Genomic DNA, 135,681 nt, shown 5'->3' on the forward strand with positions numbered 1-135,681 from the left:
TCAAATTGAATCCACACAGCATGCTTTCCGGAGCTCACCTTTTGCGTCAGCGGCGACCAGGGCAAGTACCTCAGCACGGATCAAGGGAAATCCTCTGGATCGGAACAACGGCGAAGCACTCGGTACGGAAAACGGAACATGACCACGAACGAGGGAAGCCCCCGACATTCTACATGAGAAAGGCGGACAGGTCATGGTATAGCAGGCGGTGTCCCGGGACCGAATATGGTGCCAGAGCCTCTCTGTCGCCGGCGCCGCTGATCAACCCCTCGATCCTCCGGAGACATCCTGATTCTTCCACCAGCGTGGAATCCTCGATGCTGCGCTCCTTACCGAATCAAGATACTTGAGACGTTGGAAGATCCGATATGGTGGAGATCTCTCGTAGCCGGAACTCTGCGTCTAGAAGCCATTGTGTTGTGTGTATGAACATCCTAGTCTCTTCCCGTTTCAATGTTTATGGAATCCTGCAGCCGTCACCTGTCAAATCCCTCGACATGCTTTGTAGTGATCTCAAGACAGTCAACATTGGGTCAAGGAAAATCTCAAAACTAGGTTTTTCTGAAGAGTTACATCTGTCGGAAGCACTCCTGAGCCGTCTCTCAAAGGACGCAATATACTCACACTCGAAGCGACGCGAGTGCTTAGGAAATCCCAAGTGTTGTCCCCCGGCGGCTACCGCGCCCATCGAGAGGCGGTCGACCATGTCGAAAACTCCGGAGGTCAGGCCGATTCCAATCGAGAGCGATCGAGTGGAAGGTGAACAATTTGTAGCGGGTTCCGTGAATGTGACGTGACCGAGACATTCGGATTATTTCTCAATGGGCTGATATCGTGAAGAAAACCCTCGATGAGCTGATTGTGAGACTTTTCCGCATTCCGAATGTCATAGCCGTGCTATCGGGACCGGATCTCGCTCGCTCTGATACGGTTTTCTCGAAGCCGGATCCACTACGCTCTGGCCTCGATCATCACCGTCATCAGTCAGTCTGCCATTGAGCTCGAATCTCGAAAGGGGAATTTCCAATTGCTCTTCCTTGGCGTACAAGAATAATTGAAGTCGAGAGAATAGTCCGGCTTCGTACTACCGGAAGGAGGATCGTGGTAGGCTCTCGAGCTTGCTTGGCCGACTCCGATGAACGCTGAATTGGAGAAAGCAAGAGAGACCATTATGAAACTGGAAACAAACACTCGAGTCTTCTACATATATCTCTCTACGAGACCGCATGAGGGCATAGAATCAATCCCAAAAGACCAGAGTCTGTTGAAATTGATGGTTTTCCGCCTCGATAGCTTCCGGAACCTTTCTGTCAACGTTAATGAAACCTATGTGAGGTGTCAATAGAGATGCAATGTCTCTACGAGGGATTCCCGGAACTAATTGCCTGAATCGATAGGATTCTCAGTCTAAATCACGAAATTCGTTCTCGTGCATTCGAGTGAAAGTAAACAGGGGAGAATTCATCTGATTCATTCAAAGTGGCATTCCGAAAGTTCGTGGACGGCTCCTCCGAATTTGTCTGATGGTTGCGGGCAAAACTTCGTGTCGGACAATTCGGGACCGAGCCTCCACTCAAACTTACATATGTCATTTCGTTCGGGGGGCTGTCTCGACGGGCTCGGTGATGTTACCGTATTTCCGTTGAATCTGTCGGAAATCATTATACAAATGATGGCGCAGTTGTCGCAACTCGCGGCTTCCAGAATCCGAATCGAAGCGATACTCCAAATATACAGACAGCATCATCCGCTAAGTCCGGAAGCTCATGGGGATCTTCGCATCGCTCCCTCTTGCCGCGACTCACACCCTCCTGCCGCGACTCACATCCTCCTGCCGATCGATGAGGACGTCTCTTGGAATGCGGTGGCGGGGCTCTAACAGGAGTGGGAAACTTTGTCGTCGTGGAATATTTCCCCGAAAAAATCACAAACTTGTGCCAGACTCCAGAACGCCCGTATCAAACTCAATATCAACCGGTCTAGAAAATGAGGTAGATGGGAATTGGCTCACCCGGGGCCAAACATCAGAGTCCGTCTTCAAGAGCTGGTCGAAGCGATGGCTAGCGAGACCTAGTTTCGCAGAGTATTCGGACGTCCAAAATGACCAGGCTTTACCCTCAGGGCACGGACGTGAGCTTGACCCGAAGGGAGAAGATGAGGTGAACTTCGGGTGGGCATAGTAGAAGGTTTCCTTCTAATAGCCTTGAATTCGATCCAGAGTCGCTTCCCGTTGTCGTTCTCATCGTCGTTGCGATGAGAAGACGAGCGAGGAATGGGGAGACTTATGCGGGAAACGAGATACTGTGGAAGAAGCGACCGGGCGCCGGTCGACCAAACAGCCAGCCGAGAGTGATTTGAAGAATGGTCTTGACGCAATCACTTGATCGAGTTCGGAGCGAGGCTGTCTCAATTGAATTTTGAAGGACGAGCTAAATCTCGTTCAAGTCTAGTCCGAATGTGCCCCCTTCCCTGAGTGTGATTTGCTAAGGGCGGAGCGGACTTCTCACCGAAAGTTTCGAGAACTTGACAAATTTCCTTCAGGGATGAGCGAGGAAAGACGTTCCTCCTGGTAGGGAAGCGGAAGTTCCGGAACCATGGAGCAGTGCGCTCAAGCTTCATCCCTGCGAAGCCCCCCTTGAAAAATCCTGGTGGAATGGGTTCGTGATGACAATTCATGACGATGGGGAAACGCTGCATGTGTATTACGATTTTTCGACTCAAGACAGGGAATATGTTTCGATCATATCACAGCGCGTCATCGCTCGTCTAAAAATTAGATAAGGTGTCTTTGATTCTCGTCGCACCTCTGATACAGAAGTCCCATGCACGTAAGCTTGAATAGTAACTCCCCGAGAGAGAGGTGCTCGGGCTCGTGGAAGACGGTTCGGTCGCGTCCAACATAGGGATTGGTCGTGATTCTATTCACTAAGCTCGAAATATGGAATAGGAGGTTCCATGCGCCGAATTGAAGAGCTAGGTAATTCATTCCCAAAAGCTGCTCGTGGAGTTCGAGAGGCTCCCTAGCGTAATTCTTGCAAGGTCATTCAGATCGCGACTGAAGAGACGGCTTTCATGTCGGCTCACTCTGCCGCTTCCCTCCAACCTTTTCTTAGTTCCATCGCCGGAATCGAAGCTCCCCTCGGCACGCAGACAGATGTATATCATGCATATGATCGAACATCTAAGCGAACCGTGCGCGCGCGACTGTGCGTGCCCACATGCAGCGTACGAGTCCCTCGGGCGGAAAATAGCGATCGGAGATGATTCGATTTCCCGGCACATGCGGCAGACATGAATCAAGTTTCTTAGCTACGACAACGCTCTGCTCTACTTCGACAACTGAATGATACGACGTCTTCCCGGAGGCTCATCGAGAATCGAGAAGCGACCAAGCTAGACCATATAATCACTTCATTGCGTAGTAAGTGGTTCCAGGCGTGTCCCACCCATGAATTCGACTGGCTCGGCGAAAGGCCCCACGTCCTGAGCGAAATTGCATCTTGAGGGAAGCCGCTTAAGCTTCGGGGAGGTTGAACGTGTGTGCCCAGATTCGATCGTTACGACACTAAAACTCGGCAAGCCTTGATCGATGACGGACAATCAGTGGATGGACAATCAGCTGACTGTGGAGGATTGGAAGTTTATTTAGAGGCGCTGATCTCTCATCCCGAGTTGCGACAGGTCCGTTTCTCGGGTTCGATCGATTCTCGAGTCTCAGAAAGCTGAGCGTCTCCCGAAGATTGTTGTTGAGCTCCACCGGCGGAATTTTCGTGGTGGGAGATGTTGGCTTCTAGAAATTCCACGGGACACCTATTCATTGTACACGAGGCCATGCATTATCTCGGATGGTGGGATTCTCAGAAACAGTCATAATCTTCTGGGTGTGAAGAAGGAGGCGAAACTCGAGTGCAGGGGTCTCCCTCAGAAACTTCGACGGCTTAAAGTGACTCTTCAACCACTAAGGAAATTGGGCGCTACCAATGCCGGTGATCCACTTATGGTGTATTCTCCCCTCGAGGAGCAGGGATTCCATTCCACCCCACGAATTTCCACGGAAACTCGATTTGATTCATGGGCATCGTTATTGGGAGCCTCGTCACTCGTCGTCAAGATACGGATGGAATCGGTTCAGAGGAACTATCTCTCTCGGCGAGCCAGCCAAAGTCCAACTGAACGAATCGTAGAAAAAACTCCCGGAAAGCTTCATTGATCCGATTGAACATCCCGGTTGAGAGGCGAACGCCTCCCGCCGAAGTCAACGAACTAGCATGTACGAATCAAGAGGAAATGACGTCCATCTGATCCCTCCGATGCTGTGCACTCGGTCAACTGGTAGAGGTTGCTTCGTGCTGCTATTCCTCAATCAGACTTTTGCGATTGTGTCCGAACACAGTGGCGGCTGCAGCCTCATCGCAAATGACGTCGGCGCTGTGCAGACGACGACACGATTAGTACGCTCGATTATCCGGAGACGACTTTCCTTCGGCTTCTGGTCGCTCGTTCTTGGTGACGACCGGCCCTGCTGGTGCTTTTCCCGTTGAAAACGCGGCCGTTGCTTTTTGGGAGAATAGGCTCCGTATGCGAATAGCGGCCAGGGACCTCAATCAGGACAAACTTCCGGGAACATTGACTCGACGGCGGACGCATCCACGCCGATGTCAGACGTTTGCGTCTTATTGCAGTGTAACAATGCATCATTGTGCTGCTGCAGACTTCTCCGGTGAGAACCTCAGGGCTTCGATGTGCGAGCTATCGCGCAACGATACTTGAAGACGGAGCGTACGGGCACGCGAGGGCGATTGAGACATCTTACCCCGACGGCCCGTCGGTAATGATCGGCCATTGCAATTTATCAGTCAATCTTAGAAGAAGTCGATTCGGGCTGATTGACGCATATGTGTATTCGTTGCGATACCGGGCTCTCGCGGATTCCACCCTCCACTCGAGGTGGAATAAGGCAACGTGGATTCTCCGAAGAAACAAGAGGGAGTCGTTAGTCACAATCAGATGCGCGAAAAAGCATGCGACTCCGATCGCGTATTTCAGTCACGTAAGAGCACAACCGAACGACTTTTTTCCGATTCAGGAGAGCCGAAGGAGTCTTCGGAGCCTGGGAGGAATCTTACGAATATTTGCGAGGCGAGCGCTGATCCGCTTGACGGTGAGCTCCTCTGATTTGTCGCTCCGACGCTCGTGTCGTCCTCGTGCTCCACGAAGAGGAATCCGCGAGAGCAACCGGCGCGTCCACAAAGCTCGATGTCGCGGGTTTCGACATTCATTCCTTTTTAATGTTTTTTTATCTCTCCACTCAATCCTGGAGGCCCGGGTCATACTACTTCTCGAGTCGATCACTCGCTCAATCCTTCGTTTCGCCAGAGGTCTCAAACATCGTCAGGCCAGCAAAATCGTTGTGAGTACAGAACCTGGGCGCCTCCGTCTCACACAGTCGCATCGGGCGGTACGCGCAGTAGGTATTCACTTGAAATCGACGGCTCTTTGCTCGAATTCGATGCCGGCCGACATTCGAAACAAGTCTTGTCAATGCCACCTGCATCTGAGCGTATCGCACTTTCGGTCGGGAGCGATATGTGAACTCGATAACACAGCAACTATGTAGACTCCTCTCTCGCCTGAATGATGCTCGAACCTGAGCGACAGATGGCGATGCAGGGCTCGATCATGTGAACACTAGCTGCTGCATTCGTAGAGCTCGGGAAACGTCGCATACCCACCTCGCGACAGCCGAGAATCGCTGCGGAAATATAAATAGGTCAACCTGCGATTCCACGGTTCGGGAATCAAGAGAAAATCGCAATCGGAGAAGTTGCGGATGCTTCCGAGTTGGTGTTCAGGGTCATGGAGTCGTACCTACGAATGGAATCGGAGGCCGAACGGAGCAGCGCCAATGAACGACGGCGTCTGCCTCCGAAAAAGTCACGAACGATTCCTTCATTGAGGGGAGCTCTTGGCCTGCTCTCTCTGGAGTTCGGAGATACAGCTCTGCTCTTCCAGGTCTCCGATCGGTGAATCCTGCAAGAGAGTTTTCCAGCGCGAATGCTCCATCAAGCCGGATGAGCGGATGACTGGCTCCGAGCAAGAGCCGCAAGAACTTGTGATGAGTCGGGGCTCTCAAATCTTTCTACCGATTCCTCGTCCCGGAGAACGATTCCAGACGTGTCCATTGTCCTCGACTCAAACGTGGTCGTCCGAAAAAGCTGTGAGATGACTCCGATGTTCCGACGGAGGCAAACTCCGAAATATTCGAGTCCGGCTCCCGATGTTTCCTCAAGTCTCTCTTATGGAAGTTACGACGTTTCCGGAAGACTAGCTAACTCATATGCTAATCTGAGGAGATCTTCAAGGGCTGCTCACCATTCAAAGTTTATTTGACCCCATGCTTGTCCGCTCGAGCGGTCTCCATTACTCCGAATCCTTGAGCGAGAGAGGTTTCCGGTCCCTCCCCAACGCGGAAACAAGAAGAATTTTCAGCAGACCTCCTCTGGACGAACTCAGGGCTTGTTCAACTCTCAGCCGGAAGACTTTGAGCTGGACCTGACGTCTCAGGAGCACAATTTTGCGGAATGGTTGGTGTGCATCCGCCTCTCGCGAGAGAAACCGAAGGAACGAAACGCGGTGTCAAAATCGTTCAAAAACTTCACATCGCCCCCCGGGTGACGTCGTTCAATCCATACTATTCATCGATCATCGACCAGCACTTCCTCAAATTCGAGGATTCATCGCACAAATGGCTGCTATAGGACTCACCCGGCCCGTATTCCACCTGTGTCAGAGCCTGATCGAAACCATGCGGCTTAGGTTCACACACATATTATGTACAAAGGGCGCCTTTGACCCTTGTCCTTGATCGCCGTCGACTCTGTGCCATCGACCTACGAATTCCAGGAGCACCACTAACCTAATATTGCGAAATCGAGTAGCGGCCATTATCGAGACAATACAACACTAACGCAGCATCGAGAACGATCTGTCGCACGGGCCTAATGTATATGTATGGGCGGATGAACCGAGTACGTTACACTGTTCGGAATAATCGTTTCCGAACGCAACAACCCGATACAATGATTGCGGGGAATGCTCGCGAGCAGAACATATCGTACTTTCTCGATCGGGTCGAGAAGTACGATCGTGCCGTCCTGTAATCCATGCGGGAATCATTCGTCTGGGCGGCGCAACCAATGATCGGTCCTATCGAATTTCTCATGGATGCCTGAACGAAGTCCCATTCAGCCAATGAGCTAGATTAATGATGGTAGGTCCCCATAGAGATCGTTCCTCGTTCACCCTGCTGTAGGTCTCACCTCGCCAACGTTTCTTTTTTGCAGGCCTTCCAACCAAGTTCACGAGGGTCGTCTTCGGTATCTGAGCCACAACACGAAGGTCTGAAGGGAATTTCAGATCTACTCGTTCCGTCAGGCCAGGATTCACAACCGTCCATCCCATTGATTCTTTTCCAGCAGAATCTCTACTCTAGTAAGACCTCGCAATGGATCTCAACGTTTCTCTGAGTGCTTTCGTGAACGGTGAGTCACGACTTATAGTGAAATCCGGGGGAAAAAAATTCGAGCCATAACTTCGGGAAAACGTCAGATCTGGATCCAACTTCGGAGGGAGGTTTTCGGACATCCCCGATAAGGAAATTAAGTATCAGCAAGACCTCCTGGCGGTGGGGTCTCCCAAGTGGCCCATGTTGGTTCTGCTACCTTCTTTCGGGGCTGCGAATCATTTTTGATGATGATGTAGAATTTCGGCTACAATCGAGATTTATTTTCATTCTGAGTTGTCTCATGCGACGATAGTATCATTCTTGCCGGCGTGCCACGGGCGTGTTTTCCTGGATCCGAATCGGGACGGCAAGAAGACGCTTGACTCGACTTCTTGCCTCTATTGACGCAGGCGAGCTTAGTTCGAGAGCTGAGTCGGCAAGTCGTGCAAGCTTGTGGACACAATCTTTGGAGATCGCTGCAAACTGCCTGCATTCATGCAGACTTGCATCCGTACCTTCGCAGGTGGTCTCATCGCAGGGTGGTACGAAGTCTTTGCCGGGTTTCGCCCTTACCGCCCCTTTTCATTGAGCGGGAAGGGTCGTCTTCTACGAATGCCGCTCTCATAATCGTCAGGGGGCGCTACCATGAAGCGGAGGCTGAAGCCGAGAATCACTGCCGCACATTTGAGGGAAGTGGACACCGTTGAAGCCACTTCGTCTGACACGACGCAGTCGATGCACGTCTGCTCTTTACACGTACATGTACATACCTTGCTTCCATTGCTTCCCTATCTAGCTCAGGTAACCGGATTAGCATTGACAAACTCTCAATCGGAACCGTTTTCGGATACATGAGCTGAATCTTGTCGAACTGAGGGAGCGTGGGTCGAATGCAGCTTGCCGACGGGATTTCTGCCGGACACCCCGAGGGTAATCGAGCTGAGCTGCAATCGGTACTCCGTGACTTCAGAACTCAGCGCCGCAACCGGATGGTCAGAAAAGCAGAGCCAAGGGACTGTCTCCGACTGAGTTAGCAAACTACCTAATGGAATGGACACCGCCCATAAGTCGCGAGTCCCTTAATTGTTCGCCTCGGGGTGCCTCCCGCGTAAGATCCACTTAATCTCCGAGATGTCACAATCGATGGTTCGAGGCTTTATTCAGCTGTAGGATCTTTCTATATGATTTTTTGCAAAAACTTATCATTGAGAGCCTCATTTTGATCGGGGGTCTCCCAAGTCGTGTTCCAGAGTTAATCTCCAAGAGCGCTCAGCCCCGGAGCCGTTCTCCGATTTTTTGATAGTTCACATTCGAGCCAGGATTGGAGCTGTTTTTTCCACGCCTCTGGAATTTTCCTCGCATCCACCGCGCTTAATCAAGCAGTCGAGGCTTCATGAGACCTGTTAAGGAGTCACTGACCGGCCGCCGCTCGACCCATGGGGGCTTGAAATGGGGAACTTTATGACGACGGTCGTTTACGATCCACAAGCTTAGAGATTCGATATTCGAATCCTTTCGACCTCGCTGCTCGCTACCCTATCACAGCGATAGAGACTTCCATTCACTCCGATATACATACCTGCGTATGTATACGTACGCACAGACTCGAACCCGGTCTCTTGATCGGCCCGGCAATACTCCCGGTCAGACCTATTCTCTCTCCCCATGTAGCTTGTTAGGATTATACTACCGCACTATACTCACATCACATGAATAGTGAAGGCTGCGGGATGAGCAACTCTGCACCGCCGGAATGAACCATGTGATGGGTTGTAATATTACATGGGTGACACCAACTCAGAGCTCGAGCCCTCTTTATGCGGGATACATTTTCCTAGGAGGTTCATTGGATGTAGACTGTGCATAGTCATTCACGAGGAAATGAGACGTACCCTTGCGCACAGAGCTTAGAGGGAAGCCAGTCCATGCACGGAGACAACCAATCCAGAATGCGTGTGGAGCTGTCCCGCATTGGTCGCATGTCTCTCGGTGACGAGAGTCCTCATAGGAAAGCTCTCCCGACATCGCTGGAGTCTTCTTGTGACAGAAGCTGCGAGAAATGAAATACCGATTGAGTAGGTACGAAGCATGGAAGTATGGTAGCTATCAACTCGCTCGCCAAACTGAGTCGGTCCATCGGAAGCTTAGGGAGTGGAGCTCAACTCTTCCTGCCTGTCCCCGGCAGCGCGGCTATGGCGATCGCCACGAGCGGCAAAACCTGCAGAAATATACCAGACTTCGCTACTCTGACTCGAGCAACTATGTGTACGGTCGGCTATGGCTAGTGATGATTCGCTTTGAAGGAACGAATCTTGATATCAGGATTCCGCCTCCCCGCGGGAAATTCTCTCGGCTGTACGGGGCTGATCCGAAACCGCTCGCCTCCATCGATGGCGAAAATTGCAACGTACGCGTGTGGCTTCGATCGCGAACTGACCACTCTTCGAAGTTGGGGAGAGTCAGCGAGTTTTGATCGTTTCATCCGTCCCTCTTATCGAAGGATTGTGAGCGTGACTGATGCGACATTCAAATGAGATAAGTAGAATGGGAGACGACTTCCATCCTCCTTGGGTAATTTGTCTGTGATACCATTCTCTACATTCGCGCAAGACAGCGATATCGAATGTCCAACATTTGCTCACTGACTCCGCAGGTCTCAAGGAGCGCGGTGCTTTGGAGCTCGGGAAGAAATCGGCGAGATCCTCGCTGTGCGGAAACTGCCGATTCAATTATCGAGGAACGGATATTTCCAGCTCCAATGAGGTCGCTTCACTTATGAAGTCCTTCAAGATGTGGATTCGCGTTCGTGGAACCCACGAGCTGTATCGTGTCGGAAATTCTTATGCGTACTTCTCTTGTTGCGTGTATCGGTCCGTGATGCTAGTTTCTCCGATGGACGGCGAACGACAAGCCGACGCGGCGTATCGAAAGAGGAAGATTTCGTGGATTCTCCCCGTCGCTTCGGAGCCACCGTTTTGAGATGACATCGAAAACTTGTGTGAGCCAAGTCACGATGACAGATGACTGTAATGAGGAGCCGATTACAATGTCTCGAAATCTCGTGCCCATGGCGATCCATACCCGGAATTCGGCTCCCTTCGAGACCTCTCCTGTTCGAACGACGACGGCTTCTCTCTGCGTCTTCGGGATCGCCGTCCGACGAGACATGATTCGAATTGTCATTGAAGGCCGACCCGTAGCGACTGCCCTACGATGCTTTCATAAAACCCCTTTTCAGGGGAGGAATGGTCGCGAGGGGCAACGGCCCAAATTCCAAAGTAAAGCGAGAGGCATCCCGAATGCGTTTGCTCGATTTCCGGTCATCCATTCAATTTTTTCATGTCGCAAACACCATCTCAATCCAGCCAAATCGTGATGGGAAGAATGGAATGAGGAAGATCGAAACGCCGCGCCGCTAGAGAACGTGTATTCGCAAACATGGGTGAACATAATCCTCGGTTCCGGCCTAGGACCCGACAATACCCGGGATTCAAACGCCGTCACGGATTCGGATTGACTGTCTCTCCATTCTCCGTGAACTGAAAAGAGCGCCATGACATGGTTCAAGGATCAGCGATCGCTTAGAGCGTTCGGCATCGGCTCGTTTAGGATAAGAACGGTCTCTCAGACGGACCCGTCTGCGAGTGCACTGGAGGAAAGGTCGATCGAGCGAACATTCGGAATCCCGACGTGAGGGGAGAACCACCTGGCCCCCCCGACGAGAAAGAGGGGCAGGACTCAACGAGAATGCTAGAATTCTTAGAATGATCCCTCGTGAGTCGTGAGGCGCTCATGAGTCCAAAAATCCCCATATTGTGCTTCGGCGACCTGTCCCCAGGGACGAGGCTCGCCGATGCCACGTTGTCCTCAGGAGAATATCCTCTCCGACTTTTGGGACGTTTTCCGCTTGCGCTACTGCGATCGATCCCCGATTCTGCGATCTAAGCTCCGGGGGTGAGCTGCTGTCCGCTTTGGGCAGGGAGTCCGTGACCCGGGAACGAAGACAAAGGTCGTAAAATAAACAAGATCGACGCACCTCTGGTTTGCTCTCGAGCTTAGCCGGCAAGCAGGTACTTCTCTATGCAACCGGTGACGCAGCTTTCGACCCGAGGATTTTCTGTCCCTGGATAGATATCATGCTTCAAATCGGATTGTGAGGAATACAGAAACACAACCGCATCTTCACCCTAGAGTCATGAATCACTCGTAATCTCGATCTTAGCGTCTGACAATCTGTATTACATCCTTCCGGACTTCCTGACCCAACATCGCGGACGGAATCACGGCATCTCGCGCATCGCGGTAAACATATTGCTCGAGCTTCGCATCAATTCCAATTATTACGCATGCAACCTTGTAGCTCTATCCGGGAGTCTCATCTCGACGTCCAGAATCTGTGATAGAAACGAAAATCACGAGGTGAAGCCGGAGAAGAAGGAGATCAGTTATTACAATCAGTATCGACGAGTACGTAATCGGTGGTCACTCTTGGGTGAGGGCTTCCGAGAGCTACTCTTTCAGGCAAGCCTCAAATCGTTCTACGAGCTCATGGATGGCGGGGACACAGGACAGGAAGAATGACCCGTGTTTCGCAAAACTTGACACAAGCCGGTGGGTTCGGAACCCGCTTCTGATTCTCGGTCCCCAGGACATCTATGAACTCCATGATCCGGCTCGCGATGCCCCCTTCCGGCAGGGGTCCCCCCAAACTAGAAATGGCGTCGCGGCGCGCAGCCTACCCCAGAGTAGAGTGCGCTTTCTGCGATAGGAGCGGCAACGGTCTTTGAGGCGGAAAGTCGAAGGGACGCGAGTGCCGGTTGAGTGGAATGCTTTTCGATCTGGATACCTTATGGGTGCATAGCCCCTTGGGGGGAAAGAACGTCGACCTCTACCATACCTCATTCATTACTACTGGCTATGAAATTCATCATTTATGATTCGGTTCCAATAGACGGCATGATCGAGACACAGCTGCCAATGTTTCCGATGGAAATGTGGTCACCGGTCCGAAGAAAGCTGGACAGCGGAGCGCGAACAAATCACCACGCGGATGCAGTTCATAGACGCATGCAGTCTGACTCCGGGGTGAGCCATCCGGCGCTATGGACGGTCATCGACGGCCCGAGAATAATTCAGAAAAATCGAGATCTCCCGATGGGATGATATATAGGAGGGGCTTCGGTTGCGAAGGATGGCTACAGATATGAAGATGCCGACATGGGAATCTTGGAAGTTGTGCGATACGCTCCGATTAGAATCTATGAGGAGTATCTGCGGGTTCTTATCCGACTTCTTCATGGAATCCTGAAATCAGGTTCAATTCTTTGGCAGCGCATTTTCACAAACATTTTTAATTCTTCGGAATAATAAACGGGACATTTATATACCACGAGTGTGATTGGTTTCCTTTGGCGGCAGTGAAGAGAGATTGGGGTGCACCCTTTTCGAGCTCAATCAGACGGGCTCTCATTCCTGAGATATCTTGTGGGTCCTCTCGGTCGATTTTATTCGGATCACCAGCGTTAACGATTATAAATCTGCGTGAATCTTCGGCCAAACGTCGCCTGGACCAATTTTCTTCCTTGTATGATATTCCGCTCGATTGGCCTCAAACTCCTCTCGTCTAGGCCTGAATGACCTTCACCGATAGAAAAATAGAGCCACCTCTTATTCGTCGCGAGTTTTTCTCACGTAGAGCTCGGAGACGCGTCCCCGAGTCCTCCATTTATCCGACCGAGATTCTTTCCTCCCATTATAATTTTTTCGCGGATATCGCGAGAATTCCCCGGGCGCCGCTGCGTAAGAGCCCGCGGTGCGTGTCGTAAGCGTTAGAGTATCAGAGAGAGGTCTTACGTACTCCCGTACCCCCGTCGACGGTCTCGACTTTGCTAAGATCCTTCCGTCGCTCCACGGTTCTTTGTGGCTCCTTATTTGTATTGGAAGTCTGCCTTGAATGTGGGTGAAGTTTTTATCGCTGACGGTAATATCCACACAATCAACCACAGAGCTCGTTCTGCCGCCGGTACCTTTCCTCCTGAAGATCTCTGAGATGGATCGACTCATTTAGGAAGCCCTGGCCTAAGTGGGAACCAGGATCAAAGGTTCAGAAATCCAAGGAAATCTGCCTGTGGCTTTCCCATAAAAATAAACTCAAAGATTTTTTTTCAATTTTTCACTCGACCGAGGCCCCGATCGAGGCGAGCTCCCGTTCCTCATCGGAAATGGGAATTCGGGAACAAGCCGGCGCTAGATAGTTTCTGTTCGTGGTCCGCGGGCGGGGCATTCAGTGCATTGGATCTGGTAGGGAATGAATCCTCGAGCACAAAATCATTGTCGTCTGGTTGTGACAGGGGCCATCTGTCCTTCATTTCGAAGAGCTGCGTTCGCGGCAGACTCTGCCCAACGGAAAATCGATAAAATTTTCATCGATTCACGAGAGGAACTCGTGAACGTTGGGAACAATCAAGACTCCCTCTTCCGTTTTCGTCCGCTGGGGCCGTCGTCCGCAGATAAATCTACTTCGTTATACTAACCCGAATCGCTACGAAAGAACTCGAATAATCGTTCCGTTTCCCCCGCAGAGAGTCTTGCGGGCTCCGCTGGATACGATTCAAATGGCATGGACGGTTACGATCTGTTAGGAGGCTTGAACAACACTACCACGGCCGAACCGACTCCGAGAATGTCCCCACGACCTATCGACGACTTCCCCACGTGGTAGGTGACAGTTTTTTTCGGATTTCTGGGAATCGATCACCGATACCCCCTCGAAGGACTCAATTCTTCCTCCGATTTAATTCATTTCACCGATCTCACAGGTACGTTCATCATATACACGGTTACCTGGCGCTCGTCGTTTGTGTATTGGGAATCATCGCCAACATCCTGAACGTCGCGGTCCTGTCCCGGAAAAACATGATCTCTCCAACGAATTGCATTCTGATAGGTCTCGCCGTTGCGGACATGCTCGTCATGTGTTTCTATCTCCCCTATTGCATCATGGAATTCATTACGGAACGAGAGCAAGACTGCCTGATAGACGGCGTAATGGTGGCCTGTCGATCATACCCGGCCGTTCTGTACACTCTGATATGTTCAAACGCAACCGTAGTTTTCCACACGGTGTCCACGTGGCTGACAGTGGCTCTGGCCATTTTTCGGTGGATGGCGGTGGCTTTTCCAAGCCACTCACGGCAGCTGTGCTCCATGAAGCGGGCCAAGATAGCCATCGGGCTGACGTACGTCGGTACGTTCATTGCCTGCGTACCGAACTACTTCTCGTTCACGGTACACGACGTACTCGCGAAAGGCATCGGCTCAGGCGACACAATGGTTTCATATAGAGTCGACTTCGCAGAGCTCAAATACGGCGAAGGGATACGCAAGTTCAACTTCTGGACGTACAGCGTACTTATGAAACTCATCCCATGCCTGGCGTTGACGATTCTATCCACGGCCCTCGTTCGAGCGCTATGCGAAGCGGAGGACAGACGTCGACGTCTCAAGGGACGAGCTCCGAATCCGGATGGGGCGTCGTCCCACAACCAGCGATCCGCCGATCGAACGACGCGGATGCTCTTAGCTGTTCTTCTGTTATTCATCGTGACGGAATTCCCCGCTGGAGTCCTGTCTCTGCTATCGGGCATCGACCCTGACTTCTTCGAAAGTTACGTCAGGGTGGGAGATATATTCGACATCCTGGCTCTGATCAACAGCTCCGTCAACTTCATCCTTTACTGCACAATGAGCCGGCAGTTCCGGAAAACGTTTGCGCTCCTCTTTACGCCGCGATGGCTAAAAAAGTGGGCCCCGGTTATGGCCACTGAGGCCAATGCGACCATAGCTACGACCTGCGTATAGCTAAAGCCCAAGCAAAGGGGGTTCGATGCGCATCAAACTACGACGATGACAATGAGTATTCTCCCTCGAGGGATGAACATTGCTGTCGATGACGTCTCTAATACAGATGCAAAGTTTGGAAAACCAAAAGGAGAGGAGCACGATGACGGCTGTGGCGACGATAGAAGTCTCGCGGATAGGGAACCGAACCGTGATGGAGAGATGCTCGGGGAGATATTCGGGCCATCTGTGGAAACAATCCTCTTATATGAACCTCAATCTCTAACGAAGAGAAGGTGCAGTGTGGGGAAGAGTATGTGAATATTGAGCGGAGTTCGCAAATGTGGACCATTCGGTCGTACTAAATGGGGTTCTCGAGCGATCAGTAAAGCGCGCGGGGGATATCTTCGAAGAAAACTCGGCCGGTGTTCCTATCCCATTCCTACCGAAAAAGTTTTGGACAGCCGCCCTATTTTCGAGAAAAATGGGTGAGGGGATTGAGGAGCGGACAAAGATTATTATTACCTCCTCCCTATAAGGGCGGGAAACTCGAAGAGTATCCTCATTCAGAAAGCCCCCGAACTCTTTGAGAAATGGAAGAATTCCAGAAAGCACGAGCCGAATCGTCCACGGCGAATGAGACGGGGAGTGTTCGTGAAAAGTAATATTAGCTTGTATCATTTCCGAATATGCGCACATGACTTAGATACAATATTTCTAACATGTACTGAAGGCCCTAGGTTGACATCCGCGGATCCTCGACAATGTTCGAGGAACGATAGTTTCGTCGTTCGAGAATATGATGAAAAGCCTTGTTCCGGCAAGCATCAAAGATCTGCCCTGCATCGAAGATCTGATAACTGATACAAACAATAGGAAGCGGTGAAACTGGTGGGAGGGGTTCCCGATCGTGATTATCTCGAGCAGAAGAATCAGGCAACTCGAACCGGAGGAGAGCCGCTCCGACGATCGTGGCGGGGCCAAGATACATACATTCGGCATTTCCGCCAGCCGCTCCGGCTTGATTCGACGGTGCATTCCAACTTCTGTATATCATAGCGGTAGCATCATTCCGATTAATGATAGATTTCGATGAGTCCAATGTTAGGGGGCAATAGGGCAAAGTGCGAAATACTTTTGGGATCGTAGTGGATCGGCGTTATTGGCCACCCTCTCGGGATACGCCTCACCACGATCGTTCCCGTTCTAACGTTTCTCTCGGTTCACGATCTATGGACGCTGACTCCCCTCCTAGCGAGCTGTTTACTTGCTTCGAGAATCCTTAGCAGCAATCCCTTATTTTTCACGCTGCTCCGATTATGTGGAGCCCTCTCCTCTCCTGATCTCTGGCTTCCAGTAGACCACTTGCGAAGAAGACGGGAGGCTCGGCACTACTTGCCCTCTTCTTGTTCGCTTGTTCGTCCCCATTGTCCCATCGAACCGCGACTGTTAGCGAGCGCGCGAAAGAATGGAAGAAAGGTGTACATAGACACGGAGAGCCGCTAAAGCTCAGAAAAGACTGACGAGATATCTTGGAGTGAGTGCGGGCTTCATCCAGGGTGAAATAATGACTGAAGTCAATCGACGTTAAATGAAGTCAGGGGAATAGATGAGGTACTTAGAACCGCTGCATTTTCGAAGAGATATTATCAAGGGGAGTCTGTGCAGGATGGATGATTCGAGCCTATAAAATTCGACTAAGAAAACACGGAAAGTCGATTCAGGTAATGTAAATATGTTTTTTAAGGGACCGGAAGAGGAATGCCCTAGAGGATTTTCAGAATGTTTCGTGAAAGCGGATGATTTTTATGGTGTCGTGTAGCGGATCGATTCTCAAGTGGTGATCTGAGGATAGCTTCTATGAAATATTTGAGGGGGACCCGGGAGGACGATATCAAAGCTGAGTGAGGGTCAGGGGCCCTTCCGAAGTATACTCGCGTCTGTTGATGGAGACTCTCAAACAGAAGAAATATGAAGAATCAGAAGAAATGTATTCAATCACAGATCATGTTTGGAAGAGGTATATTGTATATGATCGCGTTTGATCTCAAGTCGCAATCATCTTCGAGGTTTCGGGAGGAAGAGGGAAGGCGAGTCCAAAGTGTGATATACGCCCATGCAGAGGGTGCATCTGAGGGTTTTTCGTTGATTCCCTCCATTGAGCACGTTCCCGGAATAATAGTTTCCTGAGGATCGAACTGATGAGGTTGGAGACTGAATTCTCCGACGGCCCCCATCATGATTGTGGGAACTTCAGTCTCACACTGGAGATTCGCAGAGCTTATTTACGGTGTTCTGTATATCATTATAGTTTATAGTTTATAACCCCATAATTATTATGTTGGATCATTCATCGTAAGGTGTCTTCGTCATTATGATCATTCTCGGGGCAACCTGCGCGTCAGGGACCGCGGATTCTATATATCTTCTGACGGTGGTATACACATCCTCTCTTGCGCAAGGATCCTCCGCTACGTTCTCTCAAGCATGCTGTGCGGTGGATCGCTCTCCTCTGACTGAGCATGCTTTCGCGAACGTAGCTACGTGGAATCTCCGAAGATTCACCGATGACTGATAATAATTGAGAGCACGTGGGCAATCCTATACGGAGCGCTCCTGTAGTGGAGGGTGCGCTGCTATCAGAGTGGCTACCAGAGGTCGGTCGAGCTCTTATTGTGCCTTTCTGCTCGTGAACGAAGGGCGCGTTATAGTCGCATCTCGTTCGTCGCGGCGGACAAATCATCGCTTCTCGAAGCGGGTTGTCAGGAAAATTGACAGAATGTTTCTCTCGTGTGGAACGATGTAACGGATGGGGTCCGCCAGGGGACGTAGCGGAGCATCCATTGGCGATCTACACTATTCGCTCAGGAAAGTAAAAATCTTACAGGAGAGCGTGGCTGATCGAGCGTCGCGTTCGGTTGATCGCGCGATCTCCCATGCTGAAGTCGTCCTCTCGATTTGTGCGATCCTCGGCTCGTTGGAGGAGATGACCGAGCCTGAATGGATTTCCTCCTATTCGAATGCAATAAGGGCTAAACACTCGAGCAGCGGCCCGAAGGCGCATCTGAACACGATTTCATCGATATGAGGATCCCGTGGTCATCGAGCTGTTTCATGTCAGACGGACTACGGGTAAAAGAATCCACTCCGTAGATGCTTTCTTCACAAAAACGCACAAAAACAGGACGATGAAGGGAAGCAGTGGAGTCGGAGCAAGAAGTGAGGCCGCGTAATTTGCATGAAGCCAAAGCGACAATAGTGACCCGGAGTGGTACGATCACGTGATTGAACAACTTTTTCTCACGGAAGGTATTTCTAAAGTTTCTTGACTGAGTTTCCATCGGGCGTCTGAACATCGGTCGTTTCTCGAAGAACCAACGTGTATGATGAACGTAGGGGAACTTTCGATGTCGGATGAGGCCTGATATTTCTGAAAAAGCTGATGGCAGAAAATCTTGCTCGGACAATGTCAATCGATGTGTCGGAGTTTTTTCTCCCCGGTGGAGCTCAACAAAAAAATTATGAATTTCAAAGAATGAGATCAGTCTGAGCTCCAATATCTCCTTGAAAGTATCAATTTCTGACTTCCATTCCGGATACGACAAAATGACAGGTTTACAGAATTCTTATGAAAACATGCAAAAATAACAACAGAGCCGCAGTAGGTGGACGAGAAGCACAGGTGAGCGGAAACTTCCTGTTCCAGAGCATGAGACAGCCGAGAGCTCCGGAGCGTCGTCGGCCGAAAATCCTGCATGTGTAACCAGAGCCACGGCAGGGCCTTCGCATACGCAAGCGCAACTGACGCGACCGACAGATTGGCTGGTTTGACGTTCGCGGATTTTTCTATGAATCCCGCCTGGATAAAATACGGTATGACTTGAGGTTCCTTCCAGAGGTTCGTAACTCACTCAATGAATCGCGTCAGTTATGCTCCGAGTGCATTGCGAGGTGGAGTCTACAAATGTAAAAAAATATATATTCTTCAACAGTAGATATTCGAAAGATGTAGTCATTACGGTAACCTCATGTACAGTGAGCTCCCCAGTGCCGGGTGGGACTAATCATGGGTCGGATGGGATGACGAAGTCTATGCTGCCATTTCTTTCACAATGCCGTTTCTTTCAATTTCATTAGTGTCATCCGATAAAGGGGATAGGGTTTCTTCCTTCAAACTCGAATAGACAACTTGGGAAGCCTTCGCGACGAAACGGCTGCTTACCTCGCTCGGGACTCGGAGATGAACGGGTGTAAAAATATTTTGTCCCTTGCAAGCGACTAATGAATCAATCGAGCTGCCGTCTCATATTGATGTAGGTACGTCGTCGGGCGATCCTGAGACGCCTGCGGGGGTTGACCGGTGGAAAGAGTCCTACCTCGATACTATGTGAACTAATGTCAACAAAACTGCGGGCTGTGGTCGGGAAGCGATACTTCTGGCGAATCTTTGTCCGGGACAACATCACATTGCCATGCGATATCTTGCTCCTGGCTCCGAAATACGGGCCCGGTGCGAACCTGAACAGCGCCTCAATAATTCTGTGCTGTAATCGGTATGTCATACTTTCGACTAGTCCTCCCCTCGCGAAAATCGCTGTCGCTGGAGTGCGCCGTGGTATTGAAGCTTGGCGAAATTCGTTTGATTTGAGAGTTTTAAACGAACGCGAGTGGGGGTCGTGAAGCGTTTATCCGGTCGCAACATCCGCGGAATCGACATAATATGTATTAAGTGATTGAATGCCTTTATATGCTGTTAGAGGTTTTAACTTAAACTAACTGTTCTGAATTCTTGACGAGTGCCAAAATCCTACATGAATAAAATACTCTAAATACTGTTTAGCCCGTGTTGTCAATCTAATACACTTCGAAGGACTCGGAGAGTTCTCCATGAGTTTTGGGTTTGTTGCTCTGCCCACCAAGATGAGAGCAGCGATCCAGCAGTCTCAGCTTGCGGAGCCTATCCTGAATCCGCTCTGAGGCGCCAGAAGTGAACCATAAAGTGGAGCGGTTCTCGCCTGAGCTTCGTGAAATCTATCGGTTCCCGAATTTTATTATTACTCTTATGAATTCTCCTGGATGACACAGAAGCCACATGTCTCCAAAAATAATTTTTCTTCATTAATCGGAGCTTGTCGATTCCTCACAGCGGTTCGAATACGCCATGTTGCCTCCATTTCTCTATCAGCTCAGGGAACTCGGGTTCTATGATCCGCTTGATCTTCGCTTCCAAGCAAGCATTCATTTCGGGAGTCAAGAGATTTCTCCAATCATTTACAGCTCCCTTCCGCAGGTGCGAATCAAATTTGAGCGCAGAGGTTGAGCCACTTGCCGTCTTAACTTCGTTAGATTCTGCGAAGGCTCGCAGACCTGGGGAATCAAAATAAAGAAGTGTGTTTGCAGAGCAACTCAACACCACGCTGAGAAAGGCCCGAGCGGACTTGCAGGAGATTCTCGACTGAGATCAAAAAACAAAGTTCCTAAATCGAGCGAGAACTGACCTTCAGGCAGGCTGGGATCGTCTTTGTTCAGAGCGAAGTCCTTCAGTCCTTCCTTCATGGTTTTGATTGAACTTCTCTCCAGAACTTTTTCGAGAAGTCCCTGAGTCTTCAGTTTTGCCTCGAGATCGTTTCCGAGGAATCGACCTAGTTTGAGAATTTCTTCACTGCCCTTCTTCTTGACGTCTTCGAAATAAATGAAATGAATGTTTTCTCTGCCTCGCTGTCGGAGCCATGAACAAACGTGATCGAAGTAGTCGCCGAAATCTGTCTGTCCCTTCATGAAGAGATCGAAGAACTCGGCGAAGGTACCGTCAGCGAATTGGTAGCCTGGATACACCTGCGAAGGTCAATAATTGCTTCCGGATCATTCTGATGACGCAATAATCTTTTACCCCTCGATCATCGTCGGAGTTCAGTCAGAGCGTTCAACTCTCATCGTTGGGTGCGTCTCCGGAAAGCAGCGTGGTCACAACCGGAACTCTCGCATGAACATCGAGATTACAGGGCCGGGAGATACCCTGGCTTTCCTTTTCGTCTCCTCTAGATATCTTTCCTGCTCGAGTGCTGCATCTGGGCTGGGGAACACGCTTCGATCGACGCTCTCCGACGGCCCCACGTTCGTTCCCCTTGATTCTGTCCCCTCGAAAACCGCCCGAGAAAGCCATCATGGCTTGTTGAGCGGGTTGGCTAACGACCACAAAAACATCCGATGCTCCCCGGGAGACCTCCGTGTTCGATTGATCTCTTTAGGATAGCCACCGGCCCAGTAAATGTCGTCGAGCGCACAGAAACGTGAGAAGGATGCGGGCTGCGTTTCGTGCATGCCGAGATCGAGTGTTCGGAGGAAGCGAGTCATGAACCGAAGTCAAATCCGCCGCTTGACGTGCGGTGATGGATTACAACTGCTCCTTAAGATCATCTGGCTCACAACCTTGGGAGTGATCTAGAAAATTCATAGGTATTTGACTCACAGCGGCTCACACAGTCGAGAGCACAACGCGAACGGGTTTCCAGAGGAAAGAAGTCACAAATACCGTCGACCGTTACATTTTTCCCAATATCAGTTCGGAACGAACTCCGATTATAATAATTGGCGTGCGAGTTGAGAAACAAGAAGCCATGAGATCATGGAATCGGGAATCCAAGAATTCTAGATAACCGAATTCTCGGAGTTTTCATTAGAGGGAAAGGGTCAGCAGAGCATTTAATGTGGTAGATAATTCCGAGAAAGAGAACACGGTCGAGGAGCTCGGAACTTCTGCTGACCCGGGCCTTGAAAGGAAAAACCCCGGGAGCGGAGCATACCTGTGACGTGTGATAGAAGAACGAGACGACGCAGTCTTTCGGATTCCTGATCGCGTAGATGTATTTTGCGTGTGGTGAATAAGGCATTCTGTCGAACGGAAGATGACTCTTGACCGCCCCGGGTTTTTTCATCTGCGCAATGCATTCGGGTCCGATCATCTCCAAGAACGGGGTGTCAATCAGTCGTTTGAGTTGATTCTCCGGTGGATTTCCATCATTATAAATTAGATAACAAATTTCCTGCGGAAACAAAAACCCTTCCGTTTTTCACGCGCTGTCATTAGCCATTCGTTACGCAACGTCCACGATCGGACGACAGCGAGTGATCAGTGGGCAGATTCCTGACCAAGCAAGCGGATCCAGACGCCCGTGTAAGAACTAGCTATTGATACTGTGCTCGGTCATCTGACGTTTGCGTTCGATGTCCCTTATGCTTCATTGATCTCGATTCTCCAGAAATCTTCAGGCAGCGCGTATAACGACAAAACGTTCCCCGAAGCCTTGCTCATCTGGGTGTCAGTTTTCGTCGCTTGGCTTGCGCCGCGTAGTCGTCGCAAAACTTTCTCCCTCCTTGCGCACGCTCTAGCGCGTTGCGGCAAATGCTCGTCGGAGATCAAATATACATATGGTAGCTCAGGGTTGGGCGGCGCTCTAGGCTGAGATATTTCTCTCTGCTGAATTACGATACCTGTAACCAGGTGGTGCCGCATTTCGGGTACGTGACAATAAAAACATCGTCCGGAGTAGGTTTGTACTGCACCGCACCGCGGAATCGATCGACTCCGAATGGCTCACTTAATCGAAAGCCGTCGATTTCGTAATACAGCGGTCTTTTCGAGACGAGAGTTCTCTGACCTTCGCTGCTCGGAGTAAGACAAGCTCCAATCTGAGAAGCCGCCATAAGACTACGGCAAAGTTCCTCCTGCGGTGCTTTGCCGTTGGATCCGGAATAAGAGCAGTAATTGGCAAGATCGACCCTGCGACAATGTGGCCAGTCGTAACTGATGTCGCGGCCGCTGGCGGCGGCGGCTGCTGCTGCGAAAACAATTGATCGTCGCGGCGTTTGGAGAGAAGAAACTCCACGGGCGAGGGTGCGGAGCGCTTGACAGTGGCTGTTAACCGATCAACAATTTGATGAGTGAGCGTCTAAGTTATGCTGATGATGACTTCCTTCAGGGACAGAACATCTATCCACCGAGCGATTTCGCGGGCTAACTCACACCAGTGTGCTTTTCAGGGAGCGATACCGCGACATCTATATCACACTGAAGATAATAAACAGACTGAGAACAAACGAATTCGTGAAGCTCCCGCCTGAGCGTTCGGGAAGCGGATCCGCTAAAGGATGAGACATGGCCTCGGCCACTGGATCATGACGAGATCAGCTGTTGGAGCTGGCCGGAAGGGAGGGGGAAGACTCGAGAATGTGGAATGATGCGGTGAATGATCCGAGACGCGGATCTGATGTCGGAAGCCTGCGGGAAGTATTCGCCAAAGACAATCTTCCATGCTGCCACTTCGTTCTTCGTAATCAAGGAAAGTGAGGTTTCTCGATCACGCCGTTTATCTCAATCTGTGACGAGCATCCGATACACAAGTGTCGTAACAGTGCCGACACTCCTCCCTCGGATTCGCTCATTATCATTCGAAGATCATGCTCCGGATGGCATTCGATTAGAGAATCGTCTGAGAAAAGTAAAATCTTACTCGATAAAGGAGAGGAAGTCCAAAGATAAAGCTTCCTTCGTCGTAGAGTATTCTGGACGGGGAGACGAGATAAACCTGCCCTGAAAAGTGAAATTCCAGCCAAGAAGTGAGAATAAAGAGATTAACTACGCTCTGTAACGGGACTTCGCACTGCAAGCGGTGATCTTAAGATCCTTCTTCGTATTTAGATTCGATGAATGTCGGTGGGACAAAAAATCTGTTCGAACTCTCTCCAGGTAGCGTGTGGATCGACGGATCAGGGCGCGGAACCTGACGCCAGAATTTGTTGTCGCGCCTGCCCACAGATATCCGAAATCGCACGTGATATGATGATGCTTCGGTCTTCGGTGCAATAACACCAGAATTTCAGCCGCGGGGTCGTTCACGCGGGATGTCGGAAAGAGCATTCGTCTTCTGATCAATGAAACTTCCTCACCCCGCAGCTTGCGACAACCTTTCGCAACTTTTGGTCAGATCGTCTGAACCAGATATCGGAACTACTCCTCGGTTTCATCTCGTTTAGGTTCTGGTGTCTCATTGACGTCCTCGCTGTCTTCGCGAGAGCGGCAGGCTCGAGAACAGCGAGAGGATATCCGATTTATCCGACCTCACGTTCCTCGAACACGGTATCGGTGGAGCCCCGCTCGTTTTCTGTTCCATGTTTGGCTCGAGAGAAAAATTGGAGATGCAGGAAGAAATCGATGTCAACATCAGAAATCGATAAGGAAGGTCCTAAGATGATTTTCTGGTGAGCTTCGGAGAACAGACGGGCGAGCCAGCGGACGAACAAACAAAGTTTTATATAGCTATAATTGACTGAGAGCCGATATGTAATAAAGTGTTCTGAGCGTAAGGCAGTCAACGGAATATATTCATAGGTGTCTGTGAATATTGGAGCACCGATCACGGAAGTACCGAACATTACGTTGTTCCGAATAACCGGTGTAAGCAGTTCACGATGAGGTTAGTGCCGGAGGTGATGGAGACCGAAACGATTGAAGATTCGGAGCTTACGATTATTGGAAACGCGTCACGGGATCCGGTTTTCAGAAACTTCAACCGGAGCGGTATTCCGATATCAATGAGACTTCTCAGTCTCGATAAATCTGAAACGAGAACCAGAAGTTGCTTTCCAATGGTTGATCGGGCTCAAAGACCTCGAGGAAAACAGCGTCGTGAGCTAAGGGCATCTTCGGCGAGCTCACGGTACGTGACATGAGACAGAAGTCGGATATTCTGTCCTCTCGCAGCTTTATTGAACCAGTTTTTTATTTTACAAAGACTTCGGTCTCATTCCGGACACATCGCCGATTTCTATATTAAAAATAAGTCGGCAGAGAGCGATAAACGCCTGCGTGCCTGCCTGCCGAATCTCTCGTCACTCTTCATGAGTCTCCACTAAGAATACGATATGTTTTAAAAATACGCATCCGCGGCGTTCGAGAGTATTTCCCCTACGCCGAACGCTTTGTAGACCGCGAAGACGACAGCGACTCGCTGCAACTGTTGTACAAGGTAAAGTCTCTGGAAGCGTGTTGACGGTTGTTTGTGAGTTTCTTTTAAGACGAAATCGCGGAGACCACGCACGTAATCCAATAGGAATTCCTCCCACTTCAGTGAGCTCACGTCGATGTTGAATTCCTTGCGGTCTTGCTCGCTCAGGTATCCGGATAACCGCTCCAGATTATCGGTTCTGAATGTCCATTGATGCGTCGTGAAGAAAGTGAGGGCCGACTGCATCGCGTTCAGTTTCTCGTAGACCTTCATGAATTGGGGCTGCTTGCCGAGTATTAGTAAGATCTTGTCCCATAGGTAGGCCGGCAGGTAGTGCTCGAAGAGCATCGAGGCTCTGTGGAGCGTCCAGTTCTTGCGGAGTATCAGCGACGGGTAACGAACAGCATGATCGAAGATCACCTTTTCGGCCAGGTCTGACTGGAGACCTTCGAAATCGCCCCAAGTGAAACTCGGCGCGCGATCGCCAATGGCACAATTATAAACTTCGATCTCTTGTGACTTGGTGACTCCAGCGCGCCAAGCGGCGATGATTATGGTTTTAGCAACCACGTCCACGGGAATCAGGTCGGTTCTCATCTGTCGATCCGAGTAGATCGACCGTAGAAATCCGCAGGCGCTCGCACAAATCATGCCACTAGGCCCGTTGAAGTTGTCCACCCAGCCCGGGAACGGTTCCGACATCGAAGCCACCACAATCGACGGTCTCACGATCGTGATTGAGAACGGAACCGTTTTCTTATAGTCCTGGACCATCACTTCGGTGAGGTGTTTCGTAAAGGTATAAGTGTTCGGTTTCTCGGCCAGGAGCTTGTCCTGAACGGCGTCGATAGCGTCGTCGTCCAGCCATTCCACCATCTCCATGATCCTCGCGCTCTCGTATTTGCTATCGTAGATTCGTTCCTCTACGACGTCGTTATCGCAGTTGGCGTAGCAAGTGGAAACGTGGACGAACACCTCGAGTCGTCTGAACGACCGGGCGATGTCGAGCAGTTTCTTGGTGCCGCACAAATTCATGCTCACTGCATCTCGGAGCGGTGCGTCGAAGCGAACCGACGCCGCCGAGTGCACCACAACATTCACGTGTTCTTGGAGCTCGCTGAGGTCCCCGTCGTTGAGACCTAGGTTGTCCATGAGCATGTCGCCATCGACGTACTTGACCTTGGTGAACACTTGCGGGGAGTCTTTCTGGAGTTTATTGAACAGGGCACTCTTGAAGATCTCACTGAACCTCTGCTCAAGCGTCTGACCGCGTTTAGCTCGACCCAAGACGTAAATCGCGCGAACTTCGGTACACGAGCGGAGAATTTTCTCCAGTAACACTTTTCCCACAAAACCGGTGCATCCCGTGATGAACAGTGTTTTCCCGGCGTAGAACTCGCGTACACTGACGTACCCGGCCATTCCGAAACTCTGCAAGATCGACTCTCGTAAATTTCTGCCGCTGTCACTTCGTTTATATTTATCTGGACTTAGCTATACGAAGCCCTTACTGAGCCCTCTCTCAGCTCTTACCTCTGTCGAAAGATTCTGAGATGCGACGGCGGCAGCGGCCATGCGATTGCCAATCCCACGACTGCTGCGGTCAGAACGTGTTGTTGATAATTGTTGTACCGTCGTCGAGAGTAAATATCTACAACGATAGTCGGCTGCACGTTTCCTAGCAGCTCAACATCGGTGCACGCGCATCCCCTCTCTGTGTTCCTTATCGTGCACGAGTCAATAGTAGATTGGACGAAGCTTCAATTACAGAGAAACTCGAAGGATTCTCAGGTGCAGTCCCTGCAGAATTTCGAGCTCGGATCACGAGGGGTGCTCTCCTCATCTCGATCAGTTCCGAGAACCATCTGATCTTTGCATCGTCCACCGTCCTCAGTCTGGCGCTCTCCGTAAGATCCCGGTGCGGAGGCGGCCTCGAGTTTCATCGAAGTATTCTCGCTCATCGTCCAGAAAAACCTTTAGCAGGCCCACGAAATTCAGACGTCCCGAGGTATTGACTCCAATAATTTCGAAAAGGGGAGACTCTCTATCCTTGGATAGGAGATCGAGAAACCCGCCGGTTTTCTGATGTTTACATTTTTTTCGAAATGGCAGCACACTGATTGTGCCAGAATTTCACTCTTTCCGCCCGGAATATGTCTCACTTCATATTTACTTCATATTCCGGTGAATCCACCGGCGAGTTCATTTATGAGAGGGGACTTCGGCATGGGAACGGCTATAAAAAATTCTTCAATGCTCTGCTTTCGTCCCAACGCCAACTGCTCTCTGGGATCTGATGCTCAAATTAGTTCTCGACGCGGGGAGACTCGATTCCCGAAAGTACCCCGCGGGATTCTACGATATGATACGGACTTTGTATTCTGAAGAATGTGATGCCTTAATGATGCGGTAATACGAAACTAATTGTGAGCGTCTGCTCTCCGATAAGACATGTGACTCTCGCTGAGCTTCAGGTGAAGTCTCTGATGGCTTGGACGAGCGATGCGATGCTCCTGATTGGAATTGAGGACTCGACGCTCTGTGAATCCTCGGAGAACCTCGTTCAGAAGTTCATTCAGAACACAGCTCCCATGACATGCAACGAGAATATTCGGCATCGCGGCTATTCCGAAAGTCACAATCGACCGTGCTCTCCGGATATCCCTCATGTACCCCTGTGCAGCGCCGAAGGCCTCGGTATCTGGGACTCAATCGGAATCGGCTCGTCGTAGTCGAGTGAGAATTGATACTATGTTTGCCTCACCGAGCCACATTCCCCTGACTTCGGCTCAGCCCAGGCGAGAAAGATCCGTCTGTGAGGTTCATTTTCGCACGGAGAAGTAGGATCATTCTTATTTGGCGAATCATGCACTCGCGGAGCGGTCTTGAAGCTCCGTCTTCAATCTTGAACATTATCGACGGGATGAAATCGATATTCAATCCGCGGGCTACCCAGTCACGATTTTGTCGAGTCCGGGTCGGATCGCAGGACTTGAAGAACCTGCCCCGCAACCGGGTTGTTTCCTAGGGAGACTTCTTCGACGTGTATGCTGACGATGAACAGAATATTCGATAGGCTTCTCCTGGCTCGGATCGATGTGCGACGTTTCGAGACACTTCGAATCAATCAATCGGAGGTTTCCTGTGCAGGTATTCATTTCAATTAACAACAATCGCAATCAATCGAGCACAAACATCACAAAGAGGAAGTCGTTCGGTGAAGAGATCGAGGTCCTGCTGATACTGATGGCTATTGTGAAGTCGTCGTGACGCATCAGTGCGCTTGCTCTTGCTAACAGCCCTCTATGGAAATGATCAGAACGATAGCGGCACAGTCATCAGAAATCTGACTCAGATCAAGTGTCTAACAGGTCCGGTGGCTGGATCGGAATCTTAGAATTCCGGTTCCGGCGCGGAGGAGGTTAATCGCCAGACGCTCATGCCGAAACCTCGGACTGAGTCCGAATCGACTCGGGGATCATATTCGCGAATTCGTCGGATTTCGGTACACGTGTTGAGAGATCAGCGACCGTCCACGTTTCTCTGCTGGAAGCCGAGTTAGGAAGTCTAAAAACAGGTTCGAAAGAGCAGTTTTGGAAATGACTCGGTCTCCAGAATCAGATAGCAGTGCGGCAACAGAAGATCTTTCTTTTCGTTCTGCAACAGTAATTCTGGATGCGAGGCTTCCAGAACCGACGGGAAAACGGGCCCGACAACGAGACAAATAGAGCACGCTTCTCTCGGACATATATTTTGCATTAGGTAGCCGAGGGCTCGCTGTTCTGGATTAACGCCGGCGATCTTCGCGCAACAGAAAGGGAGGAGCCCTTCTCATCCTCCGGGTGAAGTTATTCCCTTGCACGGTCGCTGCCCAGATGAGGTACCCCGATCAACCCATAGGTGCCACCCTATCGGAATATGCCTTCTTAAAAGAGGTAGCACTCTTAGTGGCGAAAATACGGTGAATACTGAACACCGATCGCCAAGAATTCTGTCTTGATTGCGCTCTCGATCGTCACGAATTTACGAGAAAGCAAGACCGTCCGAATGGCAATCATGCGATCTAGGCGGATGGGAGGGCTCATGAAATAGTCGGAGAAAATCAACTCTCGTGAGATCCTCTGAAGAATTGAATAATATACCGTAGGGTTCTATGCAGTTCGAGTTCGGAGGTCTGAACAGAACAGACATGATGGAACGCTTCTCGGTGCGGGATCGCTCTTCCAAGCGAGGCCACTTGGGGAACCGGGTCAGTGAAGAACATCACTGCGGGTCCACCGCAGAACGCGTCGCCACCCGACCGGAATCCGTGAATTCTCGAATTTCGCGCTGTCTCTAGAATCTTTGGCCCTTGGACATCCTTCTTTCGATCCCATTTCCGCCATAATTGATGGATGACGTCAGCGTTAGTTTTTGATTGGCATCGCGATGACGAACGCAAGTCGGGCATCGTTCTCTTGACTCTAGGGGCTTCTCACACATCTCTTCAACGCATTCGCAGAACTTCGAAGGAGAAGCGCGGGAACTATGCATGCATGATTTGCTGATGGCTAGATATCGTGCGGACTTTCTTGAAACTGAAAGCACGCGATGGGAAGGGTCCATCCTCTCGAGTTTGAGCTCTCATCTGCAAGAACGACAACAACAGGTGAGGCATTGGAAAGTCGCCAACTCTGCACCTTGCGGACGTGCGTGAAGAGCTCAGGCTTATTTTTGTCAGCACTTTGCGTGGGTCGCAGACTGGATCACGGCGCGGCGTCGACTCGTGACGCAATGACAGAATCGGAATCCGGATGGACATCGGTCTTGGTCTTCCCAGAGCGGTTCAGTGGACCAGACTGGAGAGAGAAAGGCAGAAATCCGTCGGAACTTCCCCAGCGACGAAATCCGAGGAGCTTGAACCCCCATCGCAGACGATAATGGTCGTCGCAAATCGTCCGTTAAGAAATCGTCACGATGACAGGGATTCAGCCACTGATACGCGCGGGACGCGCTATCATCTACAGAATCATTGTTTTATCCCGTACGTCTGCCCGGACGTGCTCTAGTTAGGCAGAGTTTATGGCAGAGCCCCTATGGATCACGTTGACAAAAGACATAAATTTTTTTCTGATCTCCTTCCGCCGTCGTAGGTTTCAATTCTCGACCTGATAAGAGGGAACCCCGATTTTCATCGACTGTACTCCGACCATTCTTCAACGTCAATTTGTTCGAATGATCCATCATTCAATTGGTTGAACGACTCCAGAAAACCGGAACATTCCGAAGTAGAAGTGCCGATAAGACGTCAAAGTCATCAGGTGGATGTCACAATGAGTTGCTTAGGATGCATCTGTCGGAAGTGTGGATGACATTGAGAACCTTGAAGTCGTGCGCACTTTGAAAGTCGCTGAATTGATCTGATTGACGTAACGGCAGACACCGGTAGACAGGCTGAAGACTCCCAGCCAGACCGACATGAGTTCGCCCCCGGCGGAGTCGCGGTTCTCGGATGAAATACACCGGCAAATGTACAGATCGACGCCTACCTTGGAGTACCCGACCGCTACGCTTCTCTCACGGAACTCCAGGGATTATAATCTCTCCGTCGGATATTCTCGCCAGAGTAGGTAGGTGGCTGTTTCGAGAGTAAGGAAACGATGAGATCTGGAAGACAAATATTGACTCAGTAAAACCAGAAGATTTTCGAATAATAAACGTTCATTGAACATTTTCACTCAGCAGGGACGCTATAATTCATAATGGTAGATCACTTCGACGGGGAGATTTCTGGCCTACGTCAAGTGCTGATATGGAAATATAATATCGCCTGTGCCTTGTCCCGCAGAATAATTGTTACCCGGTCGCTCGGCAAAGCGTGGAGTTTGCCTGCGTTCAGGCTGGAAGCATGGATCGCGGGGACTGCACGAATTCCGCTAGGGAGACGAATCCGCGCGGAGGGAATCGAGTGGGCTCCTCCGGTTAGATCCAGAACGACCGCGCTGTTCGAGACTACCAGCATCGGGAGAGTTCCACTTGACGTACTTATCACCTCTGTGTGAGATTTCCGTGTGCGGGATCATTACCCGTCGGATTGAAGGGATTTGACTGGTGTCAGCATTGACGGGTAGAATCGGGAGTGGAAATGCAAGCGAAAATAACTCGAAAGATTCCGCTAGCACTCAGTCCAACTCGTTGGGGAGCGTTGCTCTCACCTCGGGACGAGTCTTTTGCGCCGCCCGATGGTGGTGACCATTGGGAGCCCGAGTCGACCTCTCGTCAAGGGATTCTCCCAAGACAAACGGAGACACATCTTTGACAGGCTCGCGTGAGGGTGACTGCGGTCTGGGAAATCCGCGAAATCGTCAGTCTTTTCGGTACGAAGACCAGGACGGTGGAGAGCCATCTCTCGATTCAATCAAATGGGTAGAAGACGCACCCTCGCGTTCCTCTCTGATCGCCCATGGTCTCGGAAATCTGTTTTTTCTCGTCCAATGTCCCCATCCGGAACGCTGGTGGAATGAAAAGGTCGTGACTCCGAATTCGCGAAAATGGGAGAAAAACTGCCGGAAACTCCGCACGACGAAGCATGGTATTATGTAGGCTGTGGCTGCATACCCGAGAGGAATTGCCTTCGCATTTCACAGCAGACGCCGCGTGAGTACGAGGCGATAGCGTATTCGACCGCCGTGGGAACTGCGTGGATTCCTCGATACCGCCATAAACTTGATCTGGTGCTCGTAGGAGCGTCCCGGATGTTCTACCAATCCGCTCGCCGCGTCGAATCCTGCAATAGGATCATTGCAGCATAGGATCGGTCGAAATGCCGTAGAGACTCACGGAGAGCGCCCCCGACTCCGCATATCCCGGAGTCAGCGCTCGCCGATTCTGCGAATTCTAGAATACCCTGGCAAAGGAAGTTCTAAGCTTCAGCGCGCATCCAAGTAGCACACATGGACAGCTACTCTTCCGACCGCGACTCGAGCCGCGATCAGCTTTCATACTTCATTGTCCATCTCATTGAGTGCTTCCCATCAAATGAGTCAATCGAACAGTCTCCGAGAGCTTATTCCGATTCTGAGCTTATTCTAGATAGGATCGAGAAACCGTGCGAGGTCCAGAGCGTCAAAGCGCGGCGGTCAGAGAAATCAAACCGACTCTGGGATTTATTATCTCCGCTGGATTCACTCAGGGCGCTTCACTTTTGTCGAGAAGATCTCCGTGCGCAGCGAATCCTAAGGGGAACATGCGATAGAAAATCGAAGACTTTTACTGAACTTCGGAGGAGAACGCCGTCCGAGAGATGAGCCCGTGTTCTAGGCACTCGGTAGTTGAGTGCCTAGAAAGCGGAACATTAAAGGATGCCAGAGCTCCGTGGGGCATCTCCACTGGATTCTTATCTCAGCATCAGACGTGAGGACCTACCGGGAGTCTTGACAAGTTTTTTACAAGGTTCCGCTCCACGCTCTTGGTGGTTTGGATTGATAGAAGTTCTGGCTCGAACTTCGAGTTGTTTATGATATAATATGAGGGGTTTCGTTTGGGTGTGCAGCGCGGACCAGCGATGGATCCAGAGGAAGGACCGGAGCGACATGCCCCCCTCCGAGAATTCCCTGTCCAAGTACTGCAGCATGCGCCGCGAGACGGCGCGTCCTCATTTTCGGCTCTTGGCCTCCCGGAATCTGACTTGCTCCGGGAAAAAAAACGGGTCCGCGGTCAGTGTGTAATCTTGGAAGCGAATCTCGATTGTCGTAGGGCGAATGCCTCTCCCCCTGAGGGCAATTGATTTAGCCAGAACAAGAGTGGCGATACCATCAACCATGCTTACAGGTCCAGAATCTGCGAGCCGTTGAAGACTTGAACAACGAGAGGTCCACGGTGTTTCTGGCTTTCAGGGTTCTGATCGAAATCCGCGGCCACTAAGAGTCCGGTGAATTTTCCTAGCCGCGCCGTAAGCCCTGCCGAGCTCGAGTGACTTCGTGTAGAGAAATCCGAAGCCGTCAGCTTCCTGCCGTGAGTCAGAGAGACGGAATGCCACCTCGATTCCCCATTTCTAGCGGCAGAAAGAGGCGAGTGATGCCTGAGTTACCCGATGTAATGCGACTCCGATATCCGCACGATTCCTGTACCATTTAGTCGAAAATTCCTGAAGTTCCGGAGTCAATGGGGCTTCTTTCTCGTTGCAGGATAAAATGAACTGATTTATCGGCGGCGAAATCGGCCGTGAATCTCCTCCTTTCCCCGGATTCGATGGATGATCAAGCCGGTTGGGATGAATCGGAAGATGATGGAGCTGGAATTATTCACCTGAGCGACTCCTTCAAGCTTCCATAGCGAGTCCTTCCAGCGACGATTCGATGCATCAGGAGGAAAATGTTTCTCCAGAATCCGAGTACTTTTCTGTCACGTTCCCATTCTGAGCGTTTCTAAGACAGAAGAGGAGAGAATTATTGAGGAAACAGACCGATTACTTTGCGTATCCGATGAGGAAGAAGAGTGTTCTCACAAGTCCGATTTACCATTCCACGCTTGGCACCTCAAAGAAGCGAAGCACGGCAGCGAATCACCGAGAGCGAACTCGCGCTCGATTTCCACGCGGGGAATCCACATCGGGAATCGGTCAGTAACCAAGATGGACCCAGAAGGTCTCTGAATAAGTACTCCGCGTATATCCGAGCTCAGATGGCAAACACTCGAGCCAAAACGGATGAAACTAGAGATTGAGAGAAATGATGTTTCGTGTAAAGCACGCGCTCCATACTACGAGCGGGATGAGCGCTCGTCTCCTTCAGTCACGGAACCCAGGTCCTCAGGTGCCCAGATTTAATCTGGAAGACCGTCCGGAAACTTGCTCCTTCCATTTGCGACCTGGGTCGCCTGATCCTGCGTTCTCCGAATTAGTGGGACGAAGCAAGAATTTCGTGGTGGATTTGTACCACCGATGCAGGTCAACCACTGGATGAGTTACAAGGAGCACTCAGGTCACATGATCGATTCAGTTCGGATGAACGCTCTCTCGGAGATACTCGCTGAAGCGGGCCGCAATAATCGCTGATCTTCGGATTATGGACATTTCTCCCCTCCTGCTCCCAACCCCCAGAACACCGAAATGCAAACGAATATCATCACAGAGCGCGACCCGAGACGCTAAGAAGGGGCGATTCGGCGCCGACGGATGGGAAAACAGCGCGAACGACCCGTACGCTCAGCGACTTTTTTCCAGCGGATGCGAGAGCAGAATTCGATGGACACTTCAAGCAAGAAACAGATCAGCCCAAGGTAAAGACCTGCTGAGATCGTCTCTGTGACAGCCAAGCTTGCTGCGGGTCTCGAATCTTGATACGGCGGATCGAAAGTGGCAAGAAATCTCAGGAAATTCCTGTTCGCATATCGCCCATTCGAGTAGAGATACTTCCCACAGCACTTGTACGCCGATTCAATTCGTTCCTTCTCGTTTGTTGCAACCTCGTCCTCAACTTTCGAAAACGGCATATTCAAGAGGTCGCACCGCAGCATTATCAGCGCGTAGTCGTTCCAATCCTGGTTGTCAACGAGGGATCGATTGATTTTGTAGTTCCTGAAGCTGGGCTCGAGGACCAGGAGGTTGGGGGGCTCAGGCACGACGACTCGTCTACGGTCAGTGACCTCCAAGGGGTTACGATACAAGTTATTGGAAACGAAATACCGTCGTATCCGTTCTATACCTCCTTGAGAACTGCAAACGATTCTTTCCGGGTCCGGATGAATATTCATGCGTCGTGCGAGGTTCCAAAATTGGAAGGCCTCCGAGCAGAGTGGATAGATCTGTGTGGGCCCGACGGTGTAAAGAGCGAAAGCACATTTCTGCATACGTAGAACCCGTGTCGTGCTCGGTACACTGATCGCCGCACTCATTTAGCCGACGGATATGATCGCGAGGAACATGCTCCCTAATGTCCAAGGGAAGATCGCAAGTGCTGCTCTTTTCCGAATTCTTCGGAGGAGCGTCCTGAATCGGAAAGCGCGCTGATAGGTTCCAATGAACGAAGGTTCTCTCAATGACCAGATCGACACACCAAGGAGTGCAAAGATGCTCAACAAGCGTCCGCCGAGTAAACTCTCTCGACTCCGTGCATAGGCGAGTCCGATCGAAGCCATACGAAGTCAAATCGTTAAGTACCAGGGACGGATGTTTGGATGGGCCGTAAGCAGCGGACCCATCGAAGAAGCGGTACGACAAGGAGCTGTTGAAACAGGGGTGTACCCCGCTGAAAATTGGAATTCGAGAAATTACCCTCCGTACCTTCTCGAAAGCTGCGGATCTCAAGAGCTGCGTTTTTGATGGGAGATGAGGACAGGGTTTTCCGAAGGCGCCGGGCATCCAGTCGCGAAGGCAATCCTCTTGGAAGTGTCTAAGCTCATTTTGAACGGCAAGTTCACGGCTGTTTTCGTGGTGCAAACGAGGCTCCGGAGAATGCCGCGTTTCGGAGGAACGCTTGCATGGATTATACTCCGGAAATCTTGGGGGAAAACTTGCAACTGTTTAATGATGTCCGGAGTTGAATAGAGGTTTCGAGTAATCACGACTAAGAGATCGGTAGCATCGACTCGCCGGGGATGTCTCGATTCGGCTGCGAGGGATATCATTTCCAGTCGGAACTTATCTCGCACAGCGGTATGATTGTAGCAAACAAACACGATCCTCCGACCGGGTCCTGGGCTTGCACTGTTCGCAGAGTTGTCGTCTTGAGCGAAGCTTCTAAGGTTCCTGGTCAAAACTGGGCGCGAGGAGGCATGGAACCTGGACCCGAAGCGGCAATCGACGAGTTCTATCCGGAGGTCCTGCTTCTCCCCGAGATCCTCGACGTCGCTTATCGTTGAGGACACGATACCTTCCTCAATCTCGGAAGCTTCGTAGACGGACCCGAAGCTCGAGTGCGGAACAATGTTTTTCCCTCTGTAAGTGAACTTCTGCGGCTTCTGACCTTCTTTCTTCAACTCCAGTTGGAAAAGGATGATGGCTGTCAGGACGCAAGCGGCACATCTGAGGTACCTCCTCTCTCGCCACACCTCCCTGATTGAACGCATAGCCGCTATTCGGATATGAGAGAGCATCCGAAGAAAAGTTCACAACCACCTATGATTTTATGCTACGATTGAGCCTCTCGGAGACTTGAGGACTGACTCGGAAGCGAGGGAAACGATGGAAAACTCCGCGGCGGAATCGATGAATCCGAGGTTCAATGGAATATCTGAGAGAACCGTTGGAGCGGATCGGATTGATCGAAAAGCGCGATACCTCGAGGGAAAACCCCCGCATTTCGAGGTGTTCCCTCCCCGAAAGGAATCAATAGCCGAGGGAGATGTTCCAACCGTGCTCGTTGCGTGTAAAAATGTGACAGACTCTGAGAATCTCTGTACTCGACATTTCGGAGTCGTATTCGAATTTTACCTTAAGTCACTCATTTACATAGATGCGAAACCTTGTTAAGAAAAGCCAAGTCAATCGATTGCGTAGATAATCGTTCCGGAGTGCGTTGGTATGAGCTGCGTTTGTCGACTACGTGACGTCAGCGGATACGAGTATTGAGGAAGCCAGGGTTTAGCCGAAATGGCAGAATAATACCTTAACCTCCGAGCTCCGGCGCGAGGATGAGGCATTAAATCCTCTCACTATACATAGATATATATTCGATCATCCTGTCAGTATATGTACACGCGCGGGACTGGGGTAGTTTTAAGTAATGCTATCGGTTTTATCGAGAGGATATTCATCGAACTTGGCCCGCCGTACGATATCGGGGAGGACTCATAGATCGGCGCTCCTCTTTTTCCGGCCAGTGGGCTGTAAGCCACGTGAGCCGGGGTCTGAAAATGCGGGTCGGCGAGGATCATTCCTCGTTCCTCGTTGTTAGTTGTGAGTTTCCAGGGTCATCTCATCGACTCTCAGAAAGAATATCCATTTCACCGAAGTAGACCATGATTTATTGAATCCCTTCCTACAGAACCTTCCGGCACTTCGATGCATGACTTGACAGGGGAGACATGTTTCTATACCAGGATGTAGCGTACCCAGAATGGGATGGAACATAGGAAGCAAAGAGGGGTCAGGACCAATCAGGGGAGGAAAGAACAGAGAAACTGGATCGCGAATATGGCGATCCGCAATATCGGGAGCTCCTCCTCCGTACGCAGCTGATTCAACACAATTCTTACGGTTCCGCATCCGGCGCGACTTAGAGACAAATGCCGCGGGATTTTTTCAGCAATGAGTCCACAGAGGAAGAAACCGTGACTCGAAGCGAGACAGCCGCCATGGCCGGCGTGTTTGGCTTCATACCTCAAAATGAAGGCGGAACTGCTGACCCCATCTACTCGCACCTCGTAGAATCCAATATCACCATCTTCGACGAGGTAAGTGGCGGAATCTAAGGTCGCTCGGATAAGACCTCTGAAGACCCCTCGTTTCCTCAGAGCGCCAAATGTCTTGGCTTGGGATTTCGGACTTGGGCTCACGATGCGCAGTATCAACGAGCATCCGGAATACCCCGACGGGTAGGTCATGCTGCTGATGCACTCAGCGAAACCGTTCGCGTCGACTCCGCAAGACTTGGTTACGTCAAAAACTCTCATCCTGTGGGCGCGGGTTCTCGCTGTACTTCCGGATGATCGCAGCCCACGTCGACCCTGCTCCGCTAAGCGATCAATCGGAAGTGATCGACTGCTGTCTGGGTCGTAGCATGAGAAGTCTCTCATACCCGGAGAGGGACACAAAGCCCTCTCTGCCTTTGTGAGTCCGTGATTCGGAAACAGAGCGCAACCCATCAGGTAACATGATCAACCCCCAGAGAGTCCTCATCCCTTCCAATCGGGCTGATCTAGCGAGCGGGGCATAGTCCTTGTAACCATCGGAACCTTAGGTACATGGCCGATCTTAGGGGATGCTGAATGGGGTCGACCCCTCGGCTCGAACCGCTTGCATCCATTCTTCAGACTATACACTCGCATTGTTTTTTATCCGCCCCGCACTTCTTTAAGGAGATATCTGAGTTCGGGGAGCTTTCCGGGCTCGAACGGGCTCTAATGATCCACTAAACTGGATGGATAGAGCTCAAAGAAAGCTGATAGGCTGAATAGCCGATTGGGACATATCGAGGAGCATGCTTATTATTTGATCGTTCATTGACCATTGCCTTCTCGGAAGTAACTCGAAGAGAAGGAAATAAGAATACTTATAGGAATCCAATGATTCACTCTATTTCCACGGGGAGCCGACGGCGGAAGTTCATCGTTATTTTCTCCGATTTCGGGCTTCGGGTCGATAGAGATGATCGACCCATTCCGTAGTTTATCGACTGGAGGTCGACGAAGAGCGCTTCGAGTCGGATATCTCGCTCCTACCAACACAACACGGAGTCTATTTTCGCAGACGAAGCGCAGTGGTGTCGAATCAGTGTGGAGTCTTGGTTGAGTCCCGCACCAGTCTCCGGGGAGTCCCTCTGAGGTTCCGGCGGAACCCGATCCATGTACAGCTTCCTCGACACACGGTCAGGGGATTGCTCCAGGGAATTGAGTTTCCTTGACGTCTTTGAGGATGCAAGATCCGACGTCGGCTCCTCGGTCCGAGGGGACGAAAAACGATGCAGCGACGCAGGAAGCGCCAGACCTCAATGCCGTCGATTGACATCGATTACCGCTACCAGCGTCGCGGAGCCGGTCGTGAATAAGGGAAGAAAGTGCTTTAGAAAAATGTGGGTCTCAGGGGATGTCCAACGCTTATATTATCAATAGGAGAGGATCGCCTTCGCATGTTATGATAAGATGATAAGTCATGATAAGATGCCAAGCTCAAATTGAGGAAGACATCGTAATATTTGGATTTCTGAATGACAGATATCTCCTGGTCTGTGGTATAGTGTCGCTTTTAGGCCTCAGCCGTCTGCTCATCGGTCAAACCCAGCCGGCCACGAGTGAACACGAGAACTGGTGCCCCTCATATACCGTAGATGAAGCCTTGATTGAAATACCCGTGGGACAGAAACTCGCAACGGACCTCAGTTTATTGAATGCGTTCGTCGAAACGCATCCCGGTGTCGTTTCTGGATATTTCGAAGTGAGTTCTTCCGGTTTTCTTGATGTAGACAATTTCCCGGCGCAAATAAACTACTTCTCCCCGCTGCTCTTAACCAGTATGATCTGAATTTCAACTTGTGGTTTTCGCCTCAGTTCAGGAGCGGTAAAGTTCAAGGGAGAGAATCACGAGTTCAGTACATGTACATCGTGGACATCGGGTCGCATTCCTATACATTCCTCATCACGAGGGACGACTTACAATACGTGCCGATTCAAGTTCGAAGCATAACGAATCGAAGCCTGGCGCTTAGGTATGGTCTGGTTCACAGGATGTTTCGAAATTTACGGATTCAATCACAATGTTACTATGATAGGGGAACGAGGTTCAGGTCTCTTACGCGATCTGATGAGGACGATGAGACACGGATGCGCATCCGCAGTCGACGACTCCGCGTGAACGCGTCTTGCGGGATCCTTTTTTCCAGGCGTGTAATCGGGTCTCTCGACTACTTACGCAACGGCATATTGCTACACGAATATCAAGATGATCAATACACGAAGCATAGGAGAGGCAGAAAGGATCGCTTATCCTCAGACCACGACTGGCACGTCATTCTGAGAGGCTTCAGCTCGAATCAATCGATGCACATAGATCTTTGCGACCAGATCCATTGCTTGCTGAGCAACTTCTCACTACAGGTAGGGTCGACACCGCTAGAAACCAATTCCGAATCGAATTTCAGAGCTTACGGAAAACACTCCCTACTGCTTGCCTACCGACGATTGCCGGAGCGTACCACATATCGCATCTCCGTGATAGTTTCGGCTATGCTTCTGCTTGATCGCTTGAGCCCTGAGGAAAGTTAAATAACTCCCATATTTCTTCCATTGGCGGTTTCAGCTTGAGGATCCAAGGTTTGCAAGCTCACTGACTGTCACGGAGCTGCGATTCGATATTGATTTCGTCGAGCCGTACGCCGTCGAGAAATCCGAGCTCTCAGTGTCATGCATACTGTACGACTCTTCGGATCAATATTGTCGTCTGGATGAAGATAGTGCTGTGCCAATGAAGTGCACAAAGCCGAGACATTTCTGATGTTCCCTCACCATAAGCGAGAAAATCATCTTCTGAGCGATAATTCTGAGGCGACTCCAGGCTCGGTATGGTGGAGGGAAGGAGCGCGAGCTGTTACACCATGGTTCTCCGATTCTGTCGAAACACATAATTAATAATCAAGTATAACTATTATAGCTAACATTATAAGAATATCATTGTTAGCTGTTATTATATTGTTAGCTAATATAATCATTAATTAAAAAGGAATAATTACGCTTCCCAAGTCGAGAGGTCATTCGAAAACTACCGCAGGTCGAATATATAATACAATGTCTGTCTGTGGTGTGCCCTACAGACTCCTGAACGGCCACACCGATCGCCGTGAAAATTGAAGAGTGGCTTCTTGGGAGCTGTCGGGAGCGTATGGGGAGGGGTCCTCGTTTTCATGTGATTCACTCTTTTATCTTCAGAGATGGAGGTTGGAAGGGTGGAAATTGGAACGGGAGAATGAGGAGCGAGGCAAATGCGGGGAGGGGGAGCTGGTCACCGGGCTACGGAGCACGAGAAATCAGAAAAACGGGACAGCGGGCAAGGGAGAGACTGGGTAACACGGGGGAACTGGGAAACCGGTGAGCGGAAACACCGGTCAACGAAGAAGTTTGGAAGGTTGAGGACGGAAGACCGGTGGAGCGGGAACACCGGAAACGGTGTGTAGGGAAGGCATACTTGGTTCTGTTATGGGGTCCGATATGATTTTCGACGCGACTTGATGAACTCCCGAGACCCATTACTCTCTTCTTCTATCCTGATCAAGGGATCTCGGATTATAGCCGTTCTCAGGTATCACCCGCTCAGTGAAGTCATGACCCCTAAGTCACTTTCACGGGCTATCCGCAATAACAGAGCGTACTCGAGGGCAGATCGCGTTCTGTATTCGAGAGCTACCCTTGGAGCATTGGCTCCTTGAATCTTCGAAACAAGAGATGGCCCCTCGTCATCGTGAGCACCCTCCACTTGTCGTCCCCCAAGCCTTCTGAAAGAGCATGGAAATCATTCGAAGGAGAGATTTATTGAAACCACACTTTAGGATGGGCCCATCATACGAATGACATCAGCTGACTTTTAGCGGGTCTGTCATGGAATCAGTCTCAGCAGTCACATATCCTCCGGTGTGAGACCTTGTCTGGAAGGAGCAGAATCGCTTCGATTAATGATTCACGCGTACCATGCATCTGATATCGGAGTAAACCCTTGGAGTATTCACCGTTTGGGAATTTCGAAATCGATGGAGTGAATCGAACCAACCTTGTTCATCCTGGCTGTCCTCGAATTTGTCGGGCAGCGGTTTGCCATAGGTTTCCTTCAATCGAGTAGACAGCATCAAGGCCACGAGCGACGCCACTGAATTCAGGATGTTTTCGTCGAAGACATCTTGTTCGTGCGAGAATGGTGAAAGTATGGACCCAATACGGGACGCTGTGACACAGGACCCGAGCGCTAAACCTCTCATTCTCGTAGGGTATATCTCATTAACGTGAATGCCTAGAACAGAGGAAGCGATCTGGACCCCAGTTTTGGCGAGCGTTGCCAAGATCATAAGGGTCACAGAATCGGCGTCCGGATACATGGAGAGAAGCGCGCAGCAGATGACGGTTACAGAGTTTGTGAAGCAGTGCAAAGTTCTCCGATTGAAGTACTTCACGGAGGGATAAATCAGGATGAGGGTGGGAATTTCGAAAATCCCAGCCCACTGTTGATTTGCGAATAAACCATCCGTGTCCAGAGCTAGGATGGCATACAAAAGATTGTAATAGACAAACGTGCTTATCGGGAAGAGAATGAAGAAGATCGATGTCGTTATGGCAGGCGTCCACGCTTCGAACAGATTCGCCAGTGTCACTCTGGACTCGGCTAGAGTCGCTCTACTCTGTTCAGCAAGAGCCCTCGACAGAATCTCATCGAGGTCGTCAGTCATTTCCTGCATGTCGCTTCGGACCAGAATCCGCGTCAAAACGGTCTTTGCTTGGTCTACCTTACGCATCGCGATCAACCATCGCGGCGATTCGTCTACCAGCCAGATCAATACTAACATAGGTATCGACGAGAGACTAATTGCAAACTGGAAAAACCTCCAATCGTGGATGAAGAGAGGGAAAACAGGAAGGATTATCATACCCATAACCCAGCCGAAATTCGCCCCCAGAGCCAGGAGGGCTCTCTCTTTTGGGTTCGTCGACTCCATACTTAAGGTTATGGGTCCATTTTGGTTCCCACCCAGTCCAAAAGCTGTGACCATCCTCGTGGAAATCCAGATCGGGAACGATGGCGCCAAAGAGCACGCTATGCCGCCTCCGAGAATGCATAAATTGGAGGAGAGGCACGTCGTTCTACGACCATACCAATCAGAGATATGCGAAAACATGAAATTCCCCACCATGATGCCGAGCATCAACGCACTCTGTGCCCAGGCCCGGAGCCATTTGCCTCCGCACACGGCGCTGAACTCGGCGACGAAGGTATTCGTTTCATCGAATTCCCACGCGACACAGCTCTCACCCGAGCCCGCCGAGTCGAGATGGCACTGATCGGACCCGTTGTGCAGACGCTTTCCGGAATCGTCGACGCACCAGTAAGCGGTTGTCTCGGGTGCGATAATGTTCAATGAGCAAATGAAGAAGGCGGGCGGAACCCCGCTGTAGAATAGCATCAACAGGACAGGGCTCCACTTGTGGGTGCGGGTCTTCACTAGAATATCGTCCATGACCGAACTTCGTTTTCAGACGAATTCTCGAGATCGACGTCGGCGTCGTCTGGAAGGGTCCGCCGATGAGGAGGGAATCAGCAGCAAGCGGGATCTCCGAGTCAAGATAACATCCGATCATTCTGGCGCTGAGTACACTGCCACCACCCGGAGATGAACATCTCACGCCCCGTTATTGCGTCTCGGCCGCTTGCCGCGCCTTGATTCCTCGCTTCTCACGTATAGAATAGATCGATGGAAGCAGTCCCGAGGGCGATCTTTCTGAATGAGATAGTTCTCGTCAGCTGCTCCGAGTAGCTTTTTTTCGGCGGAACCCTATCTTGATATCGCTCCTCTGTGATCGGCTCACTGTTCTCGCTTCGAGAATGAAGTCTGACGGCAACTCTGACGAAATCTGGGATGACCTTGGGGGAGGCTAGCCTTACGCTGATTCGTAGGTTGAACACGGAACTCGCTGAGATCCACCAGCGATCGTCTTCTCAAGTCTATCAATACACTCGTGGGACACCGAAGAGCCGTGCGGCCCGAGCGCTGTACTTTTTCGCGACTCATTTCTTGTCACTAGATAGAAGAGTTTGAATGTGGTCAGCTCTAACTAACACATGGACACTCCGACCAACACAGCGCTTCTAGAGTACGGTTACCCGAACGATTGCTATTGTGCGGAACCTCGTGACCTTGAATGTGCTACGTCAATGGAAACTCACGAGATCGAGTCTCTGTCGCTTGACATGCAGAAGCTGCCAGTGGATGGATATGCGAGGTTCCTGGTCAATACGTCTGAGTGAGACCTGGCAGAGGACTATGAGGCTAACACGGTTGGGCATTGCTGTCAGAACTGAGCCCTCTCCCTAGCGGAACCCCCTTGTCCGTGAACCGATTCGGAGGAGAATATCGATGTGGAGTCGGACGAGTCGGAAATCAACTATCAACTCCCCTCCAACATTCCCGGGTCGGCGTATTTTCGCCGCCGGACTCGGCGAATCCGGACATTCGTCGACTACCGTGCGAGAAGACATGCAGCAAAATAAATATCCTCTACTCAGAAGGCTTCTGGATATGAGCATGCGCTCCCCCCTGTGAGTCCGCTCCCCTCACGGTGAAGCAATCGAACAGCCGAGACGGATCGAACCTTTTGGGGAACCAAGTCCATATGGAATTTTGATCCCAGTCCCGGATCCTGGGGGTGAGTGAAGATCCGACGAGCTCCTCGGCGAATGGAAACGGACCCTTCTCGTTCCAGGAGACTCGTGCGAAGGAATTAGAGCCGATCTGCTGTTGGACGACCGGACATTTTCGATGAAAACGGAAATTCGAGATCATCCAGTCACACTGGTTACTATTCGACCACCTGCATGCGTGTTTTCTTTCGCTCATCTGGAATTCTTCCGGGAGCTCATCTCCGGGAGCTCCCCAGTGCCCCCTCTTCTTCCGACTGTAGCCTCACCGCTTGATGTTTCCGACTGGGAGGCGCTCCGCCAATCGTCTCTGAACAGGACGTTTAACCATTTCTCAGATATTCAGCCGAGCAGACTTCGAGGGAAGCTACATAGGTGCCCCAGCAAAACCCTTCACCAAGGTAAATAATAATCGCGTATCATTCTTTTGCGTGGAGGATTGCCCGCGAAATCCACGAGTGTGGAATTCCAGTATTTTTACAGCTTGGCGGATTTTGTCGTCCCCGCGGGCACTGTGCGCGAACTCCTGATCGAAAAACGGGCAAGTCGTTCCTATTGAACGGGGACTATTGAAATGATGGATGAGGCCGGCGATAGACGTGAGATAGAAGAGCACCCTTCCCGCTCCGAGCGGTTCCTGATCTTGGTTCCGAAGAAGCTTCGCCAGAGGAAGGCGTCCTGCTCCCCAGTCCATAAGCCGGAGTCGGGGAAAGGCCTTCATACAGGGTCCTCGCCTATCTCTCGTCAAGATATCCTCGACGGGCACACTGGCTGCGATTCCTGGACTCCCGAAACTAGTGGGGACGGCCACGCTCGAATAGGAAATTCCCAAGGTAGGTGAAACCTGTCTGATAAGACGTACTCCGGGCTATCCAGGAAGAGGTCTTTTATTGAGATAGTCTTATTGGGCAGGTCCTCTCGCGTGGGAGCAGATAGATTCGGAGCTCGGAAAGACAAGGTCTGACACCTCAGGTGGTCCGATTATTATGGGAATGCTCCTGTACTTGAGCCATCCTCAGGTCCCTGTACTTGAGCCATCCTCAGGTCCCTGTACTTGACCCATCCTGGCGGGCACCTTGCTGGCCCCCACGGGAGTCCTACGTTGAATAAAGGGCGCATCGATTCGCGAAATATTGATTTATTCGATCAATTATTATCAATGCTCAGTCGACAAATCGTCGGGAGTCTCGCCGAACGACCTTTTCCGTTGCGAGAAAATAAATAGAAGATATCTAAGCTTGGGAAGCAGCATCAAATATCGATATTTTCAAAATCGGCGCAGAAATCATCTTCAGGCCAACTGTGGCTGAGCCTCATCCAGGATTTTCCGAGCCGAAATGTAGTCTTCGTTCTCCTCGAGGTCTTTCTCACTGCTTAGGAGGGCTGGAATAAAATGAGCGATTCAGTTTCCGAAACAGAGCCAGAGACCGAGATGTGCGTCACCGTTATCCTGAGACTTGAATTATACTCTAAGCGATTCATGGCAAATAGTAGTCACCTTCTAATTCCTCCCAAGCAGTAATGAGTCTCTTACGACAGTCTGGAATCATCATCTGGGACTCCAGGATGACCTTCTCCTGAGAGGAAAGGGAAATCGGTCAAGGAGAGATCCACGATTCAGAGGACAAAGCGGCATTTTGGAGAGTCCTCTCAGACTTCCGAATGATATGCGCCTCGCGGAGCGGCTCTTGGCCGCGACTTGCAGGAACGCGGTGGGGAGGGCGGAGAGGGAACCTACCTGCAGCTTGATCCTATTTTCTTCTTGGCCCTCAGACTTCATTTTGGCGAGACGCTCTTCCTCGCGCACAGACTCTTTCTGGTAAGCAACGACCTCTTTAGCCAAACGGTTCACCGTTCCAGACTTGATTTTGATTGTCCGGAGCCTCGGGTCGGGTTTCGAAGACATTCTCTCGGAGTGACTGTTCGCTCGGAGATTATCGAACGATTTATACACGCAGACCTAATCTGGAATTGAGAAGCGAAACCTCTATGGGATGAAGTACGGAATGGGGAGTCAATTCGGTCATCCTCTCGAAGGAGGAAGTTCGGAGCATTCTGAGCTCTTGGAATTTCCCGACGAAGTTGAGTCAGCATTCGGCTAGAGATTCTCTCACGCATGATCGATTCAGTCGGATGTCGGAGGATGGAAAGATCGACTGGATCCGAAAGGTGATCTGCGATGAGCCTCTAGGCCTCCAGCAATGGGTCAATCAAATTTCTGAGACACATAGTCAGCTTCGAGAATTTCGGCGTTGTGTAGCTCCCCCTTTCTCCCGGAATCTCTGAGGGGTGTGGACACCAGAACATTCAGGGAGGGGGAATACACGAGCCGCTATAATCATTAGCGAGGATCAAGATAGTGGATGGCGGGATTCCGCGCGCGGACGGCCAGAGCTCTCCGACGAGCGTGAACTCGAGCCATGCGCGGAATCCCCCCCATCCCGGATACACGGCCGATTGGACCAACTCATCAGAATCCTTAGTGAAACATAATGACGGGCGACGTGTCAGAAACAATTCTCTTCAGAACGTCAAGAAACGTCTCCGGAGTCTCCAGATATGACGGAGCCCCTGGTGCTGATGGGAGACTCCTGACTTGCTCTTTCAAGCGCCTGTCCTGGCCCTGAGCGAGGAACTCTTATCGATTAGAGACAAACGTCAAATCAAGGAACCGCAAGAAAATGACCGCCACGAACAATGGGAATGAGGACCGCCTTCGATGCCGAAGTCAATTATCGCTTGGATTGTTTCGCGAAGAGAAAGCCAATGTGTTACTCTCTTGGGATTTCAACTGACCTTACTTGTCGAATGTCGCGATTTTCACGGCTTGTCAATGTGAAAAACCTCTCAGGTCGAAATAGGAAAAACTTCGGCTTTCATTCAGTTTCGGTGTGCCGCTGCTGTGGTTCGACAGCTCTCACACTCAATATTTGGTGAATGATGTCCTCACCGCGCTGATCTTGCTCGGCTGCCTTGTGCGGCTGCGTCGCGTCGCCTCGTCCTCCTCCTACGACGCACGGAGCACTACTGTACGAAATGATCAATAAATAATTAATTAAGAATGGGAACGCGGTGGGTTCTAAACATCGGTCCAGGTTCTCCGTGAAGGGCAACAATATTGTGGCTGATCAGATCCGGATGACAAGGGCCATTCGAAGTCGTTCTGCATCGCTTAAACACTCTTGCTTACGTGTGAGTGAGTCTGATCGAGTGGAGCGGGAGCTCGTCGATGATTCAAGTCGTCTCGATGTTGTAATGAAGAAAGTTCTGGCTCGAGCTTGAGCATCGCTCACGACGCGCAGTTGAATCATGCCGTCGCCAACCAAACACGCCGACTGAGGCGATAAACTGAAGTCCTCTAGAGATGATGAGGGCGCTCCAATGGGAACCCCTCAGCAAGCATCCAATGCACAGCGATGTTTGCGGTACCGAGACCACAAGAGGCCATATACACCATCGCGATTCTTGTGGGGACAGACAGAGCCTGGGAGGTATGTGTACATGGTAGATATCCATTCCGATCAGAAACGGTTCAAGAAGCTCCAAGAGATCCTTGAGGAGTGGGGGTTATTCCTTTTCAGAAGTTCTCTCAATGTATTGCTCCCCGGGAATGAATTCGCACCGGTGAGCCGTGGAGCGGAGGAAGTTTTTACTGTCGCCCAGCTGCGGTCCCATACACTCATTCCCGCGGTTTTTCCGGATGGCCGGGGCACCGCACTGAATCCCGATCTCTGGATCATTAGGTTCTAATGCCGCCACGCGGGGAATTCTAAATTCCCGCACCCCGAGTCCGACGTCCTTTTCCCGCCGAGCTGTTTCCGTCTCGAGCCAGACAGAAAGTTCCAGGAATTGCGACGATGCAATGACTTCGAGGATACAGCCGCAGACTCTGATTCAGAGCGCCGTATTCATTGATCGACTGTATTGCTTGGCACCCATGGATTCTCCGAGGATATCATATGTTTTGTTAAAAAGAGTGTGAGCATGCATTGCGGAGCAACGGCGCGCCGCCGATGCGGCGACCACAGGCCGGGTTTGCGGTCGGTGTGTCCGACGCGGAGCGCCGCTAGCGATCGTGGGAACGATTCATTTCTAGGCGAAAATATCGTCAATCACAAGTCAATTCATTCATATGCCTCCAAGGGCTCGCGCGGCATTCGCTCTCGCTGTTTACCCACGAGGGATGTATGCCTCTTCCGATTGAGACCTGCTCACGGGAAAGGGCGACGGGACAGAAAAACTGCATGCACATGGGCGTCAAGATGCATTTCTCGCTGGTGAAGATTCGAATCATTCTAGATCGTTTCTGCGAGAGTCCTGAATCCGTGAACTCGAGGTGGAGCAGATTGAAGTCATTATGAGGTATCGCCCGCTTCTGTTCTGAAGCCCAGCAAAGATCACTGCCATCTTCACCGAGCAACAGATTCCGTTTCCGTAGACTTTTATCTCGCGCACCTTTTCGTACTCGGCTTGGCTCAGGACTCAGGACACAAGTCCCACGACTTTGCGGTGCCTCTCTAATCTAGCGAGTGGGAATTACGCTCCAAGCATAGAACCGTACGAGAGTAAGCCGGCTATACGGAAGCACTGTTAGGAGGAGGTAATTGAGTGAGCCGTATCAGGAAGGAATATCATGCCGTACAAGGCACATATCTCGTCTATACGCATGCAATGTGTGGCCGTGATGGGATTTCCGCTACCACACCTGAGCTCCGACTATATCCCCCCGGTTAGCTCCGAGCGTCATCGCGTCCCCGCAACAGGATCGCGCTTTTTTTCTTGAAAGTTTACGGGAGTTCACTCCCCCTCCGGGACCTCATGAAAAGGCCGAGCGGCTGAAAGATCCCCCAAGCCAAGTTCAGGACGAAATATCTCATTTTCGCGAAATTCGAATTCATAATCCATCGACTTACATCGATGCCTCGACGTGAGGTCGAGCGTTAAGAGTCGGACCGAGTCATTCGATCCCATCGCCGCAATCGACATCCTTATGAGGTCCCGAGATGTTGCATTAGTCTAAACTCTGTTGCCCCCTTGCATTGCACGGTCGAGTCGAGGTCTTGCCTTCGGTTCTGCTCTGGCCGCTTGTTGCGAGCATTCCAGACATACCTCGAAAGTTCGTTGGGAGCTCGAAATCGCGCGCCACTCCGAGCTTTGTTTTGATTGAATAGGAACCCGCGAACAGATATCCAAAGCTCTGAAAACAGTCACTTAGCGGGATGCGCACTTGAGCTTTCTGTGCCTCGATGTCGTACAGTCTCCTCAAACTGTCTCATTTCTTCAATTTTCCAGTCCACCTCATGGAATTTTCTCTCTCGGGGGAGTTTTGATGCTCAGACTTAAGAACGAGAACTTAACCGCGATACCACTGACGAGGGCAGACTTCCCCCTGTAGAATCACTCGGTGGGCGATACGAGAGCCGTCTCGATGTCGGCCGATCTCAGAATGAGGTGAGGGAACTTGTCGAGTTGAAAAAGCCCGGAGAACAAGAATGAACTCAGGAGGTCACATCATTGAATTCTGTTCGAGCAGAGTTTGCGCCAAAGAGAGCATTTGCCGCCATTTTGTTTTTGGAGTCGACCGCACCATGCTTATCGACGCTTGTGAGACGCAGAACGTTTGTGATCCGAGAGCTGTAGTGTTTCATGAGGAGGATCGAGGAGTGAAACAAGTCGTGTAAATTGGACTCAAATATACGGTGTACGACTTCGGAAAACATTGGTCTATGTAGGTGAGTGCGTCACGCCCCCCAGGCTGTGTCATTGGATGGATGACAAGCCGTGACAGTTGAATGTAAAGGTAGTTCCGAGAAGCGATCCCTTGGTTGACAGCGGCCGCCGGCCCGAGCCCTACGCGAGTCTCCGCGACTTTGACATTTAGGAGTTGTATTTTTTTTCGACAAACCCTTGGCCAGCGGGGAGCTCGCTGTGCCCTCCCGGCAGTCCCTTGTCGGAATCGCACGGGATCCAGCGCATTCCAGCGGCTCAACAGCTGTTTCTGGATAGCGCGGGCATGAAACTCTGAAGAAACGATCCGCGTTTAGGAGCTCTCGCGATGGAAACGCTCATCTTTTGAACGCTAGCCCCGCCGGACAGCGAGACTTCTCGGAATGCTATCTGGATCAGCGGTCGTTCCTCCTCTGGAAGCTCTCGGAGTGGACTCGTTGAGTGCTGAGAATTTGACGGTCAAGGTGGCTTCGTTCGGGGTCGCCGCTCAGCAAACGATAAAGGGTTGAGATTCACCTCTCCAGTGAAGGCTTCGAATTCTTCTCTGCTCGAGCTGGCTCTGGATGAATTTATCTCTCGATATTCCTCATTGAAGGAACTCGGCCGATTCGTAAATTATTAGAGTTCCTAAATTCCGAACATTTTCATTTTCCGACTCTCGAATAAGGATAGATTCGATTGCGGCATTCTTATTCTAGTCGTTCCCACATCGTCCGGCGACAGGGAAAACTCATCGGAGGCGATTCCCTCGTCGATGTAATCGTCGGTCTTGGCTCTTGCGGATTGGATAGATATGAAATGTCCGGAATTTAGGAACTCTATAAATTATTCGATCAATCGTTTAGTCTCTAAGTAATCCATTCATCAATTAATCAGCCCTCCGTTTCGTATAACCTGCGCCGTGAGCAAAATTAGAAACAGGTGAATGCGGGAAATGCTTCAGACAGACGCGTTATGCGGGTCGCATTCAAATGAGTCACGCGTTTCTGCAAAACTAATGTGGTTTCGAAATGTGAATTTCTGTGTTGTGGTCAACGATCGGCCTTGTCTGAGTCTAAGTCATTTCAGTTACGACATTCCAATTCTGCTCCTCGCGGAATCGGCTCTGAACAACATTTTCTGTCCGCCATGATCATTATTCCATGCGCCTCTAGTGCGTTCCTTCTAGTCCGAACGAAACAGGCTGCGTCACCAGTTCGTTCATCGCGACACGACTTGAACCCAGCCCTCCAGAAGTTCACTACAACGAACATGATGGAAATGTCCGTGGGTTTTCGCATCGAAGCGGACGGTGACAGCGGGGAGCAAGTGTTATATTTGTCCGTAAATCATCCGTGTCCGCCGAATCTAGTCTCTCAAAATCGATTCGACTGATAATCATCGACGCTTAAAACCGTGTGTCGTATGCTCGGATGGCTGTATCTCCGACGGAAGGAATTGAAACTTGAGATGAACGCTCATCCTGAGCGGGTACGAGCCCTGCTCATGGAAAATAATTTTCATTCTTATCGATTGATGTCCTCCTTCATTAGGCTCCAGCATCTCGAATGACGATTTGTCGGACTTTTCGGCAGCAGCATAACTCCCAATAGCAACGCCTCGCTCCAGAGACCGAAGCCTGTACCAACCGCCGTATGCCATTCAGGATATCTATAAGCATCGAACAGGCCGGTCGCGGGATTCTCGTCCCGTGCGCAGGCTATTCTTGAACTCGATCCGGAAATCCACGGACGATGTTGTCCGCTCGAAGTATGGGTCTCGACCGCATCTCTCATTCTCGGCAGAATTACAAGCTGACACCATATTTCGCTTCAATTTACAAGTGATGCGCTGTCGCCTACGCGAGTAGTCACGACTGGCGCTTTTTGACACGGATGTTTCCTGACTTGATTACGAGTTCGATCCGATGAGTATCTGCCTCGCTTAGTATATTTGGATTCGTCGAATTCTTGGTCGAAATCTGCGTCTCGTGGTAACAGTCGAGATCCTTCAGAGAGCTCTCCCAATGCTGGTGATCAATTGACCTAGCTAGGTCCGTGCGTTGAGAATCGTCTTCGAAGCTTCTCTCATTCGCGATCCCTTCCCCGTCTCATCGGGGAGTTTCTCGCTGAGAAACATCTCGGCTGAGTCCGCTGGTGGCTGATTTTCATTCTGTTCCTGAATTGAGGGACTATGTAATGTTCAAATCCCGCCGCCTAGTCCCTCCCAGTAGGCGAGTGTTGGAAGCATGAGAGTTTCCTGGGCTTGAGACGACTGACGACTCTACGCAGAACGTGACGTCATTGACGACATTTCAAATCGGGGCGGCTTCAGATGGCGTCAGACTTGCTCGCTGTGTAGCTTCCTTTCTTGCTCCCTTGATCAAGATCAACGAGAGGATCGGAAAGCCCTCCGCTACAAAGACCGCACCGTCTCCACATTGAGCTGAGCTTGTCTGGTCACATATTTTTTTCGTTTCCAACACCGTATCGCAATAATACTCATTTACGGGAGTTACGGCTAAATGTCTCGGTGATTACTACGACGACGGTCGTGACGCAAGATGACGGAACGTATCCAGAGTTCAGCGGACATGCAACAAGGAAAATTACATTCCGCGGGGCAGTGACCGCTGCTAGTCAGGCGTTGCTGCGGAAACATCAGAACGGAACGCGAAAGGCTCTGCCTCTGCTGAATTCTCCCCCGAATCGGTCTCCGACTTTCCCTTATTCTCGAATTCATGGATCACTCGAGATCCTCGACGGGAATGCCTCGGGAAAAATCCGAGGAGGAAGACTGATGTCGAGGAAAAAAAATTCATTCGAAAGACGCGGGCTCATAGATTGTTCTATTTGAAAACACGGGTGCATATCGAATTGATGAGAGAATAAGTTAATCGTTCCCCGTTCTTGTGAACTTCTATTTCGTGTGCGTTCTTCGCGCGTCTAGTTCTAATGTTTTGTATCATTACCGTATTGGACCAAGGCTTGTTGATTCAGCCGACGAGTCGGAATTCTTTCGGAGCGGGCGGAAATTCGCCGGCGCATTATGACGACGCATTCCAGAAAATCGTCGTTGGAGCTGTCTCGCGTCTGTACGCGTGTCTTTTCCCTGATCTCGGCGCCGCAAACCTCGACGACGGACGGTGGAGCTAGATTTCCGGGAGGGGAAAAGTTTGTCTTCACTCCGATGGGCGGACCACCGCTTGTGCATTTCGGTATTCCCCTTCGATACCGCTTCGATTCCATTGAGACCACAGAATTTCCGTCCGGGGATGAATCGGAGCCAGGGATGCGGGGAACAGATTTGTTCGTCCCTGGAGGAATAATTGATCACAACCGAAATCCTCGTTAAATTCGAGAGCTTGATCGCAGAGACAATAATTTTGAACTGAATTCGTGGAGTTCAGGATATGAATTCAACCCGGAATTGGTTTCAGACGATTGGACCATCGCTTATCGACCTGGATGAACGATCAAGAACTCAAATCAGCAGCTTTCGGAACATAGGAACAGCCGATCCAGACAAGAGAGTCGAGAATTCGTAAAAAACTACTCTCAAAATGGCCATTTCGGCCAGGCTGCGGAAGCTATTCCCCCTCAAATCGGTTGATGATCTCGTCCACATATTCAAGTGAGTCACATTTTCTCTTACCTGACAGGAAACACCCCATTCGACGTTCGAAGGCCCAAGTCCTTCCCATATCATTTCTTCAGTCGCGTACAATCAGCCTCCCGGTACTCTCCAGCAGAAAACCGGAGAATTTCGTCATAGTTGTCTCATCTGTGCGGAAAAGGAGATTCGTGAAAGACAGCTTGTCACCGGAGTCGTGCCGAATTCTTCTTTTTTTTCGCGGAAAATTAGTTCGTAACGAAATCTCCTTTCAGATGCATGCTCGACGGACCTGCGCCTCCAGATCTCACGTTGGCGTCTATACTCTTGGGCTATCTCGAAAATTTACTCTGTGCCAAACCTTTGGATCCAACATCATCGGACAGTGATTCTCAGAGCTCCGGACACGAGGATTTTCCCATCGTAAGCTCCATTCCGTAATGATCGATAATGTCTGGTGATTCCATTAGGCGGATCCACCACTCGAGATTGGATATTCGCATTCTTCTCGATCGGAGAACGATCTTCAAGCAGATCTTTCCTCCAGGTGAACTTTGAAGAGATCAATGCGCTCTACGGAAATTTCGCCTCCTTCATCAAAGGCTCGATAGACCTCTCAATCCAGCAGACTGGACCACAGCGACGCTTGAATCGTCAACTGGTGAAGAAAATATCTGATATAATCTGGAACACCTTGCATCGGTCCTATGGTCAGGACCGACCACATCTCCAAAGCATTTTCAGCTATCTAACAGGTACGACGCGAAGTCGACTATACGCCCTCAGGGTGTTGCTCTCAAAGAAGCGGGACAGATTCCGTATGGAGATGATAAGCTTCCGTATGAAGCACGCCGGAAAAGTTCTAATTATGCGTGGATTTTCGCTTCAGGGAACAAACTCGATTGTTTCGGATTGGCATACACGACCGTTGCAGCGTGTCAGATGCTGAGCTTGAGCGACGTCAACCTCGTTCTGAGCGAGGACCACGCTTGGATCGTGTACGTGAACGCGCAAACTGGGAACAAGGAAACCGCCGAGGTCACATGGCATGGTGAGCCCAATTTCTCCATTCATCGATGACGGCGAGCTCCGGGAACAAAGTCTGCCCGTGTGCAGGGTGTAATTTTTTGATCGACCTACATGTTGCAGGGAAAGTCGAAGACAAGAGGGGACAAGAAATCTCGTACGGTGAAAAATCATGGCTTTATCTTAACGGGCACGCGATTGAATGCTCGAAATACACGGAAATCGCGGCGGCGATCCTCGCAGTCAATCCGTACGCAACATCCTCGGCAGACTCTGAGATGTTGATTCACATTCAGAAGGTGTGCTATCGGGCATCATCCTCTATTGGAGCGGGATATACGCTCGGATTTGATTTTAGTCGACGGATTTCCCCCGCCGGGTGAGATTGAAGACCATCCACGAGACATCTAATTGAGTCTCAAATTCCACAGAAACTCCTGTGGCTGATGCACGATGCTGGTCACCTTCGTCATTATCCGATGGCGCTCGGAATCCTCGGTGAACTGGAATCGATACAAGATACTCCCGAAGCAGAACATTCGTCTTTGGAATTGTTCAGGGAAGCAGTGGATATCGGTAAGCGAAGCGGATCGCGAATTTCTCTGTTGGTTGCGGAATGACTTTTCCGAGCGAATGATATGGGACTTCGTCGGATTCGCCTGCATGAGACTATTATTTGGACATTCCAGCACGCACAGTGTACGCCGATCACCACGTCTACCCGTACACGTACTTGGGCTGCTTCATGTTTCGGAGTCAAAGATTCTCCGAAGCTCTTCGGTGTTACGCGAATGCGGCGCAGGTCATTCGGAACTTCAATTACGGGAGAGAAGACGAAGAGATCTACAAAGAGTTCATGGAGGTCAACAACGAAATCATCCCTCAGCTTGTGCGGTATCCAGGTAAGATCCCGTTCGTCCCCGGAATCCCAGGAGAAGAGACTTTCTCTCGTTAGAGCGTCTCACGACCCTTCACTCGTCGACAGGGATACCCGAGGATAAGACATGCTTCGCGCAGCTGCTGCGTCTCTGGGACGGACTTTGCGGCTGGGAAGAAGGCTCCTCGACTCCTGTGCTGCATATCGGATGGGCGCAGCCTTTCGTCTCCACCTTGGGGAAGTTTCCTGCCGCAACTCGGAAGGGAGTCAATATCGTCATTTGGGAGGACCCGTCGACGCAGGATGAAGGTGCGTGCTTAGTGAGTCAGAGGCGACGTCCTGGGTCTGATTGGAACTGTCGTGGATATGTCTCCACTAACAGAGGCATTCCCAGTGGCAGAACCAGGCGCCTCCTCTAGTTGCTCAAATACCACGGGGGGAGCGCCCATTAACGCCACTTCGGATTCCCTTATTCCGGGCCTCGGGTCAATCATATGTCTTCCTCACCGCATTAACCGATGGGTCTTTTGATCTTCAGCCGAAGAGAAGAAACTGAAGGAGATCAAGACTGAAAACGAACAACTCTCCCCGAGCGCTGTGGATTCGAAGGAGAATTCGAGAGACGATAAAAAAGCTGAACTTCCGACCAGGCGAGGGAGCCAGAGCCGAAAAAGCAGAAACGAGAAGGATATCAAGGAAAAAGAGAAGATCGAACCCAAAGATACGATCCTGACCACCGGCCCCGTTCAGCAAGATCTCAATGAGAATGAGGTCAAGAAAGAGACCGACTCCGGGGCGCCTAAAGTCAGCGACGACGAGCGAAGATTCCGTGAAGAGAACGAGAAGAAACCCCACACAGTCGTGTTCAGTAGCCAGGTGAATTGAGGCTCAGAGTTACAATTTAGCAAGATTTGAATCTCGATCTAGATTCCGCAGCACCGGCAAAACTTCCCCGTCCGGCGAAAGTCTTCCTTTTCAGTACTAACGAGTCTTTGGAAATGAGAGAAAAACTTTTTTTCCCCACAGAAAATGATCCGTTCGAAGAATCTACTGCTGGCTGATAAACTCAATACCTCCGCCATCATTCTTCAACTGACGGCCCAGAGTAACATCAACACACACAAGCACAAATTGGGAATCGATGAAGATAGACGAACGAAAAGGTTCCGTAGAGATTGATTGATCCATCACATTGATGATAAGTTGATATTCATCATCTTCATCCATCCCTCTATCGAGATCATCGAGATATCGATAATGTTTCAACGTCGACTGTGACGATATCAGTGAGCCCCATGTAGTGAGCTGGTTTGAGTATACCTTAGCTAGACGGGTTTTCGGGTGGCATACGATCTCCAATTTTTCATCATCAGCCTCGTATTATAGAATACCCGGGTCAGATTTCATCCACGAATACTTCATTAAACCACATAGTTCCGTTCCGATCATTTGATCGAATTCACCGTGAGGCGTCAGAAACAAATCGAGTCTACGTCTGATTCATGATGTGAGCGAAGGAGACCTCCACGAATCCCCGTGACGCACCTGGGGGATCCGAAATGATATGCACTACCGCCGCCTCAATATCATCTTCCGTAGAGCTATGAGCCTTAGAGTAGTGATGGCGAGAATATCGAGCGGCGAGAGCAGGGTTCTATTGTTCTACCTAATTTAAACCTGAGATTCGGTCAAACATCGATCTGAGTGACAGTTGGGAAAGGATCGGAGACATTCTCCAAGACCCTTCCCGGCGATCGTTCTTGGAAAAAGGCAATCTTCGAGCGGTTGAGAAGTGATAAATGTGTGACAGGACATATTTTTGGTATGGGGAGGGTATGTTTGACAGTGGTGTACCGCTGTTCGATTGACGATGGATCCAAAGACCGATAGAGTGATCTTCTACAATGATAACTACGATCACCGCCTCTATTCCTATCGTGGAGTTGGTGGCGCCTAACTACGTCTCCGACCATTATATTGTTTCCTGTTGTTTCTTTGCTTATAGTTGCTCCTTTATGTTGCTCCTCGAGAATCGCATCCGCCTAATGATTTGAGCTCTCGCTTCCGTCTCCTCGGGCAGATCAGCTTGGAATCGATCCGAGATGATCAATCCATAGATCGGTCGACGCTCTCATAGATCGGTCGGTGTCATGAAGATAAATTTCCCCGGTCCTGGAACGATCAGGGGATTTCGCTGCGACGATTGAGAAAAGCGGTTCGACCAGAGGTGGAGAGCTACCAACGTGAGTCGAGCTGAGGAAGGAAGCAGTGATACTCGAGATTGAAATTTGAATGGCCAAAATTTTCGCCTCTGATCCTCGTATCGGATCAGAGACGGGAGAGCTGCTCCACTGTGATAGGAATTTTCAGCTCGATCGAAAAACGGCGAGCGGAGTAAAGGAAATTCGTCTCAACTTCATTTTCCCGCGCTTATTTTGGTCAGAATCGTAACTGAGGATTCTTATGTGTTCACCACCTTCATCCCGTGTTCATTTAAAAGATTTGATTTTGAGTGAGAAAAATGGTTCCGGACGTAGGCGTGGTACTCCGGAAAACGCTTGTGTGTGTGGATGAGAGTACCTGGCTTCTTACATGGGAGTGTCTGAAAAAGAGATAAGGAACTCCACGCATAAGGCATGAGGCTCGTCGTGAACCTATGGATGATTTCTCGCGCAGCGTCGCAGCCGAAGTTGTGCTCGGCGGACCTTATGATATCAATGAGCGCCGTAAGCTCCACAGCCACATTTTTTCGTCATCGTCGATCGCAGAATCGTCTCCGCATGCGCTTGTCAACACTTGTGAACACTGTGTTGGACACCGAATGGTTTCAAACCGGACCCCCTCGCGGCAAATTCAGTGACCCGATAATAATCGTACTCACGGTCGCTCAGGGGATGGAGATGCCCATGTTCATTCGATAAGCCTGACGATCATGAAATTTTCCGTGGTCATCGTCATCCTCGCGATTCGCTCCGAGCTGAAGCCCAGTACGGTTTCTCGAGGAGAAACAGATCCTCATCCCGCTCCCGAGCGTTGTCAAGTAGGTAGGAACTCATTGTCCCGATTCCCACAGTATACCGTGGGGAGAAAGCCCTGGTGTTCCGGCTTTGCATTTACAACTACATAAATAAGACTTCATGCAAAAATGTTGAACAGAGTGCCTGGAAGAGGGAGCATCGATGCTGCAGACTCCTCAGCCTGCGTCGTTGTATATACGGTGTACATGTTGCCGATCGAGAAATTTATGGCAGTCTGACCTGAAAGTATTTGACGAAATGCCGAAGTAATAAAACCTACTCTTGTCCCCCCGAGCGTGAATAGTTCTTCTTCATCCCTCAGAGAGAACCGTCGAAGATTGCGATCCTCGATAAGATCCACGCGTCTATGGGGTGAGAACTTTCACGACCCATTGATAGGCTCATCCGATTATTCCAGGATTCCAGCTGTTCGGGCTCATTCGCTGTCGCGCGTGTTGGAGCGACAGGAACATGATCAATTTGAACGACTGTGCCATGAATATCAATTGATGTTCGTTTCATTCGATGCGGTCGGGCTCTACGAACGACGACCCTTATGGAAGGCTGCCGGCTCGCTTCCTTGCCAGCATCATCTCATCGTTTTGTTTAGAGAGCAAGTAGTCCGTGTGGGTCCATTTGCTTAAAAGCCGATTGACGAACCCTCGACCTCCCAGGAGAACTCCATGGAGAAACTTCTCCGACTCGAAGACGGTGTGACAGCGGGGCGAGCCTCGATGGGTTGATGGGAGACTCCGCCGATGCTGCGGAGTCCTTTTCTAGCGGCTCCCAGGAGCGGTTGACAAGTGAGGCGGCTGTCGCCGGCTGAAATCAGACATCGGCTGGAATTTTTTCTGTCCCTTATGACTTATGAGGGTTGGACATCGACGGCCGCAGAAGCTCAAGATGCCTGAAATGATTTTTTTACACGTGTTGCAGAGGCAGATTTTAGAGCACTCGCTTGTCGACCAGGCTATGTAGGTGTGCAGAACCTCAGTCACAGCAATCGGCCCAGGGATGCGGAACCGAATGAGTGATACTCGATCTTGATATCCCGGTGGAGCCCTAAAATTCGTTGATGCAGAGATGATGGGGATTTCGCGCGAAGACGGAACAAGATGGGATATCCGACCCGAGAGCTGGAGAACCGGAACAAGAGATCCGTTGGGGGCTTGCATCGGAAATCATTGCAGCAGTCCAATTGGCTAAGTCATCGCAACCCGGAGCATCCTTCGCCGCAGCCGAACAATAATTCGAGGAAGTGTCTACCCTGTCTGGGCGTGTGGGGCACAGTTGACGAAGGTCACTCTTTGCGTCTTGGATCAGAAGCCGGGCACGCTGGATGCCCTCGGCAGGCTCCTAGGGGCGAGGGCGGATCAGTCAGCGCTCAATTGATTGTGAGAGATTGTACGGAAAGACAGCAGTCGAGTTCTCGGGAGACGCCTCCGCGATACGAGAAAACTCCGAATGCTCGAATCATACGCCGGGAGGCTGACTGCGAGTAAAAGTGTGTCCAACGATATAGCAGCGAGAGATCACCTCGATGTTCCGGTTCCGACATTCTTTGGCCAGAGCCCAGAAAGATATCGCGAATTTTCTAGATCTCGGGCCGACACGATTGTGATCATCGAACCGGACCCTACCTCCCATCCCGCAAGAAGACATTCACGGCCCCGCCCGAAAAGCTGGGATAAGCTTGGATCCGTTGGTGCTCCTCCGTGGCCCAATTGATTCTTCCCTTTGTTTTTCATGAGGGCTCGAAATTGACTCATTCCCATGCATCAGGAGAGTAGATTCCATTCAATTGACATCGATCAGGATCCGTTAAAAGACTTGGAATAATCTTATTCATTCGTTCTGCATTCGGATTCCAACGCGGTACCCGTTGCCATTCATCGAACGATCGGTAATCCGAAGGGAAAGCCTGATTTCCCCGAAACCGCTTCGCTAGTTCTACTGCCGTTTCGAATGCAGCCCGGTGCACTCCAGCGGAACAACTTGAATCTCTGATAGCGCATATCTCTTGGATCGATGGTAACAATTTCCCACGGAGACTCAGCCCAATAATGACAGACCACGGATGATGACGTCACGCTTTGGTAAATACTAGGTTCAGTAGAACGCCATGAATACACTCGGCGGAAACATCTTCGGCGCAAAGTCGAGTGATAACCCGATTATCTTTGGCGTTGGTCGGTCTCGCGTAGCCGAAATGAGCAAAGAATCGGGGCAGATTTCCGCATATACGAATTTGAGATATCTTCTGGTGAAGGCTGGTACGGTGTCGGATAACCTGTCTCTGTTCGTAAACATCGTCTTATCGGTGGAGCACCTATCCCGCTGTGTGACACGAGCCGCCATTCAATCGATTGCGCCAGCGACTGGTTCTGACCGGGAAATATGGTTCTTGAACCGCATGGCTAGGGCTGCGCCTCCTATTATGTGCTGTGCGATGCATATTTTCTTGCATATATGCATTTCTCGATGGTTTCAGGATTTTTATTTATGCTGCAGTTTTTTTCCGTCCGAAATCTTGGGCCTTTTTTGTGCTGCTAGCCTTCCTCTCGAGCACCAATTAGGTGGATGGGAATGAAGCCATGTCAATGAAATGAGAAATCGACTTTTTACCTATTTTCCTGCATATTTCGCTCTTTTTCGAGCATTAAACACACAGCATTTCTCATAACACCGTGGGCTTGAGGGAGAAGGGCGGATAGAATGAGCCCGATCAGAGAGGGCTCGAGCGAAGACTCGAACCCAGACACGATCCCGCAGAGCATCCCTTTTTGGATTGATGCCCTCAAAACGCGGATTAACGTGGTCAAAAGTTCAGCCACATTTTCCGGAAACCATAGGGTCCACGGTCAAGCCGGAGCGACATTAGACCGGTGAGACATATTAAGCCTTTCTCTCGCACAGACGAGAGAGCCCCGGAGGAAAATATGGTCGACGGGCCCGTCACGGATCACTGTCCTTCTCTGTTCCCCTGTGAGGTCGCGGGATATCAGTTCACCAAGCTGCTCTGTATATCAAGCTTTGCGATTCCCGCTTCGAACACCTAGGTAACCAGCGGGAGTCTTCTCGAGCGAAGTATGAGCTCACCTTGACGGAGACCCGGTCGGAATGACATCATGACAGATTCTAATCGAAGATTCTATTCACGTCTCAATATTCCGAGAATATGAGCGGAAGGCGTATTTTGGTCTCGATGCTGCGTCTTTAAATGCATGTCGGTCTCCGTGTGACCGAAATACGCATCAGGTTCCATCGGTGGGAGCTATTTGATCTGCTTATCAGATGCTTTTGATCGAGAGAAATGATGTTCCACCTCGTAGAGCAGTTCTCTCGCCTGGGCTCCATTTGGAATGATCGTATCGACATCATCTGTGTTGAATGACGGGATGGGAATGAAGACTCGGGAATGCTGAGAATTCAAGATGCATCAGTCTGTCGCAGGGGCGTCCACGATTCGATGCGGGACATATTGAGGAATGTCGAGTCAGACTCTGTACTCAATGTCGTCTCAGCCTCCGGTCTCCGAGTAGTACCTCGAGCTCCGGAGGATCCTCGAGGGCAGACCCATTTTCCAAAGCTCCTCCCAGGGAGGATGGATGTGGACGTCTTGTGTATGCATGAGTTCTCCCGTGGATCCCGGTCCAGAGAATCATGATTCGATCGCTCTCAGGGTCAGTCGGTCGGTTTCTTACCGCTGCTAGGCGAGAGAGCGCGTGAGCGAGACGCGCGACAGCAGAGGGAACTCGTCTGCATCCCGGATATATAAAAATATCATGGCGCTTCTGTTCCGCAATGCTCCAATTGATCGGCTAGTCGGCCAGTCTTAGAGTCAGCTGTAAGTGTCGCGTCCGTTCAATGATCGCTGTGTGATTCATCAATTCAATTGTTTGCCCTCCGTGAATCATTCCCGCTAATATTCAATGCGCCCTCTACTGAACGTAAGCTTGAACTCCGTAGTCGACCGCAGTCCCTTGCAAGTCAACAAATCACCATGAAGGCCTCGCTATCATTTCTCGCGGTTCTAGCCATTGTGGCTCTGTCACAAGCTGCTCCTGCCCCCGATGCTGAAGACACGATAAAGAATGCAGGTTCGTACGATTTATTCGACATTTCTCTGGTATATGTCACGAGAATTAGGGGTATCCGATTACGGGTGTTCGATGGAGACGCACTCAAAGTCCGCGACGAGCAGATCTAAAGTCTATCTGACCCTGGGCAACATCTGCACGCAGGAAAAAGTATCGGTGACGCATTCTCCTCAGCCTGGGACTCGATCAAATCTGGAGCAGGTGAGTTCCTCGTGAGATGAGAATTACAATTCTGACGTTAAACCTCGCAATGCCCCGAGACGTCAGTCCGGTGAGGAGTCCGATGGCCACTCGCGATATGCTCATCTTTTTTCCTGACCTGGAGTAAACTCCTCTAGCCAGTCAATCGGATTCCACTGCTTTTACATACCGTTCTTCCTGACCCGATTCTGGGAGATTTTCCCATTATTCAAATGCATGATTGGGCGGGAGCGTTCTACAAGATCTCGACTGAATGAGACTTGAACAGCTCCGGTCGATTTCCCGAGCCCAGCAAGGGATACATTGCGTCGAACAGAGAGCGATCGTGCCCTCGGAAGCCTGCTCCCTCTCGTTACGAGAGAAGTGGTAGATGAGAACTCGTTCTTTCAGAACTCGTCAGGGGAGTTCCAGCGATAACATCCATGAGCCACCTTTTTTAATTTTGTCTTTTGAAATTTCCCGCAGAGACCGTAGCAGACCAGACTAAATCGGGAGCTGGTTGGTAGCTTTCCAGAGACATAAATCCGCTTCGGGTGGCAGGCGCTTCTGGAAAGTCATAGGGGAATTTTGCGAATTCAAGCATGCGAGTCCGCGTCCCTGAGTCAGTGTTGGTGCTCCGACTCAGGATTGAGGCTAATGCTCAAAATAACTAGATGACTTGCTTTTTATTGCCATGTTTGATTGTCTGAGATCGGGGAGAAAGTCCCGTTAACAATGCTAACAAGCGAGGATCGCGAAAAATCCAGGGAATTCAGGGCCGCCTGAGCAGATTCCAAAGGACATGATATTTGCTTCGGATTGAATGCGGTCCTTCAAGAAAGTCTTCTCACTTGAGTTTTGCATTCACAGAGAGTGTCTGGGACAAAACGAAAGAAGGAGCGACGTCCCTCGGCAAGTCGATTTCCGATGGCGCGTCCAATCTCGCCGAGAAGACCAAAGACACAGTTGGTTGAAAGCATGACCCACCTCACAGAATCTTGACTGAAGGATCATCGTCGAGCGGGAAGCGAAAAGCAATGCACAAATAAAGAATATGTCTCTGGGACGACTACACGCGTGTTTTGCTTTGTTTCCTGATGAGTTCATGCGGTCATGTTGAGTTTTGGCTCCTGGTTCGGCGCACTCACCTAACTTCGACATATTCCCCCACCATCGATCGTCGGGTAACCCGCGAAAGGATATCCCAGTCGCTGAATGGGCAGAAAAGGATCGGGAGAGGATTCGTCGCGCGAAATCACGCGGAGACCAAGGGCCTCACCTGCGCGTGCGTACAGAGCGTCAGTGCCATCGATGGCCATCCTGAGAGGGGGCCTTCGCTCGTGATTCCGCCACTAGTTCCGATATGTTGCACGAAACAGACTAAGGAGTGGACGTCGAGGGAATGAATGGAACTGTTTGCGCAGAGCTCAGAAAAGAATCCGAATTTTATTCAAAGCGAAGTTGAACTTGAACATCGGAGTCCCTCCATCGAATGAAGAATCGAAGTTAAGATGACGGGATATCAGGAGTCTAAAATCCATCCTGACCAGAGGTCTATCTATCTTAAATCTTAAGACACATTAATCGTTGCTGGCTAACCCTACAACTTTCGTCCGAAACATGGCAGCAGAAACGATCGATCTCGAAGATGGCGAATCGCTTCCCCTCCTCGAGATCGCTCCCGAAAAAGAGTTTTACTCGTCATAATGGCAGTTTTCGCTCATTTCTTCCCTTCCCCTGCCTCGCAGTCGTCCTTAAAGTACGATGAAGATAAAAGTAGCTTCGTATCATATATATAAATACATAGAAGTAAAAGAGCACGAGTGTCAAGACAGCGGTGCTTCTAATGTACATGCGAGCGATTGCGGCAATGCCATCAGTCTAGCTTGTTGATCTGAGAATCATTCCCCTCAAGGTCCCCATCCTCCTGGTCCATATCCTCGTCAGGGATGCAGGATGGCAATTCCCCGACCCATTTTCCATTGCGGCACAGAACTTTAGTCGCTTTCTCGAATTCGAAAGAGTAGTCCTCGAAGCACCTAGGACGTTTTAAACGGAGTTTAAGATGCCGGACGAGCCTCAATGGAATACCAGGACTCGACTCGCGAGAATATGGTGCCGCAGAATGTGATTTCCCTTACCTGTAATTGGCTTGGAGAACTTTGCCCTCAGGGAAGCTGAGCTCCTCATAGCTGACGATGAAACCATTTTTGATCTCTGGAGCCTCTGCCGCCTGATACCTGCACGAGTCGTCGAAGCCTTTCCTGACGCTTGAAGACTTCGTGGCCGCTGCAATCATCATGGTCTCGTTCGATGATGGATCAAACAGATTATCTTCGGTCATTCCCGCTTCTTCTTCCCCTTCGACTTCAGTGGACTCTTCTGACATTTCCGTGGCCGGCTCAGTGGAAGTCGTGGTCTCCCATGACGCCGTTGTCGGTGTCGCTTCCGTAGTGGACGTTGCCGGATCGTTTTCGCTCGGTGGAGGAGAACTCGGACGCTCCGTTTTCGACGAATCGATGGAGTTGTCGATCTCAGCGGAGCTCTCAGCGGAATTCTTCTTGACCAGCTTCGCCTTCTCGGCTGAAATTTCGAGCAAATCTCATAAAGACATTTTTGAATTGATCCTTACAATTAGTGATTTACGCTAACCCCCTTATCGGAGGGCAAGATTTTCGGAGAGCCTACCCAAAGCCTTCCGAACGAAATCTTGACTTCGCACGGGATCACTCCTCGACTTTTCTCGTTGATTCTTCTTATCGTCAAGGTATTTCAAGCGGTCCTCCTCGGAGAGCATGATCATCAGATCAATGTCTGATTGGGTGAGATTGTTCTGCGAAATCTGCGCTCTGAGGTGTTCGAGAATGGCCGGTATATGCATTCCTACGCTCGTATCAGGAGCCGGAGCCCGAGGCGTGAGCAAAACGTTTTGCCGCCGTTGACGGATGCGCTCTTCTCTGATATTGGCCCTGGTTTGGGGAGAAAATCGGGTTCGCAAGCCGTTCCGCTGGTTAGGTAGACGAGTATCATTCTCGCCTCCGTCACGAATGATTTTTTAATGAATTTGTTATGATGATGCTCAAGTATATCACAATGGATGGATTCCCTCCCAAGCTCCATCGACATTCAAGAAATCCGCCTCCCCTCAATTTTTTGAACTCACAGCAGAGCCTCGATTTCACGGTAGAACTGTTCGTTTTTACGGAAGAGTTCCGCCTTCTCCTCGTCCGTTATCGTCGAAACGATCGGCAGACTTCGGCTTCGCTCCGAAATTTGCTCTGGAAAATCGGTAGGTCAAGCATTCGAGCCTCCTAGACTCGACACGATCTCGGCATAGAACGGTAATTCCGAGAGACGCGAGCGCCACTCCCATTGGACGAGCCCCCTCAGATTTGGATTATTGGGTGCTCGAAGTGCTCACCTGGTGGAACGCCTCTCCGCCTGAGTTCGCGGTTTTGAGCTTTCGCGAATTCCACCAGCTGCATGGCATGACGTCGGAACTGTTCTCTGAGCTGTTCATCCTGTCTGGCAGCCTTTTCACCTGGGGAAACCTCGTGAATCAGCTCCAGATTCGCGCGAAAGTGTACTCCAAACATTCACGGATCATGGTTCTGCGCGTTGTGAGTTGAAGGATCTTCGTACCTGTCAGAGTTTGGGGGAGCCTTCGACCGAAGAGATCTAGTCTGCTACCACTTGGCGGCAAGGGCTCCCGATCGCCTCCGCGCATGCACCGTGGTGGTAAGGCAGGGCTCCATGATCCAGAGGAATCCCCGAATCCCGGATTGCACTGAACAAGTGTGTACCTCTGCCTTGTGTCTGCGAACATGAGTCATATTTAGACTGGGACGGCACGTGGAAATTTCCAGGACCTATCGAGAAACCATGGGAATGGAGAGTGCGGTACTCACTCTCTATGAAGAAGCCAGGAGCGCAATTGATCGCATACATGTCTCCCGAATAGTGAATGGAGATCTCTGCGTTCGGAAGGCTCTCGGGGGGTCTTGGGCAGCGATTGACACTCGCTGGACTCGGATTATTGACTTTCGCGAGAGCGCCTCGAGCTGCTGAAGCGTCGGCGATGCAGTCCGGAACTTCGACTCGCGACTTGCTACAAAGACAGACATAAAGCTCATTGGCGAGCGAGAGGCATTAGAGCGATGCTGCTGCTCCCTTTCGAGTGGGAGGAGCCCCGGCCTAGGCACAATCTTGTCGGAAGCGCCTCGCAGAGGGAACACGGTCTGTCATAAGGAACAAATAAAACGATGGAATCTTGATGAAATTTACCTGCACACTCCGATGCGGGGGCCGACGAGACGGTATCCGTCCAGGCATTGGAAGTAGACCGAAATTCCTCGCGAATCCTCATATAAGAAGAAAGTACCTTGATCCGGTTCACTTGGCAGAGTGTCGCAGTTGCCTCGCGTTTGAATGGCTGTGTGAACCCACATCCCCTTGTCGCACTCGGCAGTGTGTTCTTTACCTTCGGCTGGTGAGGGGAAGAGGCGCGTTTAGGAGTTAGAAGAATTGAGTTGAAGAAAAACGGAATTGCAGGACGAGTTGGATAAAACGCTCACTCGACCGCAACGAGCTCCCCGGAGCATCGGGAGAAAAAAGGCAGACTCACCTCTCCACGTGACTAGCTTCCCCAGAGCTGAGACGTAGATGTCTTGATTCTTGGAGTATATTTTACCGAACTTGGCTAACCACACGCAGGGCTGGAACGAGTCCAAATCCAGAATGTCCCCACCGGAAATCGGTCTCAGCTCATTATCGGTTCGCCGGCATTGCGGAGCAATGAAGTTCGGTCCATCTTCTTGGACCATCTGCGAACAAAAAAATCCTCCTCATTCCCCCATCCGGAATATCGGCTGCGTAAAACGGGACGAGAGCTTCACCGAAACGAGGACGTGGCCGGTTGAAGTTTGGATTGGCAGGTGGCTTACGTACACTGGAATTGTAGACAGCGTCCGGCACGTATCCGGCGCAGTAGGCGAAAGGCGCGCCAACCATCTCGTAATTCGGTAGACATTGGAAGACGAATTCATTGTTGTTATAAACGATTTTGACTCCGTTTTCGATGTTCACGTCAGCCAGACCGCAATCCGATGAGCAGGTCTCGCCGGCCAAAAGACTCCACTTTCCTTCGGAACAGTCGAGCCTCGCCGTGTTACGCTTCGCGCGCGGTTTTTTGCAGCCGAGCGCGATCGATCTTCCATCCTTTTGTATGTAGAACGTGAAGTCGGGAGATACCTGGAAGTGGTAATCATTCGACATCGGAAATTATTCCGGAGATCAGCTCGGGCATTCAGTCATTCATTTAATCAATCAGTTAGTCAGCCAGCTCATTTCCACTCAAACGCACCTCGGGCGGCTCGCAGTCGTCGACCTGTTGCCGGCTCTCCCAGCTCGAATCGTCCAATCCGCTGAAAGGTCTGTCATCCTGAATGTCTTCTGGTTGAGGAACGCATCTCGGTGGGCTCAAGCCGAAGCTCCAACGTCCGCTATCAGGGTCACAGGAGACCTCCACCACTCTTGAGGAGTCGGAGTTCTCGACGACGAAATTTCCGTTGCATTGTATGCGACCGGCATTCGATCGGTAGTGGAAGAACCTCCCGTTTTCGATTTCCTGAGGTTCGCATACGCCGGTCTGAACGCTTGTTCCACATTCGGGATCTTTGCCTATCCATCGCCCGTTGATACAATCGTGGAACGTCAGACTTCCGTTCTTACAGGCGAAAATCACTCTCAAGCCCTTGTTCCTGATGTTGATCGTCGTATCACGGTAAGTCGGAGGTGGCGGACACGAGGACGCCTCGTAGAATATCTCTCCGTCTTCCTGGATCAAACTCTGACTCGGGCTTTCGCAGCGAGGAATCGGGTTGCTCCACTGGGACCGTTCACATCTCAGAGTAGTCGCTCCTCTGATGAGGTAGATCATCTTGCATTGATAAATTATCACGCGACCTTCGCTGTAGACATATCCCTCGCCTCCGCGGATCGGTCTTGCCGAGCATCCACGGGATGGCGCAATTTGGGGTCGCGAAGTTGGCCGAGGTGCGGGGTACGGTCCACGTCGGCTGCAGTACGGTGCCGCGTGGATCCAGCGGCCAGATACACATTCATTGACTCTCTCTCCTTCGAGTGTTGCGTCCTGATATTTGCAGCGGTAGTAGATCTTGCGACCCCGGGACGAGATGGTGATCTCGTTCGCGAGCGGAGCTTCGGGTAGAGGACAATCGATGAATTCCGGATAGAGAATCGAAGTTTTCTGCGCGCTGTCGACAGAGCCGCAGGTGGGCTCGATGTCCCAGGTTCCGTTGCGACAGTACTGGTGGTTTTGGCCGAACATCTCGACCCTTTCCAGACACTCCAACCACCTTCCGTTGTTGTACACGTAGCCAACGAGGTTTTTGTTCAAGAGCTCGTCGTTGTTGTCACAGCTATCGCGGATCACGCATCTCGGCGCAGGATCGCTCCATTGGCCAAGGTAACAGGTGGCGCGATCTCTTCCTCGCAGGACGTAACCAGGATCGCAGGAGAATCTTACGGCGGTCTCGGTGACGTATTGCACGCTACCGTGGAAAGGAGCCACAACGGGTCCACACGAGTCCGCGACTCCGCGATCAACGCATTTTGGAATAGGGTCCACGTAGTCACCGTTTTCGCAGCGGAGGTAAGACGCGCCGACCATTCTGTATCCGGGAAGACAGGTTACACGCACGGAGCTCCGTCCGTCTTCATAGTACTTGACGCTCGCGTTGGGCACGACCAGCTTCCTGCAAACTTTCGGTTCCTGGGGCATTTCGGGGTTCCTCGGAATTATATCCGTGTCGCCAATGTTGCAGCGGAACGATTGCGGCAGCCATTCCCCGTCGGTGCAAATGGAGTAATCTGGTCCCTCCATGGAGTAGTTCGCGTGACAGTAATATCGAACGACCAGCCTCACCCCATCATTCATGAGATGCGGTTCCGTGACACCCCCTCGCGGCGGAATAGGAGGGGGCCCGCAATTCCTCGGCTGACGGGAGACGCGACAAACAGGCATGACCTCTCCGATGCTCGGGACCCATTCCCCGTTCCGACAGAGGAGCATGTTCGTCCCTTCGATCTTGAAGCCGGGGAGACACTCGTAGAGCAAGTATTCAACATCTGCTTTCAGGATTCGTCCGTTCTGCAAGCCCGGGAGTGCATCAGAACATCGCAGCTCTTGGCCCGTGCTGACACAAGTTGGCATTCCGGCTCCACGGGGAGGAACCCATCGACCCCTGTCGCAGAACAATTCGCCTGCTCCGCGCAGGTAGTATCCGGGGTTACATCTGATTATGACTTTGTCTGTTCCCTGTAGCATTGCGGTGCCGTTCGTCACAAGCTCGAAACCGAGTCGCCAAGGAGGGATGCATTCCGGGGTCACGGGAGGCTCGGGACTCGGAACTTGAACAAGGAAACGGCACGTCAGATATCCGGAATCGATGATTAGGTAATTGAGGAAAAATGCAGAAAATCCACCGGTTCAGAACGGATGGGAACGTGTATCAGCCGGAACTTACTCTGGAGAACGACTGTGAGCTCTTGCAAGTCGAACTGTCGTAGAGATTCCGGCCATTTGTCCTTGGGGATACGGTATTCGATGATGTGTTTCACGATGAGCTTCAGATAATCCAGGTAGGTGTTGCGGTGCATTCTTTCCTGCTCCCTCGCTTTGTGACCTGAAGCACATTCAAAGATTCCAGCAATCCGGAGCGGGGTCCGCATATGAGCCCATCATCAACGTCTGTACTGCGCTCTGGACGCAGTTTGAGGTCGGTGAGTCACTTGCCTTCAAGTTTCTGTTCGATGGGTCTGTTGAAGAAATCGTTCCCTTCACCTCTCACAGGGAGAAACTTCTCCGCGTCGCCTCTGTCGCGTTTGACGTTGCTCCTCTGCGAGTCCTCCCCTGAGAGGTTCTCCTTCTCGACCGATTCGGAAGGGACGGTGACCCCAGGAATCTCATCTACGTCGGGAGTAAGCAAGTGCGGGAACATTGTCGGAACTCTATCGGCAGGAGAAGTATCGACAGGAAGAATGTCGAGAGGTTCTTCGCTGGCCGGGTCGGCTCTGATGTTATCCACTGCGAGCGAAGGTGGTCGAGATTCCTCTGACATTGGCAAGCTGATGACTTTGGTGTATGGGAGGATTATATCTTTGAAGACTTCCTCGAAGTGTGAGCCGTAATAACTGGAAGCCGCGTTATCATATACGGTCAGGGCACGCTAGATTCGAGCTCGGATTGGTCGCGCGCTCCCAGCATCATTCCGATGCACATCTTATCATGACAAGTTGAATGACAAAATTTCGATTGAGCTTGATGCCGTGAATAAGGCCTCATTTACCGAATCAACACGTTTTCGTCTTCGTCGATATCGTTGAACTCGGATTCGAGAAGATCCTCGCGCGTTTTCTTCCGCAATTGCAGGAAAGGTGAGCTCTGCTGGAATTTCTTGGTCAGGCCCTGAATGGACATACTCTTCTCGGCTGTGGCCAGACGAGCGTAAAAGCGGAAGAATGGATCGTTGAAGCGGGCCAACATCTCGGCTGCAAGCCTGAGGAGGTCGTGCATTATGATGATTCCGAAGCGGAATTGATCGATACATGGCAATCAGTACCCATATTTCAAGAGCCCTCTCTTTCGATCTAGGAAGATTTACCTCTGCGATTGCGGGGAGTCATCGATGAACTCTTGGCTCAGGATTATCACTGAAGGACGACTGAATTCATTAGCATCCGAAAGTTCTCACGCTGAGGGCTCATGAGAATTTCGTCCCGAATCGTATGAATCCTCTCACGCAGGGTCGTATCAAACGGGAAAGAGGGAGGGATCACGCTTACCATGACCCACGTTCGAGTCGAGCCAATCGGAGATCGAGTTGAGATTTATTAGAGTCCACTCTCTGAAAATTATTACTCTTTTATGCTCGCCGAGGATTTTCTGATACAGAGAATTTCGAACGTAGAAGAAGGCACACAGTCACTCAGACCTCTGCTACACATCCACGACAGATGTCAGAATTCGGCTCACCTGTGATCGTAAGGACATTTGTACTCTGAAATCGCGGTTAGTGGAAATTAGTTCAGGTGCGATTGGTGCTCGTGGCAGATTCTAAAGAGGCATTCGGAGCGAATGTGCGAATGGTGCAAACATATAAAGTGCAGGATCCCGATTCCATTCCCCGCTGCCATCATCTCCCTGAGACGAAGAGTCGGCACGCTGAATTTCTCTACTATCCTTTTATTTACACTCTATCAAAATTCGTTTCAATCCTAAAGAAATCGGTATCCGCGACCACTGAGCGAGACGTGAGCCTTTCCCGCCTCAATCCAACAAGAGGGTGACGTTCTCCCGGACCGAGGAATTCGTAAAGCCTTCTTCTGATCACGCGTGCTTTTTGTCGTTCGCGCAAGCCAGAGTTTTCAGAAGGAGTCCGAAATGTCCATCCGCGATGAACGTCACCGATACTTGAAAGAGACCTCGACGTCGGGCCGCTCGGTGGTTCCGTCTGACGTCAACCAATCCCCATCGCCGTCGTCGTCCGGCTCCTGAGCATCTGATGCGGTCGGCTCTTCGGTGGGAATTTTCGTGAATGGTGATCGATCGTCTTTCGTGTACTTGAAAAAGACCTCGAACTGCTCTGGGAACGGAAGTTTTCTGCGAGAGATAGGATGGGCTGTCCTTGTCACCGGCACAACCTTAGTTTCGTCCGGAGGGTTTGGAGCTGAAGGGAACACCGTGAATTGATTTTTCGACGACGCTTCTAATCGCGAGCGGTTGCCGCTCGCACCGCATTCTCTCAAAGATGCCGCTCCAAATGATGTCGAACATAGCTGCTGCCATGGGGAGCGGGGAGCTTTGCTCTCACGATGGACCGCTTGATCTTCCCTCCCCCAACCAGCAGAAAAAAATTTATAGAATGGCCGGATACGGGTATCTCCCACTCAGAGTCGGAGACCTTCTACCGACTAGGCACTTACTGATCATGTTCGTTGGAAGTTTCTCGCAGCTCGGCATAGGCCTGTCCCAGTTCGTGTTCAAACAGGTCAGTATATTTTGCCCCTGGAGTTTGAAGCCCGGTGAGCAGATGAAATGCGCTTCATCTTTGAACATCTTGACCCACAGAGGCGGCTGGACGATCATCGACGTGCCGTTGCAAGACACTGGGGCAGCATCTGGAAATACATTTATTTACATTGATCTGATCCCCGACAATAATCCCTGCCGACTTCCAAGCAAGATCTGCTGTGCATCATGTGATCAGGAATGATCATCATGGTTATGGTTATAATTGATCCTCGCTAATGTCCACACGTTTTCATTGTCTCATCATGACGATAAGGCGCTCCGATTCCCAGGATCCGAACGCGACTGGGATGCGCGATCGGTGTAGCCCTTTCCGATAGCCTAGGGTGATTGTGAGCTGCCCGGCCGAAAAATGATGTTTTCACCTCCGTCTCCTCCCCTCGCAACAGATTCGGCTAGGAATGTGATGGAGAGGGTGAGAACTCTATGGTAGAAATGGTCAATTGACCAATACTCAAGCCACACAGCCACACACTATCACGGTACTGTTCGTGTATCCAAGCGCTTGCGATAGCGTCTTTTTTCCTGGGAATCCTAAGGAGTATCATCCCGTCATTCCAAGAATTGTGACGCACGAGTTGGTCCGTCAAAGGCTTGCCGAAATTCTCAAGGACCCTTGGCAGGAGGCTTCCAGGGAGAAACTTTCACGTTCTTGTAAAGCTTGTGAAAGCAAATGCATAGTGCATGTCTTGATCAACGGGGCTATCTTGTTTCAGGGAACGTGAGACTGAAGATTATTCTCTGTGCCGAGGCCTTATCTGATGCAAAGTACTGCGCCCGCCGTTCAACCCTGAAGCTCCAGCGTAATGATCAAATCATAGGCCACGCTCAACTTTCTGAAACTGAATTTCGCTCGAGTATGGCTGATTCAATACTCGAGATATTGGGAGAAGAATTATCATCATGATCCCATCGAGCGATTCTCCAAACCCATACCCATTTTCCTCCCACCCGGAGATCACGCACAGAATGGGAACCGAGGAATAAATATCATGAAAAAATGCATCCGCACAATCCAAGAGGTAGGCACATCCTCTTGCTCATGGAACCACTCTGATCCCCATGATCTGTCTCCGAATTAAATGCCGGGATATGCGAGGGTTGAGTGTAAAATTATAAATTTGAATAGTCCAGCTCCATCAAAGGACGATTAATTGATTAGGTAATCTTCAATGTTAGCCTAGCTCACTAGGGGCAACACGGCTGTCGTTGGACTTCACCTTCCGCTCACTCGTGGGAGCGCGTTAAGCGTCACATCGCTAGAGCGATAATAACATAACATCATTCAGTCCCGTCGAGAACATGATCATCCAACGCCTCGTCTCGTCTCCGACGTCATGGTCTCGTTTGTGGCTGCACCTGCCGGTGACCTTCGAAGGCAGGAGCGAAAAATCTGTGACTTTTCCCTGGATCAGGATTTCCCAAGCGGAGGAAGTCGATAGCTATCTCTGCATTTGAGGACTGGGCGAGGTAGCATTGAGATGCGTCGACCTGCACCGATCATGCATTCCAGAGAGCGGTACAATTCTATATTGAGGATGGGCTCTCGAGATGACCTCGATTGGTTCAGCGGTGGCGTCCAGCACCGCCAGAAGCATCGGCCACATTTCTAAAACCCGTGTTGAGACGATTGAAAGGCTATGGCGGCATTTAGTCGACAATGATTGCTGTCCGTGCTGAGAAAGAATCTTGTCCCTGGATGAGCGGCTCGAAAAGAGGGTCAGGTCCTTAGGCACAACGGGAACATCGAGCGTCTTCTCAGGTGGCCCTCACGGACATTGGGAGCTTCAGGGTTTTCGTGGAAATGCCAGGAGATCCGGCTTACAATTACTCTCTACCATCTGACTGGGATTGGGCTGCCTCTCCTCACCATGGGGAGGAATAAGATTCCATCGTCTCGAATGACGAAGACGGGCCGTACCCGTTGAACGTCGGGGAATACAGAGCCTCGCTGGGGGGAGAATCCGAGAGGGGCGGGCGTCTGACATCGGAACTCTCCCGACTCTCGTCTGATCTCTCCTCATCGATTCGGGTGGCCAACCATCAATGAGTCTCACCAGAATGGTAGCACAAACCTTAGTAGGAGCTACGAATCGACGGAGATTCTGCTTTTCCGATCTAAGTTACGTGATTCGAAAAAAAGAGGCTTATCGCGGCAGGTGATTCTCACCACATTCGATCGTGCCGCAACAGAAGTGATCGACCATGGACCCTTCTGAGCTCATTACGGGGCAAGGGCCGTTGGTTTCCCAGTCCCGGAACACATACGCCGACCAGATCACTATTTATACTGGGTCAGGAAGCTATAATTTCCCGGTTACGGTTATGATACTCCCGACGCATCTTGAGCGTTCACTGTGTTCGCTTCCGTTTACACAGGATCGAGATTCGCTTTTATGGGTTCCTCGCTTCAATCGACGAATTCCCGAGGCCTTACAAGTCACCTTCATGAAGAGCGGTGGGCTGGCGAGACCAGTCGGCCGAACGACAGGGTCGGATTTCGCTTCGTGAAAACGGACGACTTCTTTTGACAAAAAATCTTGTGGAATAGCAGAGTGTACCGCCTCGAAACCGGAGAGAGGAGTCGTCGCACCAATCTTCCGATTCTGACTTCTCTCACTATTGCAATGAGAGGTGTTACTAAATCCGACGGGATCCGGGATCGGAAAGATTTTCCCTGAACTCCATTTGACCCATTTCCCTCCATTCTCCCGGTTGAGGGCTTGAAGAGCTTTCGGAGACCTTGCGTACAGAGAGCTCGCATCGTAGATTGTGAATCGTAGATCCAACCCGGACATCCACCAGATAGCATGTCACAGAGCGCAAACCACCGACTCCTTGCCCAGGGAAGGAGTAAGCTTCTGAGAATGCCTTAACGGGATGCGATCCAGATCAAGGGGAATCGCCTTTGATAGTTCTCCGTCGCAATAACTGTCGTATCTCTAGCTAGGTGGCTGACGGAACTTTTTGGTGCATCGACCGACTCGATTCTACTGAGTGAGAACTCGGAAGGCTCCTCAGAAGGATTGCTGCTCTACACTCATCAGTGTAACCCGGTTCCGAGGGCTCAGATTGAGCCTTGAACTCTAGCTCATGTATACATTGAAAGTCGTCGCCGACCAGCTGAATTCGAGAATATGCATGTCTGTGCGGAATTCTCGAGAGGGAGAGCGCGGAGTTCGAAACAGCACCCAAGGATAACATTCAGATGGGAAATTTATAGCTCGTCTCAGAATTTCACACCAATGGCGTCACTCAGTCTGCGAGCGATCTCCAGCCTCGAATCTCCAGCCAGCCGGCTTCGATGACCGGATGGGTGCCTTCACGTGGGGAATCGAGCGCTGAGCCGCAGGGGAAAAGGCTTTCTGTCCTATCTGACCCACGGGACTCAAGTACTCCTCAAGAGAGACCAGCGGTTCTCGAGAACTATGAGCTCACAGAATATGCTCTCGGTCTTTTCCAATCTCCAATTTTCCGACAAGCTATCGGCGCTAGATTAGGACGAAGGGAATGCATGACGGAGTAGCATTGGATGCAGCCACTATAGAAAAACACGGAACTTCGTCTCGAAGAAAACTCGACCTTGCGGTTTGCGGTCGATATGTTGTGGTACGGAGCCGCATTGGCAACGCGATTCGGAGGAACTGAGCTCTCCTATTTACGATGGAATGGAAACGCGGTTTCCTCTCGAAAAGGCCACACACATCACCGATATCCGTCCCACGGAATGTCGAACGGAGAACAAATGCGAACTCGTTCACGATGTCCGTATAATAATGAGAGCGCTACGAATCCCCCGTCGGTGGTTCCTCTTTTCCGAGTTCTGCCCTGGAGGGATATTCTCATCGAATTCTCCATTGCGGTATCTGACCGGGATTGTCCTCAAATAGACTCGATAGCGCGGTCCACACCAACTCTTCGTGAGAGACGTGCCCACGTCAGGGAAGAACGTCCGAGCAGGTCTTCCGAATGACGCGCTCAACAGCTGGCCCATTTAGGTCTCCTTCGGGATCATCGCGATTGTTAGCACGATAATTGAGCGCACTCCAGTTAATTGGTTTTACTTTGATCCCACCATTAAGATTGGTGCTCTATCTTCTCGAGTTTCGAGAGAGACTGGCCGGCCATTTTCCGCTACGAACGGGAGCATTGTGGCGGAGACTTGCGTGCAATGAGAACGTCAGGACGGGGATTTCTATTTCCGAGAAGTTGTGTCGGGCCTCAGTCCGGCGCCACTTGCACCTCAAAAAGATAGCTTTCGAATTAATTCTTCCCTCTTATGATTGCTGAGGGAGCTGCCGACCCAGAGACGCAACCGTCGACTCCGATGCAATGAACTTTCCATGGACTTGATCCATGTTAGGGCTCAATACGAGATAAGGAATCCGACTCCTGAGGACATCCCGATCTCCAACGATCTAAGGTTTAGTCCGAGGCTGTCTCGAGCTCCATCCGTGCCACCATATCGCCTTCGACACGATTCATCATTCAGCTGAATGACACCTAGTCGTCTAGGAAAATTAGCTCTGAGTTCCGCTGACTGATTGAGATTTAGAATTCGACCAATATACCGAAGGTTGCGCGACCCGCGACCCTCCATGGATGCTCCTAATCGATCCGGATCCGATACGCGGATCTCCATGCGAACCCAAACCGTCACGGATAGTACTCAGTTGAGCAAAAAACTTACCTTCGGATGACACACGAACGGCCAGCACCAAAAGGGGCAGGGCCCAAAGACACAACATATTCAATAAAGTTCCCTCAGAAGCGCAGCAGAGATTGTGACCTCGATTCAAACGAGTACCACAGGCTGGACGAGCAGGCGCGAAACGCTCCTATGTCCGCTCAGCCCTCTGAAGAGTTTCCAGAAACTAAAGTGCACGTCCTTCTTCATTTCCCTCGCCCTGGAAAGAAGGCGACAGCAGTGACGGCGTGGTTGTAGAGAGCAGAAATAACAGGAGTATGAAAGAGACTATTTCTGTGAGGCGGAAAAAAAACGGTGATCGCTCGTGATCATTCACTCGGGAATCGCCACCTGGGATCGAGACGTCGACGCGAGCCGCTAGGAATATTCACCGGAGGCCCGAGGGGACTTTATTGGAAGGGTCAACTTTTTCGGACGTCTCTTGGACGGTCAATGTGGCGGTAGATGACTCGATACGGTTTTTTGCGTGAATTTGTTAGATCCATCCAGACATCGCGCGTCGACGAATGCAAGTCCTTTTACTCTCAGACGAAGCTCGATGGATGACTGCTCGAGTTGAGTATCTGATTGGTCAATCGATTTCGGCAGACGGATCTCGCGGCACACATTCAGGTACATAGAAGTCAAACTCGGGGATGAGGTGGGAATCGGTCCAAGCTCGAGCTGCAACTCACATTCCCGGTCCTATTGCGAATCGTAATTTCGTCCGTGAAGCGGGCAGGTCAAGCTTCGCAGATACATACGCGGTCTCGACGTTCTGCTGAGCCACTCTGAACTAGCCAGTGATTTGAGGATCGGCTCAGAGAACGCTATCTCTCACGCTTTTGATACGAAGGTGTCAGAAATCCAAGAGAATCATTTTGGGGACATCTTGACTGGGGGGAATCGATTACAATTAATTCAATCCCTTGCTATAAGATAAGAGCGTCGACCCCGATGGGGGAAAGTCTTGCGAGGGCCTACAGGGGCTCTTCCTTTCGGTTTCAGCCGAAAGTTCTTAATTGAGTCAGACGCAGTTTATCCGTCGAGAAGGAATGACAGCGCGGTGCTTTCTTCTGGAAGCCTTTTGTTGTCACCTTTTATTGCCTCAAGAATGCTTCGCCCCATCAACTTTTTCTGAATTTTTAGTTTATGCATCTTCGCCAAAATCGGTCGCTGAAAGTACAGTCTTTCAAACAACATTCCGAGACTACCATGATTGACTTGAGTACTCATGGGTCCGGGTCGTCTTATGCCCTCTCAGAAACTCATGATGATGATTGGTTCCTGTCCGAAGTCATCCGCGGATTTTTTACAGCCGGAAGCTGAACTTTCGAAACAGAGAAGTTGCCGCAGGTTCCGTCACAGCGGATTCTGTGTCTGTGCTATCAATGAAGCTGGAGGAGCGCGCGCCTTCGAGAGAGAAGACAGGGAAATGGTCGGTCGCTTGTTTGCTCGCTTGGTCGGTCGGTCGAGCAAGATCTTCAACGGACCATTCATCCACCGTTGTAAGAATAAACTTTCAGAAAAAGAAAACGTTCCGTAAACAACAGCCCGTGAAGAAGGGCGACCGAGACCACATGCTTGAGAAATGGGAAACAAGAAAACCCTGTCAAAAATTAAGATCGAAGATCATGTTCGGGGATAACTTCCTGACCGAGCAAAGGAGAACGATTTGCTGATTGTGAGAAAATTCCCCATAGAGGCTCATGAATTCTCGCGAGAAAGAGCGATATCCCCCACATCTTCTTCTCGTTCGGAGCCTCTATTGAGCCAGAATTCGGAAGGATGTCGCTATGACGCTCGCTAGTCGGTGTGCGGTACGAGCGGCGCTACAGAGGATCAGGCCCAGCCGCTTATTCTTACGCAACTCTAACGGCGGTAGCTCTAATTGGAGAGAATTAAGATATTTACGGGAGCACCAAACCCGCCACGATACAGAGAGGAGCTCGCACATCTTCCCCGGCCCGTCAGCCGAGCCGCCACAGGCCCGCAGAATTATTGCTATCACCGTTCCTAAAAATTATTTTCAAAGACCAAATGCTCTAGCCAAACACTCCGTCCGTGTCTTCGCTCAGTTACCGGCAAAGAGAGTAGACCTGCGGCGGTCGGGAATCATCGCTTGAGATGGTCTCGACGCTTCAATGAGCCAATAAATGAAATGACAGACGTCCTGCAATAATTATCACTCATCGACGAAGGCTGTTCGCGATTTTCTCGATGGCTCTCCTTTTCTGATCCCCCTAGCCGTCATTCTATTCGCCGAGTGACCGACCCTAAGAATACTAGAAAACATTCTCGATAGCGATACCGTAGGGCATTGCTCAGCTGAGTAGAGCGTGGATCTCTGCCGCAGCGAGGCTACCCGTCGCGTGATCGGCAGTCGAGCTTTTCAGTAAATGGCTCAATGAAAGCCGCGACTGCGAATTTCGAAAGGCTGATTCTATTCTACACAGAAAGTTTCTTCCCCTGAGTCAATGCGAAGGAAGACGTATAACGGAAAACGTCAGGGAGTGCTGTGTTAGCTTCCGGGGCACGATCGCGATCCGTGGCCGGTATTCTGCCGCCTGCCCCCTGACCCTTTTCGAATCATGCTGAATAAAGCAGAGGGAATTTCGATCTGCTTTTGAGAGTAAGGGTTTTGGTACTCCACGTTCCGTGTCGGACTCGGAACATATTTCCATGTACCGCGCTTCTCGGCTCGATGACTTCGACACGTGCTCAGTTTCTCCCAAGGACAGTCGATTTGAAACCAAATCAAATTTAGTGAACGGTCTCTTGACAACAAACACTCTTGAAGAGGCAGGTCGAGACATCCAAGTGAAGAGAGAATATCCGCGAGGAGGGTGGTCATCAAAAACCTTGTTCGCCAACACTTTCGGAGCCGGGTACTGGAGGATGATGATTCCTGATTCCCCCACGGAGACATCAGGGGAACCGATGTTCCGAGATGTTCGCTCTAGTGCGTGAAGATCCATTCTATGGAGTACTACCCAGGTGTATACGAACTATTTAACGCTTGAGCTCACTCGAAAAAGGTGTCGCCTTGCAGACGCTGCCAACAGTTGTAGAAGAGACCTAGCGGCCCTAGCGAGACACCGTTCCTTGAAGATCAGTCTTTGATTGCGTGGTCGTTTATCACTGATCGAGTCATGTCATCGACATGGAATCGCTGTTCCTCTCCGCCGAATACCCCAGGAGCTTTCGTACGTGTTCCTCCTAGCTCGAAGATACTCCAGTCCACGATATAAAATCGCCACAGTGACTCATGGGAAACGGTTGCTCCTGCTATCGATCAAAAGCTGAGTGCCGCAAGCAATGATTCGGTCAAGCCCGCGCGAATTCCGCAGTATGAACAAATCAGAGCCTCCACGCGTTGGAGCGGTTCGGCATCGTTCGCAAGCGGTCCGGTGAAGAAACTCGACGTTTTCAGGTTGGCAACAAAATTATTTATTGTCCGCTTGACGTTCATTCTGAAAGAACAATGGTACAACAAGGAAACACGTCAACATTTTATCGCTCATCCGAATCTTGCGTGTGCACTGCCCGCTCTACGATGCTCTAATCTCAACAGAGTTGAGAATCAAAAACTATTGCACTTCAGAATGCTGCTGGACTTCGAACATAATTAGCCGCATCACGTCAACAAGCGCGTTCTAAGTCGACAACCACTAAAATCGATGATGACGCCTGATTTATCTCATGTAATATTATCTGATTAAACGTCTTCTCCGAAGGAACGGGTTTAGTGGGGACGTTCGGCTCTGGGATCGATGGTCAATACGTCCTGTGTTCGAGTCTAATTGAAGCTTTTGATGAAGTTAATGAGCTGGTTCGTAGACTGGTCATGCGAGGAAACCGGTTCTTTTCCTTCAAGTTCGGGCTGGATGACCTTCGCGAGCTGTTTACCGAGTTCGACTCTGTGGAGGATAATTCTGGTTGAGAATCACGCGCGTTCTCTCGGAAAGTCATTCCCCTTTTCGGCCAGATCCCACAAAGACAGTAAGAGTCTCGAGGATAGCGGAGGACTACTGGAAATTCTCTCACCCCCATTGGTCGTATGAGTTGATGTCCCAGATGATTCCTTGGACGAAAATTTTGTGCTCATACATCGCGATTAGGGCGCCGAGGGTGAAGGGTGTCACTTCCTGGACCATGATGGAGTTGGTGGGTCGATTTCCACGGAATACCTGAAACACCGAATTACTCGCAATGATCGGATCACTCGATTCGCTACCAAAACTCTGGCATTCGCATAATCCAAAGCGATCTTAGCTCAGACCAAGGAACCAGCCGGATTATCAGAATGTGCAGTGGAGGACTGATCGGATCCTCGACGAGACGCGAGATTTGCTTCCCGTGGAACTGCCACGAACCTTGTGAGGCAGGATCTTTTCCAAAGCCTCCCCCTTCAATCCGGATGCTTCCAATTCCGCCTTGGCCTCTTCGGAGCTCTTGCCCTTCATCAGCGCTTCAGTCTGAGCCAGGAAATTGGCGAGCAGAATTTTATGGTGAATGCCCCCTGAGGTGTGCAAAGAAATTTAGTGAATGATCTTCTCCGTCGTCCGAACCCACTCGCAAGCAGGATTCGATCCGCAGATCCCCTATGATTAATTTTCCATCCGATCATCAGATCGAATCGACCACCGCCTCCTCAAGAGCGGGATGAACCGCAGCGAAACTTGATCATCACCTTGGATCGGGTTGTGAGTCTTCGCGGGCGCGATGAAGTCACACGGAATGAGTTTTGTCCCCTGGTGTATAAGTTGGTAGAAAGCGTGTTGGCCGTTGGTTCCAGGTTCCCCCCAAACGATCGGCCCCGTTTCATGTTCGACGATTCGCCCGTCACGTTGCACGTATTTTCCGTTGGACTCCATATCTCCTTGTTGGAAGTAGGCGGCGAACCGATGGAGGTATTGGTCGTACGGTAGCAGACAGTGAGTGTCCGCGCCAAGGAAATTGATGTACCTTAAGCCCAGGAAATAATGTTTCAGCTTCTAGACTTGACCTGCTTCTCCAGATTGTACTACGAGCCATCGGTGATCATTCATTCGGCGCCCACTTACCAAGACCCAATCAAGGCGAGTATGACCGGGATGTTCTTTTCCAACGGCGTTGTCCTGAAGTGCTCATCCATGAAATGGGCTCCTGTGAGGAGTTTCTCAAAGTTCGCCATGCCTATCGGGAAGTTTTCGCTCAATGGGCCGCGAAGTATCTCGTTTTCCGAGAGGAACTGATAGTAAAATCTCATTATGGTAGTTTATTGATATCATCATTATTGGACCTCACCGATGAATAGGGCGATGGAAAGACCGATGGCTGACCAGAGCGAATAGCGACCGCCGACCCAGTCCCAGAATTCGAACATGTTCTCCTTATCAATGCCGAACGCGGTGACCTGTTAGAGTGGCAATGCGGAATTATTCTAAGGTCCGAGGCCACCCACAGCGAACGGCCTCGGAGCACGCCCCCTCTCCACTTTCATCCCAGTTCCCACGTGGGTATCGGACTCGGTAAGAGATGGGTCCCGCGCCCCGGAGGAATGTCCGACGGGGCACTCGTGGCGTACGTACCTTGGCAGCGTTCGTCGAGAGAGCGACGAAGTGTTTCGCCACATGGCTCTTGTCGCCGGCTTTGCCGAGGAACCAGATTTTGGCCGACTCTGCGTTCGTGATCGTTTCCTAGGAGTGTATAGCGTTTAATGACGGGCTCTCCGGGTCGAGCTTTGATGTTCCTCCATAGTATAGTCGATGGCATTCACCGGACAACTTTCATAATGCCGGTTCCATGTCACCGGAATCTTGTGTGGTCCGTTGAGACCCACAAGCAGACACGTTTTCGAGTGTGCTCACCTGTGTGGTGAAAGTTTTCGAGGCAATGATGAATAGCGTGGTCTCGGGATCGACTCGTTTCAACGTCTCGAAAAGATGAGTGCCGTCCACGTTCGATATGAAGTGAACGTTTGGTCCGATCTGATAAGGTCTGAGAGCTTCGGTCACCATCAATGGACCCAAATCCGAACCTCCGATTCCGATGTTGACAACATCAGTGATCTTCTTGCCTGTGTAGCCTTTCCATTCTCCGGATATGACCTGAACAGAAGAGAGACGGTCAGAATGGATTCCAATTCTGCTCGGGCATCGTGCTGAAGACTAGGAGAACTAGGCCGGCATTCGCGGCTTAGGATAGATCAGTAGATAGAAGAGAAATATCAGAACCTGATGGCAGAATGAACGCATGTGCTCGAGCACAGCATTGACTCCGGGCATCACATCCTTCCCGTCGACTTCGATTGGGCGGTTCGAGCGGTTCCTGGAGGTTTGAACCAATTACTTTGGGCTCACGTGTTCAGAACGAATCTTCGAAAGACCAATGGGGAATTCTCGAAAGCTGAAGACAGCCTGAGTCGGGAAATTCATCTTTTTCATCATCGAAGTCCGCGGGGGAGAAAGGCTTAGAAATGCTTTGCGTCGTCTGTATCTGAGCTCGCTGTCGGAGTATCGGTGTTCCTCCCCAAAATTAAGGACTCAAGCAAGTAACGGGTTTCGCTCCCACTATTCGGGGCGAATCGGAGCTCGCCCACTGAGGCATTTCACGAGCCTCAGCCGGAAAAATAGGGACAAATTCCGAAACTACCCAGAGCGCGACGACGAGCGAAGACTTTCCACCACTTAGACTGCGAAGGGCTTCGGAGAAGAAAACAGAATGCGAATGCAGATGAATGTCATCAACGGTCGAGATATAGCAGGCAAGGAAGAAAACTATGATAGTATTGTTATCAGAAAATTGGGAGGAGCTCCCTTGTGATGTATTCTGCAGCGACAGGGGGCGGGGCGACTTGTGCATGATGACCCTCGAAAATACTTATCATCCACAAACCTTAGAGCGACATGAAGAACGGCACGATCCTCGGTGAAGTTGATCTTCTCGCCCTTGAACATTCGATCCCGCATAGCCTCCACACCTCGGTTCTTGGCGAGTTCCAGGAGACCCGCCATGATTTCATCGTTGATCAAGTTCTTAGAGTAATCGACCAGGAGAGTTTCGGGTCCAGATTGGAGTTTGAGCCTTCAAAATCGGAAAAAGAGACCCGTCATCGGGAAGCATATATGTATATACAGTAAAAGCTCGTTATAACGACCCCCATTACCACGAATTTCTCGGTACAACGAACAAGGAATTTCTCCTCCTTTGGCCAGCTCGCCATAGGGATAGCGTTGAGCGGCATTCGTTACAGCGAAATCTCGGTACAACGAACCAGTTTCGTCGGTCCCTTCGTATTCGTAGTAGCGAGCTTTTACTGTATATACATTGTATGTCGCTCCTATTTCATGTTTCCCGATGATGCTGGGACCGATATTCGGCTCTTTTCTCCGCATGCTCTAAATGCTGCGAGAGCTCTATGACTCCATGGTTCCCTGAATACCATTGATTCTTATAGAGCTATCGGAGTCAATAGGACTTTGGTGAAGTTAGCATCATAAGACAAATATTTCATGGAGCCGAGTGAGAGCATCATGCGCCTTCGTGTAAACATTATTCTAATTGGGCCTTATCGGCCCTCTCGAAGCTACAAGGTTGAGCGTTCGCGGACTACAAGAACAATTGTCTTTCGGAACAATGGAACACCTGAGTGAGATCTACGTGCCCCACGGAGCCTAATCGCAAGGTGCGCGGAAGACGCAATCTGGAGAGCATCAAAGTGTCAAGTCATCTGCGGCTTTCTTTCCGCATGGAAGAGGAAGTTAAAGACTTGTTCCGAGGAGTCCCAACCAAGGGAACGATTGTCGTGAGAGAGATTTGAGTCTCGACGCGAGGGACGGATCGGCCACCAATACTCACGTATATTTCTCCGCTCTCGAGGGATCCTTGTCGAATAAATCCTTCAACCGTAGTGGTTTCGTTATTGGGCTCAAACTTCTCAGCTTGAGAAAAGCTGGGTCTTCGGTTAGGATCACCATTTCTGATCGCGGTGCTTCTTAGCTAACACGGAGCAATTGATATCCGCCTGTTTGGAATGACCTCCACGGCTGCCACTCTAAAGCTACTGCAGCGGGCGAACATATGAGGCAGCTCTGGGAGAGAAGGGACAGCGAAGCTTGGAAAGGGGAGTCTCTCCATTTTCACAGGAAGGGGGTACAGAAATTATCATTGAGGAGCTCAATTGCCCCTGAAATGATCCCACTTATGCGTTCCTTCTGTCAATGGGAGCCTTGCGCGGGGAAAATCCGCAAGCGAGTAGCTTAAAAAAGAGAATACGAGATATTGTCGCCTATTTGACTATTGACAGGCGGCTGATCATTCCAAGCGGTCTAAGGGGTGTACATCAGTGATGAGACTCAATAATCGTTTGCGGAAAGCTCGTTCAAGATCCTAATGGTTATTGATATCGTCTTGAAACTTCATTGTGTCATTCATTTGGCCGTATTTGTACCTCAGTCCAAGGTGTTCCCTTTCTCCCGTGTCTGCGTAAACAACATCATTGCAGACGATATTTCTCAAGGCGGGAATCTGGAAACAGCACGTACACCCAGTAAGAAGCGAAGGGGACGTCAGAGGCTACAGCGTCAGCGACCTCGAACCAACACTGTTCACAGTCTACATCCCTATACCTGACTGTCCGGAATGGATAGGTCTTCCGCGAGACTTTTCAGCGGAGTGCAGATTTCGCAGCGGAACTAAACCACCAATTCAACCCCTGCCGGTATCTGTCCTGCGGCTTCGGTTCACCGAGTGGACCGAAGTCACCGAGGAGGGCTTCACCGTGGAGACTATCGGTGGAATTCCCTGTCTCAGCTCGGAGTATTCCCTAACGGGGCTTCGACGAGCCCGAAACTGTGGCCGCATTGGACAGGCAATCCCTCTCGAGCTCGCTACCCAGTCTCTTCGAGCATCCATGGTCAGCTCGTCAGAACTCGAAACGAGCTTTGTCGTCTTCATGGCTGTCTCGAACGGGTTCCGGGATCGTGGACCGCGACACAAGACAAGAACGAGAGCGAGCGTTCCTCAGCTCCTCATTTTTCCCCCCCTCCTCCCAAATTCGATAGGTCAGCCCGAACTTCCGAGGTAGGAGTTTAAGCCATGCAAAGGAGTCTCCGGAGTGGACGGTCGGCTTCCTCCAAACTCACAGGCCTGGGATGAGTCTGGAAGAGGAAAGAGGGGTCATCTCCGAGCTGCGCGCGGACGATATTTCCCAAGTCATTCTTCGGTCGTCGTCATAGAATGCTGCTCGCGGAACAACGGTGTCATTTCGAGTCCGGAACCTCAGAGAGCCGGTAGAATCGCTGCTCGCACTCAGTTTTGGGAGTATGGGGTCGCGCATCAGCTTTATTCTTCTGAACAAAGCCACGCTCGATTCCCCGGGATCTCATATCGACACTGGGAGTATCTGATGAGCATTCTAGAATCCTTGAGACTCATACTCCTTTTCTCATTCACGAGACAAGAGACGATGACGCGTGTTACCTCGGCTTTGAGGCTGCCTCCCGCAGATTCGCGGAAATCTGATCAAAATTGACAATCGAGGCATCCAATGGTGTCGCTCATTTTTATTAATAATTGGATTGGATGAGATAAGAACTGGGATTAAGCTCAGTGAATAACAGGGTCCAGCAATGCGACATGTAGATTGAAAGTTTCAACGATTCTTTTCGACCAGTTATCTTCAGTGTCTCAGGTAGAAGTATACAATCGAAGCCACAACCAGCGGAATGCACACGACAGCGGTGTTCAAACCTGGCTTACGCCGAATGACTGGCAGGAATACCCGTACGAGTGGGTCCAGAGCTTCGTCGATAGATTTTAGGAGCGACAAGCCGACCGAAGCCCCGCTACCGTTTTCTGTCTTCTTTGAGCTGGCGGCGGCCGTGTCATCAGTAGCTCCCGCATCAGATGAAGACATAGCTCCACCCTGCAGAACATCGTTTCCGGTCTCGATTTCCCCGGAGACCGAATCAGAGTTTATGATGTACGTTGCGCTCCCCGCGTCCGAATCTTCCAGCTTATCTCCGGACCTCTGGATACAAGAATTCTCCTGGAAACTCTGGAGGATGGAGAGAAGTTTCCATCAGCGTCTTCCGCTCTCTCTCTGTTGGAGTTTTGGGCCATATGTATGTTTATTCTGGGACCGAAAGATTAGAACGACGCAAGCGTCAATTATCATCATGAATCAGCACCAGTCTTGGCTCTGATTTCCAGAGAGAACACTCACCATGGGCTCTACGGAATCGTCAGCGTTCCCTCCCGATAGAGCGACCCGGAACACGCTCTCGGAATCCGAGCTGAATTTAATCAGAGGCTCGGAGTCTTCGTGGAACTCAGGCAACGGTGGCGAATCTGTATGTGGATGCTTCGACATCCTAGGCACTTCGAAAACCTGCAATTCAGCTTCTTCATCAGTCTCCTCGATCTGTATTCTTCTCGACCTCTGAGCTCTGAGCTCAGCATCTGCGAATAGGACGCCGGATCGAGCTTACCGCTGGTTCCATTTCGGTTTGAGGTCTTTTCCTAGATGATGCGCTCTCGTTCATAAGCTCCGTCTGCGTCTGGTCAGCGTCTACTTTGCTCGAAGCGGCTGAAACAAGTATCCATCAGTCATTCGAAAAAGCGATGGTCGAGAACCCTCCGTTCTCTTACGAGTCTCATTCTATATGGGAATTCTTGTCCGTGGCGCTTCCCGGAACGCATCCGAGTCACATTGTGATCTCTCTCCCTCCTCAAATACAGAATATCGGGGCAATTTTGATTTCAGGGATAAGCTCTGATCTAGATGAGACGTTCTCTCGATGTGCTTACTTTCAGCGCTCGTTTCAAGAATGTTCACTTCGAACATATCGGTGAGATCTGTCGAAACATCTTGTGGCTGGATGCACGCTGATTGAGGCTTGCGAGGAGCTGAGAGGTAAAATAGAAAGCTGAGCCGAGCTTCAACGTTATGATGAAAATTGACGGACGTGGCAGACTCGATCGCGAATCAAGGGCTCCCCGGACGATTCACGATCGTATATTATATTATCGGAGGAGGCATTCATGGGTTGCCCGATATAATGATGAATGCTCTCGAGAAACGCACAAGTGTCGTCGAGTTTCAGGTCTAGAGATTCCATAGTAGCGTCGGCTTTAGCGGTTTCCGGCTTGATCGGAGATGGGATATCTGCAAAAACGATGACTCGGATTGAAAGCAGCATCTAAACAGCTCCAAGGCTTCTAAATGAATCGACTCGGAGAGGACTGACAGCGCGGAAGGGAATTCAAGGAGCTGCGCGTCATGGGAGGGTCTGACATGGACAGCGCATGATTCCATGGCGACTCCCTTGCGCAGCGCGCCCTGAGACGAGGGACCTTCCCTTTTCCTAGTCTGCGGAATGCGATGTGGGGCAAGCCAAAGACCAGAAGGACCGCCGTTGTTTCGAGACCCCTGAGTGACTGTCAAATGGGGAAGCCTCATGCAAGAACTCGATATTTTCCTGTTACTCATCCATGAAGTCCCAATCTATGAGAATCAGGATATCAGGATTCGGGATCTCATAGAAAACTGAGCTCCGCGAGCCTGGGAACCCGAATCCCGGACATAGACTCAGGAATTCCCCGATCGTTGTCGGAATAAAAAAGGAATCCTCCAAAAAAGCTCACCACCACGAGCCTGCTGACTGAAAAAGTCGTCCACTTGTCGAGATCCTTTCTTGTCCGTCGCGGCCAAAATGTTCTCGTCAATGTTGGTCGCGACGTTTCCATTCTCTTCCTGGGCGATCGAAGCCGTATTCTCCTTCAGGTTGTCGCTCGTTCCTATATCGTTTTTCGCATGGATTAGAAACATTCGGAAAAACTGAGAGTTCTGCTCAGTAGAGCTAAACGGAAACTTCCCAGTCCAAACAATTCGCAGTCGAACCTGTTTGTGGCGAAGTTTGTTGAGATATTTCCATCGATACCTTGGACGCGTACTACGCGACAGACACAGTTGATTTTTACGCGCTTGACGGTCTTTGAAAATCGTACTTCTGGTCACGGGCCGACTGTTCGCTCAACTGCTAGCTCTGTGTTGCTGCTGCTGGTTTGAAAGGAGGATGCTTGGAGCGTAACTTTGAATTTGGCGCGCGATTTCGCGCGGCTATAATAATCTATCTTCGAGCTATCCGCCGAGAGTTCAATATCCCTGGAAGCCTTCGCCACTCGTCAGTACGGAAATTTTCTTCAATGTAATCCTGAAAGTCTCCCAATCAATGCGAAACGCCAAAAAAGATACGAAAGGTGTCAGACCTTCGGAAAAGCCTTCACTTTGCCGGATCGTCGGCCAAGATAGATGTCGAGCATTCATCCTCAAGGATCGAATAGCGCCTTCAAATGTTCGGGACGGCTTTACAGCGAGACGTACCTATCAGGTCGGGACTCCGCAAGAGCCGCAAACCGTCAGCATGCAGCTGAGAGGCTCAGAAGATTAGAATCCGGCCTCCGCAACCGACCTCAAACCGGCCTATTCGAAACTCGCACGGGCAAGACGGAATTCGGGATCAGAATTTAGTGATTATACGGAAAACACGCTTCACGAGTACGGGATGTTTCTTTATTCCCGGCGATGCGTGCAGGGTCAACTATTCGACCGAATCAGAAAATGATTCCAATATCGACTCAAGAGGGACTATTTCCCGGGGAACTTAGGCACAACGAACCAAATTGAATTCTCTATATATACACCGTGGCTACGCATGATTCGTCTGGTGTTGCCGAGATTACAAAGTAAAATGAGTGGTAAGAAAATCCTTGAGTCACGTACTCCAACCATTCGTGGGCATTCGGGAGGAATCAAGGGACGGGCTTCATTGCTGACGCGCACTGCGCTCTCGCAGCCGTGGGCTTTTGCGCCTGCTCTCTTCCCGTCGACTCGTTCCACTTCCCACATTTTTTCTCGATGACACCCTAAGAGCGAGCTTACGCCTGCGTTCCTTGGCTCGCTTCTCTTCGAACTCTTTGTAGTACTTCGCGGCGCCCGCTTTCGTTCCTTTTTGAACTTCACGTTCCATTCCGTCGTCGAGAGGGCCGAGACCCCGCTGCTCCTCTTCGATTCGTTTCTCCGCTTTTCGCGCCATCCATTCATCTTTCATGATGAGCCATCTTTCAGGATGATAAGTCTCTAAAAAATTTTCCCACAAATCTTCGTAGATCAAATTTATCCGGCGGTAGATAGTGTTCTCGATGATACGTTTCCGCTCGATCTTTTCTCTGATCAACCGCACAGCCTGTTGAAGATCGATATTGCTCCTGTCCCGTCTCTCCGCTTTTTTCCGAGTTCGCTCGTCCCTCTTCGCAATATCTACAAGGGAATCTTCGGGTCTTTTTGGGGAGACGAGCTGATCCAAATCAAGCGGTTTCGAGGAAGATGCCCCGTGGAGACCCTCTGAAGTAGCAGAAGAGAGCGTCGTTCTCGGAGAGCCCGCCCCAACCTGGCGACTCCTCAGCGAGCGATCAAGGACGGTATCTAGACATTTCCCGCGCTCATTGGCGGGGGACGATACAATTCGCTCCGACTCCCGCCTCCTGTTCTCCGAAGTTGAGCGCTTTCGCCCAGAGATGAGCGCTCGATCATGCGCTTCTTCAAGTCCACTTTCCATCGCAACCTCCCGCGGCTCGGAGGTATCCTTCGGTATCTTCCGAGATGTTTCAAGAGGACATCCTACAGACCGATACTCGTCGGGCTCCGTCAAGGGGGCTTTCTTCGCCCATTTGCGGGTACTAGTAGTCACAGACGTTCTTTGCGAGCCTTGGAGCTCACCCGACGCTCTTGTGGTAACCCAGATGCTCGGCTCACATCCGGTCTCAACCATATCAACATCAGACACGACGTGGCCTCCCGAATTGTCAGCAATCTGGTCGCACGCGTTCCTTATACGCTCCGTATTCCTCTCCTCTGGGGCGAGCTCGAGTCGGAGCGATTCATTCAGCGGCTCCATTCGCGAAACCTTATGGAGCATGAAGCTATCAATAGTAGGCGCATGGAAAGCTGTTCTCGTGCCGGTCGATTCCTCTCGCTCCGAAGGCGCGATTCGATTATCGCTGCGTTCCCCCGTATCTCCGCAGGCATCATCGAGGTCCCATCGGCCGTTGTCCGCCTTCGCCCAAGCCCTCGTCGCATCGAGATCGATCTGGAACCAAAGTACACGAGACGTCGGCAAGTCGTCGATGAGGGATTCAGACCAGAAATCGGAACACGAGCTTTGACTTGACCTGCTGACCAATCACGTTTTGTTATGCCAAGGGTTGCATACCTGGATACAAGCGGATTTTTTCCGTCGCGAGCGCCGAACATATTCGTCTAGGCCGGTCGTCTGCAAAGCAAAGTTATTATCTTACGAAAAGAGGTCTCTCTCATCCATCGAAGAAGAGCTCTCATACATTCGGATAGACGACGACGCCGACGTCATCCCTCCGAATGTGCAAAGAGAGTTTCTCTGTTCCTCTCGGGGCCCATGGTGTGGTACACGATACGAGGCATCGCTTGCAGGAGAATTTCGTGGGCTGAGCTTGCTCGAACCTCTTCAATGCATCGACTTTTTGCCGTCACGAGTACGCGCATAGTCAGCCATATTGATATGGCCTGTGTGAAGAACTTCGGAACAAACTCGGACAAATATTGCATATGAAAATATGCAGAGAGAAGAGTTATGCGCGGTCGGGGATCTGCTACTCACGCTAGTCCGGGAATCCTTCATTTCGGGCTTGGGTTTGCTAATTCTCGTCGAAGCCCTGATCTCTTTCCTCAGCGTTCTGCAATTTTTTGACTGGAAGTTCAGCTGAAAAAAAGAGAAAGCAATTCATTATGGGAATATGGGGAGTGCGACCTCGTGGAGAAAATCAGAGAAACGATGACGCAGCCTGTAAGACCTGATTTGTATAAAATCTGGCGGAACTCTAGTTCCTCGCCAAGCAGAATTGAACGTTGAAGGGAGCCCACTGTTCGAGTTCGCCTCCGACAGAAAGAGAAAACTCGGCCGAATTCGTTCAGTAATCTCATATGTTCACGCACCCGATCCGGGCCGAGAGCGGGGTCTCCGCGCAGGGCTTCAATGGGAGGTACCCTCATGTCGAGCTCTTGCTTTCGTTGGTCGGCTCCTGTTGCCTCTGCGATCGCGGTTTTCGGGCTTTCGCGCTGAACAACTTCAGAGACCCTCCGGAACGTGGAGTGGTCAGCGGCAAGTTTTCGGTCTTTCGGAGTCAGAGCCTCCGGAGACGTTGCTGCGACCATATTCTGCCCAAGCGCATTATAACCAGAGTTCTCTTCTCCAGCTGAGAGCGCCCACCAGTGTCCCAGATGTGATGAGTCGCGCGACCTCAACCGTTGAGGTCTGCTGGACCTTCGTCTTGGGGTTGAGCTCGTGTCAACTGTAAGGAATTCGATTGATAATTTACGGATGATTTGAGCATCTATTATGAATCATGAGATGAGATACGGGCATCATTGTGAACCTGAGCTAGGTACCGCACCCGAGTTCGGATCGAGATTCTTAAGATGCCGCCCGCTGCGACGAAGCGGAGGTTTTTCGATCACCATTGGCGACTCCAGCTTTCGTGGTTCGGCAGTCCTTTCCTTGAGCCCCGTGGTTTCAAGCGGATCCTGGAGAGGTGTTGAACTTCCCAGGCCAATCTTCTCACCTCCAGACAACTTCGAAGACGATCTCAGTGCGATCCGTGAACCATCGAACGATCCACTATCTGACGGTAGGATGACGTTCACCTAGAGACGGGTAAAAGGAGTTGAAGGCACGAGAAGAGAGACGATGGTGACGTTCAAGCGCTTCACGGCGCCCGGGGCGTTCAACGGAAATTTCAAACTTCCGGACGCGATCAATCAAAATGCCGCCCCCCAGTCCGAATATTTTTCGGGAGAAATTCCGGAAATTTTCACGTAAATAGCCGTTTTTTTTCATGTCCGGGGCAGACCGTCCCCCCCCTCCGGAGCACGCTACTGTGGGAGAGGCTCTGTTCGTCTCGACACAAGCCTTTCTCGAAAGATGGCTCTGAGGTCATCGAGAGACGTCCATGCGATGAATTCAAGAGGTCAAATAATAGGATCCGGCACAAAACCAAATTCGCGGAGGGTTGCCTTAGAAAAGTATGATGAACGATGAAAAGAGCTCCGAGCTTCGCATATCTTCGAGTGATTCCTGCTGGAAACAGAAAAAATCATTCGAATCGATGTTTCATGGATGGGAAAGACTCACCTCAGGCAGCACAACATCCTCGACTGGCACCGTGATCTCAGGCTCAAGGTCGGAAAAGGAAGGCGGATCCAGAGCCTTCGGACTCGGCTCCCCGAACCTCCGCCGTCGACGTCTCCTGTAAGACATACCCCCTCGATTACGCTCGGCTTTACTGTTCGTTGCGGGAAAATTCGTAGAGAAATCCATGCTGGGAGCCATAATGGATCCGCGGTGTCAAGCAGCTGTGACACGATCCCAAATGCACTCCCGAGGAGCCGATGCATGACGGAGACGCAGCCAGACAGATCAGCCTCGGACACCCCATCGGCGGGGGTCTGCACCACCTATTCCTTTTCCCCCCACCGGTTTCCTTGTAATACCCTACGAACGTTCAAGCTCTGCAAATCTCAGCTGACATACTCTGCATCTCCCAAGCACTGACCTTTTCGGGAACAAAGAAAGACCCATTGTGGTCAAGGAGTGAATCGAGACTTCCTATTCGTGGGGAGGAACAATCCAACACGGTACTCTCCAGGAATCGCGCATGCTAAATCATTGCAGGGGGATACATGATCCAACAGCCGCCCTGTTCCCGATTCAAATTTCAAAATAGCACCTAATCATCGTTCACCACTCGGAGGTCTTTAGCAATTGTACACACGCCCTGCAGAGACACAAAGAAAAATTCACAGCGAGCCATTGCTTCAACGACCCACCAAAGTCGAAATACCTCGAGGCTCTGGGCTCGCTCTGCGTCCAAGAAGTCAGCAGGTTAGGGGATTTATCCACACCTTATCATTGCAATGAGTCTCTCCATCCTCCAGGGGAAATCAGCTTCACCACGCGTGGCAGTAGGCAAAGATCACAAGCAGGACGACGACGCAAGCAGCGGCGGCTCCTGCGCGTGCGGACTCTCTGTATACAACAGGCGGCGGCGAATCGACCGCAGACGAGAACAAATCTACCCCCGGACGAGTCTCTTCAAAGTATTTCGTGACATCGAATTGGGATCTCTCCTTCGAGTTGCGTGTCCCTTTTGTGCTGTGGAATTATCATCTGCGGAATCAAATTCCCACACCTCCAGTGAGATTAATCTCTCATTCTGGGACCGGAGTTTGAGACCTAGGAGCGCGATGTCAAACGATAACGGAGAAGGTTCAAACTCAGTGACCGCTGTAGCTGCCGAAATGAATCAAGACGAGGCAATAATTGCACAGGAGAAAGCGATCGAAAAAGAAATATCGGAGTCGATCCCTCTCATCGATCAGAAGAAACCGCTCACCGGCCTCGGTAAGATAGACCGCTGTCATTCGAATTGCGACGTGAACCTCCCACAATGCAGCGTGAAGGAACAAGAGCTGGCATAGGGGGAGCCCGCTTTCAATTATATGTATCTTTTGAGCCGCCGGTACCGTGTCGATGGGGAGGAACGAATTCACTGACCCTCTAGAGAAGGGGAAAAAATTATGATTGACAAACTACTCCACGGTATCCCAACGGAGAACTCCAGGCTCCGGATCCGAATCCATTCCCGGGAGTAATCGGGATTTTGCAACATCTGCTCAGGGTTTGCGATATGAAATCGGAAAGCAGACTGCTTGCGATTGAAACCTTGTTCCACTCTTTCCGACTTGACGACCCGGATCTTCCATCTTCCATTGTCAATATCTTCGGGGGCACCTTGCATTCATAAGGCTTCTCTTCCCCAGAGATGGAATACGCAGCTGATGACGCGGTGTACCAAGAAAAGCTTCGGGATCTAGAATCACGTTTCGGTTTCATTCGGAAAGCTCGTCCCGACGGCAATTGCTTCTACAGGTACAGAGATTTCTGAATCTGAATATGAATTCCGGCTCATGTCGTCTCTGCTGAGTTATCATCCATCTCATCATGACGGCCAATGCGCAAGTGTTCGAGAAGAAGTCAATGAATCGGATTCTAAGCTCCCTTTTCGATCGCAGAGCCTTCGGTTTCAACTATCTGGAATCTATGCTGTCAGACAGGGATGAGCTACGGCGCTTCAAGGATCTCTTGACCAGGAGTCGGGAGGAGCTCATCACCCTGGGACTCTCAGAGTTCGCAGTCGATGATTTCCACGAGGTGTTCTGCGACGTGAGTGGAGTCTATCTTGATCCCTTCTACGCGTCGTAGAGACGGGGATGTCCCTCATTCCTCCGATCACCCTATCTCGTCGCAACGAAAATGCGAATTCGTCTGCGGAGCGAACTCAAACCATTCTGAGAGTCGAGATTGCGGCTCAATGATCCTCTATTCTCCACAGGTGTTGCGTCGTTTGGAGGAGAAACCCACCATCCTTGAACTTCACTCGATCTTCAATGATAGGGCGCTATCGGAATACTTGGTCGTATACCTCCGTCTGCTCACCTCGGGCCAGCTGCAGAAGGAATGCGACTTCTTCGGAGCGTTCATCGAGGGCCATCGCACACTCAAAGATTTCTGCAAGCAGGAAGTTGAACCTATGTACAGAGAGTCGGACCACATTCACATTATCGGTCTGACGCGCTGCCTGGGTATCGGCGTCCGAGTGCTGTACATGGACAGGGCATCGACCGATGGAAAGGTCATCCAGCACACATTCCCGGACGATGCGACGCCAAGGTAAAATAAATGTAGATTTGTGGAACTCCGATACGTTCGTTCGTTCATTCTGCATGTTGGATGATGATATTTGATCATAATAGAAGGCAACGCTGAGGACTCTGTTTTCCTTCCAGAGTATTCCTGCTTTATCGACCCGGGCACTACGACATCTTGTACCCGATCGGCAACGCCGAGAGCGAGCGAAAGTAAAGAGATCGGTTGGAATCAACCGGGACGATCCTTCGCATTAAGCATAGCATGATTGATTGAACGAGCGAGAGAGCGATCGATTGATCGACCGATTGATCTGGGGATCAATCCCTCTTCTGATGTACATCTCTGAGCACGATCGGCAATCACAATCTCTCTTCGACTTCAAGTCGAAACAAGGGGACCTGACAGCCGCTTCGAACAATAGACGGGAATGCAAGTGTTTCACTCGTGCCGATCGCTCTCTAGCTCGGTTGATGGTTTCACTTAGGTAAGATCCACGATGAGTGTGTGTATACTTGAGCCCCGCTCCAGCTTTGTTCACTTCGGAATGTGGTTTCTTCCTCCACGACTCCTTGAATTCTAGAATTGGACTCGTCAATCCTTCCCCATGTTCGAAGACGAGAGTTGGGTCGTTACGATTTATGTCGATGATTGTAGTTCCGGCGTCAAGGCCTCAGGGGGAGCGAACGCGTATTGCGAATCCTTCGACCCGAGCCCTACGAATCCACCTTGTCGGGGGACGATTCTTCGTGAGATTGCTAAAAACGGAGCACTGAAGGGTGATGATGTAATGATGCTAAAGTTCGTCCAAGACCTAATAAATATCGGAGTGTACAGACAAATTGCTTATTCTATGCACGGTAGATTCCATGACCATGGGGGTCGCCCCACATACGGATTTGTGTTCGGGTGGGTCTGATTCAATCATACAAACAGCTTCAGTGAGACCCGTCCCGGAGGAAGACACCACGGCTCCGGCGGGAAGATCTTCGACTGGAAAGTGGATAAATCCGAGTTGTGGTCTGACACGTGTAGGGAATGAGACGGAGCAAGAAACCTGGGGAGCGACTCCTCAGAGGGCTCCGATGAATTTTGGTCAGTTCGGAGTGCTCCAACAGTACATTATAACGGAAGTCCCGTGAAGCTCCTAGTCAATACTGGATGCCGCTCTTCCGACGCAATATTTGCCGTAGATTTATTTATTTACAACAAAGATCAACCTCCCGAGACAACGTACAAGAAGACAATGATGTAGGCAGCTCAAACGATAGAAGTTACATATCCCTAGCCAGAATATTTCCTGTTCAGTCTCCATCCAAGGTTCAGCTCGTTGTTCATGAGATTTTTCGTCGATGATGTCAGCGAAATTCCTCACAGCTATACTTGGACGGCTTGCTTTACGCGGATTCCCTCGATCGCTGGTCTAAGCTTTCTGTAGAGCAATACAGTAGAGGGAACAGAGCCTTCTTCATAACATCCCCGAGTGCACGTCTACGGCAAAAAAATTCCGAGCTGCAGTTCGTCGATGAGAGTAGAGTCGTCGTAGTCGCGGCTGTGTCGTATAGCGTTGTCCAAATTCGCGCTAAAACAATTTCAGGTGTGTAATACGATTCGTCGATCGATGGTCATCCCGGTGATTCGAATTATCCTCCGCATCGTCGATCAGCCAGCCGCGTTCTGATACTCGAATGAAACCGAACGCCGCGGAGAATCAGAACCTGATCGTCCGAATCGGCCAGGACGTTCCTTCCCACTAAAGATGACGGCTACGGCAAACTACCATGTCTTGTTGACCCACAAGACGCCTTTCACAATGAAGTAGAATAGCGCGATAGAACAAAACGCGACTTCTCGCTGTTGCCGCTCTCGGTTCTCGGCTTCTAGGACAGCCAAACGTCTGGAATAAGAACTGCGGGAATTACCAGACTGAGCTCGAACACTACTCACAAAGGCTCGCTGCAGTTTTAGATCAGATTCCCCATTATGAGATTGTCTGACCGGTAGTTGGATAGTTTAGCCTCCAACTAACCTGCGAGTATCTCGGAGCTGCTTCTTGAGAGATGAGATGTCGTCTCGGGAAATGTCGCCGGGCGGTGTCTCTATTGTCGAATTTATGAGTTTTTCGTCGTCGAAATCATCGAAATTATTGGATGGCTCTTCGAATTTCACCTGCTGGTAAACTCATCCATCAGTCTCTATCGACGACGTCCGATTTCGTCTATTCAGGGAGAGACCCGGCTCTCTCCGTCTTATCGTTCGGGAATTCTAGACTGTACCTTCTTGACTGTGTTGTCTTCGAGCGACGGAAAAGTATGATGATCCAGAGTCAAAGTCCTCGGCGGCGCCGTCAAGTGAATCGGGTCTTGGAGTTCGAAAATGTTGCGCTCGAGTTTGGCCTCCGGCAGAGGATCCCTGCCCGAAATGTGGCGACCTCCCGCATCTGGGACGGAACAATCGCTCTGTATCTCTGCTCTCAAATCTGAACAGCCCGCATCTCCGGTCTGGCACAGGTATTTCGGAAGCCATGTCCGAAGGAAGAATGGGAAGGAAGAAAGGGAAGAAAAAGCTACGCAAACTCTGTGTCGCGATCTCCCGGCTCGCTACGATCACCTACCGATCAGAATCCGGTCTGGAACATGCATGAATAGAGCGTTGTTGGTAACGTGGGGCTCGCCAATTGACTCGATAGGTTTCATCGCGTCTGGATCAACGACTGAGATTCTCTGAGGCACACGCATCTTCGTGGAGATCTCCTGAGTGAAATCAGGATCGTAGAAATCTTGCCCGCCGCCCCCTATCCGTCCATTCTTCTTTGACGATTCACTTGACATCTCGATCGAGTTGGAATCTTTCAAAACGAGTTTGAAATGAAGAAACTCTCAAGTATTGCCGTTGCAAAAAACTCAGCAAAGGTTGAAGGGCTTCCGACTGCCGAAACCCGAGTCACTGAGTTCCTGAAGATCCCGGACAACAGCCGCGTACGACTCTCCTAATCTCAGGGAGAATCTACGAGGAGCACACGCACGTATGTGACAACTCTGTCTGTTTCCTCTCCGCAATTCTTCTCATCTCGACCCTCCGTTTCGCTGGTGTCAACAAGATACACTCGAGAAATCCCAAACAGCAGCTGATTCGAGACCGTATGCAGTCTCTCCTTGCGCCGAAAGCGCTGTCGGGGATCGAGGAGCTCGGAGTCTCGAGCGATGTCATCCGATAGTCACGGGGTGACGGCTCAATATATCGAATGGAAGGGCAAGGGGCAAGCCGATCTTGGGTGAAATACCGAAAGAAACTCGCCGCTTGCCGAGTCCGGACAAGCTGTGGAGGAGCAGACGAAAAATTGAGCATCAAACGGTCAATTCGTGTGCGGCCATCCGCGGACGAGCGAAAAGCGGCAACCTTTCGAATCGCGCGCTGATCCCGCTTGCCTACCCCGAGTCAGAACTACGACTACCATTCTTAACTATATCTCCCCTCAATCACCCAGCGATCTCCCCTCAATCACCCGGCGATATTCCGCTACCGATTATTGGCATCGTTCCCCATTCGCTTTGCCCGATGGTTTCCCTCCTTTATGGCGGATTCCCAGCCGGTTGAAAAGTGGTTCGCCGCGAACATTCACGGGAAAGGGGCGCGGATTCCACTCGCGAGGGCTCCCTTCCCAGATGTAACGATTTTCTCAGGGCATTCCCCCCTCCTGATCCCGACTCAGAATCTCATTTGAATGAAGAACGGTTCTTGAAAAGTACTGCTTATCCGGGCCGCTGAGAGACGGAAAGTCTTGCTGATGCTTTGGGGGTGCCAGTCATTCACCGGCGAGACCCCCGTCCCATGGTATTGCATATATTGTCTCTGTGTCCCCGTACTGTATATACACTCAATGTGATATCGACTCCAGCAACGCGGCATCTCGAATCGAACGCGACTCAAACAAGATCTTGATGAATCCTCGGGAACCTCGAAAGTCCTCCTTGGAAGAGTAGGTTTCTCCGGAACTCTCTTGCGAAGTCTCGCGAACTCAAGGAGTCGGAGCTCTGGGGATGTTCAAGACGTCATTTCTAAAATGACGGCCAGGTGTTCAGCTCGGGGATGTTCCATTTATTTTCAGGCTCCCAGTCGCCGTGGCAGCAGCGAAGTGATTTTTTACATACACGCCAGTAAAAAGACCGATAAATGCAGCACGTCTGTCTATTATATGTATATGTATGTAAATCAAAATGCATCGGTCCGGATGTTGGCCCATCGACTTCCGCAACTGACACTGTAGGGCTCATGTTCGACGGCGGCATCCTCAACTCTGCCCCGAAACCGAACAGCTCTGAGCAAATCTCCGGATGTTGAATTACTGCCATCAAGTTATGATCGGTGAGGAATTCGGAATCAAACGAAATCCTCATATGGACGCCCGGGAGACTGCGACCTACTTCCGACTCCGCGGTACCCTTCTTGCGAGCCTCAGGAACATCAACTGGTGGGAACGCTGGTGGGAGATTCTTGCTGCAAAGTCGCCGTGTGCACGAAGTAGTCAAGCCGTTCTCGATGCGAGAAATGCGAAACGAAGACATCGACGACATTGGAGAATTTCGGGAGCGTGTGCTTGACCTTCATCAGCACTCTGCAGTCCACATGCTGGGCTAGCACATGAGCCCGAATGGTGTTTCCTGAGGGATCAAGTCGAATCCGATCGCGAACGTTGGAAGAGGTCCACAGACATTTCACAGAGAGCCAGCCGCACAATTTCGATTGTCAATGCCTGCGATGGGTCCCATGCTCACCTGCGTCACAAAGAACCATCGCTGATGGCCACTTGCCGACAATGTAGTTGTGGACCCTGTCGATGTCCTCCTGGATATCGGTGCTTTCTGCGGTATGAAGCATCCTATCAATGTCGGGCGGACGAGCTAAAGAGCCAGGACACCAGAAAACTTCGACAAATGACGAGAAGGGGTTCACGCTCACCTCCTGGGCGCTGGGGGACCATCTTGACCACGATGACGTAACCTCGAGGCAGCAAGGAAACGAGTTCATCTGTCTTCAGCAACATGAGCAGCTTCCGTTTCCCCACTATGGCAACTTTGGTGAAATTTATGTGCTGGCAGTCTTCGAAACAATCCGTCGCGAAGACGATCGTAACTGCAGAATGAGGAAATGATAAGCCATCTTCTTCGCACTCTCTCAGAAAATCGAGCTCGATAGGTCTCCCAGAGATAGTGAGAAAAAGTTCGAAGGTATCGTTGATCCAGCAGCCAGACCCGATGTCAGGAAGAGCCCGATGGCTTTCCAGAGAATTTCCCTCATCGTTTTCTCGAGTCCTTTCGTAGGCTCGTCAAGGAGCACGATGCGAGGCCTACCCACGAAAGCGAGCATGACGGCGACCACTCGGTTCGTAGCCGCATCCAACGCTCGCATGGGGCTACCGGCCGAAGGACAGGGGTTAGTAGAAACCACTTCGTTCACCTAATTCTCGATGAATCATGACGAGGCATACTATCGAAGCTGACCGCACCTGTTCATGTGATGATTCATTTCGAAAACGCTCGCCAAGCTGCGGCAGTATTCATCCAAAACGACTCCAGGGATCCCTCGAACCCTGGCGTTCAACTTCAGAAGCTCGAGTGGCGTGAAATTATACGGGAGGGCAAAACCTTCAGAGAACATATTGATCCCTTCGTCCGTGGGAGACTTGCCATCAAGAAGGACCTCTCCCAAGTACGGCCTCATATATCCCCGGATCATCTTCAGTATTGTCGTTTTGCCACTTTCTGTAAGATATTGAATTCAAAGGCTCGAGCATAATGGTCTCTTGCTTCTGAGACCCGACTCCCGCTTTTTTTTGACGGAACTTTCATTCGTATCCGATAATTCAGGAGCCTCTCTTTCTGTTCTGACAACTCACTACGATCCCCGAGGAAACAGATACTTTCACCGGAAGCGACGTGGAAGTTGAAGAAATTCCGGTCGAAGAGGCCAACATTCTTGAAGACGAGGTCTCCCGGAAGAGACTGCGTTTTCCACGCGTTCAATTCCTGCAACAAAAGAGATAGCTAGTCCCTCCGCCATTCAAAGATATGCGATCGACCAGTCGGACGGCCGGCACTGACGAACCTTGAACGCCAGGGCTGCTTCCCTCGTGATAGACGGATGATCGTTCTTGTTGGTTATGGGATACGCCACCGTTTTGAACAATGGTTCACCCAGTTTCTCCTCTTCCCCCCTGGCTCTTTTCATTTTCCAAGCCAAGAAGAGTCTGTAGCAAGACTGTCCAGACACGGCAACGACAATGAAGAAGACATGCAGAACGAGCGAGGTAGTGATTATCCGAACTGAAAAATAAATCCTTTCTCCCCGAGATCTTGGGCATGAATATCCTCTTCGGGATAGATTCCCCTAGAAGGAGCCTAGACTAGATGTTCACCATTAGCTGGCACACCGCGTTGGATGCAGTCTTCGAGGACGAGGCAAAAACGCTCAGGTTGGCAACAAGGCCGTACTCTGTCGGGGGTCGTCGGGCAGATATAATCATGGAAGATATTGTTATCGCACTTCGACGTATACAATCGATTAGCTCGAGAGGCCGTTCCGAGACTTGTTTGAACTGCAAGAGATGGGAATTCACAGACATCCGTTCGTCGAAACAGCGATCAAAACAAAAGAGGCTGAGGGGAATTTTCCGTCAGGGACTTCCGCCGGTCGGCTCTGAGGTTCGAAACTTACTGAAACAGGGTGTGAAGAGCGCCAGCAATCCGTAGAGTCTATATCTACCATACGTATCACCCGACTTATGCCAATAACTCGTCTGCTGGAAAATGATCTGACCCCAGACCGAAAGACTGAAGTAGATGCCGAATACCCAAAGCAGGATTGTTCTGGAGGTCAGAGCGACGAGACATTTTTTGTAATTCTGAGAGAATTCTTCTGGGGGAATGTTCGAGCGTACGAGTACCAAACATGAATCGGATCCGAGTCCTGCTACTCCACGCACGCCCTACCGAGTCGGGAGGAGAGCTTCTCATGGGCAAGTTCCCCCAGATGATGCTTACGTTCTGCTCCCCTTGAGAACTAGAGAAATCACCAACTGTCGCAGCGTTTGCTCAGACGTAACAATGATGAATAGCGAGTGCAGGAAAGATGGGAGCCACTTCGACTGTAGGAGGAACAGCGTCATGATGTTGTTCATGAGGATATCTAAGATCGGAAAAATAGTTCATAGATACTGAGCATCTCGGGCACGTCAGTGAGGGAAATGGATAGCTCATGGTGATGGACCCGCAGTTTCATGGAGTGTTTCAAGCTACCCCCTCGTGCTTCGGGATCCACGGAGCACTTTGATACTGACCTTTCAAGAGGACAGCGCTGTATAGCGCCATGACGAAGGCAGACCTTCTCGTGCCGAGTATCGAAGAAGTATCGTCCGAGAACTGCTCGAGAAACTTCGTGAAGAAGCGCAAGTTGAGAATGAGGCGAGAAGCACACAGCGCATTCACCAGGAGCACTAAACGCATCGGCATCGCGCCTTATGGGGGAATTAGAGTGTTCTCATCGATGGTGTTGTAGGGGGACGATACTACAGCATCAGAATGGATCAGATAGCGAAAAAATTCATTATGGAGTAGGACTCACTCGACGCCTGCTGCCACGCTACGTGGAGCGGAGAGCGAAATTCTTCGATTATATACTTCCATTGCGAATCGACAGCATTTAGTAAGCCCTCGAGTATTTTCACTGGGGTCGCGGCGAGAGTGTTCGCCTGGATTTCAACATCGGTCACTTTTCCATTGGGATTCTCGAAGAAGCTCACGATGAAGTGCCAGTCGTGAGGCACGACTCCGGGAGGCAATTCGCTACAATAGATCGCGACAAGAAATCGGGGATGTCAAATTCACCATATTTAGGGTGCATCCAACATCGGTTCCTGTCCCCGAAACCGGTCCAAGAGTTCATGATAAACTCACTGAGCTTTCATGGAATCCTGGAATACTCGGGGCAGATCTCCTCTTAGGCCTGGCGCAGAGTGGTTGACATAGACCTTGCCCTCTAGGAACGGGAGGGAGGGGATTGAGCTAGTGGGAATCGACATCAATACGTTGAGTGCGAGATACGCAACATGACACCAGACGAGTGCAGTGTCGCGCAGAAAGTGCATCGCAGCGAGTTCTGTAAAGATGGTTCATGGAGTTTGGCCGAATATCGATTTGTCATCAAGTTCCGGAGCCCATATCAATCGAATCTATCGGCTGCTCCTCGTCGTCGCAGAGCGTCTAGCATACTCACTGCTGAAACCATAAAAATGAAGAAGCCAATTCTGGAAAGAGAATCGCCGAATTTGATCTCTCTTGACGAAGCTCACTCTCATGTGCGTATTGAAAGCTCGAGTACGTAGTCGACGTGCTTGAACTTCACTTTCGAAATCAGCAACTCGGGCTTCTTCTTTGGCCTTCCGAATTAGGATCGATATTATTGGTCCATAGACTCGGATCAGGCTGAAGAATGTCGGTCCTCTGCCTCGGAGAAGGTCAACGTCGCACCACTTACACCCAAGAGCATTTCCAGTACTTCCACGAAAGAAATATCCGCCACCGAGACGGCGAGAACCTTGATTTTCGCTTTATCCTCCTCGATCGTTGTCAACATCTCGTGTAAATCGTCTGAATCTTTGAACTTGACCCGTAGAAGTATATGGAGAACGTCATCGGACGCAACAAGTAGCTGCGAGCAGTGAGGCTCGATGTAGGGAATCACCGCCTCCAGGCGGCATCGAGGCTCTTTGATGAGCTCGATCGAGTTCTTCAGCTCTGTAGGAACGAATGACCGTGAGAATCATTTACGATCATTGTATGCTTGATTGCCGCTCGATCTTGGCGGCCGTCGCATTCATCGGATAGAGCTCACTGCACTTATTCTTGATCGACAGCGGCGGTCCTTGGATCAAGCAGACCTTATGATGCTCGATGACAACATGGTCTGCCACTCTTTCGATGTGTTGGTAGTCTCTACTCAGCAAGAGCACCGTGGTCTTTTTTCTCGCTTCGCTGAGCGAATACATCACCTATAACTCCGGGAGAATTCTGCTTCAGAACGATTCAGCTTTCCGGAACCGTTTAAGAACATAAGGTTCGCATGACCGCGGGATCTCCTACTGCCGAGTTCCCCAGGCTCCGACCGCGGACGGTGAGAGGCCCCCGCGGACCGCTCGCTCCGCAGGCTCGGACAGCTGGGGAGTCTCACCGTTTCGATGTCTTCGTCGTCGATCCCTTGCAAGGGCTCGAGGAAAACCATGAGGTCTGTCTCGACCGTTAACGCGGAAATAAGGGCCACAATTCTTTTCTGCGATTTCGATAGATAGGAGACTCGCGTATCGCGCAAGTCCTCCAGGTGGAAGCGCTTCAATAATATTTCAAAAAGTGCTGAGTCTCGAGGTCCTGCATGTTTTGGAAGAATAATGATCATTATCGAAGGTATAGTGATCCAGCGCTGAAGTAAATGGGACTCCGATGCTCTCTTAAACGGCGCGATGACTTTCTCGGAAGACGTTATACAGGGTTCAGAGACAAAAGGATTCACGCTGGAGATACTGACCTCGTGAGCCTTGGGCGAAATGAATATTTTCATCAACTGTCAGCTCGTCGAAGTAGAAGGAAGACGGGGCACATATGTACGGAAGCTGAGTCCGCTCAGAACCTTCTTTTTTCAACGGCGGATCTAGTCCAAGGAGAACCGAGAGACTTATTCCCAGCGGTCAAGGAGGGATGATTTGACGTAATTCCATTCCGAACAGATTTTCGTAGGAACAATCACTAACGGAGGAAACCACATGGATCTCTTATCAAGAAACGTACTATAGTATACAGAACCCTTATAGGATTTGAAGAGATCTGCTATGATGCTGGCCACAGTCTCCAAAAAGAGATCTGACTTGCTCAGAACTGCTGTGATCGAGTAGAAGGGTACCGACATGTTGAAGTCCTTCAATACGTCTTCCGCATGAACTGAGCAGGTGACCTCTCTGAAACGCAGGATTGATGGGAAATTGCCTTGGGTCGACGTATTCCTGCTGTCTGACGATTGTGTTCCCATTTGGAAGTCCATAGCTTCTTCGCCAACGTTCCAACGGACGCCCGCGTCGGGCTGTCGACGGTACATTCCCCATTCGAACATTGTCTCATTGAATGACAGGTGTAACTGCCGGCATCGATTCGAAAAACGAAGAGCCCATCTCATGAGGATGTAGTTCACAAACATATGTGAAATTAGCACAATTAAGAAAGTCTTGCTCTGCAGGCTCCATCCGGGGACGTTGTGAAGGAAATCCCCTTCGAGGTCGCAGAGGAAACATTCCAGTTTTCCAGCTGCAATTAAATTATCGTCTTATTGTGATCGAGTTGAAACACGCTAATCAGTGATCGGGAGCAGTATGTCCTCGAGATGCGTGTTCAGATTAGTGCCAGAGCTGACTCACTGTCGAGGTTGCGAATAATGATGGAGCGTGCGTCAAGGAGGAAAGCCGCGAAGGGTGTAACGAACACGCGTAGATTGTCGTATCCGTTGTAACAGAAGGTATTCATTATGTACGGATCGAATCCGTACAGAATGTCGAAGAGCATCAGCAGAAGATATACGAGCTGTGCCCTTGCTGAAAGATTTTGCGATGTTCAGCTGTGACCTCGCTGGAGTGGAACCATTAGGCATTACCTTCCTCGAGACCATCGATACTGTGGAAGTCAGAACCTTGCTCGAGCAGCCATTCGAGAGATCATTGCTCACTGAATAGAATTCCGAGAATCGTGGTTTGCACGAGCTTCACGGAACCGAACACGAGCGTTGACGGTATCACGTGCGACAGTTTGCTGCTCGAGGACGTCGGGCTCGTGTCATCGATGAATTGGACGACCATCAGCCAGATCCTTGAACAGGCCGTGATGAGGCAAACCTTGAATTCCGAAATACCTCCCATTGCATCGTAACCCCCTTATACTATCCAACTATTCAAAAGGCAAGGTGCTAAGGAATATCCAATCATCAGATCAGAAGAGCAAGAAGCTGACCTGCATAAAGGCCAGTCCCAGCCGAACGTGAGCGAGTGAACTATCACTCAGCCCTATTGTTCGCAGGTAGAAAATTTTGCGATGCTCCTCTTTGCTGACCAGAGCCAGTAGATTTAAGCACACGATGCTGTACATCAACAAGAAACTGAAGGCCAAGTAACTGTAGAAGCTCTGGGGTAGGAGGAGATTATTCCCATGAGCCTAGCTAAAGGAATCAGATACATTTGACCGGACGCAGACGAGGATATTATGACGCCGTCACTCACAATGGATTGGAAGTCCAGATGTCTCGAAGGTAGTGGCATAGAGCTCACGAATAGGTTGCCGAAATTCTCCTTCCAAACCTCTGACTGCCGAATCGAGCTATACAACCTGCAGACCGTTCGGTCAGATATCCAAGACCGAATCAGGGGTCCGGTCTCGCGTTGCACCAAGAAAGACCCATAGTAAGAAACGGGATTACTGGGGATCTCGATCGAAGTATGATGAAGAGTAATGATCCAATGAGACATGACGCAGTACTGATGAGTTAAGGAGAGATCCCACAGGGACACCCTCGCGGAATCAGTCCGAATGCAGAGGAAGAGCTTCCATGATTCCTCTTCGCTAGCCCTGAGAGTAGTGCGCGAATCCATGATCCAGTCGGGTTAACGAACTATTCTAATTATTCTCTGCTATACAGAGGCTTCCCCCGAAAGTAACCCAATGGTGCGATGACTTCCCTCGCGAGGAAAAGTTTTCGAAGCTTTGTGGATTATATCATGGCCGAGCCCATACTCACTGTATGGAGTATCTGTCGAGAATGAACTTTTGTGCGGTTTGCCAGTGAGCGGCAAAACCGAAACGCTTTTTCCCACCTCCCAAATCCTTCGCAAAAAGTGCGAGGGGTTGGAGAAAGGGTCTGATCTTCTTCATGTATATCTCTGGTTTGCCCATCAATATGTCCGCCTGGTCGGTGTAGTTCACCGCTGCGGTATGGGGATAGTAAACGCTCGGATTCATCTAGCGGGAAGAGCGAGCACCGTCAAAGTCGAGCCGTCATGACTAAATAGGCGGCGCCATCTGTCGGAAGACATTTGCACCCACCTCGAGATCACAGTTTTCTGAGAAATTGAAGAGATGCGCCTTGAGTGAGTTCATTCTGGCGGAGCTCACGTGAGATCGGAACGAAGTGAAACATGAACTCATCACGAGCGAGATCAGGAGCGGCAAAGTGATCCAATATTTCCACGACCGTATCATCCTCTTCACCAGTAGACCGTAGAAGTCCAAAGAGAATCCGCGCTTCTCCTCGCGAATCATCTCCTCGGATGTATCTCTCGGAGCGTCGAGAGTTGTTGAGAGACGAGACGGAAACTTCGTTGTATGCGTAATCTGAGTCTTTCTCCATGCGAACGCGAGTGGAATCGATTCCACCCAATCCGGGGACTCAGCTCGCTGAAACCCGGGGTTCTCCTGATGCCTCGCTGGGAGAGGGAGCAGGTTCGACTGTATCGAACTCGGTCGCAGAGAAGTTCAGCATGAACGTCCATAATCTGAAGACAGAGAGGAGTCTCGTGTGACCTCGGCCGCGATATCGGGATATTGGGGGAGCTCCTTGCCAAGATTTCGGAATTTCGGCTTTGACTTTCCAAGGCGCGCTAACATCGCGTGGAGCCCGCCTCTTTTTGAAAGCGCTCAGAGCGTTCCTGTTGGGAAGAGCGCAGTCGGCCCTCAGCTGTTCGAATGGAACGAACAGCTGATCGGCATGTGCGCGATGAAAATCCTCCGCTTCATCATTGATTCAATCTCGATGAGCACTTCGAAGTCAAGTTCACCCGCCGTATGACAGAGTCTCCGATGCGTGTCAGTGCACTACGATGACGCTGTTCAAGCTTAGTGTTCTCCTTCTGAGAACGGCTGTCGAGTCAAGAGCCTTGTCTCAATGGACTATACAGAGGAGGTTCCGATCAACCATATTTGCATTGTCGACCGCATATGTCAAAAGTGCAGTAGCCGTATTCAGAGTTTCGGGACCGGAAGCGGGTAAGCCGTGAGCATCCTGAATGGGAGTTCTCGTCCCGTCTTATGCGAGAGAGCAGAGCCCGCATGCGTGAGACGCTGGGATAGTTGGCCGGAGACGATTCTATCTCTTCCATGATTCTGAAGTTAATTCTGTTTTTCTCCCATAGCACGCGTGATGTCCCTGATTGGCAACATTGAGAGCCCGGAGCATCGTCGCGCGTACGTACGACGACTCCGCCATCCCGTCACCTCGAAAATCATCGATAGTGGAGTCATGCTGTGGTTCAAAGGACCATCATCGTTCACCGGTGAGACTTTGAGAGGAACCGAACGCAGGAGCTGAGTCGTTCATAATCCCCGTTCTCAATCGATGCAAATACCATGATCGATCTTCTCAGGCGAAGATGTTTGTGAACTCCAATGCCATGGGAGTATCGCCGTGATCAAAACACTGTCTTCCGCACTCGCTTCGATCGACGGCTTGAGAATGGCGGAACCTGGCGAGTTCGCGAAAAGAGCGTTCCACAACCGGAAACTGGATCTGTCCGACGCTGAGAGTCTCGCGGATCTCATCGACGCGGAAACTGAATCCCAGCTCGACCAAGCTATACGAGGTTTTACATGAATGTCCGCCCGTGGGGGAATTCTTAGGCGATAATTCACGCCTCGGATGATAGGATAGTTCTTGCCAACAATACTTTTCCCCTCCTCTTCAGGCAGTCAATTGTCCGGCGTTTGCAACCAGTGGATGTCGCAGATAAAAGAAGCGATGGCCAACTTCGAGGCCTACATTGACTTTTCGGAGGACCAGGATATTCCCGCTGAAGAGGTACGGATCAGACAAGGTACCTTGCGGGTGACCATTCCACCGAGAATTATCGACTGACATATTTCTTCCCTGTCGAAGGTAGTCAAGAACGTGCGCTCTACTCTGCGGAACACTCTTCTAGAAATTAGGCTGGCCTTGCAGTCGGCTCCAAGAGGACATGCTATCCGCACTGGGTTCCGAGTAGCAATCACAGGTCAGACGATAGCATTTCTGTGCGCGATTGCGGGTAGCCTCCAACGGAGAATCTTACCAGGGCGCATTCCGAACTTAAAACGCTCCAACAGGTCGCCCAAACGTCGGTAAATCAACTTTGATGAACATTCTCTCCCAACAAGAGACATCTATTGTCAGTCCATCAGCCGGCACGACCCGAGATCTGGTGAAAACTACCCTAGGTGTGTGGGCAGAAAACTTCACGGAGGACTTATCAAAGAATGTACATTTCCTCGTGCGCTTGAAATTCCAACAACTTTTCTAGACCTTGGTGGATTACCGATCGTTCTCTGCGACACTGCTGGAATCCGGTCCGATACGGATGATGCTGTCGAGCTCGAAGGCATCACCAGGGCGAAGGATTTTGCTGAGTATGGCAATTTCCCCATAATTATCGTAGGGGGCAGATGACTCTTATCGCGGCGCCGAAAGGGGTTCGAATGGAATGATAACCCTTGGATTCTCCGTCAGGAACGCTCACATCAACGTCTCTGTGATAGACGATCCCGCCTCGCTGGCACGAGATCGGGGCGAAGTGGCTAATGAAGATACGATTGTCGTTTTGAATAAAATTGATCTCCTTCGTGGCTGCACTAGACAGCCTGGCATCGATTATGCGGTGTCGTGCGCCACCGGTGCGGGTATCGCCGAGTTAACGGACGGCATCATTTCGAGACTACGCTCAAAGTATGCACCCGACGCCCCGCCGCTAATCGTGAGGGAGAGACAGCAAGAACTCATTCAGGTACGAATTCTCTCTCAGTTTCTCGAATCGTCATTCGAGGAGATCACGTCTTAATCGAAACGGCGGACAACCTGTATTTTTCGGAGCTGCTAATTTCCCCCTTCTCCCTGCTCTCTTTCTGGATTCAGAAACTTCGACTGTGAGAGGCTGCATCTCAGACTAAGCCAAGCTTCTTGTTTTCCTCTCCAGAGTGCTCTCGAGAACATCGAAATGTGTCTCGCCGACGAGCTCTGCGCAGACGCTGTCATCTCTGCGGAATTCCTCCGAAGAGCAGCCATGGATCTCGGCCGCATCACCGGAAGAGTCGAGACCGAAGACATCCTCGATATCATTTTCAGTCGTTTCTGTATAGGTAAATGAGAGCGTCAATAAATCTCTCCGATTGATTCCGCTGATGAACATCCCAGGTGACGCAATCTAATTGAAAGATGAATCGAGAAAACTTCGAACTCGATACGGACGGACAGAGCCGCCCAAGGAGACCGCGAAGAGCATGAGCAGCAGATTTTCGTGGAACCATCTTCGCTCGCTCTGCTCTAGCTGTTTAGATGGAGTTCCCAGTGAAACGCCGAGAGGAAGGACGCTCGTAGATATTTGACACTCGGAAACTGTCATTTCCCCCGGGGACTGGACATTCTCATTGATTCGATATCGGGACAAGTTCTGGGAAAATATTTGTCCGGAGGTGACTCCTTGGTGAGACTTCCAAATGGAGGTTGCCTTTCCCCATTCTTCGATTCAGGATCAACTCAGGATCAAGCTCTCGGCTGAACGAGGCCGCAGGTCCATGGAACATGCTCGAGTCGATCAGAATTTTCCCCCTTTCGACTTGATCCCTCCCCCCTAACCCAGAATCGTGATTAGACGAACAGGTATCGAGTTCGAGTGAGCTCCCGAAGAATGCCGGTCAGATTCGCGAAGCCATCGCGCAATAACCGCATGCAGTGGAGGCGAGTCTTGAGGTGCCGTGTGCTTTCTGATCGGCCGCTGTCTCTCCTCTCCCATGAGTCTATGAACGAGACAAGTTCAGATGCGCTCCCTCGAATCTCTTATTCGCTTCGCACCCACGAAGAGGAGGTTTCGACACCAACGGATCCGTAGTTTCTTTTCGAAAGCATGGGAGCTGATTTCGCCAATACGTCGCATCGCCCTCTGTGATCGGTTGCTCGAGGGTCCTTTATACGGGAGAATAATTCGTGCCCAATCGTGAACAGCGTGGAGCCCTCCGTATTACGCGGGAGAAATATTGTCTGAAGTGACGTCGAACCCGGAAATCGGGCTAATCATCTCAGCCGAGAAGAGCAACATGCTCAAATCGAATTCATCGCCAGTGGTATCGGTGTTGGTCTTTCTGATAACCGTCAGAGGCGCGCGTTCGGCCCCGACTCCTGGAGCCTTCGACGGAGCGCAAGCCTCAACCGGCGCCGCCGTCTCCGGTGAGTCCCGAGCTCCTGAGCTCGTCTTATCGAATCCAATGACGATCCCCTTCAGTTTCGAAACGAACGAGATTAATGTGAGTACAAATTACAGAGCCCAATCATCCGATCGCTGCTCCAGTCGACGAACTTGTGAGTGGTGAAATCATCCTGAACGGGACACTGCTTGACAATGAAGCGCTACAGCGAACTTTCTCATCTGGCAAATCGCGGTGCGCCTTGAAAGTAGTATGCTATTTCAATGCTCAAGAGGAGCTCAGGGCGGAGACCTACAGCGGCTGGCTATCCCGTCACATGCAGTAAGTTATTGCAAATAGCGTACCTAGTTCTCATTCGGGAGTCCGAGTGAGTTGATCAAAGGAATTCTCGACGCTGATCCCCGAATGGGCCACATTTCCTGACTCCTCTATTTTCAGCAATTTCTGGGACATGCTCCTCGGTGAGCGAGAAACCCCAGGGGTAACACGGACCCACGGTCATCAGGGCTGTGTTCTGAATTATAATACGTGTCCGATGTCGATCCTCAATGCGGTGCAATTGGCGATGAACCTACAGCGGTCTGGAAGGGAAGCGAGAGAGCTCACTTCATCGGAATAGGGGCGGATCTTTTCAATAAAAAAAAGTTCTTCTTGCAAGCTTCGATTTCAAAGACTTCTATTGAATTGGTATGATCCGTAGGGCTTTCTATAAAAGCCTTCCAACATTTCGGTGTTAACCGTCTCAAGATATAAGCGAGGTTTCTCCGAGTCTGTTCACTCCGTTTTCTCAGACGGGATTCTCTGGCGTGAATTGATTCATTGGGAGCGAGAGAACGAAGAAAAAAAAACTGTTCGCTCTGTAATACTAGATATTCAACCTCAATATCGCTTATATCTCGGCGCGACCCTTCCGCGAGTCAGCCATGGCTTCCTCCGAGCTTTGTAGAGTATCATTGCGCAGCGGCTTCTCCATAATCTGTAAATCTGTTTCGAGCTCCGTTCGATCTCACGCTTGATGGTGCCGTCTCCCCGCAGTTCTTACCGACCTTATCGGCTAATCGCAAGGGCACAGCGTGCCGCTCCGGGCGAATTTCTCGGGGCCAGAATCAAGAGGTTCTGCTCTCGAGGAAGCGGTGTATCCTTCGCCGATCCGTGGCTCAGGTGAGATAATTGAGACGGAAAAAATACCCGCCGAGGACTGGCAAGCTCCAAGGATAACGTCGCGCCCCCCCTGCAAATTTAGCTTGAAATCATTCTTTCCTCCCGCGAAAGTTCGCCTAGACCATCCCTCACAGCGTTTCGACCCAGAGCATGATCAGAAGAGACAAGGGCAGTTCAATACAGATTGGAAGCTATTTATTGTTCGACGAGCTTCGGCACACTGTAAACAGGAAACGCGGGGAAGATTGCGATATGACACACCAAGGAGGATGAAGTCCAGTATTCTAGACACTTCCCCGAAGCAGGTGTCTCGGGTTCACTGCGGAAATCGTTCTAAGGTCCGGAGTGCTTGGAGGCTTGGCCGAAACTGCAAGCCTCGCTTGGGAGATCTTTCGATAACGCCTTGATCTCCATCTTCCGAAAATCGCCCAGGATTCGAAGCAAGATCTCCGGCGCCCAGCCATTTTGTGAGGCCTCTCTCTCCCGTTTGCAGAACCAGAAGAACAATCAAGCGCTGGAATTCGGATTTTTCAGCGAGGCGGAGGCAGGCGGAGGTGCATGGCTCGAGTTTCGATCAGAGCTGCGGACCGGGTTCCTACCGAGACCGACAGATTTCTGGAACAGATTTCTAATTCATAGAGGCTTTGGATATTAGCGAATCGAAATAGGTTACCAATATCGGGATCGCCTCGCCGAATATAGCGGGAGCTGCTGAAAGAAGAGTCTAAGCCCCGCTCTCCGATGAATGATTTACCTGATTTGCGGCGAGATCCCCGTAGATTTGCCTGATCCGCGCCATTCTTCTTAAATCGGCTCCAGCATCATATACGTTGGGTTCATTATCAGATTCGTCCTCCGCTGACTCGCCCTGGTGTCCGAATGCTCGGGGGAGGTCGTCGATCTCTTTCCGAACGACCACGTTTTCGGGAACGTAGTTCACAAACCAATCGGACATCAGGCCAAGCACGCGGCCCGCAATCGACGCCTTCATGATAGCTACTGAAAAGCCTTTGCGGCAGAGCATAATTCGTCTTATCGGTTCCGAACCCCGGAAAATATAAAGCTTGCCATGAAGAAGTCCTTGTGATTGTGAGAAGCAGTACTCACCGAGAAGTAAATCTGAAGCGGAGAGAAAGAATGGAGCTCCGACTCCCCCGATCGGAGCAGAAAGGACGTCGCTCATACCGGAGAACAGGATCGTGACGATCAGGAAGGATCTAGTCCTTTGGATCCTCATCTCCCGTGAGGTATAGAAGGGGCACCTCGCGAAGCGGAGTACTGGAGGACGAGTGATGTCCAAACTTGAGCACCGGATAGGGATCGTCGTTCCTTGAAAAAGTTTCTCCCAACGTTCTCTCTCTAGGCTGTTGTACTTCGTACGATCCATTGCTGGGGCTCTGAAAACCCTCCAACACCGTTCACGAGACGCGGTGCAGAAGATTCTTGAACACCTCCCATTCACTCGCAACACCTGATCAATGAGAATAAGACTCGGATGAGCATGTTTCGGTCTCGAGAGTTAGATCACGAGCGTTGGAATCTTGATCGACAGGACTTCTTTATCATCGGGGTGGATAACCCTTGTCTCACGGATCCGGAATTCAGCAATGACGAGCTCTCACGAGAACGATTCAAAGGGGTCCTCGCCATCTGCGGATGATCGCACTCTCTATAGGTCCTATTGAACTCCATCGAACGCGGCATGCGCTGAGCGAGTCCTTAAGAGGCAGATCTGCAGCCGGGTGAAAATTGGTGCCGTTCAAAGCGGACCGTCTGAAAGGTCGGGGTTCGGAACCCACAATTTCTGCTCTGGTATAGATGTGCGCATCGTTCGGATGCAGGGGCTCGCTCGGTCCCATCAAAATCATTTCATACACGACACTGCCGGTGGTGATAAGAACCCATGGCTCGAGAAACGGGTGGGACTCGCTCGGGATTGCCGTGCAGACGCTCTGCCTCTGAGCGATAGAAAGTGGATTTCGACTTTTTTCTTCTCGACCAGACAGTGGAGAGATTGAGAGGATTCCGGAGCCGAGGAGGTATCTTGAATGAGACCTCAGTTCCTACAGAGTCGCGACAGAGGAGACTTCGAGCTAAGATAGCGTGAGAAAAGGGCTGTACTCAAGCTTACAATCAATCTACTGACATGAATGCTCCGAACGCGTTATATGTTCTCTTGCTCTCTCTGACGATCGTGACCGAGGTGCATTCATCACGAGCCAATCAGACGGCGGGAGAGTTTAATTTGCCTCTCGCGGAAATTATCAGAGGTAAGCATCGAGTGCATCGGGAACCAGTATAGATGATAAACATATGTCTCCAGACTCTTTAACACGAGGTTGTTTTCGGAAAATCAGTAGCATTGTTTCTCTTCAGACCATGGTGTGCCAGGAGCAAAACTCGCAGTCGCCGGAAGAATGTTGGGGATCATATCCGAGTGGTACGTCTCCAGGAATATGACCGGCGCACAGCCAGACAGGCGACTCGGGAGGGTTGGCGTGGAAGGTGGAGTGCGAGCTCGGGCGCCCGTCAGGAACGTCCGGAGTCCACCTCAGCAGAAGTAGCTATGACTAAGCTATGAATTAAACCAAGTGATTCGAGTTTGTGTCCCGTCATGAAGAATGAACCGACAATTAGTGCCGTGGACTCTGAAGCTTGTCCTTACTTTTCTTGGCTATGAACTCCAACAGAAGGTGTGGCACTGACTGTGGAGCTTCCCAATGAAGATACTAATGAATAATGAATCATTAGAAGGACACTGAGAGTCAACACGCACTTGGGGGATATTGAACCGGATAGCGGGGCGTGACCCAGACCTATCCTTTCGCGAACCGGATCAGGGGTTTGAACCCCGAGTACCGAGAAATATCGAGAGCGCTGAGCATGATCAGGGCGCTACCGATATCGAGGTTGCTACTGACGTCTGACGTCACAGTTCCGGCCACTGACAGCTCCGCTGACAGTCAGCTGTAGGAGAGACTGTCGCGCCCTCCGTGGCCAGAGAGCTGTTCCGAGAAGAGTTCGCTATCAGCAGTGGCGGATCCAGGGGGGGGGCCAGGGGGCCATGGCCCCCCCAAGAATCTTCGATCCCTATGCAAAAGCATGGGCTGCGAGGTGGCGCGTCATCATTTTCGGCTCTTTCCCCCTGAAAATATGACTTGGCCCCCCCCAAGAAAAAAAGCTGGATCCGCCCCTGGCTATCAGCGGCGGCGCGAATCCCCAAACGTGCTGCCGGCTCTGGGTCTTATTTATTCATCTCTGATTGAGATTATCCAACCTAGGAAATAATAATAACATAATGAATAATGATTTTCTAGTATACCAAGGGAAGAAGGAGGAGTAATCCCTAGGATTGAGCATATTACACCTTGATCACTACTTGGTCTCTCTCTGGGAGTGTAAAATGAGGTATGGCGTAATCGGATTGGTGTTGTTAGAGAAATAAATAAGTGATGATGACGCAACGGACCTAGTCCTGCTCGTGACAGTCCCCCGCCGAATTGTCAGAATAAGTGGGGTCTGACAGTTCTAGAAACATTCCCGCGCATCACTCCAAATTCCGTCACGCCCTCTGGTGGCCGGTTGACTTCGATGTCTCCGCGCGCTCTGCGTTACCTTTTACTTTCCATCCATCGCGGAACGAACAACATTTCCAAAAATGGCCACCCCAACCGCCCAGCGCGATGACGGCGTCAAGAAGACCCGTTGGCCCAAGCGGCCGTCCACACCCTACCCGCGCTCGCTCCGGGGACTGTTAGAAGCCGAGGTGGGTTACGGTTTGACGGCTGTTGATCTTAATATTTTGGCAGGGTTCACATAGGTTTTTTTTGAAGAGTCGAAAGGTTTTCTTGGGATTCTGTTGCACGACGATTAGGTTGGTCGAATTTGATGGTTGATTTTTTTTCGAGTTTGATGGTTCATTTTTTTCACGTTTCTCAAGATAAAACCGAAGTTTCACTGAGTCAGGTGAGCTCCCAAAGAATGCCGGTCAAAGTCGCAAAGCCATCGCGCAATAATCGCATGCAGTGGAGGCGAGTATAGAGGTGCCGTGTATTTCTGATCGGCCGCTGTCTCTCCTCTCCCGTGAGTCTATGAACGAGACAAGTTCAGATGCGCTACCTCGAATCTCTTATTCGCTTCGCACCCGAGAAGAGAAGGTTTCGACACCAACGGATCCGTAGTTTCTTTTCGAAAGCATGGGAGCTGATTTCGCCAATACGTCGCATCGCCCTCTGTGATCGGTTGCTCGAGGGTCCTTTATACGGGACAATAACTCGTTCCCAATCGCGAACAGCGTAGAGCCCTCGGTATTACGCGGGAGAAATATTGTCTGAATTGACGTCGAACCCAAAAATCGGGCTAATCATTCCAGCCGAGAAGAGAATCATGCAGTCGAACTCTTCCGCTACTGGTATCGGTGTTCGTCCGTCTGATAACGGTCCGGGGCGCGCGTTCTGCTCCGACTCCTCAAGCCTTCGACGGAGCGCAAGCTTCCACCGGCGCTGCTGTCTCCGGTGAGTCACGAGCTCCTGAGCTCATGTCACCGAATCCAATGACGATTCTCTTCAGTTTCGAAACGAACGAGAGTAATGTGAGTACAAATTACAGAGCCCAAACATCCGATCGCTGCTCCGGTCGACGAACTGGTGACTGGTGAAATCATCTTGAATGGGACATTGCTTGACAATGAAGCGCTACAGAGAACTTTCTCATCTGGCAAATCGCGGTGCGCCTTGAAAGTAGTATGCTATTTCAATGCTCAAGAGGAGCTCAGGGCGGAGACCTACAGCGGCTGGCTATCCCGACACATGCAGTTAGTTATTGCAAATAGCGTACCTAATTCTCATTCGGGAGTCCGAGTGAGTTGATCAAAGGAATTCTCGACGCTGATCCCCGAATGGGCCACATTTCCTGACTCCTCTATTTTCAGCAATTTCTGGGACATGTTCCTCGGTGAGCGAGAAACCCCAGGGGTAACACGGACCAACGGTCATCAGGGCTGTGTTCTGAATTATAATACGTGTCCGATGTCGATCCTCAATGCGGTGCAATTAGCGATGAACCTACAGCGGTGTGGAAGGGAAGCGAGAGAACTCATTTCATCGGAATAGGGGCGGATCCCCTTAATAGAAAAGGTTCACTCGCAACACCTGATCGATGAGGATCAGACTCGGATGAGCTCGTTTCGGTCTCGAGAGTTAGATCACGAGCTATGGAGTCTTGATCGACAGGACTTCTTGATCATTGGGGATGGATAACCCTCTCTCACGGATCCGGGTTCAGCAATGACGAGCTCTCACGAAAGCGATTAAAAGGGGTCCTCGTCTTCTGCGGATTATCGCAATTTCTATAGGTCCTATTGAACTCCATCGAACTCGGCATGCGCCGAGCGAGTCCTTAAGAGGCAGATCTACAGCCGGGTGAAAATTGGTGCCGCTCAAAGCGGACCGTCCGGAAGGTCGCCGTTCGGAACCCCCAATTTCTGCTTTGATATTGATGTGCGCATCGTTCGGATGCAGAGGCTCTCCCGGTCCCATCAAAATCATTTCATACACGAGACTACCGGTGATGATACGAACCCAGAGCTCGAAAAACGGGTGGTACTCGTTCGAGGTTACCGTGCAGACGCTCTGCCTCTGAGCGATAGAAAGTGGATTTCGACTTTTTTCTTCTCGCCCGACAGTGGAGAGATTGAGAGGATTCCGGAGCCGAGGACGTATATTGAATGGGACCTCAGTTCCTACAGAGTCGCGACAGAGGAGCTGGGATAGCGTGAGAAAAGGGCTGTACTCAAGCTTACAATCAATCTACTGACATGAATGCCCCGAACGCGTTATGTCTTCTCCTGCTCTCTCTGACGATCGTGACCGAGGTGCATTCATCACGAGCCAATCAAACGGCGGGAGAGTTCAATTTGCCTCTCGCGGAAATTATCAGAGGTGAGCATGGAGTGCATCGGGAACCAGTCTAGATGATATACTTACAAATGTGTCCAGACTCTAGTCAACACGAAGTTCTGTTCGGGAAATCAATACCGTTGTTTCTCTTCAGACCATGGTGTGCCAGGAGCAAAACTCGCAGTCGCAGGAAGAATGTTGGGGATCATATCCGAGTGGTACGTCTCCAGGAATATGACCGGCGCACAGCCAGACAGGCGACTCGGGAGGGTTGGCGTGGAAGGTGGAGTGCGAGCTCGGGCGCCCGTCAGGAACGTCCGGAGTCCACCTCAACAGAAGTAGCTATGACTAAGCTATATATCAAACCAGGTGATTTGAGTTTGTGTTTTGTCATGAAAAATGTACCGACAATTAGCCGTGGACTTTGGAGCTTGTCCTTGCTTTTCTTGGCTGGGAACTCCAAGAGAAGGTTTCAGCTCCTTACGTCCGACAGGTATCGCAGTGCTTCAGAAGAATGCCCACCATTAAGACGCAACTAGGCTGGTGACGCGCCGTAGAGTTCCTCGAATCACCTCTTATAACGATTCCCAACTGGGAGCAGATGAAATAAACAGTCTTGAATATCGAGCGAGTGATCTTTTCGACCGGGGCGGAAAACATACAGTATCTCGTGGGCGGAGAAAAGTTGAATTGAGCTCCCTCAGAGGACGAGATCGAGAGAGCTCCAGGTGGAGAGTGTCTGCCAGCTGACGAGCGATTCCAGCGAGCAGAGCGAACCGGATAAACCCGAGCGGGAACTATCCGTTTTGTCCGTCTCATCCTCTGTAATCAGATGAAGAGGAACCGATGAAGTCCAAGAACAACTCGCTCGCCTGCCGATTCTGGAGAACGCTTCCATAAGATGCTAAAAAAGTGGGATGAGATGGTTCGGAAAACTTTCGTCGCCTAGTTCGCCTCCGACTGTGGAAGGAAATTGCGAAAGCACGCCTCCTTTCCTGACCGCGAGAATTTAAGTTCGGTGTTCCGCTCCCTTGCGCGTTGCGGAGCGCTTCCACGACATTTCCTCCATGTATCGAGGTCCTTCAGTTTTTCACCGCCCATCGAGGCAGTGTTCTCGAGTCACCCCTCGCCCCATTCTCTCTCAATAGGTTCTTGTTTTTTTCGAAAGTTTTCGTATACATTCATATCGACGGCGAGCAGTATCCTCTTTGGCAAAAGCCGAAAATGGAAGTTGAGAAGAACGCCAGCCGTTGGAGTGTGCGAGTCTTCTTCTTTATTAAAGACTGTGTTCTTGCAAGTCAGTATGCTGACATTCAATTGGACTGACTATGTACATACATCACTAGCTAGTGTCTCTCCTCCGATTCACGCGCAAGCAACCGAGAAAGCATTTCCTTCCGTGATTCGTCTAAGACTCGATCGAGAGTCACCCTTCCCGATAACATTCTTCCTTCAATCTTCCGCCGCTGATTTCGACCGTGAAAGAGTTTCCCTTTTCCTTATTCAATTTCTCGAATATATTATTCTCTCAACGTGATATGCTACGAATCCATGATCACCAACATGATCTGCAGTCAGGTGATTTCCGTTATTTACACTCTGGTGCGGCACCAATCCGATCGGAGTCTATTCGCCCAAACGCTTTCGTTTCGGTTTCCCAATCGTATTTCGTTTACGCTGCGATAATTTTGGAAGGGTGCTCTCTGAAGTCCCCACCCCTCATAGGAAGACCCATTTCGATGGATCACATATAGAGATTCGATCGGAGCCCTCTCGCTGAGCGACGGGCTGACTGAACCTTTTGTGTGTCCGCTTCCAATTTAAGGCTCCCATCGCTTCTCGGACTCGTTGGAACTAGAAGAGTTACTGCATAGACTCCTCATCGTGCGCAGATGTTGCCGGACCGTTGTTAGCGTTTGGATTGCACAATTTCCTTCTCTGATAGCTTTCGGCAAACATCCATACTAAATCGGTTGAGCCGCGGACGAGTCTCCCGCTTATCGGTTCGTTCCACGTCATCGCCGTGCTCACAACTACATTTCTTCTCTCCCGCTTCTGCATCGTGCTCATTCACTAGATGGGATTATATTATGTTATGTACACAATAACTTTCGCATGCGACGACCTTCACTGCAGAGAGATATGAATTCGCTCCCGCTCCCCATTGCGGAATTATGTAGGACTTCGGAGGCCTACGTTCGATCGACCATCAGGAAATGTCTGATCGAATTCTTCCAAAGTTTTTCGACCCAGATCCTCCTATATCGTCCCTGATGGTGGAACGAGGCAGTTCTTCTAGGATTTTCCAACAGTCGCGCTTCCGGCTTCGAAATACCGGCAGAAAAATAAAACTCTTCTTTGGTCTTTTGTTCGACTGACACGGAAATGAACCTCGGTTCCATTCACTTAACCGTAATAAACGCAATTCATTCATCAACCAGTGTCCAGCTGGGTGATCGAGCGGAAAACCGAAATGAGAAAAATCAAATACTCCGAGGGAGCATTTTCACAACCGAAAATATTTCTCTTGAAGATGAGAGCAAGTCTCTTCAGCTCGACTTGAACGGTGACTGATGCGGGAGATAGTAGCCCCAACATCATACATCTGGATAGTAGATGAATAACTTATAGAATCAACAAAATAATACAAAAGAATCAAAACGGAGGAAGATCCCTTCGAAAGAATGGGACCGCTGCAGGAATAGAAGATCCGCTGAGAATCATGTCGGGGAGTGAAGTCACCGGAAAAAATCCCTGAATCGGCTCGAGGAACAAGTTTCTTCTTCCGGAGAATCTCAGTGAGCTCCCTAACTGAATGGAAGAGAACCCACGAGCTTGGAATCAAGGAGCGATGGCTTTCGCGGCCTTCACTCAAACACATAACAGTACGGAGCTCTCTCATACGTCGATAGAGACGAAAGCGACGTCAAAGGAGTAGAAATTGAGTCAGCTCCACTACTCAGGGAATGTTTGAGAGTTGAGTAATTATGAGGCTGCGTGTTCAGAGTCGCGTAGATGTTCGAGTAATCGTTTTCTACGTTGGACGCGCGAGCGCTCACGGGTAGGGCCGGTAATGGGGGACGACTCAAAGAAATCTGAATTGGACGGAGGGATAAGCTTAGCGGCCTCCGATTGTCCTCGGGTCACAACTCTGTAACGGGGATCAGGCGAATCGGCGCGTTGCGCTGTATGTGGTAGATTCCTGAAAGGCGAAGGGATCTCATAGGATTTCATTCGCGTCATTCGGGGTCAACAGAGAATCTTCGGTAACCTTTCGGGATATTCGATGAGAAGTTCTCTTCAAAAAATCTTTCGTTCCTAACCTTCATAACCTTCATAGTCGTTTGCAGGAACCATGTAGGTCTTCTCGAAGTGAGTCTTGGAGCTCGAGGGCGCCGTTTTGCTCTTGTTGAACGGCAGCTTATGTCTGTAGCGGTAAGCTAGTAATGCAGCGCCGGCAACAAGCAAAACGATGATCACCGGCAGCAAAATCAACGAGAGAAGATTCCTTGTCCGGCACTCGAAGGCGGCCGACGGCATGCTGTGTACGTATAGATGCCGAAATTGCTTCGGTTCGGCGCATTTGATTTTCACAGTCTCGTCATCAAAGGGCGTGGGTTTCCTATTAGCTCGGCTTCCGTTGAGAAACGAGAGCGAAAGATCTCTCAGCCACGAAAGACGACAATCACATCTGGAAATGAAATGATCGCATCATTACCTCTCCAGAATAGTCAGAACGACGGATCAGATGTATAAACATGCTGAATACATTCCGCGGGCGTAGAAAAATCATCGTAGAAATTCGAAGAAAGAGCGGTTCCCTCGGCCGACTGCTTCGTCCTCACGGACTCACCTGAAGGGGTTCTCACGGACATCGAGCCGCCGGAGCTGATTCGCGGCTACAAGACTCAGGTCCAAAGTTTCGAGCCCGCTCCCGCGAAACGAGACCTGCTCGAGCTTGGCCATGCCCCGAAACATACGAGAATCGATATTCGTGAGCGAAGCGTCCATCTCGAAATTTAGTCGCACCAATTCGCTGTTACCGTTGAAGGCATCGATATGAATGCTCCGCAACTCCTTTGCGGACGATAGTGTGAAGTTCCGTAGACTAGGGACGTGCGACAAACTAGAATGAAAATCGCGCGCTTCAACAATTTGCATCTGATTCCAAGGCTACCCGTCAGCTATAATCGTTCTCTCTGAGAGCAGGAGTCGACGACGTATACGGCAGGACCCAGGATGGTACCGGCAAGACTCATGGCCCGATTGCCTTAGGTATTCTTCGCGACTCATGACTACGCACCTTCTCGGCCCTAGAATCGGAATCGGATTCGAGCTCAGAACAAGAGTTTCCAGCCTCTGAGGCAGCGGTTTCGGAACCTCAGAGAATTGGTTATCAGCGAGCACGAGCTCAGTGACGGTGGTGTTCGCCAAGAATGTTGTACTCTTCAAATCGCATCTGGAAACGCCGCCAGAATAATGGAATATTAGACCTCATTTTCCGCAGTACCGGAAGTCAGGATTATGCATGCTCATGGTGAATCATCATGAGATTATGAATAATATTCCACTGGATTTCCACACGCGGGTCGTTCTTCAGAGCCTGAAGTCCTTTGTTATTTTCACAGAAATATTTCTTCTCCCCACCCGAATGAGGTTCCAACGGAGCGTACCTTTCTAGGTTCAAACTCCTGACGTTTGGCACGATGCCGTCCTCGATAGACCGTAGCTCATTGAATGAAATGTCCAGGAAAACTAGATATCGCAGATCGGTGAGCGGAGGGATTTTTGTGAGCTCGTTGTCCCGCAAGTTGAGGGATTGCAGCTTGCTCAAGCCCTGGAAGTCAGAGAATTGCTTACGTTGATGGTAAAACTTTGTCACGGCACGTAGGATTATTCCTCCGTTCCCGTTCAATGATCGAGCTTTCACGGTCCATGACGCTGATCATTATCTCACAGAAGGAGCTTGGCACAAACCTGCAGAGTTCTCGATGTAATTATCCTGATCCTATTTTGCGATAGATCGAGTTCCCGAAGAGGAATGTCTGCGAACATTCCGTCCTCGATGCCGCTGATCTTATTTTTCGATACGTCGAGAACTTTCAAATTCCTGGAAGCAAAATGTCGGTGAGCATCGCACAGTGGGAGCGACCGATTTCTCAGGATGACCGAGTTTCCGAGTCGAGGCCCGGAGAATCGACTCACTTGATTCCTTGTAAATCGCTTCGCCTCAAGGCGTCGAGTTTGTTCTCACGAGCGATGATCGTGTGGAGTTTGGAAAGACTCGCCAAGGGCTGACCGAGTGACGTGAGCTCGTTTCCAGTCACGTTGAAGACTTGCATACTTGAAGGGGAGCGTTCCGATTAGAAATATGTCAAGCTCGCGGCATGGAGTCGCGTGTGATAGCTCTACATCAGGAATAGTTTTATCGAATCACGAAATTGTTACGATCGATTGGTCAACTTACGAAGTGTATACATCAGCATTGGACAGAGAAGTGAGCTTGGAATAAGTCACTTCGAGGACATCGAGTTGCGGATGCAATATATGGGGAATGCTTTCTGTTTCCAACTTTCTGCATTTTACATACAAGAGACCCTGGAATAATAGAATATCGTGTTTGTTTTGACGGCATATGTGCAGTGCTCCCTCGTATGCCATTGGACAGTTCGAGAAAGTTCCGCAGATTCAGGGGTGGGCGAAATCCTCGGGAGTTCCCTCGCTGTCTTAATCGCTGTCCATCCGCTGTTCGCTAAAGCGCCACCTCATCGGTGTCTACAGACGCCTCTAATGATGAGCGCCTGCACGATCTGGACGCGAGGCTTCCGCTTAAGTCACCTGACATGAATTTTCTTCTCATCCGTCACCTTGTGGCCACGGCTGGCATTTTCTAGCAAGGTACTCACGGTATTTATGCATTGGCATTGTAGATACTGTTTGAAGCAGGCAGCTTTCGCCAAGGTTGTGGGGAATGCGTTGAAACCGATCCACAGTAGTATGTACAGGAGAGCCCCAGAAGTCGATTTGGCGTCTGGAGGTCGCCAGCGACGCATCTTTCTGTAATTGGAATCGCTCATTTAGGATCCGGCGATAGGGACAGACATGGAGGAAAAACCGATCTCCGATCAAACACCCCATTTTCCAAAGCCCACTCCGTAGTCACGGCGCTGGTCGAGTGAGAAACGCATCCGATGTTCGGCTTCGGACGACGACTGACCAGAACACTCGGGTCGTCGATTATTGAATTTTTTAGGATTTCTTTGCTCGGGTCACCGTGATGGACGGTTTGAGCGAAAATATCCCGCAAGATTCGAGCGCGGAAGTGTGGAGACGCGGAGGAATTTCTCCTTCCAGAGGATGACGGATTAGCCACTGACGATTCTCCGCTAAACCACGATTCGAATCTATCAACATTTCTACGATTCAGAGGAGTTCGCGCGAGAAGGTGTGGTTCGGGTGAACTCCTCGCTGACTAACGATTAATTTGGTAGTGGCGGGTCGAAGCACTCACGACGATGTTTTTGTCGATGTCTTAGACGACAGCGACTCGTCCGAATTCATTCGGAAAGTCTCCTGCAGAGAATCCAAGGGTGACTAGCATGGTGTTGCCATACGACGTTCGCGTCGAGCGTACGTCGATCAGCTAGCTGACTGGCGGGAAAAGGACCAAACTAACGGAATCGGTGAAGTATTTCTCTAATAAGTCTACATTTCAAAGAACGTTTTCGATCAGAACGGCAAGGAAGCAACGCGAATTCGCCAACGACTGGGGTCGACCGCGTTCCGAGCAACAGCAGGCTGTCGCTGTTGAGAAAATTAGCGTCAGGAATGATTTCCGTCGGAAAATTTCGGGATTGTTTGGTGCAGAAGTCGCTGATAGACCGGAAGCCCCAAGGCTTCACATAAGAATCGCTCCTTAGGGTTCGGGCTCGAGACCGATATAGCCTCCGCATTCCGGAAGGCGTGCTCCGAAGAAAGGATGAAAGGAGATGAAAATGCCAAACACGGAGGTATCGATAGTAATCCACAAGTGTTCTCCTATCTCAGCGGCGCGCCAACCTCCGCGTCCGCGATTCCTGGCGCCTAATTATTGAACACCCCGAGAGGTTCCAATGGGGTCGTACTCACACCGATCGATTTTATTCCAGTGGGCCGCGCGAGTGTTTCACATCTGAAAGCGGAAAAAAAATCGAATCAGGGGCGATAGTGTGGCTTGGAAATCGATGATCTCGACTCGCATCATACTCCAGATCAGCTGTTCTCAAACTTTTCTCCCCCACGTCTCCCCGAACCTTATGAGGGGCGCTCGCGTCCCCCAAGGAGATCACCGAATATCTGAGAATGTGAAGTTTCGACCTGAACATGTAACAGTCCCGTTTCCTCCGTGGAACATGGCTTCCTCGATCAATCGTACAATGATTTAAGACTTATTCTAAACTAGCAATGAGCTGGGTGACCTCTCCTAGACGAAAAATCGGTCGGTTGGGAATTCTAGGGATCCTCTGCGTTTCCCCTGAAGTCTTCAGCGTTTCCCCCGGGAGAAGCGCCCCCCGAGTTTGATAAACGCTGCTCCAGACACGATTGGGCTACGGTCCGCACTCAAATTCAAGATATTTTTGGATCGTTCGAATTCCGGAGCTTCCCACTGTGGTGGAGAGAACACTCAACGCGAATTTGAGCTCAGTGGGACTTATCGTTTAGCAAAGCGTCAACGAGATCGGCCAAATGCGGCCCGCGGTGGTAAGAAGGCCAATCCATGACAGAGAACTACCCAGCGGGAAACACTTTCCCCGAAAACAACCATACAAACATTCAAGGGCCGGCCTATGGTCGAGACCCCCAATCCCCCGCTTCCCCGATTGGGAGACAGCAGCAGCCGTTTGCTGAACGAGTCTCTGGGGGTTATTGCAGCATCGCTGCCTTAATCTGGAGATATCGTCTTCCACTTATCAGCCGAACAGGCACGGAAACAAACTCGACGGAAACAACAACTACGACTCTCCCGAGTTCCTTAGACCCAAACTTCAGTTGCCTCACCTCCGTGCCCCCTCCGTCCCCCCTTCGTCCCTCATTGATGAACACCCTGAAACCTCCACCATTTCCGCCCCCATCCCTTGCAGCGCACCTTTCGCCCAAGCCCCTCGGTCAGTTGTGATAGGTTAGCTGTCTAGCCGGAGTTCGTGGTTGGGGCCAAAGTGTTATCCATACAACAAGCAGTATATTAGTGACGTTATCGCTCGCTCGCTCAGTCGCTTGTTCGTTCGTTCGTTCGCGCCGGGCGGTCGGAGGTGGCGCAGGTGTGGCGATGATAACAGAACAAAAGAACAAACCGAGAGAGAAATAGCGGGCGAAGATAGAGAAGAACTTTCTTACGACCCGAGACGATCGTGCCCCGCTAGCTCCGTCAGTTTTGGCTACTCCGCGCCTACTTCTGTGTGTTTTGTCGTCGTACGACACAAAATTGTTCGAAGCTCTCTTCAAAGTTGTTCAGACACAAGGTCCGATTAGCGTATCCTTACTCGATGAAATCCGGATTCTACTGACTTGAAGGTTTTTTTGAGCTCATCAGATCATTATTAATCTCTGGCTGGCTTGGACTCTCGCCGAGGAATGAAACACGGAGCGGGTTGCGATTACTGAAAGAGCAACTTTCGGCATCGTTTCGATTCAGGGAACCAGAGGTGTGGGGACTACACTCAAGCGACGGTGAATGGGCGAATTCAGGAGATACGGCAAGCTCGCTGAAGCAAAAGTCACTTGCGTGGGAGAGAGGGTGGTTGGTTTGTATTGTTTGCTAACGTTTCATTGCTGATTGTGAGTTAATATCATCTTTCATCGGCAAAGTGTAGGAGGGGACTCTCGCCTTCGCTCGTTGTCGTTCTTTTTTTTTGGCTACACAATACGTTATCTCTTATCTGACAACCCGTTTTTCCCTTTTGCATTTCGTTTTTTTTGCCAAGATAAGCCCCAGGCTTCGTGCAAACAGGATTAGGGATTCGGCGAATGCGTCGTCCAGGAAATAGAGTTCGTTGCGTGTGGGAGTGTTCCCATAACTCCGCTGATTATGACAGACTTAATCGTTCAATATGAGAAGGGATAGCAGTAGGGCGTTCGTACGAACGACACGGAAATATTGAAATCTGATGTCTATTCGGGAGCGTCCGTCACCCCCCTCGAGACCGTTCGAATCGTTTCACGCGATATTCGAGAGAACACTTGTATGACCCAAGGTATTCGGAAGATGAGCTATGCTGATAAATATTCCCCCACTAGTCACTCGGACTGCGATTCGGAGTAAGGGTCCCGTGTGCAATCTTCCCCGCTCGAATGATATACGCGGTTCCGTAGCGTGTCGTAGACCATTTTGAAGAGGGTGGAGTTTCGAAAGCTCCACTGACTATAAACCGAGTCTGTGCGTCCGCGCGTCAACTAGCTCCACTCACCCACACAGCGATACCGAGGCATTGAATCTCTTCCTGAAAACTCGTAGCAGCTTCGGGTCTGGCAGGCAGGCTGGCTGGCCCACCGGTCGCCGTCTCGGCATTCAACGAATATTGTCGACGAGCCTGCCGACAGAATGTAGAGCTCAATTCTCTCGGTAATTCATTTCCACGACCTCTCGTGGCTTCCGGTAGGAGCAGTGGAATTTCTTGCTTTTCAAATAGGTGTCACAGGCCCGTCGGAACTTCATGCGGAATATTGACATCGCATCAAACGCCTGGATTGACGATTTTGAATCTTGCTCTCCCTGACTCGAACGGTTTCCGGTCATCGAATCCGAGTCGGGGCTGGACTGGTCCGCGATTCCGTTCGTGCACGGTGTCTATCAGACTAGTATTTTTTGCTCTTTTCCGTCTGAGCATAGTCAGGTGCTTGCAGCGATCTTCGTCGAGGAGAAAACTAATTTCTTGAATGCGTGTCGAAGGAGGTTCCTGATAACGTCGTCGCTCATAACCCCGGATGCGGCTCGAAGTCAATAGATGAGTGCTGACGGTAAGCTCATCATCGATGGCTTTCTCATGAATACCGACGATCTCAGAGAATGAAGATCTCAGTGTGCCGTACAGCGCAACGTATGATCGTGTAGGGAACGATGGAATTCTGATTGGAGTACTGCAGGAGACTATTCCGAAACGATTCGTAGATCAAGCGGAAAAAACACGACACTCATTCAGATTGAATGGAATGAAGGATTGATAAAAAGACCGCGAGATCTTTGCCCTGACACCGAGCTGCCTCGTTCCGTGTTGTATTTCATTCCCTAACCCGGAAATGCCTTGGAAGCGGTATACCAGCATGGAAATGATTCTAGTCCAAAGTCCACTGCCGGAGCCGCGTAAATATCACGTTTATCTTCTGCATGCAGATACATAGGTACTTTGCATACGTATCCGCATACATTTATCCTCAACCCGCTTTCAACGATTTCGTTGAAGTTCCGCGTATGGCAGCGGCGCTTCCTCATGGGACTCTTACCTGAATGAGCTCATATATTATAGTCAACTACTACCTGCGGCTTGGCTTGAAATTCAATACACGCAGCGCTCGAGCACATCGATCGAGTTGCGAACACACCAACGGAGCATCCCGATCGAATCGAGCCGGGACTGCGAAGTGAGAGCACACCAGTCGGCTCAGGACGCAACGGGAGCGGCGAGCTAAATCCGGAAGAAATTCCTCCCTAGACGAGACGCTCGTCTGCAATGCGAGGCGACATGAAGATAGGAGGGAGGATAAAAAACGAATGTGACCATTCGGATTATCGCAGGTCATTAGAAGTGATCGTGACTCGGTTCCGTCGGGTTTTGGTGGAGTGGAAACAATTCTTCCTCTAAGCTCGCCTGCGCAAGAAATTCAAGAGATAAACCGCTAGCGCAGTGCGGCAGGGGAACAAAGCCAAAAAAGAAATTAACAGCTCCGGGAGATAAAATCGAACGCCCCTCGGACTCTCATTCAAGCAAATGACCGGCCCCCGACAACTCCACAGATCGGCTGCAGTGAGATACCCAAATCCAGCCAGGCCATGCCGGGAAAATCCACCGTTTAACGATCGACAAACCCTGAGTCGACTTTTTCCGAAATAACTCGAGCCCTCGCAATAGAGAGTACAACTACCCTTGGAATAGAGAGATGCCTATGAAGACTGTATCGTATATCGGTCCATTATTCCAGGATGATGACCACCGGCATCGATGATATCAATCAACATCCGATGCATTCCCCAGCTGACTAATCGCGCTGTGTCCCACGCTGGGAGGAGCTCGTCTCCTACGGATACTAGAAGATTCGAGACCCCCGCGTTCCGAGCGGGAGGGACCGAGTATTCACCGTTTCTCTTATCATCTCAGATATTCTGGAATCGGTCCCGCAGCCGACATTGGTCTCTACGATGTTAAGCAGGAGCCTTCGTAACGATTATTCCTGAAGAACTCGAAAAAATCCGAGTCAGAAATGAAGATTCTCTCCCCGGCGCGGATACGATCGGAGCTATCGTCAACAAAGATAACAGCTGTTAGTGACACATGATCTCACGGAGACATTCGCTTTGAGGTTGGATACAAATGGGAGAGAACTGAGGGGTCGTGCAGAAGTGTAGGGCTGGTGGGGAATAGTGACGAGGACAGCAGAGGATCCGAAAGAGGTGACGGAACAAGGACAAATGTCTCTCCGAAACTTTCGAGCCGAGAAATCTCAGGTCGAGAGTTCTGAGCAGCTTGTCAATTCCAACTGTCGTTTCGAGATGAATGAATATGACAGCCTGGTGGTAGGGGCGGGGGAAACGAACTTCAATGCAATGGATTCAGAAAGGGGGTAGAGCGAGGTATTCGAAGCTGAGCGTAAGGTAGGTGAAGCCAGTTTTGAACTTTTCTCCGCTCTTCACACTCTCTGGATTGTGTTCTGGGCTTAACAGCCTGAACGTGCACAACGTACCGCTTATTCCGACTGTAAGACTTCTGATATGTATGGGCGGAATTTCGGAGTTCCCATCAGGCGCGATTCTGCGAGCAAGTGTGAATTCTCGGAAGCGACAGACTATGGGAGGATGGCAAATAGGGAAGGTAGCTGCTAGCATCCCTTCCTGACAGGAAACGACAGGACGCCGAGCTTCCGTTTGCGGTGTTTGAATAAAACTTCATGCGCTACCACATCGAGCGAGAACCGCAGTGAGACAGGACGGCATTGTCCGGAGATGAGAATGAACTGTGTACAAAGTCAGAACAACGGGAGCGGAGGCTTTTCACGCTCTCTTTCGATTTGTTTGCACGGGATTACTGGTGCTTGCCAGGTTGAGCATTCCTGATACGGTAACGAATTTCCTCTTGAATTCCGTTGATCGTATTCTTCGCCGACCCCTGACAGTCTACGCTTGTTGAAGGCGGAGCACATTCTGAGTGAGCGTCATGACGTTCCAAAACATGAACTCGCTTTTTCGCTTTTGAAAACAAATCCGTACCCGAGAGCTCGGAGCGAAGACTGCGGCGATAAGCGCAGAAATACGTGAAGCATCGGTCGCGATTCGTATCTCGAGCCATTCATCACAACAGAATAGAAGCGATCGATCCATCAAACTCATAATGATAAGCACATGCTGCTGCGTGAACGTACGCTCTTCGTCCGCTCGCAAGGGGTTCAACAGTTATCGAGCGTTGAGATAAGCTTGCCTCGTTTTTTAAGTCGCACTTTTCTCAATCTCAGCCGTTACTTAATTTCTCTCTCCCACACCCATTCTCATTTACTCTCTACCGCTCTCCGGCACGAAGAATGAACGATAGAAAAAGTACGCAAGGACAACGTTGTCGGGACAATTTGTCATCCCATTTTCTCCGTTGCCCGAACTCTGCCGACCTGCCCAATCTTGCCCGGCTCACCTCAATTTGCCCCACTCGTGCCATATCTCTCTGTGAACGTCCGTTGTCACGTCGCTCTCTTCGGGCCTCGCCGGGCTTCGACTCGGCTTGATAGCGATGAAGGCGCGTTTGTATGAAGCAGGCGAAGCAAGGGCTAAAAATGAGCGAAAACTGAGAGATGGGCCAGGCAGAATGGGGGATCGGGGGCGAGGGAAAGCTGAGCAAACATTAATGGACGACCGAATAAGGCCATACAATGCCGAGCTTCCTTTCACCATTATGCTTCAACTAATTTGATGTTCTCTGTGATGAAACGGTTCGTTCGCTCAAATTGCACTTCGCGAGAGCAAGATGACATGTTTTCAAAATAAGGTCAATCCTTGTCATCCTCAACGCGGCTTCATCGTCTATGAATGCACCCAAATATACATATCTCTCGGTTTTGATTTCACCGCCCGAGCCGAATGGGGTGGAAATTTGAAACATCGCGGGAATGCCTGAAGGATTCGTTGGGCGAGGAGACTCGGGTCGCTGAGCATATTTTTTTCGGGCGAAAGTCAGAGAAAAGATTCGGGAAGAAATGCCAGGGATCGAGGGTGGTCTTCAAAGCTCCTATTTTTAGACAGGGTGAGCGGAGATGAAAGAAGAGACGCACAACCGACCGAGAGTGTGAAAGTGCTTTGCCCGCTTTTTCCCGCTGCAAGGAAAGATGAGACGACAGACACCCGCAGTGTATCATTTGTAGATATCAATTGCAGCTACGTATTTTTGAAGTCACCACTATGATCAGGGTTTGCTCACAGCAGCTCTATTTTATTTTCGATCTCCCTCTTCGATCTTCGCATCAGGGGCGCTGGCGTTGCTAGTCTATACAATTTCCTCGGGGCGAAGATCGAAACTAGCGGGGGCATTCTATGTCCTCAAAGAATCTCGAAATGACCCAGCGGAACAAACAGGCGGTGAATGGAATCCATGGATATCTCGTGGAGATTCTGATTCTCAAACTTGGTAGTTCGAAGGGTCCACATGCAAGAGACTTTGCGCATTTTCCTAGTCTCTTCCCCGGGGATATCGTGAGTTTCGGGATGAGATCTATGCTCAACGTTCTCGGCTCAGATTGTACTCGGGCGGTCGTGCAATTCCTGCGAGAAAGAGCTTCTCGAGAGAGGTCAAGAAAAAAGTCGATCAGAGGCCTCATCTAAAGCAGGATGCAGCTTCGAGTGCCCTCGATACACTCGATGATCGACTCGGTCAAGATCATCGACGCAAATCCGCAGGTACACAAGTGTAGCCGTCGTTCTCACGCTCGTTCACACGCTCCCGTTCCGCGCGAGTTCCCGGGCCGTCGTCTACCTTCCCCTTGTCGGCGTCGCGCATCCAGCAAATACAACGACAAAATCATCGATTCGAGTTGTAGGTACATGGAGGAGGGGGGATCGGAAAATAAGGGAACTGCTCCGCATGATATGCAGAATACGATGCCAGAGCAATTCGTTTTTTTGGCTCCGTGTCCCAGTCCGGTTCCGGTGCCCATCCGTGCCTGCGAGTCCCTATAGGCACTCCCACGTGTCCACTTCGCCGAATGTTCTCTTGAGCTCGCATGCATGGATAGAGGGGAATGAAAGAGGGGGAAATATATTTGAGAATTGCGAATCACAAAGCCTAGCCCTTAGTCTGGACCCCGTCCGGCACAGTCGACGTTGGAGATCCGTGGACTGTATCAAAGTTAGCATCGAAGTCGGAAGATCAGTGCAGCCAAAGGACGTCGTTGCGTCGCGTCGCATCCTAGCGACCGCTCTGGAGCAAGACGGCGGCGGATCCTGAACTTCCCGAAGGAAGAGAGTCGAAGCGGCTTTTTTCTCCCAGCCACAAAAACGAGTGGAGCTTCTAGATGGGATTCCGACACGTTTATCCATGATGAAAATAAGGGCGAGCGTGTTGCAAGGTGACTGAAAGTTCTCGGTCACACCCCCAGGAGGAGGTGGAGCAAGTCCGGAGGGATAAGGGGGACAGAGTGAGCGCGAGCTCGTGCGGAGCCGCGAGTGCCCTGAATCTGGCAAAGAAGAAAACAGCACACAACGAGTTCCACTGTTTGATACCCGTCTTCGACGCCCACTTTCGACATCGAAAGTTCGCTTCTGAGGAGCTATGTCCCGATGGTACTTCTCGTATGGTCCTCTTCCTTGCGTCCGTCATGCTGACCGCTAAATATTGTCTCGTATCAGAATTTGAAAAATTAACTCCCTCGTAGAGCGGAAGATCGTCGAGAATAGCATCGCTCGAGAGTCGAGACTCCCGGCTCGAGGGAGGAAGCACAGATCGACCTTTTCTCCGGACGTATAACGTTCAGGACTTCAATTCCTTGATCCTCACTCGAAGACTCCTCTTGAGTACCGAATCCTCGCCTTACCCGAAAAGCTCACTCTATCGCGATCGGGAGCAAAAGCATTCTTGACTGATATAATCACCAAGCGATTCCCGCTGAGGCGTTTCCAAATCGGACAGATATGTCGTTTAATATGTATGTACCGATCACAAGAGCCATCTGCCGTTCACCTGACGGGCAACGAAGACTCGAAGAGATATCCAGAGCGAGGAGAAGGGAGCATCTTCGTAATTAAATCTGTCATCTCGAGGGTGGGGAGTTGTTGGAGGGAGGCGCACCACCTTTGAACGATAGCCGCTGTGAATACACTCTGACGCTCGCTCCGTGAGCTCGCCGGCCATCCGAACGAGCATCGTACGCAGCGTCGCTAAATAGCGCATCTTGAACGAATGACACCGAAATATGCACGAACGAAAGCAAATATCCGCTGTGCGTGACAACGTTGAGCAGCTGCACAGCTGGCCGTCAGGGAATAATTCCGAGCGAACTAATAATCTCCCAACGACTCCGGAAAACCGAGCCTCTCCGATCCACAAAGATCGAGGGATGTTCAGGAATGATCGAGGCTACCTAATAGAAAACATCAAGAGACCGGCCATTCTTTTAGGCGGAGACGGCCTATCGAACGTTGGAGCTTCCCTGAGTTTTATGCAGCGCGTCTCAATAA

At 50.6% G+C, this 135,681-nt stretch overlaps 15 protein-coding genes and 1 long non-coding RNA gene across 18 annotated transcripts; 5 read left to right on the forward strand and 11 right to left on the reverse strand.

Moving 5' to 3' along the window:
- The first annotated feature begins 7,504 nt into the window (after nucleotides 1–7,504).
- LOC100900279 (sex peptide receptor-like) lies at nucleotides 7,505–15,364 on the forward strand. Its single transcript, XM_003746541.1, has 3 exons — nucleotides 7,505–7,541; nucleotides 14,086–14,221; nucleotides 14,278–15,364. Exons 1-3 carry the CDS (start codon nucleotides 7,505–7,507, stop codon nucleotides 15,362–15,364), a joined length of 1,260 nt encoding a protein of 419 aa, XP_003746589.1.
- Nucleotides 15,365–20,461: 5,097 nt separating this feature from the next.
- Nucleotides 20,462–23,141, reverse strand: LOC100898797 (sulfotransferase 1C2). The gene is made up of 4 exons (XM_003746455.1): nucleotides 22,835–23,141; nucleotides 22,147–22,386; nucleotides 20,842–21,178; nucleotides 20,462–20,710 (listed from the first exon to the last, which is right to left on the reverse strand). Exons 1-4 carry the CDS (start codon nucleotides 23,045–23,047, stop codon nucleotides 20,484–20,486), a joined length of 1,017 nt encoding a protein of 338 aa, XP_003746503.1. The 5' UTR covers nucleotides 23,048–23,141; the 3' UTR covers nucleotides 20,462–20,483.
- A 1,960-nt stretch (nucleotides 23,142–25,101) lies between these two features.
- Nucleotides 25,102–26,969, reverse strand: LOC100898943 (putative fatty acyl-CoA reductase CG5065). Its single transcript, XM_003746456.1, has 2 exons — nucleotides 26,881–26,969; nucleotides 25,102–26,778 (listed from the first exon to the last, which is right to left on the reverse strand). Exons 1-2 carry the CDS (start codon nucleotides 26,920–26,922, stop codon nucleotides 25,270–25,272), a joined length of 1,551 nt encoding a protein of 516 aa, XP_003746504.1. The 5' UTR covers nucleotides 26,923–26,969; the 3' UTR covers nucleotides 25,102–25,269.
- Nucleotides 26,970–41,583: 14,614 nt separating this feature from the next.
- Nucleotides 41,584–42,908, reverse strand: LOC100900421 (solute carrier family 22 member 8-like). Its single transcript, XM_003746542.2, has 2 exons — nucleotides 41,741–42,908; nucleotides 41,584–41,618 (listed from the first exon to the last, which is right to left on the reverse strand). Exons 1-2 carry the CDS (start codon nucleotides 42,882–42,884, stop codon nucleotides 41,584–41,586), a joined length of 1,179 nt encoding a protein of 392 aa, XP_003746590.2. The 5' UTR covers nucleotides 42,885–42,908.
- Nucleotides 42,909–45,496: 2,588 nt separating this feature from the next.
- On the reverse strand, nucleotides 45,497–47,299 carry LOC100899087 (tubulin-specific chaperone A). Its single transcript, XM_003746457.2, has 4 exons — nucleotides 47,171–47,299; nucleotides 46,113–46,339; nucleotides 45,873–45,951; nucleotides 45,497–45,757 (listed from the first exon to the last, which is right to left on the reverse strand). Exons 2-4 carry the CDS (start codon nucleotides 46,278–46,280, stop codon nucleotides 45,666–45,668), a joined length of 339 nt encoding a protein of 112 aa, XP_003746505.1. The 5' UTR covers nucleotides 46,281–46,339; nucleotides 47,171–47,299; the 3' UTR covers nucleotides 45,497–45,665.
- A 2,684-nt stretch (nucleotides 47,300–49,983) lies between these two features.
- Nucleotides 49,984–57,096, forward strand: Mnn1 (menin 1). Its single transcript, XM_029112360.1, has 11 exons — nucleotides 49,984–50,106; nucleotides 53,520–53,713; nucleotides 53,968–54,115; nucleotides 54,240–54,447; nucleotides 54,582–54,743; nucleotides 54,842–55,017; nucleotides 55,150–55,294; nucleotides 55,408–55,620; nucleotides 55,704–55,906; nucleotides 56,145–56,471; nucleotides 56,622–57,096. The coding sequence occupies exons 2-11, from the start codon at nucleotides 53,643–53,645 to the stop codon at nucleotides 56,772–56,774; spliced, it is 1,806 nt and encodes a 601-aa protein (XP_028968193.1). The 5' UTR covers nucleotides 49,984–50,106; nucleotides 53,520–53,642; the 3' UTR covers nucleotides 56,775–57,096.
- Nucleotides 57,097–62,410: 5,314 nt separating this feature from the next.
- On the forward strand, nucleotides 62,411–63,966 carry LOC100899231 (uncharacterized). Of its 2 annotated transcripts, XR_145606.1 has the most exons (5): nucleotides 62,411–62,459; nucleotides 62,582–62,712; nucleotides 62,857–62,913; nucleotides 63,379–63,411; nucleotides 63,763–63,966. It is a non-coding gene; the product is annotated as an uncharacterized LOC100899231 (long non-coding RNA). The 2 variants fall into 2 exon arrangements; XR_001951219.1 differs by lacking the exon at nucleotides 63,379–63,411 and having other exon boundaries at nucleotides 62,414–62,459; nucleotides 63,763–63,957.
- A 346-nt stretch (nucleotides 63,967–64,312) lies between these two features.
- LOC100900702 (uncharacterized) lies at nucleotides 64,313–77,707 on the reverse strand. The gene is made up of 20 exons (XM_029112383.1): nucleotides 77,694–77,707; nucleotides 72,898–73,092; nucleotides 72,450–72,641; nucleotides 71,948–71,972; nucleotides 71,758–71,819; nucleotides 71,577–71,625; nucleotides 71,301–71,471; nucleotides 70,709–71,106; nucleotides 70,440–70,598; nucleotides 68,255–70,323; nucleotides 67,840–68,142; nucleotides 67,517–67,715; nucleotides 67,177–67,378; nucleotides 66,801–67,000; nucleotides 66,535–66,708; nucleotides 66,314–66,433; nucleotides 66,056–66,170; nucleotides 65,581–65,861; nucleotides 65,034–65,475; nucleotides 64,313–64,931 (listed from the first exon to the last, which is right to left on the reverse strand). Exons 2-20 carry the CDS (start codon nucleotides 73,058–73,060, stop codon nucleotides 64,769–64,771), a joined length of 5,487 nt encoding a protein of 1,828 aa, XP_028968216.1. The 5' UTR covers nucleotides 73,061–73,092; nucleotides 77,694–77,707; the 3' UTR covers nucleotides 64,313–64,768.
- A 3,409-nt stretch (nucleotides 77,708–81,116) lies between these two features.
- On the reverse strand, nucleotides 81,117–85,754 carry Pgi (glucose-6-phosphate isomerase). Its single transcript, XM_003746458.1, has 11 exons — nucleotides 85,533–85,754; nucleotides 84,570–84,758; nucleotides 83,909–84,002; nucleotides 83,543–83,782; nucleotides 83,264–83,371; nucleotides 82,980–83,088; nucleotides 82,757–82,868; nucleotides 82,384–82,658; nucleotides 82,067–82,212; nucleotides 81,738–81,880; nucleotides 81,117–81,610 (listed from the first exon to the last, which is right to left on the reverse strand). Exons 1-11 carry the CDS (start codon nucleotides 85,649–85,651, stop codon nucleotides 81,490–81,492), a joined length of 1,656 nt encoding a protein of 551 aa, XP_003746506.1. The 5' UTR covers nucleotides 85,652–85,754; the 3' UTR covers nucleotides 81,117–81,489.
- Nucleotides 85,755–87,218: 1,464 nt separating this feature from the next.
- Nucleotides 87,219–89,739, reverse strand: LOC100899657 (uncharacterized). The gene is made up of 7 exons (XM_003746459.1): nucleotides 89,578–89,739; nucleotides 89,322–89,474; nucleotides 88,762–88,842; nucleotides 88,485–88,583; nucleotides 88,166–88,263; nucleotides 87,901–88,065; nucleotides 87,219–87,732 (listed from the first exon to the last, which is right to left on the reverse strand). Exons 1-7 carry the CDS (start codon nucleotides 89,609–89,611, stop codon nucleotides 87,355–87,357), a joined length of 1,008 nt encoding a protein of 335 aa, XP_003746507.1. The 5' UTR covers nucleotides 89,612–89,739; the 3' UTR covers nucleotides 87,219–87,354.
- Nucleotides 89,740–90,244: 505 nt separating this feature from the next.
- On the reverse strand, nucleotides 90,245–92,967 carry LOC108864665 (uncharacterized). The gene is made up of 4 exons (XM_018640750.1): nucleotides 92,707–92,967; nucleotides 92,372–92,473; nucleotides 91,949–92,008; nucleotides 90,245–91,825 (listed from the first exon to the last, which is right to left on the reverse strand). The coding sequence occupies exons 1-4, from the start codon at nucleotides 92,923–92,925 to the stop codon at nucleotides 90,503–90,505; spliced, it is 1,704 nt and encodes a 567-aa protein (XP_018496266.1). The 5' UTR covers nucleotides 92,926–92,967; the 3' UTR covers nucleotides 90,245–90,502.
- A 44-nt stretch (nucleotides 92,968–93,011) lies between these two features.
- On the reverse strand, nucleotides 93,012–94,449 carry LOC100900994 (uncharacterized). The gene is made up of 4 exons (XM_018640734.1): nucleotides 94,323–94,449; nucleotides 93,902–94,016; nucleotides 93,229–93,414; nucleotides 93,012–93,062 (listed from the first exon to the last, which is right to left on the reverse strand). Exons 1-4 carry the CDS (start codon nucleotides 94,346–94,348, stop codon nucleotides 93,012–93,014), a joined length of 378 nt encoding a protein of 125 aa, XP_018496250.1. The 5' UTR covers nucleotides 94,349–94,449.
- Nucleotides 94,450–94,754: 305 nt separating this feature from the next.
- LOC100899799 (ubiquitin thioesterase OTUB1) lies at nucleotides 94,755–97,192 on the forward strand. Its single transcript, XM_003746460.2, has 5 exons — nucleotides 94,755–95,170; nucleotides 95,590–95,698; nucleotides 95,842–95,992; nucleotides 96,162–96,499; nucleotides 96,616–97,192. The coding sequence occupies exons 1-5, from the start codon at nucleotides 95,014–95,016 to the stop codon at nucleotides 96,689–96,691; spliced, it is 831 nt and encodes a 276-aa protein (XP_003746508.1). The 5' UTR covers nucleotides 94,755–95,013; the 3' UTR covers nucleotides 96,692–97,192.
- Nucleotides 97,193–97,642: 450 nt separating this feature from the next.
- Tango11 (transport and golgi organization 11) lies at nucleotides 97,643–99,563 on the reverse strand. Of its 2 annotated transcripts, none has more exons than XM_003746461.2 (4): nucleotides 99,090–99,563; nucleotides 98,752–98,915; nucleotides 98,505–98,644; nucleotides 97,643–98,372 (listed from the first exon to the last, which is right to left on the reverse strand). In XM_003746461.2, exons 1-4 carry the CDS (start codon nucleotides 99,304–99,306, stop codon nucleotides 98,252–98,254), a joined length of 642 nt encoding a protein of 213 aa, XP_003746509.1. In that variant the 5' UTR covers nucleotides 99,307–99,563; the 3' UTR covers nucleotides 97,643–98,251. The 2 variants fall into 2 exon arrangements, with proteins under 2 accessions (XP_003746509.1, XP_028968194.1); XM_029112361.1 differs by having other exon boundaries at nucleotides 98,505–98,647.
- Nucleotides 99,564–109,363: 9,800 nt separating this feature from the next.
- LOC100901131 (tRNA modification GTPase MnmE) lies at nucleotides 109,364–111,668 on the forward strand. The gene is made up of 9 exons (XM_018640736.1): nucleotides 109,364–109,542; nucleotides 109,689–109,829; nucleotides 109,920–110,135; nucleotides 110,238–110,350; nucleotides 110,429–110,543; nucleotides 110,635–110,745; nucleotides 110,829–110,934; nucleotides 111,035–111,308; nucleotides 111,498–111,668. The coding sequence occupies exons 1-9, from the start codon at nucleotides 109,377–109,379 to the stop codon at nucleotides 111,666–111,668; spliced, it is 1,413 nt and encodes a 470-aa protein (XP_018496252.1). The 5' UTR covers nucleotides 109,364–109,376.
- Nucleotides 111,669–122,923: 11,255 nt separating this feature from the next.
- Nucleotides 122,924–125,833, reverse strand: LOC100901415 (protein slit). The gene is made up of 9 exons (XM_029112384.1): nucleotides 125,687–125,833; nucleotides 125,248–125,378; nucleotides 124,986–125,123; nucleotides 124,758–124,890; nucleotides 124,454–124,617; nucleotides 124,084–124,239; nucleotides 123,634–123,906; nucleotides 123,113–123,471; nucleotides 122,924–122,982 (listed from the first exon to the last, which is right to left on the reverse strand). The coding sequence occupies exons 1-9, from the start codon at nucleotides 125,831–125,833 to the stop codon at nucleotides 122,924–122,926; spliced, it is 1,560 nt and encodes a 519-aa protein (XP_028968217.1).
- Nucleotides 125,834–135,681: the final 9,848 nt, after the last annotated feature.

The sequence above is a fragment of the Galendromus occidentalis genome, unplaced genomic scaffold, assembly GCF_000255335.2.
Source record: "Galendromus occidentalis unplaced genomic scaffold, Mocc_1.1 scf7180000077497, whole genome shotgun sequence".
Taxonomy (NCBI): Eukaryota; Metazoa; Arthropoda; class Arachnida; order Mesostigmata; family Phytoseiidae; genus Galendromus; species Galendromus occidentalis.

What these genes read in the sequence shown, in the direction of transcription:
- LOC100900279 (XM_003746541.1), top strand. Translation starts at nt 7,505, where the DNA reads ATGGATCTCAACGTTTCTCTGAGTGCTTTCGTGAACG. An exon ending in TCTGAGTGCTTTCGTGAACG is followed by an intron (nt 7,542 to 14,085) that starts GTGAGTCACGAC and finishes TTTCCCCCGCAG; the next exon opens with AGAGTCTTGCGGGCTCCGCT. An exon ending in ATCGACGACTTCCCCACGTG is followed by an intron (nt 14,222 to 14,277) that starts GTAGGTGACAGT and finishes ACCCCCTCGAAG; the next exon opens with GACTCAATTCTTCCTCCGAT.
- LOC100898797 (XM_003746455.1), bottom strand. Translation starts at nt 23,047, where the DNA reads ATGGCGGCTTCTCAGATTGGAGCTTGTCTTACTCCGAGCAGCGAAGGT. An exon ending in GCGGCACCACCTGGTTACAG is followed by an intron (nt 22,387 to 22,834) that starts GTATCGTAATTC and finishes TTGTTTCCGCAG; the next exon opens with GAAATTTGTTATCTAATTTA. An exon ending in CGATCCCAGCCTGCCTGAAG is followed by an intron (nt 20,711 to 20,841) that starts GTCAGTTCTCGC and finishes TTGATTCCCCAG; the next exon opens with GTCTGCGAGCCTTCGCAGAA.
- LOC100898943 (XM_003746456.1), bottom strand. Translation starts at nt 26,922, where the DNA reads ATGGCCGCTGCCGCCGTCGCATCTCAGAATCTTTCGACAGAG. An exon ending in CTCAGAATCTTTCGACAGAG is followed by an intron (nt 26,779 to 26,880) that starts GTAAGAGCTGAG and finishes TCGATCTTGCAG; the next exon opens with AGTTTCGGAATGGCCGGGTA.
- LOC100900421 (XM_003746542.2), bottom strand. Translation starts at nt 42,884, where the DNA reads ATGCTCGGCATCATGGTGGGGAATTTCATGTTTTCGCATATCTCTGAT. An exon ending in GGACAGCCAGGATGAACAAG is followed by an intron (nt 41,619 to 41,740) that starts GTTGGTTCGATT and finishes TGCTCCTTCCAG; the next exon opens with ACAAGGTCTCACACCGGAGG.
- LOC100899087 (XM_003746457.2), bottom strand. Translation starts at nt 46,280, where the DNA reads ATGTCTTCGAAACCCGACCCGAGGCTCCGGACAATCAAAATCAAGTCT. An exon ending in AAAATAGGATCAAGCTGCAG is followed by an intron (nt 45,952 to 46,112) that starts GTAGGTTCCCTC and finishes CTTTCCTCTCAG; the next exon opens with GAGAAGGTCATCCTGGAGTC. An exon ending in TGCTTGGGAGGAATTAGAAG is followed by an intron (nt 45,758 to 45,872) that starts GTGACTACTATT and finishes ATTTTATTCCAG; the next exon opens with CCCTCCTAAGCAGTGAGAAA.
- Mnn1 (XM_029112360.1), top strand. Translation starts at nt 53,643, where the DNA reads ATGGCCATTTCGGCCAGGCTGCGGAAGCTATTCCCCCTCAAATCGGTT. An exon ending in GACACGAGGATTTTCCCATC is followed by an intron (nt 54,116 to 54,239) that starts GTAAGCTCCATT and finishes TCTTTCCTCCAG; the next exon opens with GTGAACTTTGAAGAGATCAA. An exon ending in CAGTCGTGTTCAGTAGCCAG is followed by an intron (nt 56,472 to 56,621) that starts GTGAATTGAGGC and finishes TTTTCCCCACAG; the next exon opens with AAAATGATCCGTTCGAAGAA.
- LOC100900702 (XM_029112383.1), bottom strand. Translation starts at nt 73,060, where the DNA reads ATGATCGTCCAGCCGCCTCTGTGGGTCAAGATGTTCAAAGATGAAGCG. An exon ending in ACTTCCAACGAACATGATCA is followed by an intron (nt 72,642 to 72,897) that starts GTAAGTGCCTAG and finishes TGTTCCCTTCAG; the next exon opens with CTCCAAACCCTCCGGACGAA. An exon ending in TCAGGAGCCGGACGACGACG is followed by an intron (nt 71,973 to 72,449) that starts GCGATGGGGATT and finishes CCGCGATTTCAG; the next exon opens with AGTACAAATGTCCTTACGAT.
- Pgi (XM_003746458.1), bottom strand. Translation starts at nt 85,651, where the DNA reads ATGGTGATCCTAACCGAAGACCCAGCTTTTCTCAAGCTGAGAAGTTTG. An exon ending in TGCGTTCATTCTGCCATCAG is followed by an intron (nt 83,783 to 83,908) that starts GTTCTGATATTT and finishes TCTTCTGTTCAG; the next exon opens with GTCATATCCGGAGAATGGAA. An exon ending in CTCGCCTTGATTGGGTCTTG is followed by an intron (nt 82,659 to 82,756) that starts GTAAGTGGGCGC and finishes CCTGGGCTTAAG; the next exon opens with GTACATCAATTTCCTTGGCG.
- LOC100899657 (XM_003746459.1), bottom strand. Translation starts at nt 89,611, where the DNA reads ATGGAAATATCTCAACAAACTTCGCCACAAACAG. An exon ending in ACAAACTTCGCCACAAACAG is followed by an intron (nt 89,475 to 89,577) that starts GTTCGACTGCGA and finishes AAAACGATATAG; the next exon opens with GAACGAGCGACAACCTGAAG. An exon ending in TCTTGAAACGAGCGCTGAAA is followed by an intron (nt 88,264 to 88,484) that starts GTAAGCACATCG and finishes TACTTGTTTCAG; the next exon opens with CCGCTTCGAGCAAAGTAGAC.
- LOC108864665 (XM_018640750.1), bottom strand. Translation starts at nt 92,925, where the DNA reads ATGGTCGCAGCAACGTCTCCGGAGGCTCTGACTCCGAAAGACCGAAAA. An exon ending in TGAAGGATTCCCGGACTAGC is followed by an intron (nt 92,009 to 92,371) that starts GTGAGTAGCAGA and finishes TTTGCTTTGCAG; the next exon opens with ACGACCGGCCTAGACGAATA. An exon ending in AAAAATCCGCTTGTATCCAG is followed by an intron (nt 91,826 to 91,948) that starts GTATGCAACCCT and finishes CTTTGGTTCCAG; the next exon opens with ATCGATCTCGATGCGACGAG.
- LOC100900994 (XM_018640734.1), bottom strand. Translation starts at nt 94,348, where the DNA reads ATGGGTCTTTCTTTGTTCCCGAAAAG. An exon ending in CTTTCTTTGTTCCCGAAAAG is followed by an intron (nt 94,017 to 94,322) that starts GTCAGTGCTTGG and finishes TATGTCTTACAG; the next exon opens with GAGACGTCGACGGCGGAGGT. An exon ending in AGGATGTTGTGCTGCCTGAG is followed by an intron (nt 93,415 to 93,901) that starts GTGAGTCTTTCC and finishes ACCCGTCTCTAG; the next exon opens with GTGAACGTCATCCTACCGTC.
- LOC100899799 (XM_003746460.2), top strand. Translation starts at nt 95,014, where the DNA reads ATGTCAAACGATAACGGAGAAGGTTCAAACTCAGTGACCGCTGTAGCT. An exon ending in GAAACCGCTCACCGGCCTCG is followed by an intron (nt 95,171 to 95,589) that starts GTAAGATAGACC and finishes TCTCTTCCCCAG; the next exon opens with AGATGGAATACGCAGCTGAT. An exon ending in GACGGCAATTGCTTCTACAG is followed by an intron (nt 95,699 to 95,841) that starts GTACAGAGATTT and finishes TTTCGATCGCAG; the next exon opens with AGCCTTCGGTTTCAACTATC.
- Tango11 (XM_029112361.1), bottom strand. Translation starts at nt 99,306, where the DNA reads ATGTCAAGTGAATCGTCAAAGAAGAATGGACGGATAGGGGGCGGCGGG. An exon ending in TCCAGACCGGATTCTGATCG is followed by an intron (nt 98,916 to 99,089) that starts GTAGGTGATCGT and finishes GTTCCGTCCCAG; the next exon opens with ATGCGGGAGGTCGCCACATT. An exon ending in CAGCTCCGAGATACTCGCAG is followed by an intron (nt 98,373 to 98,504) that starts GTTAGTTGGAGG and finishes TTCTTATTCCAG; the next exon opens with ACGTTTGGCTGTCCTAGAAG.
- LOC100901131 (XM_018640736.1), top strand. Translation starts at nt 109,377, where the DNA reads ATGACGCTGTTCAAGCTTAGTGTTCTCCTTCTGAGAACGGCTGTCGAG. An exon ending in AGGGCGAAGGATTTTGCTGA is followed by an intron (nt 110,935 to 111,034) that starts GTATGGCAATTT and finishes ATTCTCCGTCAG; the next exon opens with GAACGCTCACATCAACGTCT. An exon ending in GACAGCAAGAACTCATTCAG is followed by an intron (nt 111,309 to 111,497) that starts GTACGAATTCTC and finishes TTTCCTCTCCAG; the next exon opens with AGTGCTCTCGAGAACATCGA.
- LOC100901415 (XM_029112384.1), bottom strand. Translation starts at nt 125,833, where the DNA reads ATGCGTCGCTGGCGACCTCCAGACGCCAAATCGACTTCTGGGGCTCTC. An exon ending in TTACATCGAGAACTCTGCAG is followed by an intron (nt 124,618 to 124,757) that starts GTTTGTGCCAAG and finishes TCTGACTTCCAG; the next exon opens with GGCTTGAGCAAGCTGCAATC. An exon ending in GTCCGTGAGAACCCCTTCAG is followed by an intron (nt 123,472 to 123,633) that starts GTGAGTCCGTGA and finishes TTTCATTTCCAG; the next exon opens with ATGTGATTGTCGTCTTTCGT.